This window comes from Diadema antillarum, unplaced genomic scaffold (assembly GCF_040938485.1).
Source record: "Diadema antillarum isolate AM-2024a unplaced genomic scaffold, OU_Dant_1.0 scf00000140, whole genome shotgun sequence".
Lineage (NCBI taxonomy): Eukaryota > Metazoa > Echinodermata > Echinoidea > Diadematoida > Diadematidae > Diadema > Diadema antillarum.
Genome location: NW_027271029.1, coordinates 934,655 through 1,068,660, shown reverse-complemented (window position 1 = coordinate 1,068,660; position 134,006 = coordinate 934,655). Strand labels below are relative to the sequence as shown.

General features: G+C 39.4%; 6 protein-coding genes across 6 annotated transcripts; 3 read left to right on the top strand and 3 right to left on the bottom strand.

Annotated features, from left to right (window-relative positions):
• Positions 1 to 268: 268 nt before the first annotated feature.
• Positions 269 to 29,657, bottom strand: LOC139721221 (3-hydroxy-3-methylglutaryl-coenzyme A reductase-like). Its single transcript, XM_071632544.1, has 19 exons — positions 28,818 to 29,657; positions 17,415 to 17,589; positions 16,258 to 16,372; positions 14,829 to 14,916; positions 12,711 to 12,901; positions 12,012 to 12,118; positions 10,243 to 10,362; positions 9,386 to 9,540; positions 8,634 to 8,788; positions 7,839 to 8,173; positions 7,261 to 7,455; positions 6,713 to 6,871; positions 6,167 to 6,252; positions 5,482 to 5,659; positions 4,615 to 4,785; positions 2,298 to 2,438; positions 1,766 to 1,924; positions 912 to 1,066; positions 269 to 539 (listed from the first exon to the last, which is right to left on the bottom strand). The coding sequence occupies exons 1-19, from the start codon at positions 28,865 to 28,867 to the stop codon at positions 404 to 406; spliced, it is 2,871 nt and encodes a 956-aa protein (XP_071488645.1). The 5' UTR covers positions 28,868 to 29,657; the 3' UTR covers positions 269 to 403.
• A 22,120-nt stretch (positions 29,658 to 51,777) lies between these two features.
• On the top strand, positions 51,778 to 62,404 carry LOC139721237 (protein JTB-like). Its single transcript, XM_071632559.1, has 4 exons — positions 51,778 to 51,916; positions 53,001 to 53,178; positions 61,661 to 61,743; positions 62,242 to 62,404. Exons 1-4 carry the CDS (start codon positions 51,834 to 51,836, stop codon positions 62,402 to 62,404), a joined length of 507 nt encoding a protein of 168 aa, XP_071488660.1. The 5' UTR covers positions 51,778 to 51,833.
• Positions 62,405 to 67,497: 5,093 nt separating this feature from the next.
• Positions 67,498 to 73,953, bottom strand: LOC139721236 (tRNA (adenine(37)-N6)-methyltransferase-like). Its single transcript, XM_071632558.1, has 4 exons — positions 73,721 to 73,953; positions 73,067 to 73,227; positions 70,652 to 71,194; positions 67,498 to 67,994 (listed from the first exon to the last, which is right to left on the bottom strand). Exons 1-4 carry the CDS (start codon positions 73,951 to 73,953, stop codon positions 67,747 to 67,749), a joined length of 1,185 nt encoding a protein of 394 aa, XP_071488659.1. The 3' UTR covers positions 67,498 to 67,746.
• A 4,013-nt stretch (positions 73,954 to 77,966) lies between these two features.
• Positions 77,967 to 99,524, top strand: LOC139721209 (uncharacterized). The gene is made up of 8 exons (XM_071632534.1): positions 77,967 to 78,481; positions 83,507 to 83,640; positions 85,046 to 85,091; positions 91,841 to 91,912; positions 92,940 to 93,010; positions 96,500 to 96,638; positions 97,994 to 98,063; positions 98,759 to 99,524. The coding sequence occupies exons 1-8, from the start codon at positions 78,359 to 78,361 to the stop codon at positions 98,839 to 98,841; spliced, it is 738 nt and encodes a 245-aa protein (XP_071488635.1). The 5' UTR covers positions 77,967 to 78,358; the 3' UTR covers positions 98,842 to 99,524.
• Positions 99,525 to 110,899: 11,375 nt separating this feature from the next.
• On the top strand, positions 110,900 to 116,409 carry LOC139721208 (uncharacterized). The gene is made up of 4 exons (XM_071632533.1): positions 110,900 to 111,418; positions 112,427 to 112,580; positions 113,380 to 113,544; positions 116,109 to 116,409. The coding sequence occupies exons 1-4, from the start codon at positions 110,900 to 110,902 to the stop codon at positions 116,240 to 116,242; spliced, it is 972 nt and encodes a 323-aa protein (XP_071488634.1). The 3' UTR covers positions 116,243 to 116,409.
• Positions 116,410 to 119,632: 3,223 nt separating this feature from the next.
• Positions 119,633 to 128,693, bottom strand: LOC139721235 (DNA polymerase iota-like). The gene is made up of 9 exons (XM_071632557.1): positions 128,537 to 128,693; positions 127,712 to 127,840; positions 126,888 to 127,052; positions 125,822 to 125,965; positions 124,646 to 124,891; positions 124,075 to 124,253; positions 123,123 to 123,214; positions 122,483 to 122,604; positions 119,633 to 120,696 (listed from the first exon to the last, which is right to left on the bottom strand). Exons 1-9 carry the CDS (start codon positions 128,691 to 128,693, stop codon positions 119,633 to 119,635), a joined length of 2,298 nt encoding a protein of 765 aa, XP_071488658.1.
• Between the last annotated feature and the right edge of the window lie 5,313 nt (positions 128,694 to 134,006).

Below are 134,006 nucleotides of genomic sequence, written 5' to 3'. Positions count from 1 at the left end.
TCTTCACACGTTTGGCTGGGTCACTGCGGCTTGGAGCTAAAGCATGAAGGTGGCTGATGAGGTTCTTAAGATGTGGCAAGAGTGAGCTTGTCCCTTGTCTCATCTTTCAAGATAAATACAAAAATTTTAGGCAAAGCGATGCCATTCACACAAATCCATCTCCATATACAGATAAGTTTGGGGTCCATCGGTGAATACTTTTCAAGATAATCTGACAATAGTTCGATGCAACAGACTGCATTCACAGATACTCCTCCTCCTCCTCCTCCTCCTCCTCCTCCTCACCCTCCTGGTGAGTACAAGTTCATGAGTCTCTTAGACGAGACTTTGCTAGTGATCCCCACCAGAGGTAACGCCTGAGGGTGGTCTATAAGATGTGGCGATGGGTGGCGAGTGAGGTCCGTCATGAAGCCTTTGCCGTGCATGTACCCGGCACATTGGCTACTTCCGCCAGGGACGTGAAGTCGAGGGATTTGCTTCGCTTGTGAGCGGGGAGCTCTGGAATGGCATGTAAGGGGCTGGCGACGTTGAGGGCAGATCTGTAGCGGACAAATGAGCAAAGAGGTATACAATAACAAATAAAAAAAATTCAAAATCAACCAAAGACTACACAACAGTAAGCTTAGTTCTCAAAATACTATTTTGCCTCATTATTGGTATCTTTTCCAGTTTTGTGATATCAAAGAGAACGATGAATGTGCTGCTTAAAGCCTGGATTTCCATTTTAATATTTTCTACCACCCCAGTGCCTTTTTACTTTATCTCTGACATAAGATGGAAATATTGGGATATACTCTTGATTTAAACTCCCTACTTTTATGAGTCTCTTTTGAGTAAATGGAGAAATACAGATGGAAAAATATGTTACTCTAATTGGTGGCTTAGAAAAATGACGAGAAAATTAGATGTACCTGTTGTGCTTCATGTGACTCTTGACCAGATGCCCCGCGGCCAGGGCGGACATGAGGGAAAGCTCTCCCGCCATGACAGTGGCGCAAATGATGCGTGCGAGCTGGGAAGAGTTCAGACCCGATCCGTGGACATTGGACCCTTTCACATCCATCATCTGCACCACAAAGAAACACACAAAACAGAAACATGTCACATGGTTTCCTTAGAAACCCTTTCACAAGTCCTGCCTGAAATAATACTGAAAAAGAAATTTACAGACCACTTCAACTCATCTTATTTACTACACTGTAACAATTCAAATTCATGAAATTCTTCCATCGAGATGTTTTTATTGCAACTGATTGATAAATTGCCCTACATCAGTTGCAATACACTGTAACAAACTAGGCATATAAAATTCGTTTCAGATTTGTATCATACCAAACCATGGATACAGTGACACCAGACCAGTGCAGGGGTGCCAAAATTTACGCATTAGAATTGCGGGTTGTTCTAAAGAGCAATCGGGAAGATATGAGTGAGTTGCATGCATTTTAATATGCAAATGTAATTCCAAAAACAAAGAGGCTTTCATAAACTCTCATCAGGACAGGATGTTTAAAATTTCAGGGAGACTCTTTCAGGATCAAGGGGACTTGGCATCTTTGCAAGAGCAGGGGCAGATCCAGGAATTCCATAAAGAGGGGCACCTTTACAAAATTAATGGGGGGGGGGGGCACAAGCATCCCTTCCCCCATTAAAAAAAAAAGAAAAAAGTCTTTTGTTTTAAAAAAAAAAATTGGATCCACCACTGAAGAGTGCTTTAACCCCCCCCCCCCCCCCCCCCCCACCGCGCGCTCCAATAACGACTTACCGTGAGGCAGGCAGACTGAGGGGGCAGGACCGTGCCTCCGCCCACGGTGCCGATCTCGATGGAGGGCATGGTGCAGCTGATGTAGAGGTCCTCCCCGGTGGCCCCGCTTGTCTCCATCAGGGTGATACAGTTGGAGCTGGCAATGTTCTGTGCTGCATCCTAGCGAGATAAAAAAAAAGAAGGCAGGATGCTCACAGTGAGTTGCAAAGACACAAGGGGTTAGCTCTACTGTCACACAATTTGTGTTACTTGTAATTATTACATATACATCACTGTTGTCAGTCTAATAAACTTGCATGATAGATATTACGTGATGGGGTAGTGACAATCACTCAGATCTTGAAGCTCATCACACGGACAGATCAAAACCATGGCAAAAAGAGCCTCAAAAAGGGAAATGCATAACATACCACATCATCTACAACAGGGTACAAACACCTTTCAAAGGAATTATCTTTTTTTCAATAATCTCAATAAATGATAGCAATTTTCTATGCCCTCTGAGCGGGCATAAGACAGTTATTAAGCTTACCTGCCCACAGGCAATGTAGATTGCCGTGACGATGTTCGCTGCGTGAGCGTTGAAGCCACCAATGCTGCCTGCCATTGCTGAGCCAACCAAGTTCTTGTGGATGTTCAGGTCAACTAATGCAGAAGCACTGGTCTTGAGCACCTGATGTATGGTGAGAAAATATCACAGTTTACATAATGAAAATGACTGAACGATGAGCACCTATGCTAACACACCATGCACATAGCCCTGAAAATGCATAGGAATGTACTTGATGTGTTTCATCTGCCACAATTCTTTTGAGATGAAAATAAACATCATGATGGACATATTGGCTAAGCATCACAATCTAGACAGAAGCTTTGCTTGTAAATAGATAAAACATGCAAATCACAAGAACACACACTCAAAAGAGATCATTTTCTACACAGATGAGCAGAAGGAGTACACTTCTGCTGTCAAATCAGTGAGAAGCATTAGCTTGTCAAATAACCAATTACAGTTCATTACCCACGCCGATGAAAATCGGCAGGGGGTTATGTAAAGGGTTCCGTATGTTTGTTTGTTTGTTTGTTTGTTTGTTTGTTTGTTTGTTTGTTTGTTTGTGTACAAGATAACAAGAGAACGAGTAAACGGATTTGCACGAAATGTTCAGGGAATGTTTGGATAATGACAGGAAAGAATCGATTAGATTTTGGTGATAATCGGTTGACCCTTGCAAATTCTGTGTGACCTTGAAGTTTTGACCCCATGGTATAGTGACCATTCCGAAAATTTCCCGTTTCTCACTTTGCGATTTTCCGCTACCATACGAAGACATAAACTCACCAACGATCTGACTTCGCTGCTCAAATGTTCGTAAGAATTCCGAAATTTACGTTTAGGCCTATTTGAGGGACTATGTCCTTCTAGATTTATGAAAGTTCGTTCTCCGTCATCACAAACTGGCCCGTATTTTGATGATTTTTCAAATTAACATTGATTGTTTTTTTCGTTGGAGGAGCATTTTGCTCGGTCGCAGTCACACTGCACGATATGCGTGCTCAATGTCAATGCGTGTGCAAGGCCGCTGAAAATGCATCGCGCTCTACACTGTTGGTGCAAAATTGCACCGGGGACGTTGCGGCGCTCGTTGGTGGCCGAATACTGGTGCAGTAGACATTTGCATTCAACCCTTGCATTGAATAATTCCCGTAGACACTAATCATAGGGGTAATTGCCTAGGGGGTACGTAAATTTTGTTTTTCTTTTTGCTTTTGTGGATACCATCAAAGATCGTACACTCATACGACCTTTGATATTTGATGATTTTTCAAATTAACATTGATTGTTTTTTTCGTTGGAGGAGCATTTTGCTCGGTCGCAGTCACACTGCACGATATGCGTGCTCAATGTCAATGCGTGTGCAAGGCCGCTGAAAATGCATCGCGCTCTACACTGTTGGTGCAAAATTGCACCGGGGACGTTGCGGCGCTCGTTGGTGGCCGAATACTGGTGCAGTAGACATTTGCATTCAACCCTTGCATTGAATAATTCCCGTAGACACTAATCATAGGGGTAATTGCCTAGGGGGTACGTAAATTTTGTTTTTCTTTTTAGCTTTTGTGGATACCATCAAAGATCGTACACTCATACGACCTTTGATATCATCACACTCTCGGCTTGCTATAATCAAAATATCCCGCAAGAAAACGGCGTATTTCTCGATTTTTAGCGCTTTTTCCGCGACCCGTCGCGTAGACAATAATCTTAAAACTGGACTTAATTCGCGCGCGCTTGGAAAAGTTCCGATTCTGCACTTTTGACGGTGGAATTTGGGATTTTCGATGGATTTTTGGAGGAGACTTAAGGACTTTCCTGTACGTGAATGAGTGTTAATACCGTATGTGTAATTATGTGATTTGCGTGTGATGTGACTGTAGAACCAAAGATCGTACACTTCAGTGTACGATCTTTGGTAGAACTCACTGGCTGGTGATAAAGCACACTGGCAATTAAGTGGCCGAATTCTGGTAGATGACCGAATGCACATTATGTTTACCCCGACTTTGTACTTAGGCGTGGGTCTGCCGCCTTTGACGGCCCCTCTCTAGTTTTTTATGCAATACAACCACGCACAATATTTACGCTGTTTTTTATGAAATCATTCTGTTTTTCTTCTATGAATGAAAGTAAAGTTTGCTGCTGAAAGAGTACAGCATCAAACTCTTTGTACAACTTTTGGCCGCCAAGGAAAAAATAAAAGTTGGAAGTCCACTCAATGATGGTGAGATAGTGTACATTTTGCTCACTCACGGAAAATGCCAGATGGTCAACACTTTGTGTGTGGAGTACTCACCTGCTTGATGATGTGGGCGGGGACTGTTGCCTCGCACACCACAGACTTGCCCCGCCCCTCTATCCAGTTGATGGCCGCCACCTTCTTGTCGGTGCAGTAGTTGCCGCTCAGACTGAGGATCTCCAGGTTGGGGAAGTGCTCTTGGAGGGCATGAAGAGCCTTCTCTGTACCCTGGAACAATCATTACACACACAGCAACTCAAATGTTATTGCGTTGTACCATTCTCATCCTTCATTTTTCAATCCCTTTCTAAAATCCATCTCATATCCTAATGTCTATCTGCTTTCCCTCTGCCTTTTGACTCCATTCTCCTCCCTTCCCATCTTGACCTAAATCCTTGGCCCTTTCTGCTCCATTCATGACTTTACACTATTTCTCAGTTAGTTTTCAGAATACTGAACTGGTGAACAGCACGAAACAAACATCTGAATGGTTCTAAATCCATAAAGCCTGGGGAGGATGTTCACAATTTTTTTAAAGCATTTATCATCTCCAGTATCAGCATTTCCCTACAAACTGCAGTGATGGATGCCTCTACCAAATCAATCTCCCTAGCAGAAACTCCAACCTCTTCCTATTCACAGACATCTCCGCAGATGATGTCATTATCCAGGGGCGGATCCAGGAATTCCGTAAGGGGGGGGGGGGGGCATTTAGAAAATTAAAGGTGGAGTGCACGCACCCCTCCCCCATTTTTTCTTTTTATTTCTTTTGTTTCAACAAAAAATAAAGGGGGGCATGCGCCGGTTGCGGTCCTCCCTGGATCCGCCACTGTTATCATCTCCCCCAAATAAATTCTCCAATTTGTCCAATGAGTCTTGAACCTAGAAATTTTGATCCTTCTACGCCGTCTCTCTCTCTCTCACCTTTGAGACCATATTCATGCCCATGGCGTCACCAGTCTCGGCCTTGAACCTGAGGTACATGTAGCGGCCGGCCAGGGCAGTCTGGATGCTCATCAGCTTGGCGAACCGGCTGGTTGACTGGAATCTTTCTTTCACGATGGCAAAGTTTTCGGGAACCTCCAACCATTTCTTTATGTCTCTGTTTGTCAATGAGCAGGATAATAAAAAGAGAAGGGAAATTGATATACAATGAAATTCTCAACTATATATATGTATCTCTCCAAAACTTTTATTCTACAGCTATTCCTATGTGAACACTACACTGTATCAAGTTAGTCCTTTTGTTTATTTGATTATCAGTGTTGGATGAAGTTTAAATCTTAAACACATGAACAAATTTTGGCTTTTTCTCTATAGGGCAATTCTTTACATTCAACTGAAGACTGTATGTCACATAAAGCAACTAATGATTTTTTTAATTATTTGATTGTTTGGGCATAAGAAAAAAAGATAACTGTAGTTTACAGAAACAGCCATCAGATACACAAAAAGTGGCAGAAATTGAGCATGAAGAAGGCAATAAACAGCACTGGAGGCACAAACAATGGAGGGAGACATCTACATTACCAGAGGTATATCTCCTACACAAACTGTATTCTGGTGGATAGATGCATGCATTTTTCCCATTCTGACCCTTGACCCTTACCCAGCTTCCATTGCACACGGCAGTCTGACCAGTGGGCCTCTCGTCATGCCGTCTGCGATGAGTATACTGTGAATTCCTCCGGCAGACTATGGGCAAAATACAAAAACAAGAGGGAATTTACAAAAAGGGAAATGACAAAAAGTTACAGAAACCAAACGCAAATGCCATAAATCTAAAACGGCCTATGAAGCTTTTATTCTTGGCACACATAAACATTCTCTAAGATGCAACTCTGAAATGTATGTAACTATGACCACAAAGAATTATTTTTCACATATTGATGGTGTAATGCATACGCCAAATATTTCATCAGGTTATTACCATCACAAATTTTGAGAGTCAGGCACTACTCGCTAATTTCAAAACACGAGAAAATATTAACTCTGATCCCGACATGATTGTAACGTGCATGCATACATTTTTCCGTTCAGTCCTGTAATCCACATCTGCAATTTAACCACTCGCGAAATTGTTGTGAAGTCCCGATTAGCAAAAAATTGGACTCGCTTAATTTAGTGGTAGGACTTGCAACTTCTTGAGACTCACCCGCAAAGCTCGGCAGCCTCTATTTGTGCTGGCCACTAGGCACCCCTCTGTGGTTGCCATGGGAACCTGGTACTCCTTCCCGTCCAGGAGCAACGGGCCTGCCACGCCCACGGGCACGGGCATGTAGCCAATCACGTTCTCACAGCACGCCCCAGACACCTAGATAATGGAAAACAGAAATTCTCACATTGCAAACACAAAGTTCTGTATCTGAATATTTCTTAGATTTCCAGATTAAATGTGACTGTCTCACTTCTCCTGATATCCTTTCCAATTCACTTCTTCTTTTAATCAACATGCCTATTGAGCAGTAACTTTTTTACATAAGGTGTTAACATTTTTGTTTTAAATTCCCATTTGTACGACATCAAATCTTATTTTATTAATCTTAATTCATTCAAATTTCATATTTGGCATCAAGAATGGGATCAAAATAAATATATTGGAGTCAAGGAAATTTCATGTGGATGAGCACACAATCCCACACCAACACAAGCACCAAAAAGTTTGCATCACTCAAAGCCACCTCCTGATCAATGTCAACTCACAAAGGAGTAGTCGTAGCTGGTGTATGGCAGTTTCTCGAGGGCGTCTGTGATGGGAAGCGACTTGCTGACAATCTGTCTGCGGATGGCCACGCCCCTCTCCGGGTTGCCGAGGACACTTTCCAGCTTGTAGGACGGGATGTGCTTCCCCGCCACCAGCAGACAGATCTCTTCGTCCGTCAGCTCGTCAGGGCCCTTCTGCATGGACAGATGCGAATTTACACAAGCAAGATGTTTAGTTCAAGCATTCATACTGCAAACATGCGACCTGCACAATCTGTCTGTTCTGTAGAGATTATTTCACAATGATTTCGATTGACGTTTTGCAGATTATTCTCTCACATGTCGAATGAGCATGTTGTATGAGCACGATATCGATAAACAGCATCGCCAAAAGACATGTCCATCTCCAACAGAATCTTGTTTCTTCTTCTTCTTTTGTTTTTTAATTACTCAGATATGTTAACACAAACATTGGTGACACCCACTTTGGGGAGAAACCTTGACCATCACATCTGAGTATGATCCTTGAACAAGGTTTGGATGATGGAGGTATAAGAAAGTAAAATATTTGAACTTACTCCAAGATTGAGAATCTCCAGACACTCCTCAACGGGTCGGGGAGGCTGCGGCTCTTTCTCGAGAACCAACTCGACCTCCACCTCCTCCCCCTCTTCCTCCCTGGCGTCGTCGTCATCTTCGCTACCGATGGAGCCGATGGTGAATCGGGCGGAGCCCTGGGTGGTGACCGGGGAGGAGGATCGGCTGGTGTGGGGCGTGGTGCGGGGCGACGCCTTGACGGGGTCGGTCTGGACACCCTGGGTCCGGGAGGTCATGAGTTCAATGACCTTGACGTCACTGGTGGAAGAGGTGGAAGGGAGGCGACCACTTTCTGAAGCTTCAAACTCACCAACATCTATGCAGCAAAGCAGAAGAGAACAATATCCCGTGGATATGAATACTTATCTGTAATTCACATATTTTGGGGGGCACATATGAATACTTATCTGTAATTCACACATTATGGGGGGCACAATCTTCCAAGTGAATATACAACCTACGATAATATACTTTTCATATTACTACTCAATATTATATCATGTCTTGAATAGACAAAGACATGGCACCTGTATCACTGGCAGCATTGAATATTATTCAAATATGAATCACATTAATGAAGGCAAAGCAAAGATGGACTACCAAATATATCATACATTAAAACCCTTCTTCCCCAGCATTCTACCCTTACCCACCTAGCCACAAACTGCAATGATCTCTAACCCCCATTCCAGCTGGGGGGGGGGGGGGGGGGGGGGGGGGGGGGAAGAAGAGAAAAAACAAAACAAAACAGCACTTTAAACACCACAGACACAAACCTTCAACGTCTGACCCCTGATTGACGACCTCGTGACCTTCTGCGATGCAGACACGCTTGTCGCTCTGGGTATAGTCCGAGAAGAGGATGTAGTGACCGGCCAAGACACTCGCCAGGATGACGGTAATGATGTAGTCCAGGGTGGGCGGCCACATCCTAGAGCAGGAATGGCGAGGCAGAGAGATGGGGAGAGAAAGATTCACCAGGGAAAATCAGGAGGAGAGTGTAAGATGGAAAAAGAGATGAGTGTGAGACGGAAAGAGAGATGAGTGGAAGTATGAAGGCCAGAGAAAGAGAGAAATAAAAAGATGTTGGTAAAATACTGTAAAACATGATAAATTCGCGGCATGAAATTTTCGCGAACCTTCACTGGCATTCAATGCATCTGAGTGTAGACAAGAACTTTCGTGTCCACTTTAATTTCACAAATTTTGGCGCGCAAAATGCGCGAAATTAAAATGCACGTGAACATTCCTTGTTTTACAGTATCAGAACTGATAATCTAACATTCTATACATCAATGTTGCTCATATTCCTCATCAGAGGCAATTTACTACTGCATTAAAAAAGCTACAGTTTGCAAGCATGTACACTACATTTACTGAAGACAAAGAGAATGATAACTACATCACAAATCTTTTAGTGTAAATGTTCAACTCACATGCATAAAATATGAAAAAAATGCAGCTAAGAGCATACGTATCTATAACTGTTGATAAAAAAAAGAGCGGGGCATTCAAAGGGGTGACTGACCTGGTCAGATAGAACTGCCAGAGTGGACGGTCCGGTTCTATCTCCTTGTTGGTCAGTAGGTTGCTGCCAAAGAATGGGTTGTCCTGGCTCATGAGGTGGGTGTTGCTGCCCTCCACCCAGTAGCTGTGGGCGTGCACCAACATCAGACCTGTGGCCTGTGGGTAACATCAGGGTGGGCAGGATCAAGAATGAATGAATGAATGAATGAATGAATGAGTGAAAGATGGAATGACAGAGATGCATGGAGGAAATAGCAACAGCAGAACCAAATGCACATGATGGTTATAACATAATTGAGAGATAGAACTTAGCCTACATGCCTTTCTCCTCAGCTTACAGTCTGTCACACATTTGTTGACGGTTTAGTTTATATTACAGACTTCCTCCAGAAAGCTGAGAAAGAGATGGGTAAATAAGATGCCCATGTGGCAAATGAGCAAGTTTAGATCGCAACTTTGGTGCCAAGAGAAGTTTCCTTGTGATTAAATGCTGCCGTCAAGATTAATTTTGACACCACTGAAGAAATTTCATAAAATTTCCTACTTTAGATCTATGCTTCATAGCAACCATAAAGGAAAAAAGCAAAAATGGGTACCATATCTCCTTAATAATAATCAGCTCATCAAAACTTCTTTAAGTCATCATGTAGAAATTTTTGTGGCAAATGATGTTCACATAAAGGGAAAGACTGTGTCTGTAACATTCTCATTTTTCACAAACATCTGTTCAAAGCTTATTCTCATGGTATTTATCAGTGTTAAAAACAATTTGAAAGAAATCAGTCATCTACGAAGGGTACGCCAGATGGATTCACAATCTTTACAGAGAGGAGACTGGACAGCCCCTTGACCACTCACCATGATCATCTTGACCCTCTGCACCACCGGGTTGGGTTTCTTGTCCTCTTCCTCCTCCAGCACCTCGGCAAAGTGACCGAGGTGCCACACTGGACGACCGTGCCTGTTGCTGTTTGACAACTGTGATCGACCACAGAGATAAAGACACAGAGAAAAGTGAGTGCGAGACAAGACCAAACCAGTTGATATCAGACTACTGGGTAGATAATCATTACAAATGCTAGAAAGAAAAGAACACTGAAGATAGCTCACCATAACATCCTAGCTTGTCTTTTTAGTGCACACATAATATAGCGTAACTTTGATTAAGTATGTCTACTTGGTTAAGACATAATTATGCAATAACCTGATGTGCAGAAGTTTGTATCAAGTACACGAACCAACAACTTGGAACTTGTTTCAGACAATAACCCTCATTACATCACCTCAATACTCACACCTGTAATTTAACATGGACAAATCCAGGGACAAAGTCATTTCACGGAACAGCACAAGGCCCTATAATGCCATACTTTTTTTTCTCTCATTTTTGACTAAAGGCAAAATGTACACATGACAAACAAAACAAAAGCAAAGGTTAATTTGGCTAGTTGAACAGTTTTTTTAATCTTCAAATAATGGGGGGGGGGGGGGGAGGATTTTAAACTGAGAGTTTAAAACAATCACAGCCTGACAAGCAAGCACTCAATGCACCACCTGCCCAATGGCCAACCAGTATAACAGGTGTTGACATTCAGGGTTATTAATCACGTGGCTCGTGTTCAATCAATGTACACGCACCATGCCACGTGACAAGATATCCTCTTGACAAAACAAATAATTTTTCCTCTTCTCTCTATATCCCCCCAACCCATTCTCTCACAACACACACACACACACACACTTTTTTTTTAACTAATATTCTTTATTTGAGTTTCATTCAATGTCAAATCCATATAAACAATAAAATTAATACGTCCATCAACAACAAAAAAGCAGCTGTATTCTTCTTTCTTGTGCTGCTAAATCATTTTTCAAACATACAGTACGATATATTTGATTCCTTTTACCAAATCATACCCTGTTTTTATAAGAGAAATGACATGAAAATCTGTATAATTCTCAGAAAAAGCTATTTTGATCAGTCTAATCAAGCCAATCCGAATGTGCCTTATCACTCACACACCGAATAAGATATGTGTGCTACTCAATCACTTTTTAACTTAACTTCCTTCATTTTTTTTTTTTTGGCAGAGCACACGCTATATATATAAATATATCAGATAAAGTATAACTCTTAAAAGGGAAAAAAATTCTTGATCAACTTGATCAGACTGCTCAATATCCACTTCATAACATAAATTCTCTTACACTCTCTTGAGAATACAGCATTTCCTGAAACATACCATAAAAAAAGCATTCTTTACTTAACCGAACAAAACTCATCATCAAAACACACACACACACACACACACACACACACACACACACACACACACACACACACACACACACACACACATACACACACACACTCTCTCTCTCTCTCTTTAATTATCTCTCTTAATATTACATGACAGTCCTCAATGACTGCCTTGGACATACAAGTGTAACACTATTGCAGATATTGTAGATAGTCATAGGGGTCCTCTTCCATACTGAAAATGGTTTTCAGAACCAAAAATGGGAACACAAGAGCCTTTACAAGTTAGACAAGAGATCAACACTACATAGTTACAAGACTCATATACAGTAGCTTCCTTTTATAAAAAAGACTTGTTGGTCATTACCTCTAATACGAGTGAAAGGCAAGCTGGGAAGAAGGTCATGAAGACAAAGTAGTTTGCGATGAGAGACAGGCAGCCGAAGCAGCAGAACACTTCCATCTTCTTGATTCCTGAAAACAAAAAATACAAACAATCAGACCTGTCAGCATCGTACATCAAACCAAAACCGTAATCACTCCGGGAACAATTTCCCTCAACAAATTAAGCAACTCTTCATAGGAGGGCAAATGATCTTCAATGTTGATGGCAAAATCAGGTATTTGACAAATAATGCCTTTGGGGCTGAGATATGCAACACAATAATCCTATTAGCATTTACTACCTTCTTCATGTATAACTTCTATCACACACTGTGTGTTTTTCTCTTTCCCAGGGTATATCCTCCCTTATACCCAGAAACATGACATACTATGGTAGTACATCGGCAAATGTAAACATCTTTCTAACACTGATGCTTCATGGTCTGAAAGACTAGCAGTCACCATGTTTATTCCAGCATAAATCTCCAGGAGAGTTTTCACAATAACTGGTAGAGTATCTTGCCACTTAAGATCAATTAAATGAAATGTGAAAATAATTTTTCCAGCAGTACCATACAGTTTTTACATTGGGGGCAGGAAAAGAATTGTACACATTTCTCCACATTCACACAGTCAATGAACACGGATGCTTTCTCTATAAAGCATTAGTTTGCAAACTCACCAGACATCGTCCCGATGCTAATGACGAGTGTCGTGACGACGGTATCCAGGGTGATGGTGGGGCCGAGGATGGCCATGCCGCGGGCGATGTTCTCCTTCACTTCCCGCTGCGAGGTGCTGCTCAGGGCAAACTTGGTGAGGGCGCTCGCCTTGGTCAGGTCAATAAGGAGCAGGAAGAATGGAAGCGCCTCGCTGGAAGTAGCACAAACAGTAGACATGGCAACCATGATAACCACTTTCACTCATTGCATGAAATTATCAATGTCATTTTGTACCATGGTGCAAAATATTATCTATTGCATCAAAATGAAGCATTGAAAGTACTGTACTGATTAAATGTTTTTGTTTTTATTTTTGTGTTTTCCTTCTCTGAGGGTTTTACGGTGTATTCTTTGTACCAAGATAGGGAAGGGTGTTGCCTTGCTGATTTTTAACAGCAACAATGAAAGCAAAAAAATCTTTGTAGTAACATGCAACAAATTTGCTTGCAGATCATTTAACCCTCAAGTACTCAAAGCAGGATTCTAGCTCTAACAAACAGCCACCCCTGTTTTCCCATACAACTTTTTGTAAAAGTATGCTAATAATTATAACTCAATTTTCAAGCATTAAAATACAACTGAATATTCATGAAGATAACATGATGAAGTGAGCTCTCATTTAAGTCTCCCTGTAGTGTATTACAAGTAGTTCAGTTCGCCTATGAGGACTCCCTTATTTTCAATTACCATGGTAACATGTGTACCACCCTTTACACATTATGTTTTGCACTTTGAAATGCACCTTCCATTACATTTGCGTGAGGGTGATATCATTTGATATATCACATGCTATGCTATCAATTGCTTGATGATAACACCTCATGTGGTTTATGAAACTCGGAGTAGCCACAAAGCACTGATGAAATCTTAAGTCATTTTCCTATGTAAACATTATCATTATACATAAACACATGAAATACCTAATTACAAATCAATCCAAGCACAGGTAGATACTTTAATAACAGAATTTCTTTGAGCACAGCCTGTATAATTGTAAGGCTGAATGCAATGCGCAATATATCCACATTGTATCATCTACACACCCTAATCTACACTGGGCTTCAGTATCAAGAGAAATCAAGATTAAGGCGGCAGATCTCGTGTCATTTCCAAGGTAAAAGCTATCAAACAAGGCTGACACATGCAAACGTGTTACACCAGAACAATTTGTTTGTTGTTGACGTCACATCAGAAAACAAGACGAAAACACTCAATATGCACAGATAAAAGATATATCGTGATATGACTCAAATTTTAAAAGAAATAAAGGGCGTGGCTTTCAAAGTTCACATCAGCTGAGCTAGCGGCACATATGAATTCAGTTTTATTTCATTAAAAAACAAACAAAACAGCTAGGTAAATGACTTGCTGGTCATGAACCGAACAAATCATTCCACCTTGTTTAGGGGGGTCAATGTCTTGATGAATGCCGATAAGACATTGATAACGGCAGAAATGCAAACTAGAGGTATTTGGTTTTTATCTCGTGCAAACAAGATACCAGCCTTGTTGAACTCGGCACACTGTGCACCTCAAAAAACGCCGTTATACATCGTTAAACAATACACTTGAGTGGTCGAGAAAGTAAGTGTATTTGAGACCAAACACACGTGACGTTTATCTCGGCTACACCATATTAACGACAAGAACATTTTAAACTCTAAAGCAATGCTATCCGCAAACAGAGAAGAAAAAACAACATGTTCTCAATCAGCCTCTGTAATCGACTACATGCAAACTGGATCTACCAATACTTCCCCCTCCATCCCCACCCCAGCCCCTCAAAAAAAAGGGAAAAGAAAACAGAGGATGACTGCCCAAACTATCATTCTACCATGATAGAGAACAAATCCTTCCCCCTCCCCCCCCCCAAAAAAAGAAGGAAGTATCATAAACTCAACATCTAACCAACCCTACAAAAAAATTGCCTATCAAATTTATGACCATTTTTTTTTTTTGGGGGGGGGGGTTAGGGAGAGGGGGTGTGAAGGAAGTTAAAGGATGATAATCCAAGAGTATTCACACTTTGGATGGTAAGGTTTTATTTGACAGAACAGGAATGCAGCATTTCCACTCACTTTAACCCTGTAAGTTCCAGACCAAAGAGGTGGATGACAGCACTACTGAATAGGAAGCTGGAGAAGATTGTGAAGAGACCGGCGATGCCTGCAGGTGAATCATAACATGATTTGATTAAATTTGACTTCATTCCTGATTCCATTCTATTTCATTTCACTATTTCTGCACTGTATTTCATCAGGTACTGTAACCAAATGAAATACACAAAATACAAAGAAATTAAGAATGAAAATAAATCATGAAATACAATGTACACATAATTCATGAGAAGAGTGTGCACGCTAGGCATGCTAAATCAATTTTAAGCAAACATATTTTTCACTTTAAAAACATATTTTCTTACTTTTGATGAAGAAAAAAAAAGGATACTAAATACTACACAAACACTAGTAAACAGCTTTGCGAACAAAAAGTACCAAGGTATGAGGTATAACAAATGAATAAAAATACACCCACATACAGGGAAAAAAAGTCAAAAGAATGAACAAATCTCAGCAAAAGACGCATAAGGCATAATCCCTATAATGCAATCCTCAATAGGAGCTTAGTAGCTCTCTATGCACCTCCCAGATATTTTCACTTCCTCTCAAAGATTTCATGACCTCAATTTCTTGGGTCGAAAGACTGTCCATCCAGGATTAACTACTCCCCTTTCATCTACGATCGTCTGTAAGGGGAAAGTTTGCGCAAAGTGAGAAATACGGTCAGCAAAAAGCTGTTCTGTCTTGATCCCTTCTACCGCAAGTTTGGGGTGGATTATATGCATTCCTTTAAAAGTGTCACTCAAGATTTCGCTTTATGAGGCCACGGGGAAGCAGACAATTCAGGATTTAGAATGTATTTAGAATATCTCTGCAACAGATTTAATAATGATCTGTACCAGGGTTGTCAACATTGACACGAGACAATCGGGAGGTTTGAAGGAACGAGATTCTCAAGAGTATTTCATGCATCCTAGGATGCAATAGAAATGGCTAGATCAGAGAGGATTTCATCTTTCTTTTCTTTTCTTTCTTTTTTTTGCAAGGCCGTGAAGAAACAGTTCATTTTCAGGCAGCCCCCTGCAGAATCATACAAACCTGTCAGGTCTGCACATAGATAGAAGTCACAATTTTCCATGTTTCCTCTCAACTCGCAAATACATTGTAGAGTAAATGATGCAAATATACGCAGTGCCATGATCTCTGCACATTTGTGGTAGTTACTGGGTCCAGTTTGAAAGTACTAAATATACTAAGTAAGATGCCATACTCCCACTTTGGAGACAATACACAGTGCATACATGCTACAGGAGGCCAAACTCGGGTGAGCATTTAATTTTGTAACTATTAGTCCAAGTGAGAAATTTATGAAAAACAGAATCCATGTGAAATACAGTATCAACTTGCTATGTGAAGAAAGCTACTGGAAATAAGACTAGTCACTGACCCAGGATGTATTTTGATCCTGTCGTTCTCAGCTTTGTGAACTGCAAGTAGAGGTAAACGACTGCTAGCGTTCTCATTATGCACATTATAATGATGTCCGACGAGTGCGATGATGCCTGCAGAGAACACAAAGGAAATAAAATGAGCATATCCTTTGAAGATGAAGTCGAGCATCTTCACCTTGTGTCATTTTTCAGACTTTCCACGCCAGAAACCAAACCATTCACGAATATTGTGGATCATTCAAGCAAGATTACCTTTCTGAAAATTCTGGGATTTTCTCCTTTTAGTGTCTGTTTAATTAATCACCAATCCATCATTCATCAATTCATTCTACTTGCTACCAACACACCTTGCAGAAGTTTTGAATGTCGTGACAGGTTGAAAAAGTTTTGATTCACGTTTAGTCTACACTGACACAGTACTTGGTGAAGTACTCCTATAAATCTGATACGATGTCATGTAGGTGAAAAGCACATTTCAGGAAGTCACTTCCAACAATATCATCATCATTACCACCATTATTACAATATTATCATTATTTTTCTGGTACCGCTGCAACTTAGCACTGCCCTCATGGTATTCAACAGATATTGTGTTTGTACACACAAAATTTTCTTGTAATTATAATCTTTGAGAACAGATTACGGCAGTGTGCCGGTCAAAAGCACACCATGAGTAATCATACAAAGTACATTGTTTTGTCATCACAGGGTTCGAAATTGGCGATGGTCCGCTGGCCATTGGCCACCCAAAATCACGTCGGACTAGCTAAAAATCATAAAATTCTGAAGTTACTAGTCCATCTGGCTAGCCAAAATATTGCTTCAGTGTCAAAATTGATTCTAAGTAGTCCGCCTGGCTAGTTAAAAAAAAAAGTTAAGTGCGACCCCTGCATCATCATACAACATGATATGACTGCAATACACTGGTGTCCTCCTAAAGGGAGAGGGGTACAGCCACTGTTCCTCAAAATTGTTTTATGTTTTATTTTTGAAAGTTCTAGCTCTTAGAATTGGAAAATTCCTTTCAAGAGAATGATTTAAAATGATCCAAGACTGTAATATTCAAAAAAGAGGCAAATGTATCATAATCATATCAAATCATATCAAACCAGCATTTGTTAAAAAAAGATATCAAAACAATCTATGTCTTTACCTGCACATGGTCGCACTCATAGTTCCATCCACAGATCTGGGGCAGGCCGGTGAAGTAGTTCATGGACAGCATGCAGATGGTGAGGGTGAGGGTGCAGACGATGACCTCCCAGGGGTGGGAGGAACAGAACCGCCCCTGAGCCAGGAACAGGCGGGTCAGCATGTCGGAGCGCACGCTGGATGCAGACAGAGACAAACAGGGGGAAACAAAGGTGTGTGATGACGGAGGATTATGCGATCAGACCGCCCGTGGATGACAATTGTCTGGAATCTGAAGGTTTATGTTGTTACTGAGAACTCACTGAGTCGTGGAAGGCCACTGTAACAACACCACCTACGCGCATTAGAAAGATTTCCCTATTATGTGGATTTGACTTGTTTGTGTGAGTGTCAGTGTGTGTGGGTTTAATTGCATGTGACAAGCACGTTTCTGCTCTTCCAAAAGTGCTTGGATTTGTCCACACCAAAACACACTTTAATCACGTTAAATGCAATTAATTTACATCCCTCCCCCCCCCCAAAAAAAAAAGAAGAGAATACCAGGTACTGTTCACTGAGTGACATCAATTGATGTGCAACATTTTTTAATTCTTCAACTATCAAGTCTAGCCACCTAAAGCAACAGGATGAAACAAGTAAAATACATCTCCATGAGCCAATTGTCTCATCAAACTCTTCAATTTTTTTAAATTACAGAAATTGTAAAATATTAACCCTTTACATGCAAATGTTAATCCCAGGCACTTTAAGCTGAAATTGCTAAGCTTTTTAATCAGCATTCTGCAATCCATCCAACTTTGACAAAGTTGTACAATGGCAAGCCCACTCAGGCGCAGCAATGTTCGGCAGGAAGGCCGTGGTGGCACGATATGGATTTTGATAGGAGAAATAGGTAATCTCTATTCATTGACAATCAGTGTCTAGACATCTGAGCCAATTAAAGCAGTAAAGAAAGCATTCCAGTATGCACGCCAATCGGCAAACAAAGAACAGTGAGGGTTGAATAGATTGTATCGGCATTCCTAAAGAGAAGCTAGCCTTATCAGTCGGCAACTATCAGGCGAGTTCTACATGTTCATCTGTAGCAGCACAATGAAAATGCCACAATTGTCATTGTCTAGAATATTGGTTTATCACGACATTTGGTAAGGACCCAAGGTTGGGATTGTGTTGCAGATAATCATGAAACAGTTTAAAAGATTAGCTTCCACTTATCGCAAGATAAGGGACCTTGACCGATAACATAAGGTAACACATTGTCACGCAATGTAAGTAATAATTAACCAATCCTCCGTTGAAGCTGGGTGGTGGATGTCAGGTAAGAAGAGTTGGAACTGCACAGGCATTTCAAAAACTTGAAAGAAATTTCCTAGCAACAGCAACATAGGGAACATAAAACACAGATATGGAAAAAAAAAAGTTGTTCCCTTTATAATAAGGCTTGATTTCAATGATATCATAGCTCACATGCAAAATAAAGCAATTTTACTGTAGAGAGCACGACAGTTCAATGACTGAGATTACATGTACTGTCACTGTTAATAATTTCTTGTAGGATGCCACATCACACCATGGACCTACAACGTAGGTCCATGATCACACGAATAGATCATGCTAACGAGTTACGACCATGTCCAGTTTTGTCTCACTGTTGGATTTCATATGATCCATCCAGCAGGGTGCTACACAACTAGCCCAACCCCACTGGTCCACTTGCCAAGGGCAAGCAAAATTAGTGGGCACTTGCTTTGTTGAAAAATGTATGATGAATGCCCTTGCCAAAATGGCCACTTGGAAATGGACTAGTGGGAGAAATATCACTGATCATTCCCTGTTTGAATTCAATTTTCTGTCACTTACTCGCTGGTTTCTGATGAGCTTTGATGACGAACAGACTGCTGAGGAAACGATTTTTAACCAGACTGACAGCAATGCCGTTTCAGATCCTCATGTGTGAGGTTCAGCAAATGGTATTATGTGTCTGCCTCTTTTGTTGAAGCACTCTCAACAGAACATACTCACTGGAAAGAGGGTTGAAATGCCCTTGAAAATGGAAAAACCTACTCTCATTGGCACTTATAGCAATAATGTACTGTGGGGACTTACCCCGTAGAAACTTTCACAACTTCTTCTTTCTTTTTTGCCAAATGGATTCCAAGAGGTATTCCAAGAAACTCAGTATGGTTTAAATACCTTGGAAAGAAATGTTTGATATTCATGTCATCACTTGGGGGAATTCCCCATGCTGGCTTAGCACCTGTTTCCTATTTCCGAATGACGTGAAGACTGTGTGATTGCCAACACTTTGGTTTTGAAATAAGATACAATCTTACTGGTGATGTTTTTATCTGCTGCAAAGGGAGGAAAAGGGGGATAGTGGAGGTTCTAATTACTCTCCTCTACATTACTCCCTCTCCCCAGGGCTGATGGATAAATCATTTATCCTACACAGTCTGCCATAATTGGTCTGAATCTGTCACCTCTTTTGTACATTTCACATGGAATTGGCTCCCTAACTCATCTGATTTGTTTTTTCTTTTCTTTTTTAATTGCACTCAGGATTTTTCCCAGAGGATGAGCTCTTTCCAAGATGTTTTCCTTAATTTTTTTTTTCATCCAGTGAATTGTAAACTGCGCAAAGCAAACATAACAAAATACCCTCCATAATAATGAAACAAAACTAAACATATTCAAATGCTGTAATATGCCGTACAAGCTGCTTTTCACCCTCAATATGATTTATAATCTATGTCATATACTGAGGAAGAAAAGATGAGGAATCAACAAGGTTTCACCAAACCGGCTTTTTAATGTAAAAGAGACACAGTGCAACTGATTGGATGTTGATACTTATTGTATAAAATATTCCCATAAACCTAAAAAATGATGACTTTGATTTTAAGAATTGTGATATCACTGTACAAAAAATTAAATACTATTGTCAAGTACAACTATCAGAGAGCATGGCTTGAACTGAAAGTCCCAAGGCATATGACTCGCGTATTCCTATAGCAACTTAACCTGTCTCACATTCAAATTGTGAAAAATAGGGCCATTAATTACATGTCACTACATTAACAATTCTGCTCACGACTTAACATTATATCTGTTCTTATTACTGCAAAATACTCTTCTTGTCCAAATATGGTGGGGGAAAAATATCTGGTAAATAAATGATGAATTTCGGCACCAATGCATGATCATGTATATAGTTCGGGGGCACTTGAGATTTTGTAAGTTGGGCACCGCTTGCATAATACAGCAGCTCATTGCATGGGCGATGCTTCCCATAGCTTCCTGCTGAAAGTCGGGTGAAGGACAAGTGTCCGCAAGCACATTCACAGCCGAGGGAGAACAAACACCACCACGCAGGTACACAGACAGGCGGTGGAGAAAATCCACTCACCAACTCACAGCGATTGAGTAGGCCTACAGTCTGACCTAAATTATGTGGCCCTCTCTTATTCAGACTTCTCTATTATCTGGACGCCTCCAAGCAGTTAAGTCCAGAAAAAAAAAGTGATCTCAAACAAAATTAAAACTCCTATAAAACCCCCGGAATTTACCTGCGATGTTCCCCACAGAAACATGTGATGAATTTTACAGTAAGATGTTTCAATTCCATGACTATGATTTTTAACTTTTAAAGTAGACGAGCATAAATTAAAATTCTGTTGCAGTGCAAACTACCTGCACCTGCAGGCACATTGTGGAGCCTAATAATAGTCTCCAATTACTGGTATATATGCTATCCATCTCACAAGCCTATAAGAATCAAATCTCAACATTATTTTGTGAAACTAATGTGAACAGGCTAGGGATCTTCAAGCAAGTTATGATTATACAAATGCTACCAGATAATCATCTGTAATGACATGTTTCCTAAAGAGATTCTTTTCTATTCTGTTCTGTTCCATTCTACGGTAAAAATGGAAATTTTCACGGTGTGGAAAATTTCGTGCATTTCGTGCATTTCGCGCAACCACACGCAAGCGCGAAAATAAAATCACGCAAATATTTTTGCGTGCCATATGTTCCAGTAGTTAATGTCCTGATTCCGAGGTTATAATTAAAAACATGCAAAATACATTTTACCCGGTTGAGCGCAAAAATTACTTGCACAAAAATATTCACTTTTACAGTATTCCATTCTGAACTATTACTGATATCATATTCCTCTTTTCAATAACTCTTGAGAGTGTGGTATATGTACCAAGTGCTTGGGTGTGTTTAGTATGATATCATGTAATAAGGGAGTTTCAATGTCCTCACCAACAAACTGGAGTGCACCATATGTAAACTTGTCATATTGAAATTTCATCATTCTTTCAACATATGATGTACAATGTAGTACACACATATTGTACTATCATAAACTGCTGAGAAAATAAGGAAAGATTTGAAAAAAATGTTCTGTTTTGTTTTTGGTCATATTGCATTGAAATGTGAGAAAAAAAGAACAGTGGCGAAGAGGATACATTTCCTTGTCATCAATCTACACCTCATTGTCTTGATAAAGAATAGCAAGGGAATTCTACGGAATTAATGACTCAGAACCAAATGTAGTTAGTTTGTTGTTGATTTTTTTTTTAAACATCATTTTTCACAACTACAATGGGGTCACCGCATGACTACACTTGCTTGTTTGCTTGCTCATGAAAATACATGTACAACCAACACATCTCTGTCATAGCATTTGGATGTTTTTTATGTGATATCGTCACAAATTTCAGAGAAAAATGCTCATCTACATGGTGGCAGCAATGTTGCCAGCAATGGTTATGGAATTAATATACATGTATTAAAATCATATTGTACTGTCTAGACAAATGGGAGGGTAGGCCTAACCCAAACAAACATTTACAGTTTGTGGATTCAGTGATGTCTATACAATGAATTGCTGTGACAGTCCATGATGTTACAGTAGTACAATGATATCAAGGCATATTCCGCACAATTTCATATATCCGGCTTTATGAAAGAGCACTTGACTTCCTCCTTCAGAAGGCAATGATATCAACATACATTAGTAATAAGTGGAATGTACACTTTTCGTCAAAAAAAAGAAAGAAAGACAGAAAGCTGTGAATTACCTTTGCATAAGTTTTGCTTTCACTTTGCTCAAGTTTTGAGGTACACAATTTTGGGAAAAATGAAGGTTTTGAACATTCAAGTTCTATTTTACAATCTCACATCAGAGAAATTATCACAAGAATTTGAAGATGCACCTGTGTATGAATATGTTCACTGCAGACCTGGGTTTAGAGGAAAAAAGAATTTCGGACAAAAATCTTGCCATAAAATTACAAAACAAGCAAAACAAGAATAGGCAACTGTAATGTCTAGATGCAAATATTGACTGCATCAAACATGCATCAAAACACTTCAAATCCTACGGAAACAATGGTAGAGCATGCATTCACTTGTGACCAAATCAAAAAGAGCACAATAGCATTATCATGGATCAGGCCACAATCTTTCTTGGGAGAGAATTGGTTCCTGCTATTCACAATCGTATTTGCACATCGAGCAAACAAACATGTATATCTGACAGGTGTTATGAAGTCCCTGAATATCACTTGACCAGCCATTGACCCCCATGTAGGCCTACACTGATTATGCAATGTTTTTACTTTTTGTTTAAAACTAAGTGTGAATGGAAAAGATATGGCATGGAAAATGGGTGCTATAAAATCTGATGCATGGAAAATCTCCTCTCATAAACATATTTTTGATTTGAAGTTAGAGTCGTCAGAGTGGACGCAATCTTCAGGAAATTTAAGCAGGCGTGGACAAACACTTGTATAGGTTAAGACCAACTGTAATGTCATAAAGAGAGAAATCTAGAGATAAATTGGCACCCAGTGTACAGGTTGCTAGCTTTATAGAGACTGCACAATAGCAGCTCTGAGTTGCAAAGACGATCACGTAATGGGCCTTCGGCAGAAACAGGGTTGAAGCACAAATTAGATGTGCACTACCTTGAGAAGTCATTCATGTACATATACAATGTATTTATAAAAAGATTCAAAATATATGATTTCCACTGATACAAAAGAGTCTAGACAACCTCAAACATATCAAAGAATACACTTTCCTTTGCTCTGATAAAAGACACCAAATCCGAGTGTATATTGTAGTATGTGCTGAGGATGTTTTTTCCTCTTTTTTCTTTTTATGTGCATGGGTTCATTTCTAAGACACAGAAAATTTCTAGCACACACAGAATACTCAATATCAATTTCTATCTTTTCCCTCCAAAGGCGACTTTTCCATCATAAGGATACTATGTAAAAAGAAAAAAAATACAAAGACCTGCAATGTCAGAAACTTCCAATAGCAATGGTACCGATTATCAACAGTTATTTACACACATGTCCTCCGTAGCTTGAATTCAGCCCAAAAAGAAAATACTTTGCAGACAGCCATTTGGAACAGATTAATCATATGAAATTGCACAAGTATCAAAAGATTTTATTCACTAAGTGATTTACACTTCAAAATTTCAAAAGATGCTTTTTAAAAACATGGTGGCTAAAAATGTCAAACTTTGGTAAGCAGATTGTACCTTTACCCAATTGGAAGCATTGAAAATTAATTTTGTTTACAGCTTCAATTTGACACGAGACATGAAAACTCGTCACATTGAGGACGAGTTAGGTGATACGCTTGTGGTCATCAGATGACGGTCATCTGTGATGGACAAGAAAAGAATGTGATATAGGCACCTTGAAGTTATATTGAGCGTGCATGCGAAACCGTTTCTGTAACCACTCGGCCACGGGTCATCCACGGAAATGGTAAGACAAAAAAAAAACAACAACAATGTATAGATGTAACAGGGGGAAAGTCAATGCCCACTCAACTAACGTGGCCGTGTGAACATCTATTGCATTGCTAGACGGAAAAGCGGCCTTATAACGACTGAGGTCGCTATGCCATTTCTGGCAACTTGGGAAAAATACGTCCCGCAGACATCAAACCTATAATCGGCTGGTTTTGATACCTTGCCTTTAATCACAATTTTCAGTGTAATGACGTCATCAAATTACAAAACAATGACATCGTCTTGAAAGACAATTGTTCAAAGTACAACACCTCAGTCGTCGTCATTACATACTATGATCGGTTTGACAAAGTCAACCTGGAAAATTTTGCTGCAGTCGAAGCAATGTGGTCTCCAACACACAAAAAAGAGGGATATGGCGTGTGTGTGTGTCTGTGTGTGTGTATAGGTGCGTTTATATACGAACGTGATTTCTACATGGACGAATATGTAATACAAAATTGAAGAAAAAAAAGTAAAATAGCTAAGTATTTTGTTTCGTGATCTTGTGGGGTTCGAACCCGCAACCTCAAGTCTCTGAGACGTCGCCTTTATCCACTCGGCCATACGTCTCGACGAGAAAATATGGGGAAAGTAAACTTATGTATGTGAAAGATACATGAGGAATCGTTTTGTCCACATTCCATTTTCATTTTCAGTTTTAAACTGCAAAATTGTCAATCTGATGAGAAGATTTCAAAGAATAAAATGCATGATTACTGCAGCTTATTGTCTCAGCTACAACATACTAAAGTTTCAGAGGAAATGGAGCAAAATCAGCTGAGATAAAGGTGCTTAAACGTTGTCAAGTCAATGCATGGTTTTTTAAAAAATCACCTCCCATAGACATAACACGTAAACTTGTCCGATTTTGTGTCTTTACTTTTAATCACAATTTAAAGTATGATGACGTCATCAAATTCCAAAACCATGACATGGACTTGAAAGGCAAATGTTCAAATTACAACATATCTGAATTTGGGGTAATATTAAGCTTAAACAATAGAGATACGAGCAAATGAATGTCAGAAACAGTACCTCAAAAAAATTAATTCCACTTTTTTGATTTCAGATGATGATATGATGACGTCATGAGTTTTCCTGGCAATATCGGTACTTGAAACGTTATTTCCAATTCATATGCTTTTGTAATATGCAAGAGAAATATAGGGTCAATGGACGATTTAAAGAGCTATGGCGAAATAAACAAAGACATGTTTTTTCACTTTATTTGCAGAAAGACGCGCGCGCGGAATTTCAACTTTGACGCCAGTGCATTCCTTTGTTATAGGTCAAAATCGATCGGAAATCAATGAATATTGTTACTCAAAGTATCAGAAATCCAAATCGGTCAAAAAAATTGCATTTTCATGTTAGTTACGCCCTCTGCGCGCGAAATTGCGCGGACGGACGCGCACGCGAGAAAATGTTTGAAACGCTTAAAATTGTCTGAAACTTCGAGATTTCCCATTGGGAAGTCGTTTTGAGCCTTTTAAAATTTTGACGCGCGCAAACGCGCGCGTAATGATGACCTGGGTAACTAGCGTTAAAATGTAAGATAGAGCGTGACCTGAACTTTATGTCCACCGAAAATGATACAGAAATGATATCTAGTTATGAAGTTATGATCGATCATGTGACAAGGTCCGAAAATCACAAAATGGCGCCTAGATGACGTCATAGATATGTTACTGTCATGAAAACCTTATTGTGGCTAGATATTGTTATGAGACATGTTGACTGAAAATGTCATGTTAGTCCGTAATGTCATTGTTGAGATATTGACGACACAAAATGTGGCAGAAAGAAAGAAGAATAAAAAAAAAGAGAAATTTTGACAATCACAATAGGTGATACGCTGATAGCGTATCACCTAATAAATATGAAAGATAATGGCAACATGTACAGTTGACACTGAAAACATTGTTAACACATGCTTGCAAGTCGTTGAGTGCTGATGTTTGTAACTTTAATTTTTCTTGGTTTTGTGGGTTCCTCAGTCACATGTGTGAGCATTTATTTCTTCCATAGTACTCCTTATTCCTTCAAGAACTCTTTGAAGAAACATTTTCTTTAATAGTTCCACTCAAGTCAAATGTATCAGTCAAAGGTTTCGACACATCCTGCTTCCCTTTATATGAAATGAAAGAATCACAGAATACCTCTGTTTTAGTTTCGCATTCAAAGGCTGATGTCACATTCATGTGACTGTTAGACCTTACATTTATATGACAACAGGATGCCTACTTATTCAAATTGATGAAATTCTCCTGTCGAGTTGTTTTTATTGCAACTTATCAAACAAATTGCCCTACATCGATAAATTTTCCACTGATGTACTGCAATTTTTTAATCAGTTGCAGGATGCCTAGTTACATTGTGACTGTCACACCTACTATTTTTAAACGTTTTATTTTTAATTTTCTCACAGAATGATCAAGCTGTTCCATGACATTTTTAAAAGCTGCCATAAACACAAAGATTTGAGGTCAATGATTAAATTGAAACCACCATTCACAAATTGTTTGTTCAGCGGTCCTTAAAATTCATTAGTGAAGGATAAAGTTTGCACTAAATCAGACAAATGATCAGGCAAATATTCCTGCTGCTGTTGATTCATTGCAAATTGGGATTTAAAAGGGAAAAAAAGAATACATGTCTGTAAATTCACCAACTTCATAGAATGTTTTAAAGATATTGAACTAGCTTGAGATCTGCTTTGCAGAAACGTACTGTGCCACACAGAATAAAGTTCCTTACTTTGCTCACTGGTTTTCTCTTGGGGAAAATGAGCAATTTAAGCTCAGCTATTCCATTTGCCAGAGTGTACACATGTGCCACAAACATGTAAGTACCAGTCAAAAACTGGCCTTCATTATCACAGCAGAAAGGTTATCTGCGGGACAAAATGATCATTCCTAAACTGGATAGATGAGGATGGTTATGATGCCAACAGTGGGACTCACTCTCCCTCTCTCATCTCTCAACAACTCTCTTCATATGTTCACTACATGTGTATTTCCTGGCTTCTAAAAAAGACAACGTATGTTTCTGTACAATATGAAACTTGAGCTTTGAACCAATGTCAAGGCTATTAATTGCTGTAGCTTTTACATAGAAACGTATGCTTCAAACAAAACTCAATAATAGACTTGTCTCTGTCAGCAGTAAGTTGTATATCAGACATCATTACAGATATATATTTACCGATATAAGCTGAAATGCTATGCTTTTTTCTATGTTTTCACACATTCTTCTCTGTTTAATGGCCAGAGATCTGGAGAACTGCTTTGATGACATTGACTTCATAACTAGGCAACGTTGGTCTAGAAGACAATCATTACAGACTTCTGGCCACAGAGGCCACCTTAGAAGATACAAACCACCTTCAAACAGAAGAAACCACCTTAAAAACAGCTGAGGTTTGTGGGTATTTAATTTCAGTCTCTGCAGTTTCAGTCAAAGTTGTGTCCTAATCATATTTTAGATGAATCTGGAAAATGAGCGGCATAAAATCAGTGATCAATAGCATCTGGTAGCTTTGATTCACTGCAGGATGTTTGACGGTAAAAATGGAATACATCAGAACAAAATCCATTTGCAGCGAACTTTTTCAGGGTTGGAAGAAAATTACCTGTTCAAAATACTTATTAGATTGCATGTCACATCAGAATTACTGTGGTATTACAGTTTACATACACAGCAATTTGTTAAATATCGCAGTAATTTGTTAGCAACTGGGCGCAAGATTTCATGGTGAATTTAATAGCACAGATCAAGGGAGTGGGGATGGATGTCTACCCTCCATATAGTAAGAAGCTTTGGGAGGCATTTTCAAGCTGACAGTCATGCAATGCGGTGATGTAAATATATTCTAATTTGAAAAAAAAAAAAAAAATGTCCTAACAATTAACATGTGACTTTCTGGTAGTTGGAAATATATACTGTATACATGTCTTGATTTTATTAGTGAGGTGTGAGAAAAAGCTTGTCAGGTGTGTGAGCATGAGAAAGACCCCTGGCCCTGAGGCTCAAGACCTACTGTACCAATGTGAAACAGACAGTATGTTGCATCTTTCAGAAAGAAATATACCGGTAATGTAGGACTTCTTTGATCAGCGGAAAATAGATAAAAGATGTGCTACAATAAAAGAGTCCTATGAAAAGCTGTGAATAGTAACAAACAAGGCAAAAGAGTGATTTTTTTTTAAAATCTGGATTTACTTAGCATGAATTATTTACGCGCAGCCATGGCATGGGACTTATATCCAACATATGCTGCTAATATACAAACTGCATATTGTGCAAAAGCTTACACTCAGAATCACCAGAATACCACATCTATAGCAATCAAGATCAAATCTAAAAAAAAGACAAATGATAATTCAAATTCAAACCCATTGAAACATCAAATTCTACTCATAGGGGGCCTACCAGAAAAAATATTAGAATTATTTTATAAAATCATTGTAGTTCTGTGACTATGTAGGCCTACATGACACAGACACATTACTTCTCAATGAATTTAACATGTAGTGCACAGAAAGAGAGCAACAGCAAAAAGAAGCAGATAATTACCTTGTTCTCACTTCCAGATCCAGATCCACAATCTTATCAAGGAAAATCATGGTTAATTATCCACTTTTTGGCACTGAATTAACAGATATTCTGCAGACAAGTCCCCTTGCACCCTGAACATCCCCCAGACGAGGAAAGGTTTGATTAGGACCTAGTATAGCTTCTCGAATTCTCTGCTCCTCACACACCGGTGCTTCAAACGCCGGCAGTGTTCTGTCAGTGTGCTGTCGGTGAGGGAAATTTCCAGGGTACAATATCCCCTTCTCTATCTTTAAGAATTGGTTTCTGTTAAAGATGCAAGATAATTGTTGAATACCAGACTGTGTGCCACTTTCATTTCACCCCTTTCCTGTGAGTCTGCGCAAAAACACCTCTCATTCTACAGTTATTCTTTTTTCTTTTTCTTCTTTATGTCTTTAATCCTCTAGACAGTCCAGCCAGCTCCCCCCTGAAATTATTTAAATGAGTCAGAGTGGAAAGGTCCATTTTATTGTGGGTAGATTCACAGGCATGAGGGATCACTGCCAGTGGAATTTAACATCACAGCAACTAATCATCTCATCTTCATGGTGAAAAATTTGGGGAGACCCTTCAGGCTTTGCAATATCTGCACAAAAAAAACATATTTCCAGCCATCTTACTTTTCCTCTTTTGGAGCAGAAATAGGATTTTATTTTCCATCTAAAAGATGATTGACCACTCCCATCCACACTCCTTGCTTAGTCTTGCCATGCCAGTGGACACGTGCATACATTTGTTGATCACTCCCTAGCTACATGGCCTCCCCCATCATCAGCCACTAGCTGTGACGAGTGCAGACGCAAGCAGCCCAACCGCATGTGACCTCAGCTCATACATCAGCCCATACTGGAGGTACAGCTAATGAATAAACATGAGAGAGTGAGGTGAGCCACGCTTGGGTGCACCAAACCAATCAGCACGCATAATCCATAGCAAGTACCCTCATGCACAGTCTGCTCATGCACAGACCCCAGTTTTTCATTTCCCGTTTTCAATAGTGATGGCCATGATTTCACCCCCCCCCCCCCATGCAAACAAAATGTGTACATACCATCATTATTTGATTATAATATGTCTAGACTAGATATTAGTTTTGTATCTGCCATTATTTTTTCTCACAGTGCTTACAAGCAGCTAATAAGAGGCTGCTTTGCTTGTAGTTGCAATAAAAAGAATGAATTTTAACTAGACATAAATTTTGTGATTAATCAATTTTGCGAATGGGAAAAGTAGTAAGTCAGTTTACGTGAGTGGTTACATTCAGGATAGAGCACCAAAATGATGGAATGAGAAATATGTTCTCCCTTTTCGGGAAAAATGTTCATAATTTCCCACATTTAGTGCTGATTACTGTAAAACCAGAAATATATGCAGCATGAAACCTTTGCAATTTGAGCTGATGGCCTTTTTTGTAGCATGAAACTTTAACAAATTGCCAGTGGCACTCAATGCCTTGTGTAGACAAGAACTTTCTTGTGCATTTTACTTTTGCAAATCTTGGCTCTTTGTGACATTCACAAAAGCTTCATGCATGCAAAAATTTGTTGTTTTACAACACACTGTAGGACCTAACTGTACAGTACAGTACAAATGTACGATTTGTGTAACAAGATGCAACATTTTCACACATGAAATTGGCGAAAATAAATACACATCAAAAAATGCTGGCCACATTTTGCATATTGCCATATCACACACCAGAAGAAAAAAAAAGAAACATTATATATGGCACACTAATATACTACTAAAAAAAAAAAAAAAGTCTTTATGGGTCTAGGATTACAGACTAGCAAAATCCTTTACAGGTATCTTGTAGATAGTTCAGGCACACAGGATGTTGAATTAACCCAGCTGATTGAGTGCAAGCAGCCCCCCCCCCCCCTTCTCAGTGATGTAACACCATTGATTATCTGTACCTCCCTTGTACGAGAAGTTACCTTCAGACGACAAGCCATAACCTCAAGGTTAGGAAACCTCGAGGTTAAGCTCTTGCCCCCTAACTTCGACATGCGTCCACAGACGAATCTTAACCTCGAGGTTACGCAACCTCGAGGTTAAATTCCTGCCCCATTGAGTGAGTTGATTTTTGTGTCCACACAGTGCTTAACTACAAGTGGGGACCCCCCCCCCCCCCCCCAGCGGCTCGTGGTTAGAGCGCTAATCATAAGATTTCTCATGGCTTCTAACCTCGAGGTTTAATAGCTAACTACGAGTGCATCTTCACGGTCCCTAACTACAAGCTTAATGTCAAGGTTTCCTACCCTCGATTAAGGCTTGTCGTCTGAACGTAACTATTGATGTCTGTACATTTGAAATGAAATTCCAGCTTCTGTAACAGTGGAAATCTTGGCGAGGTAGAAATTTTTGTGCATTTTGCGCAACATAAAGCAATTACAAAATTAAACGTGCACAAATAATTGATTTTGCTTGTTATAGGTAATATGACTGTATATTATCTTTGATTTCAAGTTAGATAAACAAGCAGTACCTACTTTATTTTCTGACTCATTATTTTCCCACACAGATATTTTCGCGAATGAGGTCACAGACATTTTCCCCAGTTTTCTTGATTTCACACCGAGGCTATTACTCAAACTTATGGTGACATTTCTGTGTGTTGCTAAACTTGCGGTCCATCAATGATTCACAAAATTGGCAAAAATTAAACCCTCAGGGAAAATACCACCTTAAACAGCATTGCAGACGTATAACCGCTGTCATTTGTAGTTTTCCACACTTTTACTAGTCTTGGAGCATGAGTGACATTGTTCATAATTCGGACCAGTTACCTTTTACCATTGTCGTAGTACATTTACATTGTACGTGCTGCCAAACCCTCTGCTCGCTCAATTGTCCTGACCATACACACACACACACAAAAAAAAAAGATGCAAACTTCATCTTACCTGGCAGAGCATGAAAAATTACCCACATGTAAATTTCCACTTTTACAGTATTTAATATGAATTGACAGCTACTAGGAGATACTAGTACTCCAATCTTCCCTGGATGTGTATTTGCCGAATGTAAATGCTCAACACATGTCTGCAATTTGGACTCCTCAATCTCAAAATCTCATTTAATTCTAAGACCCCATTTACAGTGCGGGGCTGGGCCGAGTCGCAGCCGAGCCCAGCCTCAATTGCGAGGCCGGGCCCCGCAATTTTGTCCGTTTACACTGCCGGGCTCAGCCGCGCTTTTGATTCAAACCTTTCAATATGTTGTCGTAGTGGCGCTCTGCTTGTAAACAAATGCAATTTGGTATTGTCTGCTTTTCAGACCCTTTGCCAAATGAATTCCGTGGCGACAAAGTCGCCGTTCGGGCAAAGGCCTTTGCCGAAGGAAAAAATCCTTTGCAGGACAAAACCACCTTAAACTATACTAGTTTTGGACGTTGAGGGGGTTAACATCCTGAACAACGAAATAGTACAGGCAGAGGGTTTGGAAGCCAGACTAAAATTGGCCACGCATTTGGCCCAGTTTGCGTTTACACTGAGAAAAGGCCGGGCTCGGCCGCAGCTCAGCTGCGGCCGAGACCACCTCCAGAGCGTGGCCAAATGCGAGGCCAATTTGGGCCTCGCATTTGGCCTTTTGCGCGTTTACACTGAAATGAAGGTGGCCTCGCCTCACACTGTAAACGGGGTCTAAGGCTGCGTTTATCTAAAAATTTCCCCGAGGTAGAATCACAATCCTAAACGCGTTTGAGGCATTTTCAGAGGTTAGATAAACGCAACCGTGTTTTCAAACGCGTTTAGGAAAGCCGTTTTGAAACGCCTTTCAAAGGGTGTTTTGAAACGCGTTTGAGACCAAGATTGCTGTTCTGTGAGTAGATAAACGCAATGCCAGTTTTGAAACGCGTTTATATCTCAAGGTCAAATCCCAGCTGTTTCCAGTTGTACTCTCTACCCATTATTTTGTGTGTGACTGAGGAGGCATGTTTGGTGGTGGCACTTGACCTTTATTTCCTGGGTCAAATGGCGCATAGCAGCTGCGCAGTAACACCACTGGAATCGCGATTGTATGATGGTTAGATAAACGCGGCTCCTCGAGAATCGCGTTTCAAACCACGTTTACAAACACCGTTCCAAACGCGTTTGGAAACGTGATTCTCTCCCTCAAGTTGATAAACACAGCCTAAGAGACATTCAATTGCTCACATGCTCTCTTCCTCGGTCATATCATAAAGTAGGACCTATATGTAAGAATGTTATCATTTGATGCTGCTACCAACAGTCCTGTGTGATACAACAAAAACACATTACCATGTTGATAGCAATGAAAGAAAGTACCACATGGTACCACTCTTTATTTCAACCATGTTTACATGAACAAATAAAAAAATCATCAGTTAACAATTCATTCCATTTCTCGTTCTTTGATGAGAACTTTGACCTAATCTTGCACCCTAACCAAACAATTGAAAAAAAAAAATCATCAAGTAAAGCAAATGTTATGGGGTACCCGTGCAGGTTGGGCTATCCCTTGTTTACAAGCTGCAGCTAAATGTGAAAATGTTAGGACCATTGAACTAAATTACAAGTGATGCTTTTTCATTTATTCATCTTTGATTTTTTTATTTGATTTGATTGATTGATTTTTTTTTTTTTGGGGGGGGGGAGGGGAAGGCATACGGATATCATATTGATAAAAAAAAAACAACTTTGGCAGCTACTTAACAAGTACTTGTAGAACATAAAACCTTTGAGGTATGAATTCTTGACAATTATGGTTGTTCCCTCAGTGTGCCTAAACTGACAGGTAAATTCCATCCACTTCCAAAAGATTTTGTGAATTGAAATAAAGGTGAGGATAACGACTGCTTTTAATCTCAAGCAAAGCATTTCTTTTTCCATATGGGGCACCTGAACAGGAATCCATTTTCCTCCACAATACTAGGGGGGCTACAATCCAGTTGGTCATCAGCCAGATTATATTTATGAGAGGGGTTGAAACAAAGATGAAAATTTCTTTCACACTTTTTGATAGTTTTTGTTTTGTTTTGTTTTGTTTTGTTTTTTGCTTGCAAAAAGCCAAGTATTTCCTTAAATAAGCAAGTGGTAGAGCACAAATTCAATAATTAAAAACAGAACAAGTTTACAGCTGTGTGGACGTACAATACATTGCATTATATACTAGAAACGGCATCTTGTACTATTTGGACTGATCAGCCAGATACCTTTAAAGGTATTGTTTACCATTGAGAGCAGTGATTTAATCCTAAAATATATAAAGAAGAGATCACTGAAGATGCCTTAAGAGGTATTGTTTACCATTGGGAGCAGTGATTTAAGCCTAAAATATAAATCTTGTTCACTTTTTGTATTCATATTCAACAATACTTAACATTGATTATACTTATGAAAATGTTTACACTGCTCATGTCTATCCCTAACTCACTTTTTTAAACTACCTTGAAGCACTATAGCTGGGTTTCTGTTTCATCTGCAAATGATACATAATGCCTTTAATGGTATATAGTCAAGAGACAAGGAGACTAACAAGGCAAGTGCCAAATTGTGTCTCGCCCATTCGCGTAGAAGAAATGAATATTTCTCTAACTCCCGGAAGTTCATTGTCCGGCCTATGACCTTTGACCTTGTGGTGACCTTCAACTCCCCAAGGGACATTCACCATCCAAGTTTGGTTTTAAATGGACTAAGGGATCAAAAGTTATGAGCCATAATCGAAACGCGCCGTAAACACTTAATACTGGGCCCTAAAAGTTTGTTGACTCCTCTCTGTGACCTTTGACCTTGTGATGACCTTCAACTCCCCAAGGGACATCTACCATCCAAGTTTGGTCACAAACAGACATGTACATCAAAAGTTATGAGTCATAATCAAAACGCGCCGTAAAAACTTATCACTGGGCCCTAAAAGTTTGTCGACCCCTGTCTGTGACCTTTGACCTTGTGGTGACCTTCAACTCCCCAAGGGACATCTACCATCCAAGTTTCATCACAAACAGACATACAGTATATACATCAAAAGTTATGAGCCATAATCGAAACGTGCCGTAAAAACTTAACACTGGGCCCTAAAGTTCATTGACCTCTGCCTGTGACCTTTGACTTTGAGGTGCCCTTTAAGTTTGTTAAAATGTGTAACTTTGTATAACCACTCTTCCCTCCACGTTTAATTGAAATTGAAGTCCTCCGTAGAGAGTTATTCAAGTTTTTGTAGCGTCAATGACGGACAACGGATGGACGACGGATGGACGGACGACGGACGGAAAGACACCGCAGGCGATCCCTCGGTCTCCCCACACCTCCGGTGGACTTGACAAAAAAAAGAACAATAACATGTCCTTTGCTTTTTATCCTTCTCATTTCCATTAGAACACATGGCTATGTATCAAGAGAACACAATCAAACCTATTTATAATAATACTAAGCTAAACAGGGTTCTGAAGCCTCCTATAGCAGCCTCAAGCAACCTTTTAGCTCAGCACAAGCAGACAGAATTCGGAAAAGCTTTGGGCCTGAATACTGAGTTCCCATGTTTGTGGGTTATTGAGACAACCTTTGAAAGGTTGTACCCTGAAGCACTGAGCTTCCATGCTACAAGTCAGAAGTGTTGCTGGTATATGAGGTGGGGATTACATCATATTAGAGTATTATTGGTATCACATTCCACTTTGCTATCAGATTGTTCATGACTTTTTTTTTTTTCAATTAAGAGTCCCAACGGTTATATCAACAGTAGGCCAAAAATTGTCAGCCTCTATCGTCTTTCATTTCATTTCATTCATTCCACTCATTCACTGCATTCAGACGATCCCCTGCAATCCCATCATGTAAACACTAGGTGGGACTGACCGTGATCTCTCGCGCAGCTGAAACCACCAGCCGTGATTATATCCCCCTTTCAGTGGGGGATTTCAATGCACGTGTGAACGATTGACCATAAAACTCTTCAAACGTCTGAATGTTTTGAATTATTATGACAAATTATTATGAGGGAGACAAACTTTGTTTGGTTACACATACAATGTACAGTAGGGCTTGGGGCCAAAGGCAGGGCCACAGGCTGGGCCCAAGGCCAGGGCCAGCCTAAGTCCAGGCCCAAGGGCCAGGGCCCCGAGGCCGGGGCCCAGCAGGCCAGGGGCCTAGGGGCCAGGGGGCCCACGGCCAGGGCACATGATGTGATAATGATGTGACAGGGCTGTGTATACACTGTACACTAACTACACAGCCCAGTCGCTGTATAAATCTTGACAGGGCTGTACCTGAGTGGCCCACAACACAGAGCAAACACAAAGTGAATTTTATGATCGCATTGAGTTTTGATACTTGACATCATTTTTTGTCACCTCAAACTCTTTAAAGGACAAGTTCACCTTCATAAACATGTGGACTGAGTGAATGCAACAATATCAGTCGCACACATCAGTGAAAGTTTGGGGAAAATCCGACAATCCGTTCAAAAGTTATGAATTTTTAAAGTATCTGCACAGTTACTGCTAGATGAGAAGAGTACTAGTGTATGATGTCACATGCGTACAACAACATAAAGAAAATAAAAAGAGAATTTCACAAAATTTGACTTTTAGAAAAAAGTGTACATTTCCTCAACTTGTCACGAACGTATGGTATGGGTAATATTATTCCCCTTGCCTTCTGAAAGAGGGAAGTCAAAAGACCTTTTATCAAGCGAGGAAAGTGAAAATATGTTGAATTTTCTTTATATTTTCTTTATATCATTGTACTCATGTGACATCACAAGCTATAGTAGTCTTCTCATCCAGCCTTCAGTGAGCAGAAACTTCAGAAGTGCATAACTCTAGAACAGATTGTCTGATTTTCCTCAAACTTTCACTGATGTGTTTTACTAAATATTGCTGCATTCACTCAGCCCACATGTCTGTGAAGGTGAACTTGTCCTTTACAGACAATCTTCATTAATGAGACTTCCTTGCTATGTAATATCGATATTGACATGTGTAGATACATAATTCACAACTTACCGAAAACAAAGATTATATGCAGCGTTTGTGAACAGTACATCTGATAGTCGGGAGTTCACGCGATCTGAATGCACTCGTAAAGGTCATGCTGTGAAGTTTGTGTTCTAGTTTCATATTAATCAGTCCCGGCCCGTATCGCACACACCACAACACAGCTACCTAACTACGTCAGTGAATTCACTGAATCATTGTACATGCGTGTGCAGGATGCGCATGCATGCATTCAACCATCTTCTTCTTTGCATGATAGTTGAATTCCTTCAATCAGGAGTACTAACACTGTTGCAGTGTATTCTAAAAACATGAGGTTTTTTGAACGAATAGTAGACACAGTCACAGGCTAACAATGATGGCTACACAATTGTACGTTTGATATGTTTGTCAAGAAGAAAGCTCAGCGGATAGATTGTGAAACAGAGAGAGGTTTATCCAGTCTTAGACCAGTGAGAGGGAGATACAAGAAGCACCACAAACAGAGAGACCATGGATCTGTGATTGGCCCAAACTTATTCATAAATGACATATAAGATAACTCTCCCATCTGGTTGTTTGCTGATGACTGTGTGAGATTGTGACTAAAGATGACTACCATTTACAGCAGCATGACCTTCAACTATTATCGACATGGTCCCACAACTGGCTCATGACTTTCAACGTAAAGAAGCGTGGCATCCTTTCAATAACTCGTAAGTGCACTCCCTCCATCTATCAGTACACACTTTCAATCCCCTAAGTTCCTAGGGTCAACGAGCACAAGTACCTAGGTGTGATGGTTACAGCTGGCCCCAGATGGAACAAGCACCACCAGACCAATCAGGAACAGGGCAAGTCAAACCCTGGGACTCATCCACAGAACCTTGTCATCAGGTTAAAAAGAAGTGAAAACAAGATCCTACACTGCACTAGTTTGCCAACAACTAGAGTACGGTTCTGCAGTGTGGAATCCATACTGCTGCTAATATCAACTCACTTGAGCAAGTGCAAAAGTCCATTTTGTCCAGGGTGATCACAGGCTAACCACACTCTGAGCCCCACCTTCTTGCCCAATGTGTACTTTTCCACAAAATCCAACAATCCAACCTGGTTGACATGCCTTTCCCACCTGATATCATCCCAACAAACTACATTGCCACATTGGAAGGCAAGATCATCAACTCAAATACACAGTTCCTAAGTCCACCATTGACTCCCGTTAAGTATTCATTTTACACAAGACAAGAGCCATAAGACTATGGAATCGCCTGCGAGGACTGATAGAAACTAGCAAACATCATTCCAAGAAGCTGCTCTACCCATTCTCAGAACAATGCAGCCTCCTGTTGGATCTGTCACAATGTAATAGGATCCATGCTGTTTTTACTTGCACTTGAGCACTCATTAATACTCATATTTTTCATACTGTTTGATACGTGAGACTGTTGTACATGCACTAAATGGCACCCCTCATGACACAAAGCCTGACTTCATCCCAGGATAGCTTCATATTGAAGGGCTGCAACAAGGGATTACTGCATCAGTAGGTATCATTACTATCAAGGACAGGGTATCAAGGTTACAAGAAGATAGTAAGATATTTCATGTGTGGCCATTTAAGAGTTTTTCCACACTGTAAAAAAATCGGGCAAATTATTTTTCAATCATTTCATATAACATAGGCAAGATTATTTGTACACGCTATTGTTATCATAAAAATATGACCAATGAAAAATTATGCAGTGGTCAAGTTTGACCAGGGCTAAACCAGGCACAGTTTTCGCCGATATGCCGCCTAGTTGTTCGGCTTGTGGCACGATGTACAATTCCCATGCAATGCAATACGCGCGTGCTCCACGATCTTCAGCTGGACGCCTTCACATGGCTCGTGGAAAGTGTGTAAGTGCCAAATCCCATTGCGAAAGCACATGAAAATAGCTGGTGCACATGCACCGACTGCAAACAGGGATCATAATTCTGGCAGTGTTGTTGATGTCTTTCTTGTGTTTTTCTGATTTTTTTGATGATAACAGCCACTTCAAGAAAAAAAAAATGGCGGCCAACATCAGCTCACGAAAGTTCTTTTCTATGTCAGGACATGTTTTTCAAAATCCATGAATATCAGGAAAACAACTAAAAATCTTAACTGTGATGATGAGAAATACTGAAAGTAAAATTTTGGATGAGATATGTTGTCATTTAGGTGGGAAAATTTCACTTTTGTCGGAGTTTATGCCCATATTATTGGTTGATTTTTGTAGATTGGTATTGTCCTACTAGGGAAGAAGCCTACCAGTATTCAGTCACCTACCGGAATTCAGTCACTTATCACTATAAATCACAAGCCAGTATCTACACGTCACAACACACGCAAATCACATCATTTCACATACTGGCACTATTGTTTACAACAGGAAAGTCCCTTTGGCCTTTAATAGTCCCCTCCAAAAATCCATCCAAAATTCCAAATTTTGCTGTCCAAAATGCAGAATAGGCGCAACTTTCCACAGCGTACGTGAATTAAACCCAGTTTTAAGAGTACAGGTTGCCGAAAAAGCGCTAAAAATCGAAAAATATGCCGTTCTCATGCAAAAATTTTTGCTTGTAGAAAAAAAAAAATTGCAAGCTCATCAGAGTGTGATGGTATCCGCAAAAAAGCAAAAGACAAACAAAATTTCTGTACGTGCTGATGCAGTGACTCAATGTACAAGGTCAAAGGTTGAATGCAAGTGCTGACATGCCAGAATTCGGTCACCTACGGGTGCTGCAATGTCCCTGTTGCAATTTTGCACCAACAAGGTATAGCGCACCACATTTTTTCAACGGCCTTGAGCCCGCATGGACTTTGAACGCGCTTTTCACCTGACCGAAGTCTGATCGCAGTGACCGTATTCTTGGGAATTTTCAAGGTGATAATACAATATTTTGGGATTTTGTAAAATTTTAATTGATGTTTCAAAATAAAATTGAGATTAAAGAAATTTGTTATAGAACCTAACATAGACTACATTGCTGTAGATATGATTTAGAGTATGTACAATGTATTATTTCAGTTTTAAAAATATTGCAGAAAAGCTTCAAATTTAACTGACCGAATATGACTGGGGCCGGGGTTTGACCCTATAAAATTTATGTGTGGTATGCATGTACAGAGTGTGTTGCTGTGCTTAGCGGCATATGACCGAATATGTTGTACCTGTAGTAAATGGGCTCACAACGGCACAGGGTAACATCCCCAGTATTCGTTCACTTAAGCTTTTTTGCAATGTTTTTTAAACTAAAATAATACATACATACATCATATGTACAGCAATGTATGTGAAATATACCAAATTTCTTTAATCTCAATTTTCATTTTGTTAAATATCACAAAGAATTTCACAAAATCGCAAAATATATCACCTTGAAAATTCCCCAGTATACGGTCAGCGGCACCAGTATTCGGTCACGCGATATGCGCGTTCAAAGTCAATGCATGTTCAAGGCAGCTGAAAAACGCGCACGCGCGCTACCTTGTTGGCGCGAAATTGCATCGGGGACGTTGTGGTGCCCGTTGGTGACCGAATACTGGGGACTCGACACTTGCACTCAACCCTTGTACATTGAGACATTGTATCGGCGCGTACGGAAATTTTGTTTTTCTTTTGCGTTTTTGAGGATACCATCACACTCCAAGCTTGCGATAAGCAAAAAATCCCACGAGAGAACAGCCTATTTCTCGATTTTTAGCCCTTTTTCGGCGACCCGTACTCTTAAAACTGGGCGTTATCTGCAAACGCTTTTGGAAAGTAGCGCCGATTCTGCACTTTGACGGTAAAATTTGGGATTTTGGATGGATTTTTGGAGGGGGCTAAGGGAGTTTCCTGTTGTGAATGAGTGTGCAAGTAAAGTTTATGTGAATTGATGTGATTTGCGTGTGTTGTGACAGTTGAACGATACTGGCTGGTGACTAGTGATAAAAAGTGACCAAATACTGTGCTCTTACCCTACTCCCACAATTACTCTAGAAACCAAACCAAGATTTGCAAGAAGAGTGACGCGAGTCTGGTGAAAACATTCAGATTGGGTGTTACTGTTGCTAGTTGCTGTGACGAATGATGAGATGTTTCTCCCATCGTTTTAGCCACTTGGTGAGGAAGCTGTCTCTGAGACTGATGGTTTTGTACATTGAGCCGAGCATTCACCCACCAAGTGTAGGTACACTCATAGGCACTAGATGGTGCTGTCGCGGATATGTAACAAAAGTCAATGTGTAAATCGGTCCCAATTCTGTGCGATCGTTTTGCTATCGGCGTGTTGCTCTATGAAGGTTGGTCGTATGAATATTCTTTTTACTTTGTGTGAATAGGTTTTCTCACTCATCCGGTGATCTGCTACTGTATGAGTACTGCTGCTTTCTAAAGACAGCAATCTTGTGAGGGTACGCGACCGATATGTCATAGAATGAACAGTGAAATCTGAGGCTAGTTTTTACATTTGAATCGATCACATGCAAGTTTTCCATGAAAAAATGCATTTAAGGAAAGTTTAAGTGTTTTTTAACAATCTTGAATGCTTGTACGATTTTTCTTTTACCACGGCATGGTAGCTCTGAGTAGCTCATAGATGCAATGAGTACACAAAGTAGGGCTTGCCGGAACGATTTTCACACAATATCGGGCTGTGAGCAGTCTTCGTTCGCGCTTACGGGAAGGAACCGAGCACGTGTCTATGCAGTTATACTGTATGGTACGATAACGTGTTGCGTGAATGGAGGTATGAATATGAATATGATGCGATGATGGCAAGAGTAATTTCGTTGGCAGAATTAGAATTTTTTGTGTGTTGATGTTCAAAGCAGTTTCATATTGTCGTTTCCTTACGATAAATCATGATAAAAATGCAGATGACCACGTTATTCTGGTCCATTCACTGTCAATATGCGCTAGTATAGTGGCACGGTAAACTTGCAAAGGACGGAGAATTCGGTGGCTCACGCAACTTACGGCCCTATGGTGGGCCGTGGCCCCCGGAGTTCAGTGCGGCGAAAGCAGTGGCGACACGAACCGGACGCGACACATACGGCTCGCAATCTCGCAAGGCTGCGGCCCTGCGCTAGCTAGCGGACCTAGCTGGTAGTAGCAGAAGATTTGTATTTCAGAGCGCGTAACGGACGCGTAGTTGCCTTTGCTTAGCGATAGCAAGCCGTTATCGCGATATCGAATTCTCATGGGACGGAATTAGTATACATATTTTTAGACATATTCAAGGACAGTTTTCTCTCTTTTTATTCCGGATTCCAAACAAATATCCTAAAAGCAAGCATCACGCATGACATTTGATATACATCTGAATTCAGTGACAGTTCTCTTGACAAGTTTAAGTGTAGATTAATTTTTTTATGAGGGTACCTACCAAGTGGGTCACTATTTCTAAAGCCGTGGGGCCACAAACGTTGACAAAAGGCATCTGGGCTGCTCCGGCTGGCGCGAGCGCGAGCGCCTGGAGCTGGATGGGTTTTTAAAGGCACTCAATCGTGGCGAGTGGTTTGTGCTGCACGGAGACGAACGCAACATGCTGCCTCCCCCATTCTGCATCAAATGTAGTGTGACCCCGAATGAGAATAGCGCTGGCTCAATGGGTCAGCGAACAACACGCTAACCTACAAGAGCTCTATGCTACAAATCTCCTAACCCAAAATGGCTGTCCGAGCGAGCCACGAGAGCTTCCGAATGGACGCACACTCTCAGTGCGCATGCACATGAAGAGAGGCCAAAAGAGCCACACGTTTTCTGGCCTCTCTCCTCCAATCACCGCAGCTCGTGGTGACAATGTTTGTGTATGATGCGTACACACACACGCACACACACACACACGTGTCTCTCTCAGTGGCAGCATTGTCCCACACGTTTATGGATATAGCATCGAGTCTGGCATTGCGCAATTGCATGCACAAACTTTGGTCGTTCGGAGTTCTACACGTACCTGATAAGGGATGGCGATCGGCTGCCTTTAAAGTGAAAACTAAGTTTCGGTAAGTGCTTAAGAACCCGTCTAGCACCATTTCATTTTTGCTTGCAATATATCGAAAGAGTCCACTAAGAAACTTACCTGGCTGACGCGGTTTGCCGGAATGATGAGTCATTTTGGAGTATTTTGAGAAAAATAATGATAGTAGGAAAACCGACTTTTATTCCAGAAGGCTCCAGACTAACTCGGTCTCGGGAAAAATTTGACCCTACTTCAGACAATTCACATGCAGTAAGTGATCGCCACATTCTACTGGCCACAGCATAATACCAAATGAGGCCTAACTAAATGCGAATGGACAGGAAAGTGCGTGCCAACGTAATCCTGTACAAAACAAAACAAAAATGACAGCGCGCGGTCCTCAGTTGCTGAGACGCGCGGTCTTTGGAGTTTTTGTTGTTGTTTATCACATCACATCACATCACATCTGATACGGAAGTAGAGGACTGGTCCTGTAGTATTCCGGTCTCATCATCTTCAACTTTGTTGCTTTATGTGCGTTGAGGAGCAGAGGTTTTGAATTTTTCCCCCCTCCAATGTCTGTCTAATAAATCTTTGAAATTATTAATCGAGGAAGCTTCAACAACATTAGCAGGCAATCTGTTCCAGTCGGCAACTACTCTCTGGCTGAAAAATGTACTTCTCAGTTCTAATCTTGAACGTTTGGTGAAGAGCTTGTATCTATGACCTCTTGTTGATGAGTGGATGGCTGGTTCGAAAAACATGTCACCAGAAATCCCCAACTTTCCATTGAGCAATTTATAAACAGTAATCATGTCGCCTCTTCGTCTCCTGTAGTATAATGAGTGTAGGTTGAGTTTTTCCAGGCGTTGTTCATATGACAAACATTTGAGTTCAGGAATCATACGAGTGGCTCTTCTCTGCACTCTTTCAACTTTGTCAGAGTCCATTTTATATCTCAAGTGCCATAAAATGTTGCCATACTCCAAATGAGGTCGAACCAAAGATACAAACAAAATAGGAAGTATTTCCGTTGTCATTTGTGAGAATGTCCTGTGTATAATCCCAAGTGTTTGATTTGCCTTTTGGACAGCTGCTGAGACATGTTGATGGAAATTTAATTCTTCATCTATTATAACGCCAAGGTCCTTTTCCTGCTTGGTTGCTTCCAACTCTACACTATTCATTCTGTAGTTTTCCCTCGGGTTATTTTTTCCAATATGAAGAATCTTGCATTTACTAACGTTGAAATCAAGTTGCCATCTTTTACTCCATTCATCAGCATGAGTTAGGTCAGTTTGAAGCGATTCCTGTTTTGAGGCTGTACTGACATCACCGATGATTTTGGTGTCGTCGGCAAACATAAATACTGAGTTATTCATTATATTTGGCAAATCATTTATAAAAATAACAAAAAGGACCGGTCCGAGTACACTTCCTTGCGGAATTCCACTGCTAACTTTACTCCAGTCTGAACTTTCACCATTTATCACGACTCTTTGTTCCCTTCCAGTTGTGAATGCTTTGATCCATGAATACAGCTTTCCATCAATGCCATAAGATATCAATTTTTTCAAAAGCCTCTCATGAGGAACAGAGTCGAAGGCTTTACAAAAGTCTAAATATACTATATCAATAGGAAACCCAGTATCAAGTTTCTGAGTTATTTCCTCCATTACACAAAGGAGCTGAGTCATACAGGACCGTTTTGGAGTGAATCCATGTTGACAGTCTGAAAGCAAGTTATACTTCAAAAGATGCTGCATGACCGCATCTCGGACTAGACTCTCCATCACCTTTCCAACAACAGAAGTTAAACTTATTGGCCGATAATTCTCAACACATTTTTTACTTCCCTTTTTATGTATAGGAGTTATGTTGCCTAGTTTCCAGTCTCTGGGAAGAAAGCCTTCGTCCAGCGACTTGTGGAAGATAATTTGTAATGGAACAGAAATAGACCGTGCCGTCTCCTTTAACAATCTTGGATGCATTTCATCTGGGCCTGGAGATTTACTTGCGTTCAAATTTAACAGTTTCTTCTCCACCCTTTCTTCTGTGATAATCAAACTATCTAAAATAGGTCCAGCATGCTGCCAGTCAATGTCAGGCATATTAGTCAAATCTTCTTTCACAAATACACTTGTGAAAAAATTGTTCAATAATTTTGCCTTTTCACTATCACTGCTATGACAGTTTCCTTCTTTACTGACTAAATCACTAATTCCAGATCTTTTCTTTATTTTTCTATTTGCATATTTCCAGAATTTCTTTGGATTTGTAGCCACCTCTTTTGCTAATGATTGTTCATACTCTCTGCAGTCTTGTCTTGTCACATATCGTAATTGGTTACGAATCTTTGCATATTTGGCATAATCTACAACACTTTCTGTGCTAGCATACAACTTCCATGCTTTATTCTTTTTTCTAGACAGCTGTAATGCTTCTTTCGAAATATAAGGACTCTTACTCTGTTTCAGACTTGCTTTCTGACATTCGGGTACACTCTCCGAAACACAGGCAAAGAATATATCTTTAAAGAATTCCCAAGCAGTACAGCATGTCATGTCTTTCAATACTTCGCTCCACTTGACACTTCCAAGGAGATGATTGAGTTTCACATAATCTCCTTTGTCTAACTTAAACACCGAAGTCTTAGCCTGAGCTTTTGTTTCAACACAAAGTTTCAAATCAGTTATAATACAGCAATGGTCACTTTTTCCCAAAGGAGGTAGTACCTCTACGCTCCTGACCATGCTCTCATTGTTTGTAATAATGAGATCTAAAATACTAGGATTTTGTCCCTGTCGAAATCTTGTATACTCAGTAATATGTTGATGAAGATAAGAGTTCTGGAGAGCATCTACAAATTTCTTAGCGGGATTTTCAGCTGTACCTCCAACATACCATGTTTGCCAATCAATCCCTAGAAAATTAAAATCTCCAGCAATAAATACTGCCGTATTTTTCAGTTCACTCAATCTATTCAAATATGTATTCAACAAAGTATTGTTTTCTGTACAACTTGAAGGACTGCGGTAAATACACCCAACCAAAAGTTTCAAATTTTGCTGTAGAGTTATAACACACCAACTAGATTCAGCAAAATTGTCAAACATATCCACTTCAATCACCTTCAGTGATGTCCTTGTGTATATAACTACTCCTCGTGTATTACATTGCCTTTTTTCAATATTTCCAATAATATCAAATCCTCGTAAGTTTAACGAAGTCAGAGTTGTTTCAGTTCCAGACGATTTAGTTTTAACCTCAGTTACTAATATTACATCAATATCAAAGTTTTGTACAAATATCTCTAACTCAATCAGTTTGTTTGACAGTGAGTCAGCATTAGTATAAAGTATTCTCAAATCCTTTTCACATGTATCTTTGACTGAGGTGTCATCTGGGCAGTAGCTCTCCTGTAGTCAATGACTACTAACTTCCTCGCCACCAACTGCTCCTTCTAACATTGATGGCAACTGGTTTTCAGTGTTTGTGTGCCCAACTTCCTGAGAGCTGGGTTTACTTAAAACAGACTTTTCAACACTTTTCCTCTTTGATTTCAAGTCAATATTGTACTTGACTAGCCTTCCCCGTCGAATTGTCAGGTTCTCTTCCCCATCCTCTCGTCTTCTCTTGAGCTCCTCCCGTAGTGCTTTGTGCTCAATACGCTGTTGTTTTGTCATGTCTGGAGCGATAAACACTCTTGCCCATTTCTCTGTATTTCTCAGATTCTTGGCTGCCTTTAGAATTTCACTTTTTTGTGTAGCATCCTCAAGTTGTATCAACAACACTCTGGGTCTTGTATGCCTGTTTTGGTTCAATCCTCCTAGTCTTGTTGCTTTCATAATTCTAACTCCCTCAATCTGGCAGCCTCTTGCGAGTATCGCTTCAGTTTCACTCTTGTCTTCATTCTGTCGCTCATGAAAACTAGCTGCTCTAGACTCTGGGACGTTGAACAAGACTACATTCATTTTCCTTCGTTCTCTGTCAACAATCTCATCAACAGTAGCTATGTTTATGAATGCTGATTGTTGCTGTGGTTGTGACAGGGTAGCCTGCGGGGAGTTGTGGCTAGGTCTAGAGAAGGTTTGGTGGATGTCAGTATCTATCCCGACACTTGTTCCTACCCCCCCTTGTTGCTTAGCTACATTTGCATAAGAAGACTGTGATCTGTTTGTTTCCCTGCCATATTTCTCTGAAGATTCAAGCATGCATTTAAGACCTTGGACTTCTTGCATAATCTCACATATTTGATGAGTAACATGATCTAGTCTCATGCTAGTGGACTCTCCATGAAGTTTGTTGCCTGTGGTAACATCATTCTTCTCACTGCTTATATGTGTGGGACTAGCATTCCGGTCATAGCAGTCAATTGACTTGATAGTTTCTACAACCTTTTCTTCACAGTAGAAACAATACCAGTGTGTTCGGTTGTTCTCATTACTCAGTACAGTGTACACATCCATAGTCATGCCTTGACACGGTAGACATGACCATCGTTTGCAGCATTCACATTCAATCATAATATCGATACCAGTTTTATCACAATACTCACATTGGAATTCCATATTAACATTCTGAGATTTGTCATCTTTCTTTGCATGTCTGCCTTGCCTGTTCTTTCTTGTATACTTGTTTCCCTTGCTTGCTCTCTGGAAATTTTGTGATCCACTTACATCAAGGTTGTCACCTTCTGATGCCGATGCCAATGGCTTACGTTTGGATGTATTAGGTAGAATTTTTCTCCTTGCACCATGTACAGAGGCTATGCGTGAAGTATCATCAATTGGTGGTGTGATTTCTTCTTCCACTTCCGCACTTGAGGGTGGCGACAGGCGCTTCATTGCTTCTTGCAGTGTGAGATCACCACTGCGAGTGGTAGAATTGGTAACGGACATCATGCAAAAGCTGTTCGGCTTGCGCCGGAGGAGCTGGCTTACGCATCCGTTAATACACTCTCGCTACTTGTCGGGCCACCGGGTCCACTGCACTGCGTGCTATGGAACTCGCCTAGTAAGTAATGGCGCGAAGTTTCGGGTCATATGACCAGACAGATCTACTAGTAAATTTCTTGTAATTCGATTCCAAATTGTCCTAAACTCCAGCTTTTTCACTGACGTGATCACTGTACCTCCAGTAATCCAAATCACACCTCAAATAACTTATATTTCTAAATTCTATTCCAATTTCAATCCTTATACCACAAAATTTTTCAGAGCCTCCCAAAAGTCCGTCCGTCCTCAACGCACGCAAGCGCCTTTGATTGTTTTAGAGATGCTTGACAGGCGCACACTAATTTTGCATGCGCGCAAAAGAGGTTTTTGATGCGCGCGTTGTAACAACTCGGACCATACTGCGAGTAGCCAGAACACGAAGCGCTAGTTTATACAGGCCGCTCCCATAGGACAACACTGTACAATCAGAGGGACAACCATTATAACTCATCCCGCCGTCAAAGCGAAGCCGAGTTATCCCCGAGTCCGAGTTTAACTTTAGCCTGACCCCGCTCGGGTAAGTTCTGAGACTGAACCTTTTTGGTTAATATTTCGCATTTTTGTCGTTACCCATCGAATATCTTGTAATAACATCGTTATCCTGCACATTTCCTAAGCATACGTTCACATTTGGGAGCGAAATTTGACAACTTTTGCAGGCGTACCAGAACTTTGTTTGGGCTTAAACCAAACAAACCACAAACATCAATTTGAAGGCATGGGACTGTTAGTCTAGTCTCGGTCACGTAGCTAATCAACAACCTCGTTTGCAAGCTGTTAGAATTAACAATTTTTTCAGAGTTTATACTTATCATGGTTTAAATTGATGGCACCCACCTTATCATTCCTTATACATATTAACAGAAGGATAGGGCATATTTACCTTATACGATGATTTCAGTCTCTGTTCGTTACACGGCCAACGCAACTTTGTTCGGAAATGCTGATCAGTGATACCATTCACTCCGTTTTTACGTCATTTATCGTGTGGGACACTTTCTAAAAATAGCCAGTTCTCGCTGTCACATTACGCCGGCCGTCAGATGGCAGTGTAACAAGTTCGGAAAAGCACAAAGCAATACACACGTCGTGCCCAGTCGTGCCTGGTCGTGCCTGTGTGTGACATTGCATGCCAGCCAGCCTTGCCCCCTCACAGCCTACTGTAGCTTGCCAGCCGCCGCGCCGCCAGCTCATTCTTGCCAACGAGTCGAGTTTCGTTGTTTTGTCGTCCACGTTGAGTCACTCGACTTCATCGATCCTGATCAACCTGTGAGCTGAGCATGGTTCTAAGTGTTACATGTGATTCGACTGTAGCTGGAGGGGTGAGTTAAACTGATGTTATCAGTCACTCATTTGTAACGTTTAATAGTGAGCAAAATTTCGTGAAAAAGTGCTTCTTATAGAAATCTAGATGTATTGATGAAGTGGTAAAACGGTTTATTAACGAGGTGGATTGTATCGTACAGAGCCTACTGTAAAATTGATAGATTCTAACGTTACAATTCCGCAATTCATATTGAATATTTTTACATCCTGTTGTGTTACTAACTGTTAGTGTTTGAGTGTTAGTAATGGTGCAGTGGTGGTGTCTAGTGAAGTATCAATTTGATCAAGCAGGTTGAAGAGCTCCGAAGAGAGATGGAGTCAAGTTCGATCCAACTGGCTATTCAAAATAAGTCGTCTGTTTCTATGGACAAAAGAATCCCACAGCACAGGCACAACAGGTGCTTGGCCGTAGGTGTCCAACACATGCACATCGACACTAGCCGCTGGAGTGTAGGCACGTAGCTGTATACGTGTATAGTGTAACGTTAGAAACCTATGTTGAAACCGACACCCCTCTTATGGCATTGCGCGTAAAAGAGCGGTCTTGATCACCAACAGATGAGACTACGTGCAGTGGTTTTACATTCGTCACTGGGGATTTGATGATGTCCTAATATTACTGAAAAATCTGATAATAAACAAGATCAACAGCAAAACAATGATAGGGGTTTCTACTGTTTAGATTGCAAATGCACATTGGAAAAGCATTACGTGCATTTCACACGTATTGTCAATAGAGAGTAGGCCTGTGTGGTAGGGGTGTTGGTTTCAAAATTACAGTGCAACTGAGTGCATCAAAATAACAACCCAAGCAACCCAAGTACTGCAGTTTCGAATCTCGTGGCCGTCCTGCAGGTTCTGTTGATTCTGAATCTCCGTTGTAAATTAATGCAATTTTAGTGCGTGCGATGCATTTTCTTCGCACGGCTGAAAAGGGTACCTCACAATCGGCACCCCCTCCCTCCATAGGTAATACATGTGAATTTCACAGTCATGCCTCGTTACTGAGCGAATGTGTAATTGAAACGTGTTTAGTTTTGTTTGTTAGTTTGTTTATGAGTTTTATTTTCGTTTCTTCGTTTTTATTGTTTTCATAGCTATTGGCACTTAATCCCACGCGTACCTTTTCGTTCTATACGCAAACAGCCATGATACGCAGGGTGCCAATATCAGTCAAGGTACCCTGCTGATAGGTGGTACCCTTACCATACTGCAAATCGGGTTTTTAATGTGCGCTTGTGAATTCAGAGTATTTTCTTTACATGTGAGTAAAATTTCAGGCAAAAAAAGTATCTATTGATAGAAAAACATTACCTAGGGTGTCAACGTGTTGATGTGTTGGACACCCAACTATACTGTTTCTGGATATCCATTTTCCATAATTGTTACTCACCATATGGCCATGCAAAGGATCCAGACCATTGCTTATCAGCCTGAGGAGTTCAATGTGTTACTGTTGACAGTGTTGTATCCAATTTATGCAATCTGGATTAGATCTAAATTTGTTTTGCTTCCTTTTTTACATAGCGATCACTGCAGTGCAAGTTATCGGCACCCTTATTTGTAACTTTGTTACCAGGGTTCAACCTCCCGTGCCAAGGGGAGGAGAGGGATTGTTCACCAAAGCATTTATACAATGTGTAGGTTTCTACATGTAGCAGGCGGTCGAATTTTGGACGGTTTTGTGGTTGCGTTATGGGCGGCTAGCATTAATACTACATATTTTTTTCAAGGTTCAAGCATTCCCTAGCTACGCAACTTGTTTGTAAATGCTAATGATCACTCCCACATCTACACTGCATCATTAAGTATACTTTTAAAAAATTGATACCAGGTAGTCAGTTCTACTTCTAACCTCTAGCTGAAAACTCAAATGGTATCTTGAGAATGAGATTGGATTCTGTTTTCATTCGAAGAATCTAAATGATTCAAATGACATTCCGTATGTAACACTGAAACCTTTCTTTATTCTACTTGACTCATATGTGTATAGTTACATTGATGTCAAAAAAATAATCAGTAAAACCTGAATCTTCTGGAAGCCCTTTGCCTTTGTAAAAAAAAAGATTAGCCTCGGAATTGCAGAAAAAAAAATGTTGTTGTGACATTGGTAATTCATTTGTTTGCCAATGTCACAGTGTTTGATGATGTATCAGTGATGAAGACTGTTATAAACAGTGTTTGGAAAAATTCATAAAGCCATGGCAGGTGCAGGTGCTAGGTGGACATGTGGAAATACAATGTACATGTATGTAATTCAATATCTGTGCAAGTTAGAGACCTGGTATTGTAACATGCGGATACCATGCAGTTGGATAAAGCTGACCCAACTGGAATATTGAACAAGAATCCCCGTGTTTCCGCTTCTAGCTTCTTTTTCAAATTCAACGATTATGTACTTAAGAGGATACATGTAAGTAAACACACAGCCGAAGAATCTTGACTGGAGTTGAACGTTTCCAACAAGTGTACGCTTTGATGCACAAATTTGCTGATGGGCAATTCTGTTGTAGGAGGCCTGTACTTGTTGTGGTTTTCAAATGTACCCCAGGGTGCACCTTGGATCAAATTATGATTCTGTTGTTTATGAAGTAATTTTTGTGTGTGTGCGTATGCTAACTGCTCCGTATTTTTGTTTCTTGACTATATCTGTCTGTCTGTCCCCCCCCCCCCTCCTCTCTTTCTCTTTTCTTATAGGTGTCTGCAAACACTTGACCTAGGAAGCGTATTTTGGATCCAAGATTTTTGCATGTAACAAGCAGTATGTGGAATCCTGTGATTGAAATGTACATTCCAGCTGTCTTCATCATTGTCCTACTCAGCATCAATACTTTGACAAGTATGAGGTAAGCCTGTAAAAAGCAGAGTCAACCCTCGAAAGTGTTGCATAGACACAGGAAATACACACACACACACACTGCCCCCAATAAAACAAACAAACAAAACTGTAACACAAGCACACAATGAGCTTTTGTAGGTTTGTTGTAGACCATTAAACAATGACTAGATGATTACGTGCATGGGAGGGAACAAATATGATATACCCTAATGTTATTACTCCACTACTCTCCTGAATCATATCTGTGGGTTCCTGTCTCAAATTATGGGAGGATCTTGTTTAATGTTGTGGAGTTAAGTTAATTGTTGTATGTCATGATTTGGTACCCTATTACTATTTGATAACATGAAGATATTGTCCTGCCGGAGAACATACCAAAATGTTCTACCCATGAAAAATAATTACAAATGGTCTACTATCACATGATCATCTCTAACCTATTGCTGACTAATAATGTTTAATCAAAAGCTGACAATCTTGCAATAGACTGAGTTGTCACAACAGCTACTTGGAAAATTTTAGTCTGAAATGGACAGAAGGACACCAGAAATATTCAGTGGGAAGCCTAGGAAGTTTTAGATCAATTTTGAATTGGACTAAGTCTGTTACCAGTGTCCAAAGAAATTAATGTAATACAGTGCACTCCCATTATAATGAACATGATTATATCAAAATTCCAGTTACAATGAAGTAAAAATTTAGGCCGTAAAATGATCTGCTTTTTGTTCTTTATTGTCTTTTTTTTTTCGGTTATAAAAAGTATAACAAAAGAAAATTGCCGGTCCTGAGGACTTCGTTATAATGGGAATCCACTGTATGACCAATGATGGCTTGTGACTTAGATGTTCCTTTGGTATAAATCTGTATTGTGGTACATAGTTAACTGTGACTCCAACTTGGCCTCTTGTTAAACGTGATCAGATTTAATTATTACTAAGCCACAATAAACCCATTTCTGTTTGGAGAGATTCCAACAATGCTTTGTAAGATAGGACTGCTCCCCCAAGATGGTCAACAAAGTGTGACGGTCAGCGGAGTGGTTAACATTTTTTTACTTAAACATTTGACTTGCAATTCTCTCCATGTGGCAGTGCTCCAGTCGATCCGGTGGAAGGGGAGGAGGATGAGAGTAACAAGGAGGAGGCCAACCAACAGGAGACGGACTCCGAGGACCAGGAGAGCAGGGACACGTCATCCACGACACCATGTTGGCAGACGGAAAATTTCTTGCCGATTGGCCCCTGTGCCCCATGTCACCCCTTTGCATCAGTAAGTATTATATACCCCATTTCTAGAATCCTCTCATCTGATTGGTTAAAAGGGGAGTCATGAATATAGCTGTGCCCTATTTTTGAGTTACTGTGACCGGGCCACGGTCACAGTTAGTAAATAGGTTTGGAGACAGTCGCGACCCCGTACACATAGATCGCTCATATGTACGCACCAATGATACGACCGCCGCGCATTCGATCAGCGTGCTTTAAAAGAGACTAGCGGACTGGTTTTTATACATATACATTACGCCAATCTTGTTCGCGCGCGGAGTGGAGTGGAGAGAAGTGGAGAATATTTCTGAAATTTACTTAAATTATTCGGATATATATTTCGGAATTCGGCCACATAGTAGAGCAGAAACACGGAGCTTCGAAAAGGCAGTTTACGTTAAGGTAAGCAAACTCTGGGCTATTTTGTTGTTCTTTGCACACTTGCACCAGTAACCCGAGGGTGAGGGCTGAATTTCAATTTCCCGCCTTCTGAGGTAAGGGGGCACCGATATGGCCGCCTATACGGCCTCCTCTGCCCCCTTGGACTCCCACCAGGATTCTGATGCGGGCACCACAGAGGGCATGGAGGAAGAAACCTCAGTTGATCTGGACTTTCGTGTAGTTAAGCCTAAGAAACAGGCTCAAAGAAAAAAGCGCAAGGTGCGTGAAGAAAGTGTAGATATTGAAGAACTATCAACTAGGGTAGAATCTTCATCAGACGGAGAACATGAAAATTCTACATTTGGCACCCCTAGGTCCAAACCTCCCGACTTGAAGGTGTACATTTCACCGATTGACACACGCAAATCATTGAAGAACATCAACCTAATAACGGTTGCTCGTGACATTCAGAAATGTTGTGGTTCACCCCCAGAGTTTCTCAAGCCAACCAAAGATGGCATTATGGTAAAGTGTACAAACCAAAAGCAACGTCAAAAACTTCTGGAAATTCAGTCAATTGGCAATGTACATGTGAAAGCTCGGGAGGAGGGACTCAACGTGAAGGGTGTCATTTCTGGGGTGCCGATAGAAATGTCGGATATTGAGATACAAACGGAATTAAAGAAACAGAAGGTATCGCATGCAAAGCGAATCATGCGAAATCATAAGAAACAGAACCAAAGCAAAGAAGAAAAGAGTGACAAAGAAGCACCCACCCCGACGCGCAGTGTCATTCTAGCATTCGAAAAGGCAGAATTACCAGAAGAAGTAACCCTTTGTTTCCAAAAATTTTCTGTGAAGCAGTACATTCCCCCCGTGGTCAGATGCTTTCATTGTCAGAGATTCGGCCACACTATCAAAAACTGCCGAGCTAAACAAAGATGCGTCAGATGTGGGGAGATGCATACATTCGACCAGTGCCAACAGAAAGACGACCCAAAATGTGTGAATTGTGGCGGAAAACATTCCGCGGCATACAATGGTTGTAAAATGGCTAAAAAGGCTCAGGAAATTCAGAAAATCAAAGTAGTGAATAACTTTTCCTACGCCCAAGCTGCCCGTCAGTGGCAGGAAAAAGAAGAAAAGACCCAAATTACACACAGCCAACCAAATCAATTAGGTAAAGATAGTCGTCGTAATACGACACAAGCAGTCACAAAGAAGAACGAGGTAAACAAATCGACAAGTGCACCTGTTCCTCCCAACCAGAATAAGCAGGTTGATGTAACTGAACAAAACCCTGGCGCCGGCATACAACAGGCAAAGGACACAACCATCCCTAGACAGCCTGAGCCAGAAGCCCACCACTCAGTACGAAAGAACGAGGAACCCACCGAATGGCACTCAAATTTTTTCATGTCAGCATCAAGCGAAGATATAATCGGTTTCATGATTCAGGTGATTCAGACTTTTATTAAAGATAAGTCGGAATCAGAATTGCGCACCATAATAACAACCATAGCTCAGCAATTCTTACCATCTCTCTGAAGGCACATTGTGTGATAACTAGTTTATTCATCCTCCAGTGGAATGCACAGGGAATGCACTCACATGGAGGGGATTTAATAGCATTTTTAGAGTCTGAATGTCATGAAACAGTCCACGTCATATGTGTACAAGAAACATGGTTTGCACAAAACCAGTCTTTTCAAATTCCGAATTATACATGCCTTTCGAAAAATCGTATAAACCAGTGTGGAGGAGGCGTTGCTTTTTATATACATAACTCAATATATTTTGATTATTTGACAGATGAAAATGATGTAGAAATGCAGACGATCAAGCTGTATATAGAAAATTCAGAAATCTCGATAGTTAACTACTATAACCCATGCAAAAAGATCAGCATGGAAACCATGAATGCATTAATGACGTACGTAACAAACCCCAAGAAAGTAATTATTGTTGGGGACTTTAACTCCCACAACACTTTATGGGGCAGTGTAAAAACAGATATTAATGGAAGAATAATTGAAGAGTTTTTGTTAAATACAAATTTGGTTGTTTTAAATGACGGATCGGGTACTAGAAAGGACCCGTCCTCAGGAAAAATGTCATGTTTGGATTTGACTATTGTGTCACCTGAAATGGCTACCAAATGCATCTGGGAAGTCATGCCAGTGGAACACAGGAGTGACCATGTTATAATTGGTACAAAGTTATTTTTAGGAAGTACACTGAAATCCCGCACTGAACAAAATGAAGTGGGAAGAAAATGGTCGACGAAAAATATAAATTGGCGCACATTTCAGAAAAAGTGTGAGGAAAAATTAAATGAAACGTGTTTCGGAAGTTTTGAAATGTCCACATCAGACTTGCATAGTAAATTCATGCGATGTTTGACACAAATCTTAGAAGACGTAAGTCCAATCAAATCAAAGGGCAAACGCAAACCAGTTCCATGGTGGACAAAAGAGTGCTCCACAATCATAAAGGAGCGTAACAGAATTAGAAATAAGTTATCTAAACATTGGACTAAGAAATTGCAAGAAGACTATCATTTGAAAAAGTCTCACGCTCAGAGAACTATAAGACAAGCAAAAAGAAATTATTGGTTATCTTTTCAACTCAGCCTTAATCGTTTCACTTTAGTATCTCAGATCTGGAAAACGGTAAAAAACCTCAACGGAACCCCTTCCACAGGTATACCAACCATCCCAACTTTAAAGGTGAATGGCCTTCCCATCGTGGAAGATAGGAAGAAAGCAGATTATTTGGGAGAATATTATAGATCATGTGGACAGGAAGAAACATCTGATGACATAAATGAAGAGTTTGAAGAAGTGAAATATTCTGAAAATACTTCAATGTTGTCCGTCCTAAATGAATCTTTTCATATGACGGAGTTGGACATGTATCTAAAATCCAGGAAAAGGTCTACCCCAGGAGAAGACAGGGTAGGATACGATATATATCAGCATTTACCTGAATCATCAAAATCAGTACTGTTACGAATATATAACAAGATATGGGTAACAGGCGACATACCTGAGTCCCTGCTGCACTCCATATTGATACCCATTCTAAAACCAAACAAAGTGTCAGATAAACTAACATCATATCGACCGATAGCTCTCATCTCATGTTTTATGAAAATCATGGAAGGGATGGTGAAAGAACGTTTGAGTATGTACATAGAAAAACATAATATTTTGATCCCAGTACAACAAGGTTTTCGGAAAAACCGAACGTGTGTGGATAACATAGTTCATCTGGAAAATGAAATTCAGAAACATCTGAAAGTGAACGCCAAGACCCTGGCAGTTTTTATTGACTTAGAGAAAGCATTTGATTCTGTCTTGAATAAAACTCTTCTTATAAAGTTATCGAAACTTGGTGTATGTGGAAATATGTACTTATTTCTAAGAGCATTCCTATTGAATCGTACTTTTCAAGTTCGTGTGGGACATGAATTATCCCAAACAATGAAACTACTGAATGGGCTTCCGCAAGGGAGCACATTGAGCCCATTGTTATTCAATGTCATGATGTCTGACATTCCGCTCAGGACCGACATTCACACTCTGCTGTATGCTGATGATTGTGTAGTCTGGCAGTCGGGAAAGGACATTAAGATAATGAGTACCGCTCTAGAACAACATTTGAACACCTTGGATGGGTGGTTTTCATCATGGGGACCTAAAATCTCTCACACAAAAACCACACCTATGCTGTTCTCTCACACGCCTAAGGAGGCTATTTTATCCCTCAAGATAGGGCGAGAAATTTTAACGACAAAGGATGAACATAAATATTTAGGAGTTATTTTCGATAAGAGGTTAAATTGGAGAGCCCATATACAAGAAGTGGCATCCAGATGCAAACGAAAAATCAATATTTTGAAGAGTTTAAGTCATGTGAGATGGATTAGAGGCTCAAGTGATTTATTGTCTGTATATAGAGCAATAATTCGTTCTTTGATGGATTATGCTTGTGAAGCATATTATTCAGCATCATCGTATGTAAAAAATATTCTCAATTCAGTACAGTATCAAGCTCTAAAAATCTGCCTTGGAGCTAGTATAGGCACCTCCCTGACAACCCTGCAAGTAGAATCAGGTGAATTACCACTAGATCTAAGAAGACAAATGTTCACTGCCCAATTCCGTAAGCATATTGACACTGTTCCAAACCATCCCTTAATACGGGATATCAAAAAATGCTGGCAATTTAATTTCTACGAAAGTGGAAATCCCCACACCCCATTTGGTGAAAGAATCATGAAATGTGAAGACCTATTGTTTCCCCAATATATGGAAAAAGTACAACCTTTTCAACTACCGTTTTGGCACTGGCAGATGCCAGCAGTGTCCACGGAGTTAAGTTCAGACATGATGCTGTCCAAGTGTGATCATGTTCTACATCAGCAGCAAATCGCTCTTGAATTGATAGACAGGAAATGGCAAAATTATGTTCATATATACACCGATGGCTCAAAGTGCCCTAAAACTTGCAAAGTGTCCGCAGCTTTTTATGTTTCTCATTGGAAGTATGCACAAGGAAAACGCATACAAGACTCTACGTGTGTGTACAGAGCGGAACTGATCGCCATTATTATGTCTCTGATCTGGTTAGAACAAGTCTCAAATCTGTATGCTGGAGTGGTAATTTTTTGTGATTCATTAAGTGCTTTACAGGCTATTAATTCAAATAAACCGGAATGTTTTGTAAGTGAAATTGTTATAAGATGTACGGAATTGAAATATAGAGGAATAAATGTAAATTTTGAATGGATACCCAGTCATTGTGGAATTAATGGAAATGAGGTTGCGGACAGAGAGGCAAAAGCTGCTTTACGTCGAAATGTTATTGATATTGAAAATGGTCTGAATATGGCAGAATGTAAACATTTGCTTAGAGAGTATTTTATGGGAAAATGGCAGAAACGATGGGAAGAAGCAGAATCTCCACTGAAGTTGATACAAAAAACAGTTAAGAAAACTTTTCAATGTTCGGTAGGCAACTGGAAAGAACAATCTATTATGCATAAATTGAGAATGGGAAATATTTCTTTAAATTATGATTTGTTTAGATTGAATATGCATGAAAATGGAATTTGTCCGAACTGTCCACAAATGTTTGAAACAATCACCCATTTTTTATGTGAATGTCCAAAGTATATAATAGAAAGAAGTATGTTATTAGCAGAAATAGATACTAGTATCACTGATGTGCGCCATATTTTGCAGTTTGTAGGAAGTACTAACTTAAAACATATGCGTGCTTTCGTTCAGTATGTCCAGAGGACAAGAAGATTCACTCTAAACACAAAATTTTGTTAGATATTAAGTACTAGTACATGATTATGTTTGATTTAATCATTCTGCACATTGCACACAGCCCAGATGTTTGCTTTATATCTTAGCGTTGTTTTGTTTTTTAATTAATGTAAATTTGTGATAAAATTCGCGTTGAATACTCCCGATTAATCACGAGCATCGGTCGAGCCCCTCTCGTGTATTGGAGTGGCCTAGGCAGGCGGACAGCCAATCACGGCCCCTCCTTGCTGAGAAGTCTGCTCAAGGTACCGAGCCGGGCTGGCCAGAAAATACGATCGTCGATTGGGCAGCTCGAACCGAGGCCAGTGAGGGAGATTTCATTTTGATATATTTGTGTATTATTTTGAATTATTTATTTAAAAAAAAAAATAAAAATAATTTAGGGTAAAATTTGAAAACTTTAAAGTGATTTTATGAATATTGATTTGGTGTAAATATTCCTTAAGGAATGATAAACGCCAAATAAATCCAAATAACAACAACAACAACAACAGACAGTTGCAACCCCGTACACTGTACACATATAGATGATCACTCATGTACGTACCAATGATACGACCGCCGCGCTGTCGATCAGCATTGATTACGAGTGCTGTAAAAGAGACTAGAATCTATATTTTCGGTATATAAAACAAATAATAACTGCTTGATATTCGGGGCACAGTTAAAATTATGTAGGCCCTCGGTGATGTGAAAACCATAACCATGCCCTCAGCTTCACTTCAGGCATGGTTACAGTTTTCACATCACCTTGGGCCCATAATTTTAACTGTGCCCCTCATAGCAGTCATTATTTGTATACTGGGTCGCCATTTGCTCTTGGTGCACAGATGTCCCATAGTGGTGGGGAATTGGTGTGGTTGTGTATTGGTTTTAAAGCTATAGATCAGAATGATAACAAGGTCTTCTTTACCCAGGGTAGCCTCTTCAGTGTTGCATCTGCTCTACCACAGGGCCCTGCCATTATTATTACCCGAGCGTTGCCAGGTACCCATTTATACACCTGGGTCAAGAGGGACATGGTGGGTAAAAGCATCTTGCCCGAGGATGCAGATGTAATCACTGGGCGGAAATCGAACTCCGGCCCTCCAATTATATTGGAAGTTTGGAGTCTCATCCGCTATGCCATAGTGCCCCCAGTAATAATACAGTGTAGGTGCTTACAAGCTGTGTGTATGTAAGAATATGTCAATGCTGTTATTTTGACAAGGGTTTATTTATTTATTTATGTATTTGTTTATTTATTTATTTATTTATTGTGTGTGTGTGTGTGTTTGTGTGTGTGTGTAAATGCATGGATCTAGTCTAATCTTGTCAGTGACTATTTACATGTATGTATGCATTGCAGTGCCATATTAACACTAAACATTGATGAGCACATTTTTATTATGCCTCTGCCACGAAGTGGTGCCGTAGGCATTATGTTTTCGGGTTGTCCGTCCGTCCGTCCGTACGTCCATCCGCATTCGTTTACGCGATAACTTGAGTAATGTTTACTATAATTTTACCAAACTTGGTACAAGTATAAAGTATGATGGGGCAATTATTTGATTAGATTTTGGGTGAAATCGGCCAAAGGCCAAAGGTCAAAGGTCAAGGTCAAATCATGAAATTGTATCTGTTTATGCGATAACTCAAGACTGGATCAAGCAAATTTCACCAAACTTTGTCCAAGGATGATGTATGGTGGGACAATTACTCGATCAATTTTTGAGTGAAATCGGACAAAGGTCAAAGGTCAAGGTCAAATCCTAAAATTTATCTTTTTACTTGATAACTCAAAAGTGGATGAAGCAGCTTTCACCAAACTTAGTCCAAGGATGATGTATGATGGGGCAATTAGTTGAGTAGATTTTAGTGACATTGACAAGAGGTCAAAGGTCAAAAGGTCAAGGTCAAATGCTGAAAATGTTGATATTTCCCCCATATCCATGCAATGCCCAAACTTAGTGTAGACATGTACTACTGCATAAAGATTCTCCAGAGAGAGTTTCATGTCATAAGGTCAAAGGTCAAAAGGTCAAAGATTACAGATGTAGGTAAAAATGTTACAATTTCACTTAATTCTCGCAAATGGTTCAATGTATCTTCATGGAACTTGGTACATACGCATGTACTGACTGGCAGGGATTATCTAGGGAATTTAGGGGTCATGGGTCAATAGTCAGAGGGTCAAAGGGCAAGGTCAACTCGTCAAAATTTTACTATTTCCCTCATATACTAGTATGTGCAATGCTTGCATTATTATGTTTAAAACTTAATATACATGTTTTACCTAATGGAGATTCTCTTGGAAATTTCCTGCCAGAAGGTCAAAGATCAAAGGTTAAAGGTCAAGGCCAGGTTTAAATGCAAAAAAAAAAAACAATCTATTTTATACTGTAATTACACTCTTTCTTCATACCTTGAAAATTACTCAATGCATAAACTTATAAAAGGGTCAGTCAGAAGTCAAGTAAAAATCCTCAATTCCCCAAATACATGTACCTGCACTCTTTTAATAGACAATCATAGCAAACGTAGTTCAAGGAAAGTGAACATTCAAGATATTTCTGACAAACCTGTCATTTCATTATTTTGCCAGTTATGTGAAACTGTCATCACACATTGTGAAGGCATTATACTACTGTATACACCTATTGGGAGAATCATGCATTATGGCGGAGGCATCAGTCGCCATAGCGACATTTCTAGTTTTTGATATATCATGCAATATTTTTACATGAATTCACATTAATTTTGCTGTTGTTTTTACTTACGTTGCAGAAAGTTTTAACAGACTCGTGCCATGAGACAGGCTTCAATCAACTAGTTCATTGTGCAGAGTCAAACCAGAAAGTTTATAAAAGGTGAGAAGTATTAAAATCTCTCCTGTACTACTCCATATCAGTGCACTGTGCCCTTTGTTTTAGTTGGTATTTTGGAAAGGGATATTTTTTCAGCGTTTTGGTCCTTTGTACCCCAAATAATGAATGCCCAAAACGACCCTGGTGTTATTAATAAGTTAATGGGTCTACACACAAAATACTCACGAAACTCGTCTTGTCCCATTTTTATTGTGAAAGCTTTGTTATATCAGTTTTCCCATAGACACATTTGTGTAGAGGCTGTCCAAACAAATAGGTTATATGAATATCATAAGACATTGACTAAGTACTACTGCATATGTGCCATAATATTTTGAAGGATTTACAAATATATATACAGCTGTAAGATTAATTTGGTCACACTTTGTCAACATTGAATGCGAGAGGATATAGCCAGATTATAGCAGTGTAGGTAAATCTGCCCAATGGACTCAGATTTAGTACCTTATTTTATGGTCCTGTCTTCTTACATTCGTGCAGCTGTCCGCGATCAAGAAAATCCGTGGAGAAGTCATTCTGGATTTTTGAAGGGGTCACGTTAATCATCGGGTTTTTCGCTTGCACCGTCGTCTTCTTTAGGAGAAGGAAGTTGAACCGTGAAGCAGCGGAACGAGTCAGAAAACAGATTTCAAACTCAGTGTGAGAGAGCCTCCGGCACGGGTGGACTGAATCTGAGAAACTTCACACACATGAACTGTTTTGGAGTGCATCACGAGTGTAGACCTATTGATGTGTGAATGTCACTTTTCATGATGCACATGTATGGCTGTAGCTCCCACTGTCATCATTCATGAGTGTGTTAAAGGTTTTACCCTACACTTTCATGGCCACAGGACGTGTTAGCTTGAACTTTGACGTGGGTGGTGAGACAAGACTTGAAAAGCCGACATTGGAATGCAGCTTTAAACAGTGCACATGGATGGCTGTAGCACCTTACGTCTTCACAGTGTGTTTCGAGGTATTATCGTGCACTTGCTGACCACATAGTTTGAAGGACTTTATGTGTGTGTGTGTGTGTGTGTGTGTGTGTGTGGAGACTGTCTGGGTGCTTACATGTATCTTTGCTTAAATGAATTTATGATGAGATCTGGAAATCATTGTCGCCAAAGAGACTTTAAATTTGTCGGAGTCTTACCCCTTAACATGCCGTGCTTGTAAGACATATGTGGTAGAATGTCAAATGGAGGCAGACTTGCACACACTGTTGTGTAAAGGACATATATACTTGCGACTCTTAACATGATGGTCATTGTAACTCAAGTACTTGGTGGGTCATTTGGTAAGCCTAAATGACATAATTGATGCATGTACTATCCCTCTCATACTGTGGCAAATCGACAGTTCTAGTAAAATGTTAGTGCTGATGATGAAACAATGAATGAAACCAATATTGTATCCAAGGAAGGCATCTGTCACCAGCCTTATGACTGTGTAGGTATGTACAAGGGGTAAAAACACAAGAAACGGGTGACATGTACTGCATGCCATTGTTTTGTCCAAGAATTGATTTCTGACTTCTTCTTTTTTAAGGAGAAAATGTAAAGGTGTGACACTCAATGCTGAAGTGTAGGATGACCAGGTAGATGACATCATATCTTTTGGTGTCATATATTTTATCCATTCGCTGCTTATCTTTTACTCATTTTAATCGAATCAAAAAGCACTCCTGTGGGTAAATATTTCACTATTAGCATCCAGAGCTTTGTGCTGAATGTGATAGAGCAGTTTAGCTGCAGACTCTTGGCCCTAGAGCATACATATATACTATACGATAGGAACAAATTTGGGTAATCAATATTGCAAAAAGAGAAATTAGCATTACTGTACTCTCCCGTACATCGCAAAAATAAGAGTGCAAGACAAAATAATAAAGCATCTTCACTACTGAGGAAAACAGGTGTTCCTAAAAAAAAAAAAGTGGAACAGTTGGTAGGGGATCTAGTGCCCTTATTATCTGCCTAGTTCTCCCCTAAACACACCCTGTGATGTAGGCTACATGTGATGACGACTAACATGAATGAAAGTACATGTATGTACAACTCTACCGAGTTTGCATGTTTGAAGGCTGTATCCCACAAGACTGACAACCTTGCAGTGTATTGGATCTGGACAACCAGATCAGATAGAACACAGTAGCAGATCATGGTTATTAGTTTTAAGATTGTGCGCATCAAAGTATTGTAGTGTAATAGCATGATTTCGTATGCAGTGTAAGAGGTACTAAGTGAGATATTAATTTGACCACTCTATACTTGATCATCACAGGCATTACTAATTTGACGCAATTTGTGATTGTTGAGCTTGACTTAGATTTGAGAGTTACTTATGTACCAAATCTAGATACAAACCATGTGATGCTGTAGAATGACATAATTGATGGGATGTACACACAACTATAATTCACATGCCACATAGTGCGATGGGACACCACATTCAAGTTGAGTGATTGGTAAAATAAAGCCAGACACAGAATGATGAGAATATCAGCAAATATGGCAAACTTAAATGAGACTACGAAATTTTGAAGTTGTACATTTTTCACAGAGCAAGGAGGTTGGTAATATCTTGTATGCATAGGGGATGAGTTGGTAGTAGTATCACCAGCACATAACTCTCCCTCTGGTTTGTACACACAAATATTAGAATCATGTTTTACAAATTGTAGGTTGATACTGCAGCAACCTTGGCCCTTTTCCCCATGAAGTGATCATAGACAAACAATAGCGAGCTTTGGAGCTGCGATACTACTGTTTACCACGACGTGCCTCCTTCCGAGTTGGACAGTATAGGAACAGCCGTCTGGCACGTGTGCAGAACAACATATTTTGCCCAATAGTTTTGTGGTAGGATAAGCATTGCAGATCTGAGGCTCGCCATTGTTAGTGTGTGACATGCATCAAAACTTGATGTAAATGATGAAGATTTCTTCTCTGATTTCATATAGAGGATATTTTGCAAACGTGTGTGCAGGTCAGTGGGAGACTAGTGAGGTGATGACGTCATCATTGACCTCATCTGATTTGCATACATGTCTGGTTTTGACTAATAATGAAATCACTCAAATTCATGAAATTCTTCCGTAAAGTTGTTTTTATTGCAACTGATTAACAAATGGCCCTAGATCAACGTAAATAAGCACTTGAATTGATCAGTGTTTTGGTATTAGCCACGACAAAAAGAAATCATGAGCACACATACTCGGGCAGGATTCGAGCGGAAGCTTAATGGTCTAGTGGATAAGAAGACCGTTAGGAGATCAGGGAGTCGTTGGTTTGAATCCTGCCCAAGTATGTATGCCCATGATTTCTTTTGTCATGTCTACTCGTATTTACATTGATTTAGGGCAATTTATTAGTTGAGTGCAATAATGAATCACTGTTTCATTTGACTATGTCATGTAACCTTCTACAGTACAGTGTCTGATGAGACTTGCAGCATTACGCTTGCTTAATTTTAAATGCTATTCACTGAAGTCACCGTGATGTGGAATGTCCTGGTACATGCATATTATACATGAACATGTATTTTGCTTGCATTATTTTTCACAAACGGGTACTTGAAGGACATTTTTGTTGTTGTTGAAGTGTTGGAAGTTGTGATAAAGAACCACAGTGACAATAGAATGAGGAAGAAGTAAGGGTGTATTATTCCCTCCAAGAGAAAAAGTAGGGTGTATATCCCTTGGAGACAATGTGTAACACATGATCTGTGTTAGGTGAGGCACTATTTTTGGGAGTTAATAATATCACAGATATTGAACAAAATTCACTAAAATAAAAACACAGCAAATATACTGATCATACCGCACTTATACAAGATGATTGGTAATAAATAATATGATTAGTTCTGTATGCGAATCACTGATGCCATAATACGACATCATTATCGGTTGTAAGCATAATTGTGGTTCATGTACAAAGTAAACCATCAGCTGTTCTTGCCTTGAGTGTACTGTGTTGCATATCTCCATGTTTCTACTGTACCAATACCATCGGAATTAAATACAATGAAACATTTTCTACAAAATCTCTGTTCCTGTGTTCTAATTTTTGCGTTGTGCAACAAAATGAGTAGTAATAGCTGTATGTTGCGAGTTCTAATGACAGGCAATTTTTATGGATGGATGAATTCAAAATGCTCTCAACTCCCGACAGTCTTATTAGATCAAATGCACTACATACTGTATTTCAAGTTTGATCAATTTGAGCTGCATGGTCCTGCATGCTGCCAGAGCCACAAATATTGCAAAATACATGTACACGTATTTGCAAAAACCATGGTTAAATGTTTCGGAATGCAGACAGAAAATTAATATCTGAGAGTGAACAGATATCTTCCTGTGACAGTAGTATTATATTACAGCTGTAAACCATTTAATGAATAATCTACTAGCACAGTCAGTAAGAAATAAACAAAAAAAGAAGATAATTGGCACAGTCTGTAAACAATTTATTAGCACAGTAATGCATATAAACACAATGCAATCTCATAATAACACACGATTATAGTGAAATTCATGTTACAGCGAAGTAAAAATTCATGTCTCCAAATTACGATCCCCAATGTACTTTGTGTATATAATCTCTCTATACTTTACTGTTTGACAATAATGAAAGAAAACTGCCGGTCCCGATGCTTTTATTGTAACGGGAGTGCACTGTAATTTTCTTGATGTACAATATCACTATAACTCCCCAAATTTCTGTATGCTGGAGTGCTCTTTTGTAATCATGTATTTTTTAACATCAACATGCAGCTCAGTCAGCAAAGTTGAACATGGTCTGAAATTAAGCCACCACATGTTAGAAGGTCATACGGCCTTTTTGCAAACATTCCAAAATTCAAAATTTTGCATGATTGATGAAGGATAATGTCTCTCAACATCATGTATAAAATCTGATCAATGGTAATACATCTAAGAGTCTCTGTATGAGAAATACATGTACATAAAAAAATTATCCTCATGTCACCAACTTGAGGATATGCTCCCCTTTTGTAACAAGAATAGTGGGTCAGCATTTTTTTTTTAAAGGGTCCGAATAAATTCAATGGAAGTCCATATTACTGTTGCCCTCCATCATAAGGAATTTGCCAGTTTTATTGTTCTGAGGAAAGGTCTGCATTACCTTCCTCTAAAATGTACCAGCTTATGAACAAAATCTAATTTTCAGGGTTGTATACAGGACACACAAACTGCAACACACTATTCAAAGCACTTCATACTTTCTTCAAGTAGGGGTCCTACTGGCAGAAAGGATGTCACAAAAAATGCATCGGAGTTTTACACGTTCAAAGAAGGAAAACAACATACAAGGTGTGAAATTACCATCCTGTGATGTTAAACATTCGACGAAAATGGCAACTTAATAATGGCACTGAATGTCTAGTTTTCTGATGGCTATCCCATCAATGTTAATCTGAAGTTAATTACAGTGATATTCACTAAGTCTTTGTTTTACCACTTTGAATTAAAAGTCTCTTTTAAGGAAGCTTCCTTTCCAAACAAGCGCATACTGTTAATTTTTTTTTATTTTATAAACCAAAATTGAGATCACCTCTGTTTATGTTTAGATTCGAACCATTAAAGAATAATATGATTTTTATCATATTTCTTGCTACAAACCATGAGAAATTTGTGAGGAGATGATATTGTTACCTCACCTCATCTCCCACCTTTGATTGTGATAGACAGTCATAAGTGTGATGGGAAGCAACATTTTTGTTAGCTATTTATTTTGCGAATGCCAGTCGACTCGCAAAATTTACAAAATAAAAGAAACATTGCTAAATATACTGTGGAAACAGGTTTTTTGTATGGAATTCTTGGATAAGAGTAGAATTAGTGCATTTACTAGACATCTAACAGTTGCTTACACTCATGTTACAGAGACTATCAGAAATATATTGATTTCAATTACAGATTCTAATTGCCACGCTTGGAATTTTTCACTCATAAATCCTCGCTAGATCAAGATGACAGATATTTCAGGAGAGTTTGCTGCTATGACTCTTTTCCGGGACCTCCGCTTCAGCTACGTGCTGAATGTGCAGCACTTCAGCAAAGTCGCGGCCAAACCAGCTGGTTATGTGCAGAAGGTCAAGGGTGAAGTAGTAGAGTCTGTCTGAGCAGTTTTTTCTCCTGTAGACTGAACGTGGATCTGCCGCCAAGATCTCCTCTATCGCCTGGTGTGCTTCTGCGTAGTCCCTGAGAAACTCCAAGCTGCGAGTAGAACCTAGAACAATGCAGTCAAACGGACAACCAGCATTACACAAAACTATTGTTGTTGTTTTTTTGGGGGGGGGTACGGGAGGGGGAGGGGGTGGGTGGCAGCCGTCACGTACATACTGTGAAAGCGGATATTTTCATGTGACTAATTTTTCGTGCTCGACCAGGGAAAAAAGTTTTGCATGTTTTTAATTCCGCTAAAATTTCCACTTTTACAGTAGGGCCTACTTGACCAACAGCCCACTACAGTGTCCTATGCTGTCTTATACTACCATTTTTTTTGATATCTCGAAAACAAAATTATTTCAGTATCTACTACAAGAAGTTTTAAAAAGACAATACAGTGTAAAATGCTACTCAAACAGCTCCACAAAAAAATAATCTTCTCTTCTCATGCAGAAAATGGTTGGAATTCAGTAACAAAAGTACTGAAGTTTGTGCAGTGATGACAATATTTTCATCACACCCAGTGGATTAGACTTGCATAACCCTGAATAAAATCCATCCCAAACTGATGTTGCTTAGTTCACAGGTAAGTTAAAGGACATGTTCACTTTCGTATACATGTGGATTGAGTGAATGCAGCAACTTCAGTAGAGCACATCAATGAAAGTATGAGAAAAATCAGACAATCCATTCAAAAGTTAGGAATTTTAAAGCTTCTTTGCAGTCACTGCTGGAAGAGAAGACTACTACAGTTTCTGATGTCACATACATAGAACGATATAAGGAAAATATAAAGAAAGTTTCACAAAATGTCTTTTTTTTTCAGTAAAAAAAACCTTCACATTTCCTCAACTTATTACTAATATCATGTCATGGGTAATATCATTCCCCCTGCCTTTTAAAAGAGGGAAGTCAAGTGCTCTCAATAACAGAGTGTTAAAAAATTGCTCAACGTGTAAATTTTTCTTTAATTGGATATAAATTTGTGAGTAATGTAGTGCACTGTTAATGATTAGAGTTTATGACATGGATAAGAAAGTACCAATATGTAAACAGGAAGTGCGCAGAAGGATATCATTATCTGTATACAAGGTGCATGGTGCAAAGAAACGAAGTATTAAGTATATCATTTTGTATGGAAAGATAATAAGGAAGTATGTTGCGTAAAATACTCGTATTGTTTTTTTGTATTATTGATTTCTGTAATTTTCCCAAAACTGGGGTGTTTGTTTATGTGCACACGAATGGATAAAATAATCATGTGTTTGCATTCATAGGTGGATAAAGATGTGAGGAGTAAGGGGCTATAATTGTTAAATGTACACGGCTGTCTCACGGCAATGGTGTAAAGTGAGCACTATGAAATGACCGATGTTATCCAGAACCTCTGTGGTTAGTATTAATGACCCAGCACACATAAATCTTATGATATTGGGATAGATTTTATGATGGAATTTGATTGTATTCGTACAGCTGCATTGGAGATGCTCCTGGACGCATCTGTCGAGAAACGTGACGAAACCGGACCGGCAGCTCCGTGTCCCCATTGGCATACGACCGCCGAATGCCACATCACCGTCCCGGACGTCACTGATCCCGCTTCCTTTAAGGCCGGCGTGACACACTCCAGTAGATATCGTGGCTACTGGTACCCTTACAGGAGGACTCCGCAGAGTATTGTATCTTGCCGGACGAACCTCGTCCGCGACGACCTCGCCGAGCGTGCACGCACCCATCATCGGGCCCCACCTCGACGGTGCTACAGGAACATTCCGCGTGCAGTTTGAAGTACTGTAGTTGCCTCTGGTCTGTATAGTAAACTGTATAGCTTTTATAGCATGTGCGGGTCTCTGTAATGTAATAAGTTATCCGGTATTTGGAAATATTTCCTTTGTTCTTTTTGTTTTTTTCCACTTGCTTTGGTTCTTGACTTGACAAGACAAATTACAAGATTAAACTGATTTAGTTAAAAAGTATTCAAGGAGCCATCGTGCACTGTGTCGTAGTTCATGGTATTCTTCCGTGGGCAACGCCCTTGTGACAGAGGAAAAACGAGAGATCTACGTCCCCCACTCAGGTGGTCATCTGCACCTCATGCGCATTCCATTTTTTTTTTCCTTTTCTGGAAAAGGGGTACATTTCAGGGGCTCAATTCTCCAAAAAAAAAAAAAAATCCCCCCAAAATCATTGAAATAGGGGGTCTTTTACTTTTTACCCAAAATCTGGGGTGATTTTCAAATCTGTCCTGAACAATTCTGAAATGGGGTCCTGAATGGGGTTAGTTTCAAACTCACACGAATATTCCAAAATAGGGGGAAATGCAGCTTCTTGGTCTTTGCCCTGATTCTCCGGAATGTACTGTGCATGTTTTGCTGCAAAGCATGCCGGGCTGGTCTTCTCTTGGCAGGACATTTCGCCACACGTGCTGCACGTACATCACCCTGCTTATAGGTACACTAGCAGGCTTCCCTTCTATGATAGGGGGATAATTTTGATGACTTCCCTTTCAAAAGCCCACGATAGGGGGTCAAAATCCTAACCCATCAACTATCCTTAAAGGGGGCATCTCTATGAATCTGGAACAATCATATGCGCAAATGGTTGACCGCCTGGGGGGGGGGGGCGTAGGCAGAGGAAAAGCAGAGAGAGAGATGGAAAGAGAGAAAGAGAGGGAAAGGGAGGGAGAGTGAAAGAGAAAACAGTTATTCTCATCCCTACCTCCTTTATTCCAGAAGGATGCTAGCTGTTGCTCAGCAGTGGGCGTAAACCTTACTCCCAGTTTCTTGATTGGAGGGGTACACACCCAGTCTGCAACCCTGACATCGTCCCCACTACCTTCCTGCGTTGTGCTACTAGAACCACTGTCAGTCATCTTGCCATCAGAGCTGGCTCCAACAGACGCAGATCTTGTCTGCACCTGACAAAGTTTCTTGAAACCACTTTCACTGGGTGGAGGATGCCGGCCTATCCTTTTCGTGGTATCGGCGGTTGGTGGAATTGTCGCAGAACTTCCATTTTCATAGTCATCTTTAGTCCTGTCAATGGTGCCTTCATTGCTAAGCGAGTCATGTGTCTGATCACTACTGTTCTTGTTGATGCCAGTAGCATCCTCTCCATGAGATGCGGTGGCTTGGAGAGATTGGTTCCCAACGGCTGACTCTGTTATGGGTTTGGGGGAGTCGTATTCTGGAACGTATGGCTTCACGTCCAGAACGGGCGTCCCGTCTATCATGTCTGTCCCAGACAGGTGCAATGTGTCTCCTGAAATATATTGATGTCAGTGAAACAAAACACTTCAGTGAAACTCCTCATTTCCTCTGTGCTAGAAAAGTCGCACACTACACTTCATTCTGAAAGGAAACCTTTATTTCATAATTCAGTTCATCACGTATAACTGACAGTATACCAGTAATCATAGCGCAGGGTAGCTTAGCCCAGTGAAACATTTCTACACAATGATATCACATTCTTGGTACGACAATGGTCATTTTGAGATCTGTATAGTTCATTATGTCAGAATACTCATCATGGAGGTCTTTTGGGAAAAAAAAACAACAACATATAAATGTATATGATACAACTTCCATTGCTCAGAAATACACAACTTCACAATACAAATATTGGGCATCCATAGACAGATTTTTTTATTATTTTTTTTGTGCACAGACATAACTAGACATGCATCAATCCTTTTTTTTTTTATTATTTCATTCTCATATTCTTTCTTGATCATATGCTTGCTCATCTTCATAAAACGAATTACTATGCCAACATTCTATGTCAACTCTTTACATGAACAATCATGGGCAATGCACTTGGTTAAGTGAATATTCAGTGATTACACTATGAAAAAACTAGATATATCGCTACGGCTACTGATATGCCTCCGCCATAATGCATGGTTCTCCTAATAGGTCTATAGTACAATGTCTTGACAATGTGTGATGACAGTTTCACACAATTGGCAAAATATTAAAATGACAGGTTTGACACAAATGTGCTGAATGTTCACTTTCCTAGAACTAGGTTCAATTGGATGAATGATTAAAATGTAAAAGTGCAGGTATTTGGGGAATTGATGATTTTTACTTGACTTTTGACCCTTTTATTTATAAGTTTATGCATTGAGTAACTTTCAAGGTATTGAGAAAAAGTATAATTTCAGTATCAAATGGGAAAATAGCATTATCTAAACCTGACCTTTGACCTCACAGTTCCAAAGAGAATCACTGTTAGGTTGAACATGCATAAATATGTAAGTTTCATGATGATACCTTGAGTTACTTTCGAGATATGGAAGAAAAAGTGCAATTTAGCACTTTCACCCGACCTTTTACCTTTTGACCTTTGACCTTTAGGCAAGAAACTTCCCCAAAAATATATATTGGGTAATACATGCCATACATCAAGTTTTAAAAAAAAAAACCTTCAGGCATATTGCATTTTAAGGAAAGTAGTGATATTTTGAGGAGTTGACCTCGACCTTTGACCCCCTGACCTTTGACCCATGACCCCCAACTTCCCTAGATAATCACTGCCCATCGGTACAAGCATATATACTAAGTTTCATGAAGATACCTTGAACCATTTGCGAGATATGGAGAAATACATGAAATTTCAATTTTTTTTTCACAAAATAACCTGTGACCTTTGACCTTTGACCCTGTGACCCTAAAATCCACACAAAGTATTATCCCCCAAGGATATATCCTCATACCAAGTTTGATGTAAAACCACCACACGGTTCTTGAGATATCGACAAAAACAAAACGGGACGGACGGACGTACGGACGGACGGAAGGACGGACGACCCGAAAACATAATGCCTCCGGCCACTTCGTTGCGGAGGCATAAAAAAATGATGACTACCTATACAAAATGATAAGAAATTTACAGGTTCTTGCCCATGTTCATCATATCACAACAATTTTATTCCAAAAAGAGAAAGAAAAGAAATACCACTACAAATTCGAGATGCCAGTCCCTTTTTAGGCTGATGAATACAGGAAGATATATTGTACATCAGGTGAAAAATGAGTAAACAGAATAGCTCTATCACAATAAATATTGTTGCACCCTGTGCATAACTGCTTCTTACAGCTGCAACATCCTGTCAAATAAAATTGCTTGTACCTTCAACTTTATCAAGCCTTGCAAGAGTCAACCCGATGGGATTGGGTCGATGTGGGCTTCTGGAGGCAAAGACTCCAACCTTCCGGCCATTCAGTCTGGGTGGCTTGACCTTTGCTTTGCTGGAGCTGTCTTTGCTGTTTTCATGGAACACGAACAAGATCCTGCATAGATGAACATCATTGTGACACGCATTGGCCATTTAGAAAATCTTGGAAAAGGAAAAGGACAACCTAACAATAATGTCTTAGTGCAATGGATGGAGTTCGCTTGATGCCATAATGTGGCATAGAAATTTTTGATAAGACACTCTATCATTGTGATACTGAGGGTAGTATCAAAATAAACATTAGGAGGAGAAAGGGAGGAACAGTGAAAGAGGATATGCCTTTAGAGTCTTTAGTGATTCACTGAAATATCTTGATCTCCATCATGGGTACTGCAACTGTACAAGTCAAATATATAGTTTGTATTCATGAGCAGGGCACACAAAGCTTTCGTGAGGGTACAGCATGGACAGCTATGATGGCAAACAACAACAACAACAACAACAACAACAACAACAACAACAATCTCCTCTGTACTATTTACCTGTCAGAGGACACTACTTCATCTGCAACACTTCAAGAGAGATTTCAGAGAGACTGACAAACATACCAAACATGAGAAAATTCTGCCAGGCCATCCAGAGAGTGATCTGGACAAGGGAAGACGGATTTCAGTATCCGCAGTTTAGCCCTGGAATAGCTGCACACGGTAGGCTGCCGAGGCGTTCCATTCTTACTCTTGAAGCAAGATTTGATGTGGCCGATGGGTGATGCTTGACTGATTCTGTTAGGGGGCATTGGCTTCTTTCCGGGACAGTCATCTTCAGCGCATGCTGTGGTCATGTGGCTTATATTTGATGACATCATGAAGTGCAGACGTTTGAATATTTCAACTTGGATGGCTCTCCTTAAAAGGCAAGTATGGTACAACCTAAAAGAAAATATTATAGACAGCAGAGTCACGAGAAGAAAACAAGGTATGGATCAGTTCTGACAACAATCTTTTAGCAGCAGACCCCCAACACGGGCAACAGAAAAAATGTGCTTAAGCTGAGAGCTCAGAAAGGCAAATGGTAAATTTGTAGGCATATTCTGAATTGAAGGTGAGGCAGAATGAGGGATTTTTACAAACCCCACATAACATTACATTTTGGGACTCATTCTCACAGTACTTTGATTAACCAACATACTTATATCACATGTTGACATGATCCAGTGTTGTTGTCTTGTTGCTTGGTATTAAATTTAGTCTAAAATCTAGAAATGTGTGGCTTGGCTGACAGGATCATGAAAGAGCTTAAATATCAGCTATTGATTACTGTGAGAATACTTGTATATCCATCTATTGCAGTTTACATTTGCAGCAGCCAGCAGCTAGCAGATATGCGACATTGAAGAGTTTACAGTTTCAAGTAACAGCAGTAAAATGATTAAATCAATTTGATTATCACAATGGTAGGGACTACAGCAGGGCTCAACACTATCTTTTTCATTGGCGGCCCATTCAGGCCACTACCACTAGACTAGAATCTGTCGTTTATAAATTTGAAATGTTGGTGGCCAGAACCACTTCCTTTTCCTTTCTTTCTTTTTTTCCACTAGCGCATGCCATAGAGATATTTATGAATATGACAGGGCTGTCAACATTGGAAACTAGTTTAAAGTGACACTCCCATAGGCCAATGCTATAATTTAGGAGTCAAAATGAGTGAGATCAATAGAAATGCATGCAAATGAAATAAAGTTTTAGAGTGAGAAAGGACCAAAATGAGCGAGTCTCACTCTCAATGCAATGAGTGAGAGTTGGCAGCCCTGATATAAATGCGCTATACAACTTGTACGTATTATGTATTGTGAATTTAATGGCCCAAAATAAAGGAAATGTAAACAATCCAAAGAATAATTTAAGATCAAAAGCCAATTTTGGAGTCTTCACTCTTTCTTAGTTGCCCAATCGGATCGGGTCACCCGCTTTTTTTCTTTCTTTCTTTCTTTTTTTTTTTTGCGGTTTGGTGGTCCGAATTTGTGATGGTCCCGGGCAACAGGGCCACCACTTTATATTGAGCCCTGTACCCTGAGCTGAGACTGGGACTGAGTGAAGTCCTGATCTGAGCGCACAAGAGTAAGATTTTGAAGAAGATCATGATCAATAGAAGAAACATTGACAGTAGTCTATACGACAGCATCAATTTATATAAGTGGGACTACACATTCTTCTGCTGATTCGCGATGGTCACAGACTCACATACACACATCTATAAGACAAAAACTAACACCACTGAAATACTGTTCAAGAATCAAGAACACAAAAAACAAGTGAAAACTTAAGTCTGTCACGAAACTCACATTCTACTAAAACATTGTTTGAAAGAGCAATGGAAACGTAAACAGAATCTTGCTTGTCCTTTTGCTCGCCTGTGCATGTGTGTCTGTGAGCCGGCCACGAGTGAGCCTGCCGCTGTACGTGCATGCATGGAGGTAGTCTCTTTTCTACCTCCATGGTGCATGGGTGTGATGTGCGCGATGTGCACCCATCCATATACCACCATTGTAAAGTACCAGTGGACATGCATTTATACTCGATTGCGTAATACCTCGTTTTTACTCACAGCTGTCACTCGTCGGAAGCTGGTCGGAAGAGAAGCTGTTTGGCCAACCAATCGAGGTGTATCGGATCGCAGTCTGATGAATCTGATCGACTCGTACAAGTACATGTACAGTATCAGGTTTAATAGTGTCAGACACAGGTCGGGCGGTGATTCGATGAGGCAAGATCAACGCGCGACTGACACTGACCAACACAAGTCGGATTCATCAGCAGACTGCGATCCGATACAATACGGTGGGTAGCCGGAAGTGACGAACTTTGCCTCTGGCGAGTGACCGATAAGGATAAATTTCTGCCGATGGGTATATAACTACATATTGAAAGCTCGGGAAGGGACATCGCAAACCGCCAATTTGGTCGTGAAATTTGAGTCGAAATTCAACAATAATTCAAAAATGATTGTGAAATATCTTCTAAAATTCAGAAGTAAATTCTAAAATATTTCACACACACACACACACACACACACACACACACACACACACACAAAAGCCCACTGATCTCTGGGCCGATAGAAAATATCAATACAATGGTGAGGTACTGATCTCCATCCCTACACATGCTCTCTCTCTCTTATAATCACTTTGTTTTGTTTTGTTTTGTTTTGTTTTTCTTAGCTTTGCTTTGCTCTGGGATTTCTCAGCCATTGCAAAACTGATTTTTATCAATTAAAGTTTTGATTCCTCTTAGAATTGTATTAGTACTCTTGATATAATAAGTCATATAAGTGGTTTCTAATTATCTCGCCAGAAGTTAAAATCTGAATTCCCATCTAAACCAAAAAAACATAAAAATCATGCTGTAAGGAAGATATTTAATACAATTAGAAATATACAATGATAACAATAATAGTATCACTTTCATTATCTTTATCATCCTTTATTCAAGTATCTTTGTCATTATCATCATTATTATTTTCAGTAGGCCCCTTTTTTGGCTATAACTGTTACATTATACAAAAGTATAATACAAAAATAAAGATTGGTTTCGTTATTCCGAAGGTACCTTCATCCAACAATGAAATAATATTTGTAATTCCATATGTTTGTTAATCAGAAACTGAAGGTACACTACAGGCGAAACTGAGATAAGGTTCGTACTTATTCCGAGTAAATAATCTGTGGCGTAGAATTATATATCATCCCGATGATGATCATAGAAGCAGGAAGGGTATTTAAGTTATCCTGCCGGTCTTGTGGAAAGAGTATAAATAGAATTTAACTTATTTTCATTTTTGTAGCCATGCATAAAAAGTGTTTGACTTTATACTATATAGCTCTTTTCATCAGGCAGCTGGGCATTATATATCCTCAACATCATGCCAGTATACATGAGTTGGGAAAATAGGCCTATTTATGTACTTTTCATAAACAAAGTTGAGTCAGTTGTCTTTACCTGGTTTTCTTGATTATTATGGGCCTATATCTGTCCACTACAGGTACTATATCACGAATCGTATAGTAGCCTTTTCATCCCGCGATGGTGGCAATTATGGTAAGATGAGTATGTACAACAGATATGACAATGTATCCACAATCACCATGAAGACTAACTTTTTATGCCGTCAACTAGGCAAGCTGAAATATCTCGTCGTGTCGTAAAGTAGAATGACACTTTGACGCTTCCGTATAAGATGAGATTTTATTTACCCTGCTTAAACCAATTGATAAACACAGCATCGTTAATCTCTATCTCGATACCGCAATTAGAAACTAAAAACTATTGAAATCTCCCAAAACACGAGAGAGGGCTCAGATCGCTCGCGGCAGGGTCTCGATGACGTCATGCCTTACCTATGTGGCTTCTAGTCTTTGATCAGTACGCTCTTCCGTGTTTGATATACACGATAAAGCCTAATTTTTTCATTCCTTCCCCAGTAAGGAATCTGTAGCTTTGAAAGAACGAAAGGTCTGTGATTCTTAGATTTAGATATGAATTATCAGATTTAGAATACGACTTAGTTCACAACTTTGCTAGCAGCTTCGGCGACGCTTGTTGAGTTGGTCGAAATGTGAAGATATTGCGGGTGTACTCGAGTGTATATCCCGGCCACACACACAATCATACACAGCACAGAGTACACGCGCAATACCTGTACGATAAGAACTAACATGCACGCCATCAACGCTGCCGTGCGTAGCAAAGCTGATTGAGGGCCACTCCTCTCCTCTCGTTCGTCAGGCGGCTAGGCGTCGAGCTCATGCATGCAGTACACACAGGCTAGGCGTCCGCGCGTGAGTACTACAAGAAAAGCGTAATATCCACAGCCGGTTCCCGTCCCTTTCGTGTTTGTGAAGTGAGAAGCGACCCATCGTGAAACCAACTAATTTCTGCCTGAATATCGCGTGATTTGTCGACCACATTACTTGCATTACCTGCAAGAAAAGTAGTAACGCCTCCTGATTCTGTTTTCAGGCGTAACAGAAAATTTACCGTGAATTAGGTTCTACTTTCAGACCAGTCTATTTGGATATCAGCAGGTGGGGATTACGTTTGTACACCGATCGTAAGAACCCATCCCCAAAGACAGTCCACAACGCATCAGCTATTAGTACACCTTCAGCATCGACGTTGTTGTCAGTTGAGGATTTTACTCCGCAATCTCTCTCTTGAAGTACAACTTGTGATCAATCAGTCAAGATGAGTTCAATCTCTGGAATCAGGGACCGCATGAATGGCATGAAGTCTGACCTGAGTGATACCAACGCTGAAATTCGGCGGCTGGAAACTGAAATTCAGACGTACATAGAGCGAGCAGAAGACGTGAGTAACACAAAAAAGACATGGGATGAGGGAACGAAAGTCTGTCGATAAGATTACCGGTCTCGATCTTCTGCTCTATGTTTAGTAATAATTAACTGATTGTCATTGTATTTGTATTTTACATTATTGCTCTCTGCACCTCTTTCCTAGAAATACCTGTATTCTACGCTGATACACCTCAGAAGGTAGCCTGTACTTTATCGAAAGAAGGAGAAGGAAAAATAAATGATGTGGCTTGCTCTACCAATAAACAATGCCGAATGGATAATTTTACTTAGTGCACAGGACAGGAGTTTCGTTCTTGCCAGCATCTTTAATCTTGCTTCTTCATTTATTCTTAAAGGGGAAGGCTAGTAACTGATCAGTGGGAATCAGTGGAAATGCTGGGAGATGATTGTTCCAATCCTTATGGGATTCACTCAAGAGTTCATTGTAGATATCTATATCTATTGTTGTGTGAAAATGATTTGCTTCAGAATGGTCTCATATTCAAGTAATGTGCAGTTTAATGCTTCCAGGTTAGCGTCCCTGGTCAGTGACGGAGCATTAATCTGCACATTACTTGAATATGAGACCGTTCTGAAGCAAATCATTTTCACACAACAATAGATATACAATGAACTCTTGAATGAATCCCATAAGGATTGGAACAATCATCTCCCAGCATTTCCACTGATTCCCACTGATCAGTTACTAGCCTTCCCCTTTAATCTTCTAGAACCAAAGTTGTTGGTTTTTTTTTTTTTTCATACTATTTACGATAACTAGATCTAGATTTAATACTAAATAATGCACTTGTCAATTGTAGTCCCGGCCCGTGGGTACCTGGGGATGGCCGGGACTTGCATCACACTTGCAATTTTGGGATGTTACACCACCCGGCCAAGTCCCGGCCAAGTCCCGGCCAAGTCTCCGACCGGTCGGGCAAAATTTTCACGGAAATCCCCCGCTAAGTCCCCGGCAGGCTGGGCAAAATTGAAGTTGAAATCCCCGGCCAATTCCCCGACAATCCAGGCAATATTTGTGCAGAAATCCCCGGCCAAGTCCCGACCCTCAAGGCCCGGTCACACTGCCCAAAAGTCGCGTAAGTTTGCATGAATCACGCAAGAAATGTGGTTGTGCGTGCTTGTCCGTTGAGAATTTTCGTTGATTTACGCGATGAAAATCACTGATGAATTGCGCAAGAACTACGGAAATATCACTCAAAAAATCACTAAACCACGCACTTTCAGCGCATAGGCACGCAAAGGCCCCATAAAGGGCGAATTCATGGTTGTGTGCGCGTCAACTGAGGTCTACGGAAAATCACGCATAATCTGCGCTTTATCACAATGAATTGCGTATGAATCGCGCATGATTTGCACATGAACATGATAGCAGCAACATTTTCGCAAACGATCACTGATATTCCACGCATATTTCGCGCGTTTTTCGCGTAAGAACAACGCAAACTACGCAAAAATTACTAAGTACGTAAAACAGCGGAATACTGCCTAAACTTTTACGCGAAGCCAAATTTTGAGCTGCTCAAAAACCTGGCCTTTGAGGACCTGTCACACTGCCGAAAAGTCGCGTAAATGCATGAATCACGTAAGAAATTCAAGCCTTATTTACGTGATACATGCGCAATCCAGTGCGCATTTCATGAGTTTGTCTAGGGGTCTACAACGTGGAACCTTCGTAGTTGTCAGCCGATGTGCGCCGGGTCGGCGCTTTACGCAAATTTCCGGGTTTTGAGGAGCTCAAAACTCTGCTTCGCGTAAAAGTTTACGCATTATTGCGCTGTTTTACGTAATTTTTGCGTAGTTTGCGTGGTTCTTATGCGAACAATGCGCGAAATATGCGTGGAATATCAGCGATTATTCGCGAAAATGTTGCCGCTATCCGCGTTCACCAACGACTCTCCACTGACGATTAGCAGACATAAATAATGACGCATGTTTCGCGCTTGTATCACCTACGTATCACTGAAAATCACAAATATTGGCGTAGGCCTATGTATCTCTAAGAGAACACGCAAATAAGCGCATGTAATACTTACGAAATACTGATCGATGAATCACTAATCCCATCATACTAACAACTCACGTGTGATTGTTGCGTGATCTTTCCGTAGTTCTTGCGCAATTCATCGGTGATTTTTCATTGCGTAAATCAGCGAAAATGGTCAAATTCTCGACGGACAAGCACGCAAAACCAAATTTCTTACGTGATTTATGCGATTATGCAACTTTTGGGCAGTGTGACGGAGCCCGCATGGAATCGCGTAAAGCGCCGATCCGGCGCACATCCGCGGACAATACGATCGAAGGTTCCACGTCAGAAAACTTCATGAAATGCGCAAATCGCGCATGTTTCGCGCTAGGCTCTATTTTCTTACGTGATTCTCAGTGCATATACGCGACTTTTGAGCAATGTTACCGAGTCCTCAATAGCGGGGAATCGCTAGTCGAGCGAAATAATTTATGGTCACATTACCGTACTGGAAATGGTACAATCTGGCTCAATCCCGGCCAAAATTCCTGCCCCAAATGCCTGCCATTTGGTTGGAGCGAATTTCCCCCCGACAAGCCCCGGTTTAGTCCCCACCCACCAGGGCAAAATAAGTGAATCTCCCCCGACAAAGCCCGGTCCATTCCCGACCCATCGGGGCAAAATAATTGAATTTCCCCCGACAACACCCCGGTACATCTCCGGCCCACCGGGGCAAATTAAGTGAATTTCCCCCTACAAAGCCCGGTCTATTCCCGACCCACCCGGGCGAAAAAAGTGCTGAAATCCCCGCTCAACTTGGTTGCAATTCCCGGCCATCCCCGGGTACCCATGGGCCGGGACTGCAATTGACAAGTGCATAAGTAATAGCTGCAATTCCAGTTGTCTATGAAATGGAAATGGGGCAATCATAATCACGTGATAATCATTCATGCACTTCATTGCTTGGCCTTGGGGCCCTACGGCGGTACGTGCATACTCGTACTTTTAATGTTATTATCAATGGTCAACAATACATGATTTTACCCTAACGTTAAATCCTAATCAAGTAGTGCATGCAAATTCAAGTACCCACATCATCGCATCATCAGGCACCGACTAAAAATAGCGTTGTGCATTAATTTGTTCCGTTACTGTGTGCTTGTCTGTGGGATTATTAAATTATTAAGCCAAGCGTTGGGATGTAGTGTGTGTGTGTGTGTGTACATGTGTGTCTCAATATGTGTATTATTAAATTTGATTTCATGGTTCTTGTCTGGCGTTGTTGAGATTTTGATGAGAGATTTTATCATCCACTTAAACAGTAGATCAATACCTTCATCTGGCTTTGATTTTTTTTTTTGTCTCAAAAAAACTTTCAAGTGTCAAAGTTTTATCAAAACTATCCTAAGTAAGCCGTCTATAATTTGACCATTAAACATGTGACATTGCATGCAGTCAAGTTTTGGCATGAGACTTGAGAAATTGAAACGTTTGCAGGTTTTTTAACACAAATTTCTTCCATTTGCAAATTGACGTGCAGTCTGCTGCCCAGAGGCCTGAGTCACACAAAGTAAAAGAATCCTTTTTTATTGGCGAACAGTGCGGCCAAAAGCAATCATGAATTCCTATGGATGAATTGCTGTCCTAAGCTAGAATAGTATTTAACTACACACAGCCCAGTCACTGTAAAAAATGTGACGGGGCTGTACAATGTACCAGGAAGGTCTGATACACATACAAGGTATGTACATGTACATATAGTGAACATGTCGATTGCATTGAGTTTTGATTCTTGACATCACTTTTGTCACCTCAGACTCAAGGGCAACCTTCATTAATTAGACTTCATGTTTTTGTTATCAATTGTACATAATTCACAACTTACCGAAAACAAAGATTTTATGCAGTGTGTGTGAACGGTAAATTGGTCTTTCGTACGACCATCTTTAAATAATCGGGAACGCAATCGGAGCCGCACTTCAAAGGTCACGCGGACCGGTAAATATCGCTGGCGGACCACTGTCAGACCTGTTGATCCTCAAGTGTGTCCACAAAATAAAAATTTGTAAAGATGTCGCTCTCATAGACACCAGTGTAAGAAAAAAAGATCGAACACATTCAGAAATGTTGACCCTGTGATATTTTTTGTAAATATCTTGATATTGGATCACTATCAAAATATCTAAAAAAAAGTATTACCATGATGGACAACAATTTCTGTATTTGTTTGTAATGCTGAAGACGTAATTTCCCAAACATACAGTGCATGCTTGAGAGTTGGTTGAACTATTTGGTTTCATCTTGATATTGGATCACTATCAAGATATCTACGAAAAAGTATTACCATGATGGTCAACGGTTCCTGTATGTGTTTGTAATGCTGTAGACGTAATTTCCCAAACATACATTGTACAGTGCATGCTTTCGATTTGGGTGAACTATTTGGTTTCATCGGCCCATCTAAAAAGTCTGTATGCAGCTCAGTCAGCAAAGTCTTATAGTTTGGGGTTTTTAGATTGAGCTGTAAATTATCGCCAAAAAAAAAAATGTCTGGGAAAGGTTTGTCCATGGCGATCACTGTTGGTTCATGATGATTTATAGGCAGCCACTTAAAAAAGTTGATTGTATGAATCTATCAGCTTACATTAGAAATGCAAACATTCAATCATATCAATCTAATCTTATTCTTTTATCTCTTTCCCCTCCCACTTGTCTGTCTGTCTCTCTGTCTGTCTCTTTCTCTCTACATCTCTCTCTGTTTATCTCTATGTAGTATAGACCCGTCTAGTGTATACAGTACATGTATCTACTGTACCTCCATATCTGAATATCATATTACATATTTAATTAATTCATTTATTTTGTAAACCTTGTGATTAGTATTCCTTATGAATTGTATAATATGATTTATGGAAGGTACTGTATACTTTGTGATTGTATGACCTTTTTGTTGGGTCATGGAACTAAAGCGCATTTGAAAAGGATGTTTACACATACATAATACATCTACACACACAGCTTTATATATTTTGTATCCTGTGCATAATACAGGCGGAGAATGAGGCCAAGAAGTTGAACAGTAAGCTGATGGTTGGTGAAGACAGAAAGTGTGAGATGGAAGACGAGCACAAGCAGCTGAAGGCAAGGATTGAAGAGGTGGAGAGGGAGTCTGATGAGCATGCAAGGTGAGGCCACGAATGCTTCAATTTCCCTCCATTTTGCCAATTGTTTTACTGCAAAAGTGGATATTTTCAAGCATTTTGTGCAGTATGATGCTAGCGCGAACATTGAAGTACTCATATATTGTCCTTGCTTTTGTTGTTAAATGTAATATGTTTTTTGATTGCAGGGTACATACTGTACATATACAAATGTAGGTGGTGTAACTGCTACAGTGTATATTATTGGTACTGGTAGTTTTCTTCACAAGCACGAGTGAATATTGCTGTTGTAATATGGAGCAATTATGATGTACCTTTACCATAAATGTGTGCCGCAGTGGCAGCGATGCTCAGTTTTTGCGACTGTCCATGAAATAAAAAACGTGGGAAATTCATCTTACCCAGCCAAGCACACATGACATACATGTAACTGCTTGCATGAAAATTTCCTCTATGTGTATTCCCTTTGCAATCTTTTAGCAAATAACTTAATATTATTGTGCAATTATGCACATGCTTGTGTGATTTAGTCTACAGCATGCACTTCTTATGATCTGTGTATTAGTTGATGCAGGTGAGGAAAGTGACCATTCTGCTTAAACATGGCAAATCATGCTGCAAAACAGGTGATAAGCTTCACAAATAAAATAGGAATGTACATTAAAGGGAGTGATACCAATATACATTTTTGTACACTTTGATTGAGTGAATGCAGCAAGTACATTGTATTTTTAGTAAAACAAATCAGTGAAGTTTTGAGGAAAACTATCCGTTCAAATCATGTTTGGGTGCCGCCATCACTGGATGAGAAGACTGCAACAGTTCATGATGTCACTGCAGGACAACGATATAAGAAAATATAAAGACTCACAGAGAATTCAACATACATTCATTTTTCAAGCATACTGAAAGAGCACTTGACTGACCTTTTTCAGAATGCAGGGGAGAAGTATCTGTGCTGCTGACATAGAATGATGTCTTGCTACCCTCTGCTCTTGAGACAGCTCTTGTATTGCTGATCAGGCTATGTCAATGGCAAAGGTAGTGCAAAAGATTTTAAAAAAGACAAACAAGCAAACAATGGGCAATGTACATGTACTAGCAACAAACTATTTTTAAGCATACATGAACATGTACAACAAGTTGACTGACTAAATCACAATGCTCAAGGGTACATAATGTATTAGAGGGGCAGCTCTAGCTGTTGCTGACCTACATGTAGGGGCTCTTTGGCACCACATGGAGACTTGGATAGACATACCGGTAACTTATTCATCGTTTATTTATCATCAATTAGTAAATACCCTTTCAGTTCGTGGTTAACAGTTTTACTTGCCGGGATGAGATTTTTGTTGCCGAAGGGTCGTAAAGCTAAACCTTGCAATTATAAAGCTCAAGCACTGATTATACTTTCTTTCTCCATTCACAGGACTGTGAAAGTGTTGACAGCTCGTGAAACGTCAGTCGGTGATAAGGTAAGGATTTGTTGATAAGATGAAACCGAAAGGTAATTACAGTGTAATTTAAGGCTAGAGAGATTTTTTACAGAGACAGCGTTTGAAGTTTGGAGATCAGAGCTTCAAGTTGCAACATGGAGAAAGAATACACGGCTTATGCGAGTTACCAAAGTGCTGCATGATAATGGTTCCCATTCGATATGAACGTAATTCTATATATTTGCTTTGGGAATCACCCCTACCAATCACTACATACTTTATCATGATATTACTAAGATTACTGTGCCGTGTGAGGATTTTTTTTGGTTGCTGTTGTTGTCCAAAGGATAACCGTGAATCAAAAATCAATTATTGTCAAATGCTAATTATGTAGTCCTTAACTTTCTCAGAGTTTTTTTTAGGAAGGAGGTAACGTCTGTCATGCTGTTTGATTTGAATAAAGTGATATACAGCGATATATTGTTTAAGGTGCATTTCATTCTGGGCATGGCCACATACCAAGAGTACGGGGTGCACCTTACAACATGTTCACATGGGGCCCCGCGTCAGCCATGGGGACAGTCACTGGAGATCTTTTTTACAATGGACCGTCCTCACTGCTTTCTGAACTGTCCCCGAGCTGTGCGGGGCTTTGGGGGAGCCCTGCCCCTTAAAGGGTGTGTACAGTTCTGGTCGAGGTGAAGATTTAGCTTTTAACGTTTTGTGAGATATTCAGAAACCACTCTATGAGATGTCAAAGAGCATGCAGTTCTAAGGGGTATCAAAAGTTTATTCGATGAAAATCGGTTTTGAAATGGCTGAGATATCCAAAAACAAGGTGAAACAAAGAGATACTGATAAAGTTGGGGCATGTCGCCTTTTATTATTAGCACTTTTTGGGATATCTCAGCCATATGAAAACCAATTTTTATCAAATAAACGTTGAATCCTTCTTAAAATTACACGCTCTTTCATATTTCATAAGAGGCTTTTCATTATATCACTTAGGAATGTTCAAAACATGAATCCCTACCTCAACCAGTACTGTACAGTCCCTTTAAAACCAGACTTTGCGCATGCACACATTTGATGACTACAGCTGGGCGCTATCAATTACGGTCACTCTCTCCTCCAAATTTTGTCCCCCGGACCAGACTTGCCACGCAGGGACAGGGATACAAATCCCAGTTGGCGTCCACATTATGATTTTTGAGGGGAAAGTCCTGCAGCATGGGACTTTCCTCCACAAGGGGGAGGGGGGGGGGGAACTAAATGTGAACGCGTAGTTAATACATGTACATGTAGATAGCCAATCAGCCAAAAAGAAAGCATGAGGGAAAAAAAGGTTACCAGTAACACTGCTTCTTGACTTGCAGAGTGTTCAGACGCAAAAAAAAAAAATGCTAGAACAGTATACATATACCAAAACAGTATAGCTATGCAATGAATTTATGTAATATATCTGAATGCTGTCTGACAAAATGGCATATGATAACAAAATGACGTATAGCGAAACAACAGTCAGAGCATCGCGTTGAACTAGAACTCGATAACGAATCAGCATTCTATCATGTCCATTGTGCGTCTGAACGTATGACGACCATAGAACGGTATAACTGGGCGGGACTTAATGGGAGCAGGCACGAAAGGTGACCCCATAGCTGTCACTCATGACCACAACAGCTGTACAGTGGGAAACTGCACATCTATTTGACGTTTTCCAGAACAGTCGAGAATAGCGTCTGAACGGTCTGTCAGCTATACAATGATTCTTTATACATTGTTTTTTTATCGAGTTTTGGTATAAACTGGCTGTTGTTGACTTAGCTTAACCCCTTTTCCTACCCCCATCCAGCAGGGCCAGACGTAACATTTGCTGACCACAGAGGTTGATGACACACAAAGGTTTATGACAGGGGATATGACTCGTGCGCGCAATATGTTTCTCTTTGGGTTTTATGCACATGTACATGTGGGTAATTCCGTGAAGTTGGGGCACAAAGTGTTACATTTTAGCATAACTCAATACTAATTATGCTATACATATATTCTTTATAGGCTTTATATATGTATTGAGACCATACATTTTCCTGGAAATTTTGTGCCATTCAGACTCAATTTTGATGAAGTTATTTTAAAAAAATGTAACGGTGTCCTGTAGCATCGTGACGTGTCCATGTAGCATCGTGATAGTTAAAATCTGGTCCTAAAAGACAAATTAATGCAATTAACTTGACCAAAATTTGATATAATATGCATAATTACTAGATTAGTCAGACAGCTAAATATCTTAACTCTATTTTCCACAGTTTTACTTTTGCAAGAAAATTACACAATGTGTCACTATGCTACACGGTGTCCACCAAATGTAACAAAAAAGGACACCGCGTAGCATCGTGATACATTTTGTAATTTTCTTTTAAAATTAAAACTGTGTACAGGAAATTTGAGATATTTAGCTATCTGACTAATCTAGTAAATATGCATATTGCATCAAATTTTGGTCAAGCTAATTGCCATAATTTGTCTCTTAGGACCAAATGTTAAAATTTCACGATGCTACATGGACACGTCATGATGCTACAGGACACCGTTACATATTGTTTAATAACTTCATCAAAATTGAGTCTGAATGGCACAAAATTTCCAGGAAAATGTGTGGCCTCAATGCAAATGTAAAGCCTACAAACAATAAATGTATAGCATAATTAATATTGAGTTATGCTGAATTGTATTTTTCAAATATCACGATGCTACATGGACACTGCCCCAACTTCATGGAATTACCCATGTGTGATGTATCAACTTTCACAATGCATTCTCCAGTTTGCATGACAGTATTTTTGAACAGCTTGTAGACTTCAAGTTTGTGCAAAGCCTACTACGGGTTCTATGTGGAGAGGGGTTTAATATACATATCTTAGCCTTTAATATGTGCTGCGTTGTACTCCTCAAGCAAATTTCAGAAGAGTTTAGTATTAAGACCAAGCTATCCAATGCCATGTGCATGAAGAAGGTGCAAGAAGTAACAAACAAGTAGGGCATTGTTTTTCCCAGTCCATGTAGGTATGCCACCATCTGTGATAAAGTTTGAGGAGTTGAATGAGCGCTTGGTATCACCAAGGAGCTTCAGAAGCTCCTTGGTATCACTGGCATGTGCTGGACTGGGTCACGCACTTTCCCTTGATGCACTGCATGGCCAAGGGAATGTGGTTATTATTGTTGTGGTTGGTTTGTTTTTGTTTTCCACAGCAGCTTAACTGGGCAATCTTTGCTGATCATGCCAATTTTATTTCGTAGATCAGTGGCAGGGAGTGCCTTTTGGTCCATGACCAAATTGGGATTGGCTGCTGAATCCGATGATGGTCTATAGCATTAAAGCCTGGTAGCACAGGGAAACGTGGGTGGTGCGATTGAATTCGCTGCCCACAGGGGCCATTCGAGAACCACAAAAAAACACCCATCATCCGCATGTCAGCGAATATGGCATCAAAGCATGGCTCATAGATAGCAGTTGACTCAAGTCGAGATTTTTCACCTGTGTGCACTTACAAATGTATATGTAGTTCAGTAATAAAGCCGTCAATAGTTCATTATGGGGATCTTCGAATATATCTGAACCGGGCCATCCTTCCCACTCTTGTGGTGTCTCAACGATATAGGGTCTTAAATGTGAGTGCGGCAAGGTGACTTGGTCCTTATGTTGAACTTGTGAAAATTATGGATGGATCTAGGGCTGATGAATGGAGCCCAGCACATTTCAGACCTTTTTCATGACACGGGGTCTGAACAAATATGAAATATACAGTCTCCTAAATGCTGGCAGGATAAAACACAGACTGCAGAAGTCTCCTAGCTGTTGTATATTGGCTAGGCACCAAAAGAAAAAATTAGAAAGATAAAATTTGAGACTGAACCAGTAAAACCTACAAGCTACAGACTGGAAGCAAAAGAGAATGCTGTGACTTACAAACACTCCACTAGTCCTCCCATACTGTGAGTGTGAAACTTGGTACTCAGTAATTTTAAATACAAAACAAATTGGAATTGTATGTTTTTGTACAATTTTTCCATATTTTGAGTGCATAGGGACATATGCACTATGTGTTATGTGCTATATAAGCACTCTGAAGCATGTGTTGTGCCATTTATTGTGGCCTGTTTTCATTATTGTGTGTCATCAACATCTTAGGCAATGCTGCACACTGGTACTGGTCTGACGGTCCCTGACCAGTAAATATCACTGTCGGTCGGACCAGTAACTTTTTCAGGAATGGACCAGTAAATCATGGAAAAACTGGGTACCTACTGACAGACGGGTCGGACCGGTAAAAAAAAAAATGGGTTAGTGTGCAGCCCTGTCTTGGGTCAGCAGATTATGCATACAGCTGTAACGTAGAGAGAGAGAAATAGGACATATCAGGGAAACAGCATGACAAATAAAACAAGAGATATCAATGAAAAATTCTGAAAATTGGATACGGCTGCTGTGAAGACATTGACTGAAAGCTACTCATATGAAATCTTTGCATTAGGAAGCCATTGTATGAAATTTTTGTGTGAGTAACACAATGTAGTATCACAAGCCAAGTGCCGTTAACAATGTGAACATCGTCAGGCTCAGTGTATTGATTATCAAATGTCAAACTGCATGCATGGTTTCCTGTCACAGATTGTGATAGCACCGTGTGGTTCAGTGGCTGTCGTGAACTTCTCAGCCAATGTTGTATAGCATGTGTTCCTGCATCAGAAGCATATTGAGCAAACATGGACAAGTATTTGTGTTTGAGTATAGGTGTTCAGACTACGCATAACATTGTCAATTTAAGTCTGGTCTAGACTGAAGGTCATACACTTTCCCTGGACATCCTCAATCCTCCGTAACATACAAACAGCAAAGCAAAAACAAACAAACATACACTTTCCCTAGACATGCTCATTCACCTCCATAACATACAAACAGCAAAGCAAAAACAAACAAACAAAACAAAACAAAACAACCCCCCCCCCCCAAAAAAAAAAGAAAAAAAGAAAAGAAGAAGAAGCTGTATGAGTGTTAACCATGTAAGCTTACATAGTTTCAAGAAAACATTTAGCTGTAGGTATAAATTCAATATCATCACATCTGCTTTTTTGTTTTCATATGAACTGTAAATCAAGAATGAATAGTAAAGATTAAGACAAGGTGGTGAGTCCTGTATTGTCAGAAAAAGGGAAATTTTGGCCCAATCTTTTATTACATTTGTGTGAAATCAGTAAAGCACAAAGAATGGCATGTACTTCAGATTTCTATTACCCCCCTCTATCATTTATATGTAACGAGCTGAGATTTGTTTGTGTTGTTGTTGTCATTTTTTTTTTTTTTTTGGGGGGGGATCTAGAACTTCACTATGTATATTTGGTTGTACTCATCCTTTTAGCCTACATTGGCTTTAGGTACATGCAAGAAGTATTGTGTGGTTACTTTCTAAAATGGGCAGCATGAAAACTGGTTTACAACACACACACACACAAAAAAATGTGTGCATAATGTGGCAGTACAGCGTATGTTAGGTTCGATGGACACATGCAGCTATTCGTAAATTTTCTATGGTTGCGACAGTCAGTCAGATGAGGGCAGATGCCTGACATAGATATATAAAAAACACTGAAAAAAACAGAGACACAATGGTTGGTTGGTATCTCCCTTTAATGGACTTCCTTAGTCCCAACAGTGGCCCAGCCGAAAGGAAGCAGTGCTATCTCCATGCAACTTCCAAAATAGTAGAGAAGATAAAAGCTGCGATCTGGCATACAGAGGCTGCCGCGTGAGGACATGTACATGTATAATCTAATCCTTCAGGTACACAGTATTGTAGGAAGTGGTTAGACCGTGTTTACTGTCAGAAAGATCTTAAAGAAGGAATATATGACCTTCAAGTTAGAGGCGAACCTTGGTGTCTGTTCTTTCTTCTTTTTTTTTTAAATGCTGCATTGCCTCTGACATGAAGTGTCGCTGGAGGCATTATGTTTTCAGGTTGTCCATCCGTCTGTCCGTCCATAAACTTATGAAAGGATCAAAGGTCAAGTAAAAATCCTCAAATCCCCAAATGCCTACTCTCTTAGCCATTCATCCAATTCAACCTATTTCAAGGAAAGTTTAACACTTTTTTTGCCAGTTATTTGAAACTGTTGTCACATATGGCCAAGACATGCTATAGACCTATAGGGAGAACCATGCATTATGACAGAGGCATGCCAGTTGCCATGGCGACATGTCTAGTTTCACATAGAATGATAGAGAGATTGATCGAGAGCTGCAACTGCAATTTGTTCAGAGTGAAACTGTTCTCCAACAGTTGCCAGCTTGAATTGAGTTATTTCAGATTATATGATTTAATATACATATTGTATGTATGTGTGTATATCTTTTCATTATGGGTGGGGTACACAAGTATCCATTATTATTCATTTTTTTCAAAGCTTGCCATCAACTTGTTTCAAAACTTCTCCTTAAAGAACTTCGTAAATTGTATATTGTTTTTGTTTTTGCTGTATTAATGTCCAATAATGCAAAGATTTCATGCTAGAACACCACTACACAACCCTGTGTAAGTGTGTGTGTGTGTGTGTGTCTATTGTTTTGTATGTAGTCAGGCATGAGCGAGATTTTATGTGGTTGTAGATTACAATGTAGGAGAATAGGTTACATGTGTAATTCTATGATAATGATCTGATGGAGCCCTACCATTATCTGTGATTGCATATATTGAGAATTAGTCTCTGTTTCCTCTTTCTGTCTGGTATAGGTGAGAGATCAAGAGCAGGTTTTGACTGACCAGCGGAATAAGATTGAGCAGCTGGACCAACTCAACAATGAGGTAATAGATGTCAATTTGTACCCTGTTTGACCAGAACAATGGAAAAAAAAAATAATCACCATTGTGTAGTAAAAGAGTAGTATCAAACGAACACAACAGTAAATTCTATCATGATGTAGACAGAAAAATCAGAAAACTCTTAAAATTGAAGGTTTGATAGTGTAATCACATGAGCAAAATTAAAGTTTGAAGTTTGAAGTTTTTATTATTAACAACATTTTGAACATGTACATATAAGAATCATAACACAATTGTATCTCCATACATATGTGAAAAAATGTATACTTATCTGTTACTCCTTTCCAATAACATGATTAAATGATGATAGTTGAGAGTTAAATATGATACATGTAGCATAATTCTACAAAGTTGTTGTTAACAAGGAAACCTAAAGTTAGCACAAGTGCTAGTCGATTGATTACATAATGTCATCCCCCTGCAGCTTCCTTGAAATATGTGAGAATAGAAATATGAGTCCTTTGTAGACTATTCTGAAGTTTATAATGATGAAGCAACTTCAGATTCCCCCCCCCCCCCATCACTATTCTAAATCTTTGTGTTTTATAGCCATGCCATATCTATTATTGTATACGCCGAATATTTCGTGAGGTTTTTATTTTCACGAATTTCGCGAGTCAGGTGTTATTCGCGAAATCAAAGACACACAAAAATAATGACTCTAATCCCGATATAAATATGACGCACACATATACATTTCTCTGCTCAGTACAGTACTCCACGATAGCGAATTTAACCACTCGCGAAATCGTCACGAAGTCCCACTTCCCGAAAATTTTGACTCGCTAAATATATGGCGTATACAGTATTAGCATTAATTTCTGTCTATCATGTGGTTATCAAATATAAGAGCAGAGTTTAGCCGATTTTATTTTGTCTCTTTCTCTCTTTTGTGGTTAATTTGTTTTCATTTTGTAATTTTAGTACAGTATCCCGTATTAAACTCCATGACAGTTTGTTTAAATTGTAATGCAGTTGAGCATGTCATGTTGAAAATCTCTCCCCACAGCTCCAGGCACGAGTAGCTGATGCCGAAGAGAAACTGGAGAGGGCCGATGACATGGGAATACACCTGAAGAGGTACATTGAAAAGAGAGGAGAGCATAAGTTGACTAAACCAGGGGTCTCTTTCATGAAGTCATCGCATACAAGTCTATATAAATCTTAGAATGGCCAAAGTAACTCATGACTATGTAGCTATGAGAGACTTTCAAAGTCAAAGAGAAGTAAAATCAATTTCATGAAGTCTTTCATAAGTGTGTCTTATGAGCAAAAAGTCTCTCGTAATACTTTTTGTGAAACGGACCCCAGGAGTCTAAAATTGAACTTGGACACAATAACAAATGCTGCCATATCAACTTGACCTTTTTGAGAAGGTATGAGTGATTCATTGTGGTCAGGGTGCTACATAACTTTTTTTACCATTCGCCTGGTCGAGCAAGCAAATTTTCAAGTTGCAGAAAACTTGTCCCAACATGAATTTTTACCAACCCAAAAAGAAAGTCAAAAGATATAAGAAAATGATATAAAAAATTACTTGCAAGGCAAGGGCTTGATAAAACACAGTCATTCGAATAAAGAGCACATATTGGTTCACACGCGTAAATGCATTGGAGAAACAAAGTTGGTTCGATCAAGTGTTGGTGTTGCATTGGGGTCTGGGGCAATTACCCCCGGGCAATTACCCCCGGGCAATTACCCCGGACCCCAGACCCCTAATCTTAATCCTAAACTTAATCCTAATCATAACCCAAACTATAACCCTAAACCTAAACCCTAACCCTAATCTTTACTATAGCCTTATCACTAACCAGTATTTAGCCAGGGGGTAATTGCCCTGATACGGTTGCATTGCATTGTATTGGGACTTTTTACCCGATAGTGTTGGAGAGTCGCTGAAATGAAATTTAAGTGTGTGCATCACTAAACGGCCATTATCTTTCAGCTTCTGTATGGTTGACTTCATGGGTTTGAAGGGGGGAAAGTGAAAAAATGGGTGGCTTCAAAACTTTTTGCTTGCCCAATTTAGGCAAGCATTTACTTTTCTCATTGCTCCAAAACATTTGCCTGACTTTGATTTTCACTTGCCCCAGGCCATCAGGCAAGCGCCTATGTAGCACCCTGCTGGTCAGTGTGTTGATACACACCTTCTCATTTTTCTGACTTGGAGGAAAGACTATGATTTGCTTGTGCTTGCGTATAGGCCTCATCCGGACTTTACTGCTTTTTTTTTTTTTTTTTGTTGAAAAATTGTGCGGCCTTATCGCCGGCAAATACAGTATATAATGTGGAAACCAGGATAAGTAGGATGCATTAGTTATGTGCTGTAGTGCAATGCAATATACATGTAATATCAGCCTCCTTGTGGCCAGTTGGTCGATATAGTGAACTCTCTCTCCCTCTCAACATAATCTATCTGTCTGCCTCTACCGTCATCTGTTTCTGTCAAGTACTGGTTTCACTTGTGCTCACATGCTTCTTACTAATCATACATGTCCTTCCCGTGGGATGCATCAATGGATGTCTGTGGATTAATTTGTTGGTGTGCAAAACAAACACGTATGATATCCGGAAGTAATACATGTTCTCCTATGTGCTGCATTTTATAATAGTGATTGAACAGTTTAGACATGATTTGTTTGGGATCTTGGGTCATTATTTGTCTGCAATCTTGGGTAATGTAAAACAGTGGCAGATCCAGAGGGGCAGATCCCTCTTTATTTTTGTTAAAACAAAAGAAATAAAAAGCAAGAAATAGAAGGGTGCGTCCGCCCCCCCCCCCCCTTTTATTCTGTAAAGGCACCTCCCCTGTACAGAATTCTGGATCTGCCCCTGCCAAAGGTTGACCAAAGATGCAAATGGGCAACAATTAACAGGAACTCGATACAGTGTACAGCACTGATAGCAATATGACTGAAGCAGGGAGGGAAGTGGGGTAATAGAAGCTTAGTAAGATGAAGTCAGGAAATATGATTAACTGTAAGGATGTCATTAGATCCAAATGTGAACAATATGAAAACTGTGAGAACTGCAGAAGCACTCTGAGAATGCAGGCCTCTGCCATGCAGCTCATTTCCACCACTGATCTTGCTCTTCCATAGAGACCAGTGATTTCCACCCATATGTATGCATGCTGAAAATCACCTGATTTCCTGGTATAGAAGCCTTTTTGTTACGTCATCAACTTCCATTTGAGCAGTGCGCCTTGCCCTAGCAGAAACTAGAGCACGCACCTCAGTGCGCGCATGCAAACCTTAAAATATGTGCAGCTGGAACTCCCAAGTTCATTGACCCAACCTGCCAAAATATCGAAAATCCTTCATAAAATCCATGAAAATTCCTAAATCACTGCCAAAATTTAATCATCTGTTCCTTGTGTCATTCTCAACCTTTCCTGTAAGTTTCATTTAAATCCGCTCCCAAGTTTTTTAGTCATTTTGCACACAGACAAACCAATGAATAAATGCGGGTGAAAACATAACCTCCTCCCTTGGCGGAGGTAATGATTGTGACTTAGCTAAACTGTTTTTGCCATTGAATCAATAACCCTTTCAACTTGGAAACACAGGGGGCAGCATCACCAAAAATCTACAATATATTATTAAGAATGACCAACCACACACCTCCAAGTTGGAATGAAGGCCATAGCATAATCAGTGAATGCATTCACAGGCAAAAGACAGATCCGTTAGAGTAGAGCCACCAAAACTGTCAATGTCTTGCCCATAGTACTCCCCCTCTGTGCAGAATGTGAAGAAAATTCGTTCAGTGATCTCGACGTAACTTTGGACTGCTCAAAATTCACCTTTTCACATATGAAAGTCAAGTATATATAAATGCTGCCTTTCTCATTCGAAAGAAAGAAAGAAAGAAAAACCCAGCAGCTTGATTTTCCCTATGATGCATTTTGATTGCAACTTTGAATGAAAGTCAATATATGTGTCTGGTAGAGCACGGACAAAAAATGTCAGAACTTCATCGTCCGAGGGATTCTAGTATTGGGCTATGTCTGATAAACACCTTTATTTGTGAGCATACCTCAACTCTAGAATGCTTAAGTGTCAGTTTCAGAATTCACAACCAGATTTTCCAATGGAAGAGTCTCAAAATCCTTCTCGCTGTCTAGAGTGACAACCACCAACCCCAGCTGTTTGCTTTACTTTGATGTTCTTGTATCCTGATTGTCTACATATTGGGGGTGTTATTTTTTGTTTTTATGCACAATGCATTTTCTCCTACATTTCAGGAATAAAGTTCTGCGATGCCGTCTCATTGCGGTTTTCCCAGGCCATGTATAAATTTTGGTTTCTTAAATATAAAAGTGTGATGAATACATCATGGAGAAACTAATTTGTGGCAGTGGACAGTTTGAATAGTAGTAATGCCATGATATGTACAACAGAACTTATAGAAGTGAAACATGGATTCTGGGCGGTCTGAATGGATTTGTCCATATTTGAAAGACTTCCCTGGATTTGTGTAGCATGGCTTAGTCAGAGTTGATGTTTGCTTTTTCCTTTTTAAAAGTTTTTTAAAATCTTTTCGTTCTCCCCCCCCCCCCCCTCCCAGCATCCTCGAGGACAACCAGGAAGAGTTGAACCAGTTACGAAACAACTACAAGTCCTACCACGCCTCCCACTGCAAGATGCAGGACGATGAGGAGAAATACCAGCATAAGATCGACACTATGCAATGCGAACTGGATGAGGTAAACCCATTCTTGACCTTTGACCACATTGGAGCCCAATTTTCGCACATTCATCTCCTTCTTAAAAGCACATGGCCAGATGCATCACCAAACTTACAACAACAACAGAAAAACATTTTTTCCAGGGTGATAAAATATATATGAAGTGTATGTGTGCAAATGGCTACTATGCCCTCACCACACCCTTGGTACCTCTATGGGACCCCAGAATCCCCCAAATTGTAAAATCTGTGTGTATAAAAAAAAAAAAATAAAATAAAATGATGATTTACAAAACCAGAAATGCAGTGAGTAAATAGATTAGTGAGTATACTTTCAAGTTTGTTTATGGCAGATCCAGAAGGGACTATGACTGAATTTGGGCCATTTAAGGGAAAACCAAATGTACTTCTTGCATGGTCCTCAACAATCTCATTTGAACCCTGAGAATTGTAAATAGGCAAAACGTATAGTGATTGATGTTCCAACATGTTTATCTTTGATTGACGGCCGTCACACACTCCATAGGCAAGATCTCGGGGATGGAATTCTGATCCCCCCCCCCCCCCCGACTCCAAACGATGTCACATAACCAAGAGAGCCCATCCTAATTGGAATTAAAACCAAATGAACCTCTCATCCTATTATTGTTGTTGTTTTAGCAAGTCTTGTTTTCTCTATATTGTTTTCCTTTGTGTTGCACCGTCGGTGGGTTTCTAACCCAGTCACTATTGATTTCTAACATCTCTCTCCCCCTTCCCCTTACTATCTGGCATCAGTAGGACATTATTCAGAAACCTAAAAAACTTTGACTTGTTGTATCTGTCACATTCTTGGGTGTGCTGTATCGGCTACATTCTCTGTCGGATTTTGTTCAAATTTGTTAATTGAGATTCATGGGGAGTTTTATTCCAGGTAGTAAGTTTTTATTGATAGTGTTGTCAATGTTCCAGGTTTCCATAGGATGACATGTTTATATTTTCTTTTTGTATGTGCTGTATCAGCCGTATTTTGTTATTGTTGTTTTTGTTGACATTGTATTTCATTGTATTTTGCAACTGTTGTTACATTATAACACTTTAGATTAAGTATAGAAGAATCAGGTGCAATATTTGATGTCGTGGATGTATTTTTTGTTATGAGTGTTAAGTTGTTTTGTGTTATCTATATGAATTAATGACATGTGTGTTGTTATCTTCTGTGTTTCATTTTGAATTGTGTGCTTTATATGTATTTATGTATGCCGCTTGAATCATAAAGACTTTCCATTTTGTGGACGATAAAATGAAATAAAATAAATGAAATGAAAGAAATGTATTGTACTCACTGATGCCTTAACTTGTTGCCCTGGAAATGCTCCCCATTCCTCATTGCAGTGCTTAAACCGTGCTAGTTGCGCTGAAGACCGTGTGAAGACCCTCCAGAATCAGCTGGATGCTCTCGAGAGTAAGTCTGACCTCAATCACTTTCTCATCTCATCTCGAAGTAGACCCCCCCTTGTCATTTTAATGTGGAACTGTTGCTGAGCCGCAGTAGCATTTGAAGGCTGTGAAATATGTTCTTTACCCAGAATGAGACTGCCAGGCATGACAAAATGCAGCTTTGGTGGCAGCTGTCGCAAGTATTGTTTTCTGCAAGAGAATACCAGTTTGAAAAGATGTCGTGTGTGAACACTGAAAGCCCTTGGTGAAGATTTTTGATAGCGCATAGTGTGATGTGTTGGGAAATGGACCATGGGTTGCAGAAAGCGTGACTAATTTACAACTGTCAGGAGATAGTATTACAAAATGGTCTGGATGATCCAGCAGTTTAAGAAAAATGCAGTGCTCTCATTAAATACTGACTAAGATTTGTACAGTACACCCTGAATGTAGATCACATGACACCTTGTTAATGGGTACATCACTGAGCTTTGACAGATAGAAGTTTTCCTTAAATGTGGCAATCGACCGACATGTTTCAGATTGGTTGTAAGGGAGGGGGGGGGGGTGGATTTGGAGCCTCTCATTGTTGCAAAGACCCACTAGAGTTCACCAATGAAATGTTATCAGGTGTTGTCATTGTTGTTGATGTTATTATCGATTATCACATGCTGACTCTTGCGTTGATTAATCTGTTCATGGCTGGTTCTTTTCCCACAGAGGACCTTGAGGAGATGAATGAGAAGATAAGATGCACTGAACAGGAGCTGGAGTCCACCTACGCGGAAATCAAAGATATGTAATTAGAGCAACAACAGCAACAATAAGCAAAAAAAATCAAAATCGCTCATTGGTGTGTGGTTAGTCAGAGGTAAGAGTAGTGAGACGGTGACAACACATGTATATTGTCAGTTAAGGGCATCGTTGCGATGATAGAGAGAAAAAAAATCCTCAAAGTTTGGGGTATACCATCATCTGGTTTTGTCACAATGTTCTGTTGTGGGGAAATATAACTTAGTGATGCACTTTCTTTAGTCCTTGATATGTGTCATCCAAGAGTGCTTGGTGCACTTGTCTGTTAAGATTTTGCTTACTTGACTGTACATCTGCGTTTTTTTACTCTTTTTCTGCACTGTCTTCCAGGCAGGGCTGCTTTGAGGAATTCCTGAAAGTGCTGATGATGAAACATTGACAGTGTGAATACTCTAAATTTTTTGAGGGGAGATACATTAATTCTTTGTTTTAAACAAGTATGATTTAAACTTAAAGATTTGCAAATTCCTGAAAGATGTATTTGAATTATTAATTTATCTTTTGTCTAAAAAAAAAAATAAATAATGGGATGAAGTAAAAGATTTAGAAATACAAACTTTTTTCTGATTGTAGAAAGCAAGGAAAGAATTAGATTGTTTTTCTTCAGTCAATGTTTCTCAGAAATACAGCTAAAGTCATAATCAGCATATTGATATCTTGTAAAGAGTTGGTCACATTTTTTTTGGGGGGGGGGGATATATAACTTGCTGTTGGGTGTTTTTGATTTTTTTTTTTAATGCTCACATATTTTCTTTGTTGTAAAAAGTATTGGACAATACGAATTCATGTGTAGCTCACGACGACAGTTCACTACGTGTTCATCGCTAATTCTCTCAGATTTGTGCATGTGTGATGGTGTGTCGTGATTGTAACATGGAGGTGTATTACCACTCTTCAGCAGTGTTGCCTCGTGTAGGAAGGGCACAGTGACAAATTCCTTGAATTCATAGTGTGGAAAGTAATACAGCTAGCAGTCTGCTTTGTTTTATCTTGTGTCTTCTTACTGTAATCATGCGCAGTGTAATTTCTTGACCTTTTCTTTTTTTAAATGTACCTTTTGAGTAGAAATAATCCATATCTTCTGCAATGTGTAGGTGCTTTTCACTGTATAGCATCATGCAGTGTGTAATTTCATGACATTTTAATGTACATTTGAGAAGGTATAATCAGTAGTTTCTGCATTATGCAGACACATAATGGTCTTTGCTGTTCATCATATCCAACGTGCACTCTGTTTAGTTACATTTTCTGTTGTCTCTATTATGAGTCATTAATGCAGTTTGTTAACTTTTAACATTCATGTCCTTGTAGAAGTATGAACAGATTACAAATGTAGGCACCAAATACTGGTGAAGTGTTATATTCAGAGCCAGGAGTTATCCCTGTATAATTAATCTCTTTTAAGCTTAACATTGTCAAACAATCATAATGCTGTTTGAGTACCATTCGATGTCAGTGGTTTTATTTACCTTTTTGTCTCATAATATTGCAACTCCAGACTAATGAATGAGGTTCAACTGTGGTAGCCAGTAGCAGTGAGGTTAGATCCAGCCTCAAATCTTGTAGCAGTGTTATGTAATGAAATACAACTGTACTTCTCTTTTCTGTTGCTTTTATTGATGTAGTTTGCTGAAATGGTAGATCTTGCATATATGCTTTCATCTATATGTGTTGATCTGTGTGTGCAAGCACTTTTTATAATTGACCAAACCTCTTCCCTTATTTCTATACATGAAGATTTCCACAAGCTGCTGCAGGGTCTACCGCTACCTGCAAAGTTGCCACATTCCAATTACGACATTTACAGTTTGGTATTTTATTCCATTCCATGCGAACCACATCCCATGCAAGCTAGAATTGTCCAAGGCATAAGGCTGTCATTTGATGGTCATTTGACTCATAGCAAATTCCTGTATTGCAGTTGTGATAATGTGTTCTTTTATCCTGCTTTTTTGTAATCATCTTTTTGCTTAGTCTGTATATAATGGCACTGCATCTTACACTCCAAACACGTGTGTTGAAATAGTAAGCGACCAGTCTGTGGTCAAAAGATGGAAACAAGTTTGGGTTTCAGTATTACACTGTATTTCACATTTCTGTAATGACAGCACAATTGTATAACTCAGCCCATTCATGAAAGAATAAATCAGTCTACTCGTAGTTTCTCCACAGACTTGTGTAGAGCAGAATTTAAACAGATGGATGTCCAGTAATTAAATTTTTTGAGTGAGCAGAAGTCTGTGCAAGGGATAGATTAAATGAACTTATATGCCAACCCTGCAGAATTTGGATGTTCTTTTCCTTGAGACCTATCCTGCATGAATCTGCTATGCAGTGATGGTAGTGTGTATAGTGTGATTGTATACATATGTCAGCGCGCCTTCTAAACATAACATCTGTAATTTTTCTCTGGTGCTGTTAGACAGTTGGAGTGATTTTTGCTGATTTCTGGGGGGATGAAATCTGAAACGTGGCAAAGTAGTTGTGTAACATAAGGAGTGAAACTAACATTAAGATATTAAATAGCATTTAAATCAATCTGTATTTATTGTATTTAGGTTGTAGATATGAATATCTTCTTTATTCATGATATGGGTTTCATAGTATTTAGTGTATGACCCACAAGGAATACTAAATTCTGTTGACAAACTTATCAAATTGAACCATTGACTGGCATCGTAGCCGAATTATGATCATTAAATGATTTCATTTTTGCTATTCGACATCTGTGGATATTGGTTGTTCACTGATTTGTCAATGTCTTTCCTGTGCTGTCTTGATGCTGGTTGGATGTGAAGAAATGAAGTGAAACACAGCAGGGAAAGTTTCTAGATTTTAAAAGTGGCCAAAGTTTTCTTGGACCTTGGCATTGTCAAAAGCGTCTCACTTTAATGCATGGGAAATGCAGCGCTGCTATACCAATTTCACTTCAGATCCAGTACAAACAAGAGAAGCACTCAGAGAGCGCAGACCTCCGCCAAGGAGCTCATTTCCACCAATGATCTTGTTCTTCCATAGAGATCAGTGATTTCCACCCATACGTATGCATGCTGAAAATCGCCAGATTTTTATTCCCAATAAAGAAGTCTTTTGTGATATCATAAACCTTCAGTCGCGCGGCGCGTCTCACCCTAGCAGAAACTAGAGCACGCACTTTTTAGTGCGCATATAAAAACCTCAAAAATGCGCAGTTTGAACTGCCAAGTTCATTGACCCTACCTGCCAAAATATAAAAAATCCTTCATAAAACCCATTAAAGTTTCTGGATCACTACCAAAATTTAATCATCTGTTCCTTGTGTCATTCTCAACCTTTCATGCAAGTTTCATCTAAATCCGTTCACAACTTTTTGGGTTATTTTGCACACGGACAAGCAAACAAACCAACGGTAATGAAAACATAAGTTCTTCCCTTGGTGGAGGTAATAGTACAGTTCCAGATTAATATTTTTCTTGATTCCCTCTGGATTTCACATTGAAACTGAAATGCATCAGTGCAGTACAGTGTTGTGATCAAGATATTACGAGGGGTTGTCAGTGTAGCTGATCATACATTTTGGCCTCTCATACATTACATTCATGACTGAACTGCCCTTTCTATATACATGTATTCCAACAATCATATTGTGCAACAACTAGAGGTAGCTGAAGATACAGCTAACTCTGTGTAAACATGTGTTATGTGTTTAAGTTGTTGTTTTGTTGATTTACGCAAGGTTTTGTGTGTGCGTGTGTGTATTGATACACGTATATATTTATGTGTGTGTGCGTTGGACAATCCGCTCAAAAGTTCTTAATTTTTAAAGTTTCGGATGCCACCATCGCCGGATAGGAAGACTACTACAGCTTGTGATGTCACATACCTAGACTGATATAAAGAGAATCTAACATACAGTATTTTAAATTTTCTTGCATAATAAAAAAGCTCTTGACTTGCCTCTTTCAAAAGGCAGGGAGAATGATATTACCCTCAACATATGTCAGTATTTTGTTCGAAAAATGAAATTTTGTGGAATTCTCTCTATGCATATACCGCTATGTGTGTCTTCCTTATATCATTCTACACATGTGACATCATAAACTGTAGTAATCTTCTGATCCACCAGTGACTGCGTAGAAACTTTTAAAAATTCATAACTTTTGAACCAAATGTCTGATTTTCCCCAAACCGATGTGTCCTACTGATATTGCTGCAATCACTCAGTCCACATGTATATGAGGTGAACTTATCCTTTCATTTCATCCACTTTTGATGAAATTTCTACTGTTCTGTTGTGACTTAAATCTTCTCAGTCAAGCCAACTCTAGCATAAGAGTGGAATTGCCTTTTATTGATACAATGAACACCTCTGCATCTTCAAGTTAAGTGATGACTACATATGTACCAAAGTGACATTTAAGTATAGACCACACCTTAAAATGTATATTTTGCAATGTTAATTGCACTCAGTTTCTACCTGTAGGTTAAAAACAAACAAACAAACATTTGTGACTCCATACCGTATATGGGCAATTACCCTCTGAGGGCAATCCCCCCCCCCCCCCCCCCCCCCCCCCCCGGCTAAATACTGGTTAGTGGTAAGATTAGAGCTAAGATTAGGGTTAGGGTTAGGTTTAGGGTTGAGATCAGTTTGGGTTAGGGTTAGGGTTAGGTTCAGGATTAGGAACAGGGCCAGGGGAAGGGTCTGGGGTAATTGCCCTAGACCCCTGTGACTCTATTGCTGGAGTTTTAAAGGGAAGGTACAGTGCACTCTCATTATAACGAATATGGTTATAACGAAATTCCGGTTACAACGAAGGAAAAATTCAGGCCGCATCAGTATCCACTCTATGTATTTTTATTGTTTATTTGTTGGGTTACAAGGAAATTTTGATATAACGAAAAAAATCTACCTGTCCTGAGGACTTCGTTATAACAGGAGTCCACTGTAAAGTATTGGTTGAGGTGAGAATTCAGCTTTTAACTTTTTGTGAGATACTTAGAAATCACTTTATGAAATGAAAAAAAAAAACAAAAAAACATACAATTCCAAGAAGAATTCAAAGTTTATTTGCTGAAAATCAGTTGTGAAATAGCGGAGATCTCCGAAAACAAAGTGAAACAAAGCAATCCTAATAGAAGATGGATCCCACCTCTTATTAGGATTGCTTTATTTTGGATTTATCAGCCATTTCAAAACCAATTTTCATCAAATAGGCTTTGAATTCCTCTTAGAATTATATTCTAGTATGCCTTTTCATATGATCATGACAGGTTTCTCTTCATCTCAAACAATCATCATCAACAAATATTGGAAACCTCAAACCCCATCTCAGCAGACACTGTACCATCCCTTTAAGTCACTGCGTGTGCAAATTTGTGAAGATGAAGAAAAATATCATTTTCATCAATCTGACTGCCTATATATATTTTGAAAATAATTTTTGATAAATTTGTGTGAACTTGATCAAGATTTTGTACCAGTATGTCTTCAGTAGCAACCTTCAGACAGAAAACTTTACTGCAACATGTGACTTTTGTATTTACCTATGCTTAGTCCACAAGGAAATGACCAACAAATATGACTTTTCCAAAACAAAATAACCCATCCCCCTACCCCCCCCCCACCCCCCCCCCCCCAAAAAAAAAAACAGAACAAAAAAAAAACAAAAAACAAAACAAATCAAGAAGTACAAGAAGTAACCAGGAATTGAAGGGAGAAGTATCGATGTTTGGAAAGACATTTGGGCCTACATACATGTAACAAAATGTGCTACCGTACTCTAGAACCAGGTAGGCCTACTGAGCTACAAGCATAAGTTTTAAACTAACAGTAACATATGGAAGTCTTCAAACTTTTTTTAGACCAACATTGTCTCAGTCTTCTCAGAACTGTGACGACCCTCAGTGGTGAGCTGCAGAAAGTCAACAACACGGTCAATGACCTCGAGCAGTACTCTCGACGTTCCTGCATTCGAATCTTCGGTGTGGAGGAGAGGCCTGGCGAAGACACTGAGGCCACTGCAGCAGACATCATCCGTGATCGGCTTGGTATCACCTTGACGCCAGGAGATGTAGATCGCTGCCACCGCACTGGAAAATCACCAAAGTCAACGACAACACCAAACGCCCGGGAACAAACAAGACACCATCGATCAATCATCATGAAGCTATCGGCCTACAAAAAGCGACGTGAAATACTTGCGAACAGGAGAAAGCTGAAGGGATCTGGAATTTCCATTGTGGAGGATCTGACAGTCAAAAACCAAGCACTCCTGGCAAAAACTCGAGAGAACAGAAAGGTTCTGGCAGCGTGGACAGTAGATGGCAAGGTCATCGCCCTTCTGCCTGCTAGTGGTGGAAAAACTGTGAAAAAGATGATACGAAGTGAAGATGACCTCATTCTATAGATGTAATCTGCCAATACTCTAACCGCAGCAGCGACCCCCATACGGACAAATACGTACACTGTGTTACAGCGCCCCGCGACGGGGTTACCAATACTCTTGTTACTTCCTCAGAGAGCTTATTGTTTGTATGTATTCTGGGCTACTTCCATGTTTTAAGCCACATTTTCGTGTACAGATTGTATTGTTTATTTCTTTTCTGGTATTGGTTTATTACTTTGTTCAGTGAATGTGTGTGTGTGTGCATTGCAGTACTTCTACTCAGTCATGGCTGTGTATATCTTGTGTATCAGAAATTCTACCATTTAATCACATATGTGATGACAACGAATTCAAATTTACCCTTTATCAGTACTTTCATTTGTCAAAAAATGTAGATATATCAAAATTTTATTCACTTGTAATAAATCCTTTTGAAATAAATTCAGTGAATTTTGATAATGAAATATCGTATGATACAGATACTAAAGATGATAGCGAGGCTATCCAGCCGTATTATTTATGAGTTTTTGTATCACATGATTTGTAATGTTGATTTTTTATATTTACGGAAATAAATTACCATTACCACCATAATCAAATATTAGCAAGGTTTAAATGTCAATATATGTTTGATGAAGATTTCCGTTCCAGATTTTCTTATGAGCAATCAGATTTCTCAGTTTTTCACTTAAATGTGAGAAGTCTCCCCAAAAATTTTGATCAGTTTAATGTGATGCTTTCATCACTTGATTATAGTTTCAGTGTTATAGCACTCTCTGAGATTTGGTTTAACGAAAATACAAATGTTAAATTTTATAATATTGATAATTATTCTTTGTTTTATAAGTTTAGAACTCAGAAGGCTGGCGGTGGAGTTGCTATGTATATCCGCAATGATTATCAACATATATTACGCAAGGATTTATCATGTATTACACCAGATTATGAAATGCTTTTTATTGAAATAGTCATCAAGAAAAAGTCTGTAATTGTAGCATGTATTTACAGACCACCAAATACTGATATATCATCGTTTTCTGACAAAATGCATAATGTATTAGAAAAATTGGAATGTGAAAAGAAAGATATTTACTTCACAGGAGATTTCAATATCGATTTATTAAAATCTGGCATACATAATAAAACAAAAGATTTTTTGGATATGATGTATTCGTTTAATTTATACCCTTTGATTACAAAACCAACTCGTGTATCTACCAAACATGCTTCTTTGATTGATAATATTTATACAAATGTTTTGCTGAATTATCAGTTCCAGACTGGTATCATCTATGACGGTCTTTCCGATCATTTTCCAGTCTTTTGTATATTTAAAACAAAATGTATGGCTGTGATTGATAAAGGAAAGAAATATATTAGGAAAAGATGTATAACAAATAAAAATATATCATTATTCAAACAAAAATTGATATTAATTGATTGGTCAAATGTTTGTAACCAGAAAGGGGTAAATGAAAGTTATGATATCTTTTTTGAAATGTTTTCCTCTGTATATAATAGTTGTTTTCCACTGCGGTTTATTCCTTTAAATACTAGCCCACGTTGTAGAAAGCCTTGGATTACAAAAGGTATATTGAAATCTATAAATGAAAAGAATAAGTTGTATAAATTGAGTTTGAAGAATCCAAGTGTTATATATTTTGAGAATTACAAGAACTACAGAAATAGACTTACAAACATTATACGATATTCAAAATATAGATATTATACTGATAAGTTTACTTCTTTAAAATGTGATATGAAGAAAACATGGCAATGTATAAATGATGTACTTGGAAGGAAGAAAGATGACTCACTACCTCAATGTATGTATCATGATGATGTGAAGCTTACATCGAGACAGGATATTGTGCAACAGTTAAATTCTTATTTTGTTAATGTTGGAGCAAAACTCTCATCATCAGTACCGAACACTTCGCGTGATTTTACTGATTATTTTTCATATCAAAACAGTAAGTCTTTTTTCTGTACACCAGTATCTACTCATGAAATAATAGATATATCTTTATCTATTCAAAGTTCAAAGGCAAGCGGTCCTGATGATATTGCGCCAAGAATTATAAAAGAATGCATTTATTGTTTTGTTGAACCTCTTTGTTATATTTATGATTTATCTTTGCAGTTTGGTGTTGTCCCTGATAATCTTAAAATAGCTAAAATTGTTCCGTTATTTAAGAAGGATAATCCAGAATGTATTGAAAATTATAGGCCGGTTGCAATTCTTTCTATTTTTGCTAAAGTTTTGGAAAGATTAATGTACAATCGTCTTTCTAATTTTTTAACCAAAAATAATATATTGATACCAGAACAATTTGGATTTCGAAAATATTTCTCTACATGTTCTAGCGTAATATCCTTCACAGATTATATTTTGCAGAAAATTGATGATGGTAATTATTGTTGTGGAGTCTTCATGGATTTGTCTAAAGCATTTGACACCATCGACCACAAGATTCTACTTAAGAAATTGTATCTATATGGAGTGAGAGGTGTACAGTTACAGTGGTTTGAAAATTATTTGTCCAATAGAAAACAGTATGTGATGGTCGATGGTGTCAGATCCTCTTATCTCTCTGTAAATATTGGTGTACCACAAGGTTCTGTTTTGGGTCCTCTGCTTTTTCTTATTTATGTTAATGATATAGTAAATTGTTTTCGTGTATTTAAGTTTTCACTTTTTGCTGATGATACAGTGGTTATGTTTTCACATAAGAATATTGCTTTATTGATAAGGACAGTGAATACACAACTTCAATTATTAAATGAATGGTTCAAGAGTAACAAGTTATTTTTGAATTATAATAAAACAAAATATGTTATTTTTCATTCTATGACTAATAAAGTATCGTTGAATAGTGATACTTTAATGATAGATAACAATGTTATTGAAAGAACTGAATCAATATCTTTTCTAGGTATACTTATCAGTGAATCCCTCAGTTGGAAACTTTATGTTTCTTCAAAAATCTCACGGACCGTTGGGATTTTACCAAAACTCAAACATTTTTTACCTAGAAAAATATTGATTATTATTTATAACTCTATTGTGTTGCCACATTTAAATTACTGTAATGAAATCTGGGGAAAAACATATCATGTGCATATTAATAAACTTGTTCTTTTTCAAAAACGAACAATACGTTTAATAAGTAATGCCCCATATTATAGCCCCAGTCTGCCATTGTTTCTCAAATTACAGATTTTGCCATTGCATGAACTTGTCAGATTGAATATCCTTATCTTTATGTTTAAATATCATAGAGGTATGCTCCCTTCTGTATTTGATAATATGTTTCTAACAAATTCTTATTTTCATATGTATTCCACTCGTTCCCGAAGTAATTTACGGTATCCCTTTACTCGTTTGACTGTACGATCCCACTCTATTAGGTTCACAGGTGTAAGTGAATGGAATTCAATAAGTACTGCTTTGAAATGCAGTACAACTCTTTCTAGATTTAAGTGCTTATTGAAGCGTTCTTTCTTTGAAAAGTTAGCCATGACTGAGTAGTAGAGTAGTATGTAAACTGCATGTGTGTGTGTGTGTGTGTGTGTGTGTGTTGTATGTATGTGTGAGAGTGTGTATATACTATGTACGTATTAATGTGATGATTTTTTTTATTTACTCGATTTCACACAGAACCAGTTGTAATATATGTTGCTATTGCAAAGTTGTATTTTCATGTGTAGGCAACCTAACACAAGCACAAGATGCTTTCAAGGCTGCCTGGCTCTCATTGTAAACGCCATTATTACATGTTATTGTGTTTTATTTTGCCGAATAAATGGCCTAAATTGGCCTCAATCAATCAAAAACTGAGGAGGGAAAATTATTGTCAATGCTGAAAATTCTGCCATTTTGGCATATTCATCAAGATGGCATCAACCCCAGGAATTGATTACTAGAAACAAGTGCATTAGGCCTACAGCTGTGTCGAAAACCAATGTGACTCACTCCTCCCAGCCAGGCGCGCGAGGCAGATCTCGGAAGAATTGAGTTTTTGAATGCGTGCCTGACGTCTGGATTGAAGACTACCATTGCATGTGGTGTGCCGTCCCCAAGTCGAAAAGACCGAAGCTTCTCGCTACTATCCAGTCAATTTTCGTGCTTATTTGGGTAAATATATGTTAACTAATGTGTTGTTAGAGTTTTCGTTTTCGATTTTAAGTTGCCGTTACTGTTAGTTCGTGTCAAGGAGTAATGCGAGCGTTTGTAAAGTTAACATTCCTGTCACTCGCATTTACCACTATACCAGTGTATTACCAGCTCATGGGTGCTCATTGTAGTCCCGTACACCTGAATATTTGTGGGATATTGGTGGATTAGACAGTTGCGCTCATGCGCTTCGCTTACCAAGCAATAATTTACTAGTTTACTACACTAGTCTGCCCTAATAATAGTAGTAGCTAGCTAGCTGCTAGCTGGATGGATCAGAAGTTCTCTACAGCATACCATACGACTCGCGAGTAGTGTCTAATTTTTCTTGTCTGAAGTGAAGTGTCACATCATCATCGACAACCCAGTTGCTTCGTACAATCAGGAATAGATTCTAGGAACTAGACTCGTAGTCTAATTGAAGGTACAGTGTAGGTATCCACCGAAAATAATTCATAAATTGGAAACTGAAATATTGTTAAATTAGGCTGTAAATATTTATTGCCAATCAGTAAACTTTTTTTATTAAATGACAATCCTCGACCACACAGGGGTACGTGGTGTTGTTATATGTAACTGTTGTGTTAGATTTTACTAGCTAAAAACTGTAAAATTTTCAGCGCTTGGACAGGTAAGAAGAGTTTCGCTTTTTTTTAATTCCGCGAAATCAAGACACAACATACAGGAACACATGGCAAGCAAAAATATTCGCATGCTTTTATTTCGCGTTAGTTTCTGGTTGCGAGAAATACGCGAAAATTTCAACACCGCAAAAATTTCCACTTTTACAGTAGTTCTAGTAGATTCTAGTATTCTTAATCTTAATGAATTAATGACACTCAATTTGAGTTACAAGAGCTGGGAGAAAGAGAGAGAGAGAGGAAAAACAACAATGAAAACAACCCACTGTTGCTTTTGAAGGTGAGAGGAAATTATCACATTCATCACACAGGTCAGGATCCAAATGCTCAAATGTACTGGTAATCCTTAATTATTACTCGGGTCTCCGGTCTCTTTATTTGAACTCGAGGTTGATAAGTTTCTGAATTTTCTGTTATCTTGTTAAGAATGTGAAGATTACTGTTTTCAGTGTCCAGCAGACTCTTATGATGACTGTAATACATGCAATGCATTATTTGGGTACCAAGTATCATGTGCAATGATTGGCGAAACCCATTTATGCCATTTCATGGTTAAACTAGATGTCCTTTATGAATTTATATACAGACATATAAGATATAACCATATTCTCTCCACTTTTGTAGAAGCAATAAAATGCCTTTAGTCCATAGAGGCTTTGGGTAGAGGGTTGATGCGGATGCCAGTGGGCCATGAGAGTTTTACTGTTTGCATACAGTGAATTAGCAGTGTGCTGGTTTATAAGATGAGCATTGCTGTACCATACAACATGACATTCACCCCATTTTTAATACACATTGTACCAACTGCAGGTTTGAAGCTTGTTGTTCCAGGCAACACAGCACAAGTTGGACATCTGACACAATGACTCGTTGGGCAAGAGGGGGCAATGCCAACAAGAAAAAGCCAAATGAGGCCTCTTCATGGGAGGAACTGACAGAGAAATTTGGAGAAAGTGGGCGCAAAGTGGATTCAGCACGGAGGACCAACAAAAAGTCAGAAAACTTACAGCAGGGGAAAAAGAGGCAAGGAACTGCTGCCAACCTCCAGCACATACAGAGCAAGAGGAAGTTTACAGGAACAGCACAGGGGAGCATCAAGGAGAAGAAGACTGTTAAGCCAGAAGAGGACGATTTCGTGAAAATTCGGTCAGTCAAGGACTTTGCTCCTCCCTTGGTCAACACCAGCAAGTCAATTGTTGATGTCGTAATAGAGGCAGACCTGCAGAAACAAACAGAAGGGAGGGACATTGACTCAAAGACTTCTCAAGGGCAAGGAGGTGGCGTCGATGAAGCCTATGGCTCACTAGAACATTTCCAGAAGAGGGAAAAGAGAAGGGAAGAGAGAAGATTAAAGAGAAAGAAGAAAAAGGTTGACAAGATGGTAAGACAAGGTTATAATTACAGTACCTTGATTTCCAATTTGGATACTATAAAAAAAAAAAAATCACCCAACTTAAGTCAATTCTAAAGAGATTCTAGATGTTAGACAATTATGCATCATAAAACTCAGTCGGTATGTGATACAGATTGATTTCCCAGTGATGTGCTTTCAGTCACCAAGGTTCATATCCAGTTCTCGGTACTTCCCAACAGAGTAGAAAATTCCCTTCTTCAGTTGATATGTAAAGCCTGATATCATAAGATTCAAAATAAGTGGTGTTTCTTGCAGTGTTTGTGTACCATATTTGTTGTTAGGGTTGACTTTTCCCCCGTCCATTTTTTTACCATTGTGGTACATGAAAGTGTGTGTGATTAATGTGCAAAAACTTGGCAAGATGGCAGTTACGTCGATATTGTAAAACATTCTTCAATAGAAATGTGCTGCATGATTATGCAAGGTCTCATGATAATCAAATATTCTGTCCATATATGACAGTTTTTAAATCCCATATTTCTTGTTCTCCATGCACAACACTGCAGAAGTCAACACATGTCAAAAGATGCTTATCTTGAAATTCTCCCTTTCTCCAAAGTTTTGTAGATGTTGGATTTTATCTTTAATGTGAGTTGATTAGGAACATCAGATGTGAGCAAGTTACAGATACCAATAGTGCTTATAAAGCTGGAAATCTCTTCTGGCAATATTTGAACTACATGTAAATTCATAGTCTCCCCTGCTGACTTATTGCTGGTTTTGTGATCCAAGGTCACATATCATGCAATCAGCATTTGACACTGTCATGCCAATTCTGTGGTTATGATAACATTTGAATCATAATAAAGTACCAAAGTTTTGAATCTACATCAGAAAATTAAGTGTATCCATTTAGTCTATTATGTGAATTTTAGTTCTGTTTTGTTTTGTCAAGAGTGTAAACACATCACCTTAAGTGAAAATTGAAAATAATTCAATTTTTGATCCCTTCCACCATCTTACCTGTCCATCCAGGTCTGTTTTCACTGTCGCCAGCCTGGCCACGGTGTGGCTGATTGCCCAGAGACACAGGAGGACGTGGAACAGGGTACGGGTATCTGCTTCCGTTGCGGATCCACAGAGCACGACATCAGCAAGTGCACAGCCAAAGTAGATAGACGCGAAGAAGGTGAGAAGATGCTTCCTTCATACTCTTGTTTGTCATTTCTGCTTCATTTGCTAGGAAGTCCATGTAATCTCAAAGTTTGGATATGCTCATTGTGTTTTTATTTGACAATCACCCATGCCATGAATCAGATCAATTATGGTACCCTCCAGGGAATAATTTTCAAATGCAAATTGATTATTCATTTCAGCTGATAAATAGTTTTACGTATGTCATCCTCTACTTTTCTATGGCAGAAAGCTGCATAAAAAGAAAAAAAAAAGTTATTTAGCAGAGGTACAAAAAAAAATGCATAGCAAATTATGATGCGATAACAGGAAAGTTATTCCCTGCCCTCAGTGAGATTTCCATAACAACTACTAGTAGGCTCAAAACTACCTCATGCTTTTCACCCATCTGACAGCTTTATGGAAACACCCAACTAGTCAATCAGTCATCACAATGTGTGAAAATGCATTCATGTGTTGCCAGAGTCGTGGCATCTTTGTATCACTTTGTGGTCGTAATGTAACCTAATAAAGTTTCAATGGATACACTATACAGCCATGTAAATCCGTGCAGATTTGTGTGATAGTTAGTGCTACCATTGGTAAGTAAGGGTTGATATTGCAAACAAAAACTTAACAGCTAAATAGAATTAATAGTGCAATGTGACAGAGAAATGCCCTTCATCCTTCCTCTCTATTTCATTCCCTTTGCTTACATTGTGTCCTTTTGTATATTCTCTCCGTTATAAGCAGAGTGCTCAGAGACCATTTCCAAAACAATGACATTTAAACTAATATGATATTCTGACATGCAGGCGAATTCCCATATGCAAAGTGCTTTATCTGTCATCAGTTGGGGCATCTGTCCAGGAGCTGTCCAGACAACCCCAGGGGGCTCTATCCAGAGGGTGGGGCATGCAAGGAGTGTGGCTCTGTGGAACACAGGTGGTGGAATTGCCCAATAAGGAAACCCGTTAAAGGTGAGACGATTATGCTGGTTATGAGCATACTGTATATGAGGAATTTCTCTGCATATTTTGGCGCATGTGATTAGTGATGCTGTTCTGGAGAAACCTTGAGATCACTTTTTGGTCTGTGTGTTCAAAATTTACTTACTTGGAGTTTACTTGGATGTAGAGACGTAAAGCGTTGCTTATTGCCCCTCTAGGTTTCACTGTCCCTCTGATATGGGCTGTACTTTAGGGGATGGCTGTTCCAGTGTTTCTGGAGGATAGTTTTGAATTGATAGAACAATATTCTATCGTGGGTCTGATGATAGACTTGTAGAGCTTGAGCCATCCTCTTTCATTCAGGCTGGAAAAGGATCTTTTTAGAATGCCAAGCCTTGGGCTGGTAATTTGTGTCAAGTTCTTATAATTGTCGTAAGAGGAACTCCCCTTTATGTGCAAGTTTACCTTCATAAATAGAGTGAAATCAATCAAATAGTTCGGTGAAAGGCACACAAGACATGGAAACGAAAACAAAACCTGGAAGGTAAAAATTGTGCATGTTTGCATGAAACAGTGACATCGGCTAATGTGTAAGTCTTGTAACTCTCTCGGGGTTTGGAAGGGAGTGATAATATACTACAAGTCCTTCTTTATTGTTCAGAGAAAAATAGATATTTGTGAATTCCATTTTTAAAGAAGCAACAATTGCCTGATCAGAGTAATGCTGTTGTTTGATGGGTTTTTTTTTTTTTTTTTTTTTTTTAACAAGACAGAGAAAATAATGTTGTTGAGATATGTTTGTGCCCCAATTGAAGAATTTTTAGTCAATCATCTGTTATCAAGTGGTTTACAGATTAGGTCTGAACTAGTACTTCGCAAGTCTAAATGACAATGTCGCTTACAAAGATTGGAAGTTTTGTGACATGGTCTCTGGTGTGCACTGCAATGGGGGTAGAAGAAATTATTTTACATTTTTGCACACCATGCAATATGAGCATAAAAATTAAATTATTTATATATAGAGTGTGCCGATCCAAGTTGAAGGCATGTGTTACTCAAAACTGAGAGAAAGTATAGTACAACTAACTCTTAAAATAGTGATAATAATCAATGACTTGTCAGGAATATCCATAATGTTCTAACCAAGGGGTTTACTTTTTTTTTTGGGGGGGAGGGGGTGGGTGAGGATCATAAGTCCGTGAACTTCTTCTTTGAACTTCTTCTTTAACCTCAATAGCAACTCAAGCCTTTGGGTAGAAAGTATATGAATAATTTATGAGTTGTGAGTGCATAGGGCACGAATATCGCACGAGGCGCGAGATAAGCCACTGGTCTATTCAACAAGGCGCGTAGCGCCGCGTTGAATAGACCAGTGGCGAATCTCGCGTCGAGTGCGGTATTACGTGCCCCAATGCACGAACAAAATCATAAATTATTCGTTTTATACAACACCTTGTCCACAATCACAGTACTAAATTAGTGACCGCTAACTCAGGAAGGCCCAAAAATAAATGTAACAATTAGGCCGAGAATTGTAAACCACCCTGTGTACTGCTTTCAAACACTCGTCATGATTCGACCACAAAGTCACAGGAATCACAAACTCCGCAGGGTCTATACCCATTCTACGGTGGTACGTAACGTTAGATCGAGTTAGGCCTGACTGTTAAGCCTACCTGAGATGTCGGTAGATCTAGTAGTAGGTCTAGACTTTCTCTATTTCCGAAAATGATTTTGTATAAAAACACAAAAAAATAATCAAATTACGGTTTCTCAACTTGAAATGAAGTCTTGATTTTGGGATCACTGTGGTCCACGTAGCAGATCAGAGTCAAAACTAAAAACACACCGTGCTCAGTAGGTAGGCCGCAATACATGCAACCATGCATGCAACTAGCTAGGTAAAGTAGCTGCGCGTACACGTTAACGTTGCAGTACTCCGCCGCGACTGGTCTGTTTACCGGCAGCGCATCGCAGCGCAGCCGGCCAGCACGTACAATGTAGTTTGCTGGCGCTTTGCTGCTGTGAGCCACAGAACTCTGTGAGCGGCCATGCATTAGTAGCCCCCCACGAAGCCGTGCTATAGTACCTTCGAGCCGTGCAATAGGCCCATGCCAGGGGCCTATTGTATGGCTGTCACTCTTAATGAGTTTGGTAGGTATTTTCTATTGAATGTCATGTGACATGTTCTTGGCCAATCACAATTCGACATCATTCTGAGGTGTTGTATAATACTGTATATTCCCTCCCAGTGCACACTAGTCATCATTTGCATAGTGTGAAACCAGGAATTTCTGCGTGCATGAAACTTTCGTGAATTTCACAAGGAGCCAAGATTTGTGAATGTAACATGCATGCACGAGTTCAACACATCCCTGTATTACTAGTACGTGTTGTATACTCGTAAGTTTTTAATGGTTGGCAATCCGCTAAAGTTTCATGTCGCGAAAAGGGCCGTCGGCTCCAATTCGCCAAAATTTCATGCCGCCAATGTTTCTGGTTTTACATTACTGTATGCTTGTAGGATTTTACTATGGTAACCTGACAAAATTAAAATCTTTGTTTTCTCTCTGTGTTTTCCCTCTCTCCATCAGGGGTTACTGTGTCGGTGACTGCACAAGCAATAATGCACAAGAAGACTCACATGAGCGCCGACGCGGAAGAAGCGTTCATGAGGAGGCCAAAGGCGAAGGTGAAGAAAACTGGGCCCAAAGTCGTCGTGTTTTGACACCGATCCTCCCTGGACTGCACAGGGAGAGGTTATCATGGAGCATCCCTTCGGACATATTATGATGGACTCTTTGCAACTCAATACACCAGCAGCTACAGCATTGAAAAGCTGTAGGATCAGCTGAGAGAATGATCAGCAGAAAAATGTGCAGGATATCCCTCACTTTCAGACCCAGAGTGAAGAATCATCTCATTTGAATACAGCAATTTATTTATTTTTTTGATTAAGACTATTGTGCAAGATAAGACAAAGTTACTTGTCCTCACTTTAACTTACTTTGCCTAAGATACCTCAGATGTGGTATAGCAAGGAAAGTCAAAGTGCTCTTCCATACCAATATCAAAATAGAATTGAACCAGCAGATTCAAGACTTGAATTACAAACATTATGAAAACCTAGCAAGAGGAGCAAAATGGTTATACATGAAGGTGCAAAATAACTGACCTAAACAAAATTTCCATTTTTTTTTTTTTTGTTACAAAACAATGGAGAAGTTATAAGTTGACAACATTATCACCTCAGCTTAACTCCATGCATGTGTACTTGTAGCCAATATCACTATGGCATGAAAACCTGTGATACTAAATCAGAGAGAATAATTTTGTGTATGATTTTGACAAAACCTTTACCATTGTGTCCATTTGATTTATTAAAGACAATGCAAACTCACTTCACACAAAATCATGTGCTTTACAACAATGCATTCTCCTTGTTTTGTGCACATGTGCATGTCTATTTTGCACATGTGAGCAGTCCTAATAATTGAGAGCCAAAGGAATTTTGTGTGGGTGTGCATTCATGTACCATAATGTATTTAAGTGATGTTCAAAGAAAAAGCTGTAGTGTGAGAAATGGAGGGTACAGTATGTGCAGTATTTTTCTCTGGTGTCTGCATGCGTGATTTATCTGATTTTCAGTCTTAAACACAACAAAGTTCAGGGCACCGTTTCATGAAAATTATCAGCCCTGACATGTCAGTCTCTTACAATTTCAGCAAAATTCTTGGTTTTGATTGGCTGAGAAGCTTTGGTCACTGACTGTTAGTATTGTCAGGACTGACAACTTTCATGAAACGATGCCCCAATGGCTATGATGTTTGCTGATGGATTATGAGAACTGGCTAGCTGTGTATGGCCCCCGGTCTAAACTGAACATCGGTGCATAAAATAATATCTGATTAAAACTGACGACACAAACATACACATAGAGATAAACATACTCTCATTTGTGTTAGCTGTAGTTGATGATACAAGTGTAGTTTATTTCCATGTGAAGTCCAATCAATACAACTCATCCAGGGCAAGTACATACAATTCATTACAAAATTCACGTTTACAGCAACATGCAGAAGGAACATGTCTGATAGCTGAATACCAGCTGATACGCACATATGACAATGTCGGTATGGTGTGAACAAGTTGAAGAAAAAAAAAGAAAATTGTGCTACATGTGGTCACAAAAACTTCAACTTTCGGTCTCGTGAGATTCAATTCACATTAGGTAGCTATAAGAAAAAATACAGAGTACTTGTCAACTACAGGTGTATCAATGCTCATTTGATACAGAGATAGTGGTGACAATCACAGGAATAGTTGCTACAAAAGTATGAAACATAACAGGTAGACAGAGACTCCAACCCCAAGCACCTGATCTGGAGATTCTCCCGCCTGAAACCCCTAGCAAATGGGAGACGCCAACTTGCGCGAGCGTACGCGAGCGCAAAGTCCCTTGCGGTAGGGTTCTAGATGCTCTCTCGCGCTATCTAAGGCTTATTTTTCAACATACAATGAAATTAAGTAAGAAATCATTTCAAGCGGGAGAACGGGAGATTCTGCAAAAATGGGCTTTCGGCGGGAGATCTCCTGTGGAAAGCGGGAGAGTTGGCGTCTCTGGGTAGATTGAAACACTTCATCTACAGTGAACAGAGATACACGAGCTGCTGTCTACATGTATTTGCAACCACATTACTAAGCTTTATGATAAAGTGACTACAAACAGTGTACATACAAAAGGTCCACTTATATGATGGTTTGCCAAAAGTGTCTGTCAAAGTGTGTGAGAGAAGGATGAGATTAGCGGAACACTCCACAGCATCCTGAACTATATACTAATTCTCTCACACTCTGGGTGCCTAAACAGGGAACAGCAAGAGAAGGGAGAAGCAGGGCCACATCTGTGCACTAAAAAAATGACACAGGCCTTGATAGAATTAGTGAACTGAGCACAGCCATGCTACTGATGCTAGACAGGTCTGAAGGTGCAGCTACATGCATATGTTCATGGAACCCGAGATGACATAGGCTAAAGTCAATGCATGCCCTAAAACAGTAGTACTGTAGTTGTATGTTAAAGGGATCGTATAGTTTCGGTTGAGACTTCAGGTTTCTAACATTTTTGGGTGAGATATTGAGAAACCTCTTATGAAATAATAATAATTTCATAAGTGGTTTCTTGGTATCTCACAAAAAGTTAAAAGCCTAATCCTCGCCTCCACCAATACCGTACCATCCCTTTAAAGTTGAAGACTAACTGAGTCAATCATTTAGTAATGATGTCCAATAAATAGAATGTACATGTATTTGTTAAAATGTGTTGGTCAAATTCCATGCACGACAATAGACAAAATGTACTCTTTGGCATATACTGTACAGTCTTTAACAAGAGACAATGAAATCTGTAAACGACCAGAACTTGGATGGCACGGAGACTTTAAAAAAAAAACATATATATATGAAGCAACGTTAACTTATTCTCATTTTATGATGAGCTGAAGAAATAAAATCTACACAGAAAATGTCCCATGTAATCTATGCCTTTCCAAATGGCTGAATGCATGGGTGGTAATTCTTGGCATCCCGTAAAGAAACTTAAATCAAACTCCTAAACCATCTTACATTCTTCTCCATGGCCCTTTCATAAAAGGCAATCCAACCTATGCATTCTTCTGTCATGCATGCTTCCTTCACAGAGCTTGTGTATATTTATGGTATCTCTCTCCCTTGAACAAAGTTATGGAGCTCTTCCATTGCATATGACTAAGCCCTTTGACTAGTGGAAGCTAAAAATTTGACAGGTACCAAATATCACATCTGGCTTACAGTTAGTGGATATTTGAATGGTGTACAGGGTGTACAGAGAGCACCAGTACCCTTGATATTCCATGTGCAACTAAGATTCTTGTTCACATCATTAGATGGTCAAACCATTTGGCGCACAACTTGTTCTGCTTAGCTATTATCACTTTCCCGGACAATAAGGGCCCTTGATACATCGATCATGAACATGGGATGATGGAGGTACGGTGCTAACGGCATCCACACTTCCTCGTACAGTCTAATTACTGAACAAATCTGGAATGTGACAGCGCAAATACCAAGACCAGTACTGCTACCGCTTGAAATAATTTGTAATGGTGTTCGTCTTTGCAGAAGATTGCTTCTTCTTGGTCGCTGCTGGTTTCTCATTCTTTCTGGCAAATTTTGCCGGGGGCGTCTGTCGCCAAGAATCGTTCTCTCTTTTCCTCCTCTCTCTCTTCCAGTTTCCCATCAGCTCTTCCTTCATGCTGTCAGGCAAGGCAGCAAAGACCGACCTGTCGATCTCCGAGGGGATGTCGCCGATGGCTGGAGCGTCCTCCCAAGATGGTGATTCCTCATGATTTTTGCTTTCCACGTCCACCCAACCATCCAAACAGGAGCTCCCCATTGCAATGTTACGGCTTGCGGGTATTGCAGTGTCCAAGGTATCTGTGTTAGAAGTTTCAACCAAGTCATTTTGGACAGGTTGAAACTGTCCTGCACTCAGAGTAAACCTTTCTTCATAGTGGCTTGCTGACCCAGGTACCCCACCATGTATGTTGGGCGACAATTTAGGAAATGCTCCCCCTGCTAGTGGCACCTTTGCTGCGGGCCTCATATCCTCTGAATACCTGCTCGGGGAGCCAGCAAGTCGCTTGGAGAAAAAAGAAGACTGCTTATCAAATTCTTTCTTTTTCGCGCAGTGAGCCTCGGCAGGCCCTGCATCTTTCTCTCTGAATGTTCTTTCCTCATCCTCAGGTCCGGTGTCAGGCCCCAATCTGGTGAAGTTTGTTCCAAAGGGGGTGCCAACAGTATTGGGATGAGATGCACACTCTTCACAAGAGGACTTGATGCCTCTGCCTCCTCTGAAACTAGTTGCCAGGGTCGAATCAGTTGCTAGGGTGGAGTCATTCACAAGGTCTTCATCCTGCTCACCAAGTTTGCATTGCTCTCCCTCCTCATGTCGAGCACCAACTTTCTCCCCAGATCCAGTTTTCTTACCCAAGAAGGAATCTAGTGTTCCCTTGGTGACCTTTGACCTCAGGTTGGCAAAGCAGATGTTGATGAGGGTTAGATGAAAGGGACGGCTTGTGTCAAGCAACTTTCGGAGAAGATCAAGCGCAATGTCAAGAAGTCTGTTCATGAGTATCCCGTCATCTGAAAAGAAAAAGATATAAAATCCATTCAAATGTTACAGGAAGATGAATCAGGTAACTCCATAGATTTCTGCAATTCATTTCTCAAAAACAAATACGTATGCAAAATCAAAAGTGAATATGTGGAGTGCTCTTGACTGATAAAAGGGTTCACAAATCTATGAATCAAAACACTATAAATTATACTGAATGAAATGGGCAGCACATGAGTCTAAGTACAAAAAAGGACATAGTTGCTCACTTCTCATGATGCCTTAACCCTAACTAGGCCGGAGGGGGGGGGGGGGGGGGGGGGGGGGGGGGGGGGGGGCCTCCGAGGCCCCCCCCCTCGACGTTTTGCGCGATGTATCGCTAACGCGAAAAGCTATCGGCGCGATGTTTCGTAATTTTTTTCTTTCGAGTCATCTTTTGACACCAAATTTGCGATGCCCGGGTGCGTGGTTCCGAAGTTGCGCATAAATATGTACGTGCATGTCAGACCAAAAATTGCTCAAAAACGTGAATTCGTGTACAATTTCAATGCAAACTCTGCTTACAGGCAAATTTCATAAAAGTATGATTATTTTGGGGTTTTATTGATTAAAATCAATTAATAACATATTTCCTTGTTCGTAACAATGTCGCGGACAAGTTTCATCGAAAAAACAATGAAAAACATAAAGTAAAAAACAAAGAAATACATAAGAAATTCAAAAAACAACAAAATACTTAAGAAATTTTTTCTGATGGCACAATTTTTTTCTCTTATCAGGACACTAAAAAGAATATTTACACAAAAGATGTGTCCATTTTGAGCTTTATTTAGTGATTTATACCAAATTGTCTCATTTCATGCATCATTATGCATAAATTAGCATAATTTAGCATAAATGATAATTTTTTTCAAAATTTAACTCCGTAGTACTTTAGATTACATCATAGGCAATGTGTGTGCCAATTTTCGTTGCGATCGCGCGGTCAGCGGCCGAGATCTGGAGGGGGGGGGGGGGGGGGCCTGGGAGGCCCCCCCGGCTCTATGATCTACCTAAATAGCCCGGCCTAGTTAGGGTTAAACCTTAAAAGAAACACTGGCACTTGTTCAATTTGACTATAACACTAAAAGTCATTGAAAGAGAGAGAGAGAGAGAGAGATTACTATAGATTTCATACAAATCAGATGAGAATAAGTACCAGACAAATTTTTAGGAACTTCATGTTCTTGAAACAGCGGTCTTATCTTTAAGTACATATACAAATTAGATATGGGATTAATGTCCTTGTCTTACAACTCTTCTTTTATAGTTGTAGTTTATACATGAAAAATGTACAAAATCATCGTCTTTAAACAGATCAATAACTAAGTAGCTATAGCCTCCTCCCCTTGTGATAACGTAATTTGATATTGCTGAATTGCTACAGCAGTAGAATAACATGATGCCAATGATATAGCTTCTTCTTTCTGATCTCATGAAAACTGAAATATAGTGAAAAGACCACGATTTGAGGGCAAGCAAATTAAGACTTGTAAGTCCATGAAATCATCACTGTACCTATTCTGGATATGTAATGGTGACCTGTTTCACTGCTCTTGGAAAACATGTCAAAGTTACGTGACTTTCCTTATGCAAGATGTGATTCTAATGACATTTTTACTTACGTCACTCTTTTTTTTTTATTGAAGTCAACTTGAAGATAGAAAGACTTCTTCACATTAAAACCCCAACTCATGTTGCCCACTCCCCCCCCCCCCCCCCATTCCCTTTCAGTACATTAGTACTGGTTTCATAATTTCTGCTACTTTAGTTTACCCTGTCTGCTGAAGAGAGACGGAGGAAGACCTGTCTGTCTACTTTCCCTCCGCCACGAGCCACGGGAAAACTTCCTGATTGTGAGCCGCATTGTCCTTGGTGTCCTGCCATCTGATTTCAACCTGCAAAAATAGCAAAGGTTGGGGGGGGGGAGTAGGAGATCAGGAGAGGGAGGGAGACAGAAAGTGTAAGTCAACGGTCATGTGGTGCAACATTGAACATAATCTTAATCTTCTGGTTATGATGTTATTTTCTCACCAATTACACAGTGGTTTTCTGGTACATGTATCCCCTATAACCTGTGAGCCTTCACCGCGGTTTCCTCTTTGAATTTGCATTTATGGTCAAATTTCCAATGTAGGAGCCTACAGTAATCTGCCGCCGTCTTTCTCATTCATTGCTGTTATGCAGATGCACGCTCTAAACAGCTGTGAATTGACACAGCTTTGCAAGAGTGTTTGTGTGACCGAGAGACTTCAGTCAGCGACTTGTTTGCTGCGACCAACAATTCTTATTACAATATGATGGAAGAAAGTGACATGGACTCATAGGAGTGGGTGAGCCATTAAAGCCGTAACATTGAGAGCAGCTGAGGAAGAGAGATAGAGAGTGAAGGGGGATGGGCAGAGGTGAAGGGTACCTTTTGATAAGATTGGTGAGTAATCCAGTCATTGTCTCCATGGCTTCAGGGAGTGTGCCACACTTTTTGAAGGAGTCCTCGTCACTCAAACTCTGTTACAAGGGGCAAACAAGAGGCATATACCGTAATGACTCGCCTGGTGTCTCAGAAAAAAAAAATGACAGACACACATTGGTTGTTTGTTTATTTGTTTGCTTGTTTGTTTTTTTGTTTTTTTGATAGAAATGGAATCTTGATACTGCATGATAATTTTCATTCTTGATTTCCTTTTCCATTTGCACACGCATTTAAATATATGTGCACTGTGAGGAGGCAGAAATTTCACTTGCTTTTCTGACTAAAATATGTGGGACAAAAATATACAAATTTCACATTTTAGCTCACAGTGTTAAAATGGGTTGTCATTTGAGTTGCAAGTCTGTATGTATGAGGATGCCAAGAAATAAAACAAAAAATTAAGACAGCTTAGCAAAGCTCTGTATTCTTTGTTCTCTATCTCTCTTTCTCTATCTGTTAAATGCACCGATGCAGACACACATGCAAACACACCACACAAACACACATGAAACCATACTCCCATTGATCTGTGGGTTACCCCAAAGGTTGGGTTCTGTACCCTCCAAGTTGGATAGAATAAAGCCACCAATTGAGCTGTAATATTCCCCTCATCCGATAAGGTAGCACGTAAAAGGACATGCACACACATACATGCACACACACACAATGCGCACACCTACAGGCCTGTGTCCAGGCCTCCATCAGCCAATGAAACTCGGAAGTGGCACAAGAAACTAAAAAAATTGCACAGAGGAGCCTTTTTTTTTTTCTTCTTCTTCTTCTTTTTGTTTGCTTGTCAGCTGATGAAACCTGGAAGAGGTCCACTTTGTCTAGTTCTGAACCCTGCCATTTGCCATTGAAAATCATCATGTGGTTGGTATGGGGAGGAGTCTACCTGTGGAAGACCTTTGTTCGTCACCGGGGTGTCATCCACACCATGAGCCAATCGCAGCATGGTCTCTGCTTGCTGAGCTCCAAACTGGCCAATCAGCTGTGAAATGGGCGTGTTGCGTAGGTCCTGGAGAGTAGAGATGCCCCTTTCATTCAACTTTTTTCCTGTTGAATGGCCAATACCTGAACAGAAGTACAGTCATTGCATCATACAGTAACACAAACATAGTTTCATGGGGGGGGGGGGGGGGGGGATGCATATGATGATTCTTTCTAATTTCCAGCGTCACACCCTGTCTGAGAAATTCTCTCTTCATAATGAAAATCTTAAAGCCATCCCTGTTCTGAATAGCACTTTTAAATCTCACATGAATTCAAATTCAAAGCAGAGCACAATCAAATCCCTGAAACTGAATTTTAAACAAGGGTTAAGTAGGCATCAAGAGAATTATAAGTCCCTTATCATCTCCAGTCTTGACTAAATGAGTTACAATGAAATTCTAATCTTTCCAATACCCCCTAAAATGAAGAGACAGGAACCTTGTTTGCTGGAACCTGTTCTCTGTACAACTCACCAGGAATTTGCCTCACTTTGGTGAATGACCCAATGAAGTGACCGACATGGTCTGAGAAGAGGACGGTCTGGTCATTGGGCTTGTGGTGACCGCCCACCAGTTTGGCCAACAACTTGTTAGTGGCCACCCCTGCGCAGCTGGTCAGTCCGAGCCTATCTCTGAGCGCGTGTCTCATCTCCTGAGCAATGGCCGTTCCCATCATCAGCCGTTCTCTGCAGCCACAGTGACAACCGATTGGTGTAACACCTAGGGGAAAGATATTACACTTAGATATCAAAACATGTGCCTTTTCTTTTAAATCATTGGCAATCTTGTTATATGGATTAGTCAAATACCAGTCAGTGGTGGGATAAACATGAGCACATAACAGCAAACCATTAATTTTGCTCTCAAATAACATGACAAAACAGTTTCAGAAAATAAATGGCGATCGAGGAAGAGAGTGCATACTAGATAAAAATAAGGTGACATAAATGATATATGCATCTTACACAAAGATGCTACACCTAAAATAGTCATGTATAACTAGCTAGCAGTGGACTTGTATGTGATACTCAACAAATGGCTACCACGGAATGTAAGTTACAGGTGTGTGTTACTCTCAAGCACTTTGACTAGCCCATTTAACAGAAAAGGTGATGGCTCTGTTGCCGGGTGTTGGGAATGAACAAACTGTTCAAAACCTGAGGTTGAAACGCTATTTTTAGAGGGTTACAAGTCCCTAGATTAAAATAGGATTTCACACTCTTCAGATGAATCATTCTGTGTGTTCCCTATGAATTCTCTCTCATAATCACATTATTTGGATGGCAATGAGTGGAATATCATGGAATATTGGCCCTAACAGCTGATGGGCAATTCTATTCTCACAGGCCTGTGCTAGTGATGGTTTTTGAATTTACCCTAGTGGGCAGCAAATGAAGATCGATATCATCAGTTCAACCTTCTCTCCCCATTATCTCACAAATTTACTCCTTGGGGAAAAAAACAATAAGTGCGATAAAAGCACAATGGATAGTACACCTCTCCATTTTCATTCACTTGCATACCCTGCATGTATCATTTGAAAACTACATGTATACCACCCTTTCCATCGGACTTCAAATAACAGATATCAAATATGATCTCAGTTATTGCTACATTTTAGATTTTCAGGAGCATTATTACCTTTTCCACTTTCTTCCTCCTTGTATACATGTCCCACAATACTTCTTTTGTCCAGCCTGGCAGAAGATCTCTCTCTGACCAGGTCAGTCACGTCCAGAAAGTTCTCATCCAGGCCAAGTCTTTCTACCAGTGGACAAAATTCCTCCAGTAACTCTACAATAGAGAGTAAATCAACTTTATTACAATGAAAACAATACTCAACATAATCACATGGTATTGAAACTTTATTTCCTTATCACACATACTGTACAAACACACAGACACACCAACACATCCAAACATCAATAATAAAAGAAAGGGGCTTCAATACATCTTCCTTTCAAGAAACGGAAATTCCATCATGAGATGAAGTCAGAGAAAAATTCCTCATCCTCAATTTCTCAAGATTCAACATATCCCTACCCAACTATGGAGGGCACTTCTGAACAAAGTGTAGTCACAACAAAGGCAGGGATCTAACCAAATGGGAGCATCTGGACTCCATTTTAAATCCTAAACATTATAGTTTTGTCTCCCTACCTATCTAGGACTCATGACATAAAGAGGGCGTGTCATAAAAAGTCTCATTTTGTTACAAAACAATTACTATCATAAATCAATATTCGACATGAGTAAATACAGGAATGCAACTTTAAACCTTGGAGATTCCCTGCATACCTTAAGAAAGTCATAACTAATAGCAGAGCTGCCAACCTCTAGACATCAAAATAAAAGATACCAACCGACAGTAGATATTACGTTAGAAAGGCAGAAATGGTATTTTGGTTATATAATAGGTAATTGCCCATATCATGTATGCTACACAAAAATCCAGATATCTATTTTCACTTAGAAAAAAAAAATGTGGAGAAAAACACACTTAATATTGCAAAAACTTTTCAGTTCGCAGCTCCTTTTTTCAGCAGCTCTATTCCTGGTAGCTTGCCTTGATTCACCACTTTCTTTTCTGTACAATAAAGCACAAAGACATTCATTTGGGAGAGTAACAGAACACCCAACATTCGACTGTACATAGCAGTATTTCATCTCCTCTTCTAACTGCCCGAGAAGAGCAATATCTCACTAGCTGTGTCACCTGTCACTTTCTTGGACATCTCTCTGTAGTTGGTCAAATCCTCTCCCTTGACAAGCACAAGCTCTGGACACTTGACCACAGCATCCTTGATGTAGGACAGCTTGGACACGCCTTGTGCTCGGGCGACGTAGTTGGAAGTCACTATGATGTTTTTCTGTTGGATGCCTACACAGTTTATCAGTTTGGATAAAAAAGGACAGCATAGTTTTTTAATTCATAGGTTTAAACATGACAGGTCCTTCTACAATTGACTTTCATTGATATTGATAGCATTGTAACTTATTTGCATAATTTCTATGCAGTTAGCACTGGATCAAAGGACTAAAAAAACCCAACAACTACATATAGCATTTTATATTCTTTAGTCTGGTGAAAATAACAGAGGGGAATAACAGAGGCTCACGAAATCAATATAGTTCAAATGGAAGTTCAGTAAAACCTTACCAGCAGTTTCTACCAGTACATCATAAATTGTGAGTAAAGGGATCAGGTGGACGGATGTGCAGTGAAATAGCTCACAGGTTGAAAGCTCAGCAGAAAAAAAAACGGGGAGTGATGCGATCACCTCTACCTCCATTGTTTGGACATCCTTGCACAGACATATCAGTGGAAAACATTATCAATCTTTTCAAAATACGCATCAACAACACCTCATACACAATCATTGGAGAAAAGCTTGAATAAAAACCCACCATGTATTGATGTTGGTAAAACAACACCACCACCAAAACATACACAAATGATATCATTGGAAAGCAGAATAGGTACAGAGTACGATGAATCAACTCAGCTATTCAGGAATTATCACAGTCTCAGCTGCTTACCAAGTGGTTTATCCCTAAGGGAGGGATTCCTGATCATCTCCACTTGGGCATAGAAACAGTCCAGGTCGATGTGAATGATGGTGCGGGAATGGCCACGCTTGGAATGCAAGTACCCTTTGTCTGCAAACTCTGTGCGTATAAAAGTTGATGTAAATCTGCACTTTAGATCGATACATTTGAACACAAAAATCGTTGTCTCAAGTAAGGAGCACATACACACAAACACTGTATAAGTCGTTATGTTTGCAAATTATGCAAATCACAGTTGGACCGCAAATTTAACAGCATGCGAAAATGTCGCCATGCACTAGGCAAACAGTGCACTTATGATAGCCTTGGTGTCAATTTGCAAAAACAACATCTCGCAAATATGTCTGTGACATCCCCATTTGCGAAAACTTCTGCATGCAAAATGACAGCTTATACAGTAGTAATTGTACAACCAGTTGGACAAAACTTATAACTACAACATTAGGCATTCATTGACTAACTACAGCACAGCAACTTCTGATCCCCTTGATTCAGAAGCAGTTGAACATGTCACATCAGAGACAATCACAAATCTTGTGTAAACTGCAATACTTGCGAGTATTTGTGGCAAAAATATAGTACAACATGCACTTTCATAATATTGACTAGATGATAATGGTGATGATAATGATAATAATAATAACAATAATAATAATAATAATAATAATAACAATAATAATAATAGTAATAATAATGATAATAATAATAATGACATTTACACTAATTGTAACTGTTTCATGCATCTAGGCTTAAATGCCTTTCAACCAAGTGTCTTGGGGTGATTGCAACAAATACCTAAAGAAGAGGCAGTAGCTATATCTCCTGGGATGACTGGAATGGTTGAGGCAGGTGAATTGATGTCAGGCAGGACAGTAGATGGCATTAACCAGTCTTCATCTTCCTCCTCATCATCACTGTCATCTTCTCTCCCCATCACTTGCTTGCTCTCCATCATTTTATGAACACTTTGATGGCCACTTTGATGGTGAAGAAAATATAATAGTTAATATAATGCAAATACTGACCAGACAGATGTAGATTATTAACTGCCAATTATTATACTATACAGCTGTTATTCTTTGTTACACTTTCCATATTATGATTATAATCATCCTCGAGTCCTCAGACTCACAGACTCGAGAGTAGGTATAAATTCTCAACGATACTCCATCGTCTTTGAGCTCTATACTGACATAAAGCCCAAAACATTGCGTTACAGGTCCCTCCGGGGTTGTGATGTGGATCAATGGATAATGGGCTCGGATCCGACCCCTTGGAAATAAAAAACAAAAACAAACAAGCAAACAAACAAACAAATAGTAATTAATATAAAATGAAGAAGTAGAAAGAAATTTGTGCTAGCCTAGTAACAGGGTAGGAGATCTGTGGCCTGTTGTACAAATTCAGGGGAAACATCGCTTTATTTACAAACTCTTCTCGTGTTACTAGTAACTATCACGCCATCACCTTAATTTCATGAGGTTGACAAAAATCCAAAAAAAAAAATCCTAATGCAACAGGTTACAGTCCGCTGAATATTGCGATACCTAACCAATCTGTGGCCTGTTGTACAAATTCAGGGGAAACATCGCTTTACAAACTCTTCTCGTGTTAAATATCACCCTACAGGTTACAGTCTGCTGAATATTGCGATACCTAACCACGTACTAACATCGATACCGGTATGTCGGGCTGGCGCGATCATAACTCGCTTGATCACGAAAAATTATGGAAATCAATACGGCATGCTAACTGATTGTGTTGTCTAAATAGCTCCAAAAAGTGGTTAAGATCCAATGCCAACTTAATTTGCAAACACGTAGAACACACATATTATGAGAACGGATCCTGAGTTCGGCACTCACCAGTATCAGTAAGCAGTGGCACGACTGCTGTGATTACTAGTACTCGAGAAGATGATTGTCTCCACTTGGTTCTTCAGCACCACGATACATGTATTGCTATTGCGCAATCCTTACGAGACAGCTGTTCAGACCAAGGGAAGGGTCGTCGCGACGCTTCGCCAGACCATGCATAAAGCTTGAATGAATAGGAACCTATGTCCCACCTTTGGTCAGACAAAGGAGTATACTAGATGAGTACCTCCTTGACCAGACCATGGAACTATAAGAGACCAGACCAACGTTTAATGACCGAGGTTCAAGAGATGGAGTTCCAACTAGCTGTAATTATTCACTGAATAAGTATTCGCTGTGACAGCTATCAGTTTTCGTGTGTGGATGCACAAAAGAATTCCACAAGTGCATTTGTGTCTTTGATGATCGGGGTTCGTTGCCAAAATATAACTTAGCAATCTGAAGAATCATTTTGAACGGTAACTTAATGTCGCATATATTTTGCTTGTTCATGTTAAACAAAAATGAAATTTCACCTTACGATAAAGTATATAAAAAAGCAAAAGCCTGTCCCGTCCAGAAGTAAGATATGCAATTTAAGCGCTACAAATCAGAGCTGTATGTTGTGAAAGTGTTTGAAACTGTTTCCTCCAGACCTGGAAAGCCGATTCCTTTTATCGCTTTTTCAGATCACTTCCGACATATGAAACTGATATGGTGCAATCTTCAAGTAAAGTTCTTTTTGTATGTCAAATTAGCTAGTGTAAAGACATACAAAAAAAAAATCGAGTAATTTTTATTTCTATTTCATCAATTTTTGCACAACTCGTGCACCCCAGTGTCTCTGCCAGTATACGTGTAAAACGTGTGTACTATTTATCTTAATGAAGGGAATGGGAAAATTAATTACACCCCCCCACCACCACCACGAAGGCATATCTTTCTTAGGGAGTGGCTGGTCAGTATACGCAATGACCCATTTGATGAATCAATTGTCTTCCTATCTGTGAGGCAGATCCAGTTTGACGTATACTTTGAATACCCCTTTTTTGCCACATCTAAGATTAGTTCAAAGGGAATAAGACTGTTGTTACTCCATCTCTTGAACCTCCTTGTATGGCCAGGCCAAGGATGTATTGATTACCATACCTCCTTGGCCAGACCATGATGTCACAATACTCTTAACTGCCGAGGAAGAATATTATGCTTATTTGTTTGTGTGCGTTATGATTTTGTTGTTGTTTCTTTTTTCTGTGCGTTATCCGGCTTTGGTATGTGTCCTTATGTTTAAAGTTGATCTTAACGAAATTTTCAGGAAAGGTCAGACATTGGCCAAGCAGCAATAATGTTTGCTTGTGATCCTGATTCCATCTGAATTCGGTATCTTTTATCAAAGGGTTCGTTATGTAAAAAATTACGAGACAGTGGAGTAATCCGACAGTAGAATGGTTTCATTGTCAAATACACACACACACACACACACACACACACACACACACACACATATATATATATATATATATATATATATATATATATATATATATATATATATATTGATATATATATGTTACTTGATTCTACTTACAATTAAGCAATTTGTCGTTATTTCTTATGATCATTATGACATCATTATTATCATTGATATATTAGTAATAGCAGCAGTAGTAGTAGTACAAAATGTAGTAGGCTTGTAGTATAGTAATAGCAGTTAAAGTTTTGTCATTATCATTGTCAGCACCTTTATCGTAATTACATTACGGGACAAGGTAATCGTGAATCACATTCACCAATGTGCCTGTTCCATTATCTGTATACAAATATCTTTCAAGATTATGTTTGCTGAAAACAGAAAAAGCTATCATCGTTGATCGTGGTCGTGAATGTGGGGGGGGGGGATGAATCAATTGAGTACAACAAATAGGCAAACAGTGCTAATAATATAGGCTCAATCCCTCATTAGTTCATACAAATTACCAAGCAAATAAAGATGTATTTGAAGAATGTGTATACGAGCATTAAAGTTGACGCCTCTTATCGACTTTGCCCAACAATTACCGAACGTGGAAATATCATGTAATACTGAAAGATCGTTTGTTAGTTGGTTGACAGCCTAAATGACTGACAGATGATCGCTAACTAGCAAAGAGTTGGCTGTATTCGGCAATAATATTAATATCACACATACAGACAGACATAAATTATCATATGCTCACGTCTTTCGTCATCAGATCATACATGCATTAACATTAAAGAAAGTTTGTGTTTATAAAAAGCAATTTGGTAACAACGCATCTGCAGTAGCTAGAAAACAATTGAGTCTTTCTGTCTTGTAGGCCTGCAATGTTGTTTGCGGCTCCGAACCCATTATAAAGCATTATAGCACAGTATGATTAATTAATCTGATCATTAATGATCACGCGTTATTGAAACTGACCGAAAATCTATGCGGACTTTTCATGACCATTTTTAACTTTGTCTACAAGAGGCGCTCCACTGAAACTGAAGAGTTAATGCTTACATTATCCGACATGGCAATAATGTTGGCAAAGAAGCATAAATCCATCAGTCCGCTGGAGAAAATTAATAATCACCAGGAGCGGGATGGGAGGAAGGGGAATTAGCTGCTAATTACACCAACTGCTGGGGCCAGATATTAATGATTATGAACACGATGAACGTAATTGAACGAAACAATATACTACACTAGTCAGTCTTTAGTAGAGTCAGATCAAAGACCCTAAGTGAAGAGGCGAGACCGATCAATATCTTCGCCACCCATTGATAGTTTTTTGATTGTGGGTAAAAAATAATGCCGCCGGTAGGCACGCGTTTTTGGCAACGGAGCGAGTAAGTTATTCAGTGATTTACTTTTTTTTTTAAGTTTTTTTTTTTTTTTTTGGGGGGGGGGGGGGGGGGGTCACGGAACACTGCTGTAAAATTATAGTAAGAATTATAAGCATGATACAAACATTCGATTTAGACTCTGACAAAAAAATATAGCCACTGCATCTGCTCAATATTGTTTTACCTCCTTCAATGTCCATACGGCGTTAAAATAACCTTAGTGAGAAAATGAGAAAAAAATAAGGTAATAATGATTATAATGATGATAATCATCATCATCATCATCATCATCACCATCATCATCATTCATACTGTAAAACCAAAATGTACCTATCAATATTGAGTGATGTTGACGTATGTATGAGATTCAAGAGTTTAATCAATGGAAAAAAAATGAAAAATTGCACTTTTTAAAGCAACATGTTTGTTCTGGAATAGAAAATGACAGAGATGATATCCCATGCATTTTTTTCCTGCCGTTCTCAACATACAAGAAACAAAAACAACTATTGAACTGGTATTTTGTTAAATCTGATATTCTCGAAAATACGGAATCTTTCCAAGAAGGAAGATGTATACGTTGGTTCAGTGTTATGTCGAACGCTCTACGTTAGGATGGCGTGCACGTTCAGCGACGTTTCTGTCGTTTGTTTGGGTGAGCATTAAGTGTGATTGGTTGTCATAGTTGTCTATTTTATATGCTATTTTCTTGTTTGTGAGAAAAAAATGTAGCAAGAAAAAAAAAACGTTCTTTAAATGAAGATAAAAATGCAATCATTATTATCAAGAAAGGTTTAATTTTATAACTTTTGTTCACTGTACAAATATGAGTTTGTCATCTAAAAACAGCCTATGTAGTATCACCCGGTTAGAGAAAGACATAGCTACATTTCGAACATGAAGAGCATGTATACAATACACATTAATGATGCACGATGCACAGGTTGTAAGTGAGAACCACCCACCCACAGTCATTATAACAAATCATACCAAAAACATGATTTTCAGTTATTTTGAATGATATCTCTCAAGATGCGATTATTAATAAATAACGTGCAGGGTTGATAAAACATCACATACCAATAAACAGATACTCTGATAACTTATTGCGAATATACTAGTAATGCCACGTTCATGAACTATAATAGAAAAAAAAACACTGAAGAATATAAACAAATACATTATACACATGTATATTGCTCGGGTCGATTCCACGTGCACAGTCTTCAATTAATTTTTATTCCTTCTTGGTCTTTATTGACCAATTTATTAACACATACTTATATTTCGTTTAGCATCTTATCATAAATTATGAACCCAGCACCTGCGGGTTCTGTCCGAGTAACCCGTACTTGGCCACGCTAAATGGTTCTCGTACGCGTGTGCTTCAAGTACTATAATCATACACTAGAATCATTGTGCGTTTTCAGCTGAGGCGTCAAAGAGGACATTACAATACACTATACATAAATCATCTGACATAGGCTTACTTTATCTTTCAAATTTTAAATTTCATTATCTATTGCATTCGATGAAAGAAGGGTGTTTAACCCCATTACAAA

Excerpts from the sequence above, each read along its gene's own strand:
- LOC139721221 (XM_071632544.1), bottom strand. The coding sequence starts at position 28,867 with ATGATTTTCCTTGATAAGATTGTGGATCTGGATCTGGAAGTGAGAACA. Across the intron at positions 5,660-6,166 it reads CCGTGTGCAATGGAAGCTGG|AGACATAAAGAAATGGTTGG; the intron begins GTAAGGGTCAAG and ends ATTGACAAACAG. Across the intron at positions 540-911 it reads AGTCACATGAAGCACAACAG|ATCTGCCCTCAACGTCGCCA; the intron begins GTACATCTAATT and ends TGTCCGCTACAG.
- LOC139721237 (XM_071632559.1), top strand. The coding sequence starts at position 51,834 with ATGTGGAATCCTGTGATTGAAATGTACATTCCAGCTGTCTTCATCATT. Across the intron at positions 51,917-53,000 it reads AATACTTTGACAAGTATGAG|TGCTCCAGTCGATCCGGTGG; the intron begins GTAAGCCTGTAA and ends TCCATGTGGCAG. Across the intron at positions 53,179-61,660 it reads CATGTCACCCCTTTGCATCA|AAAGTTTTAACAGACTCGTG; the intron begins GTAAGTATTATA and ends CTTACGTTGCAG.
- LOC139721236 (XM_071632558.1), bottom strand. The coding sequence starts at position 73,953 with ATGACCACAGCATGCGCTGAAGATGACTGTCCCGGAAAGAAGCCAATG. Across the intron at positions 71,195-73,066 it reads AAGGCTTGATAAAGTTGAAG|GAGACACATTGCACCTGTCT; the intron begins GTACAAGCAATT and ends AATATATTTCAG. Across the intron at positions 67,995-70,651 it reads ATCCTTCTGGAATAAAGGAG|GTTCTACTCGCAGCTTGGAG; the intron begins GTAGGGATGAGA and ends GCATTGTTCTAG.
- LOC139721209 (XM_071632534.1), top strand. The coding sequence starts at position 78,359 with ATGAGTTCAATCTCTGGAATCAGGGACCGCATGAATGGCATGAAGTCT. Across the intron at positions 85,092-91,840 it reads AAACGTCAGTCGGTGATAAG|GTGAGAGATCAAGAGCAGGT; the intron begins GTAAGGATTTGT and ends TGTCTGGTATAG. Across the intron at positions 96,639-97,993 it reads TGCAATGCGAACTGGATGAG|TGCTTAAACCGTGCTAGTTG; the intron begins GTAAACCCATTC and ends TCCTCATTGCAG.
- LOC139721208 (XM_071632533.1), top strand. The coding sequence starts at position 110,900 with ATGACTCGTTGGGCAAGAGGGGGCAATGCCAACAAGAAAAAGCCAAAT. Across the intron at positions 111,419-112,426 it reads AGAAAAAGGTTGACAAGATG|GTCTGTTTTCACTGTCGCCA; the intron begins GTAAGACAAGGT and ends CTGTCCATCCAG. Across the intron at positions 112,581-113,379 it reads AGTAGATAGACGCGAAGAAG|GCGAATTCCCATATGCAAAG; the intron begins GTGAGAAGATGC and ends TCTGACATGCAG.
- LOC139721235 (XM_071632557.1), bottom strand. The coding sequence starts at position 128,693 with ATGGAGAGCAAGCAAGTGATGGGGAGAGAAGATGACAGTGATGATGAG. Across the intron at positions 122,605-123,122 it reads CTCACCAATCTTATCAAAAG|GTTGAAATCAGATGGCAGGA; the intron begins GTACCCTTCACC and ends CTATTTTTGCAG. Across the intron at positions 120,697-122,482 it reads GTCTCTCTTCAGCAGACAGG|ATGACGGGATACTCATGAAC; the intron begins GTAAACTAAAGT and ends TTTTCTTTTCAG.